This window comes from Astatotilapia calliptera, chromosome 17 (assembly GCF_964374335.1).
Source record: "Astatotilapia calliptera chromosome 17, fAstCal68.1, whole genome shotgun sequence".
Taxonomy (NCBI): Eukaryota; Metazoa; Chordata; class Actinopteri; order Cichliformes; family Cichlidae; genus Astatotilapia; species Astatotilapia calliptera.
In genome coordinates, this window is record NC_137438.1 from 9,343,203 (window position 1) to 9,466,601 (window position 123,399).

At 41.5% G+C, this 123,399-nt stretch overlaps 7 protein-coding genes and 1 long non-coding RNA gene across 12 annotated transcripts in view; 4 read left to right on the forward strand and 4 right to left on the reverse strand.

Annotated features, from left to right (window-relative positions):
• LOC145421605 (fibronectin type III domain-containing protein 7-like) overlaps positions 1 to 1,144 on the reverse strand; it is a 4,552-nt gene extending 3,408 nt beyond the window's left edge. Inside the window, exons 1-3 of the mRNA XM_080292087.1 lie at positions 985 to 1,144; positions 356 to 616; positions 1 to 134 (exon numbers count right to left, since the gene is read on the reverse strand). The exon at positions 1 to 134 is cut by the window's left edge and continues 127 nt beyond it. Coding sequence (XP_080148213.1) covers positions 1 to 134; positions 356 to 616; positions 985 to 1,144 — 555 coding nt within the window. The remainder of the gene's footprint in view (positions 135 to 355; positions 617 to 984) is intronic.
• Positions 1,145 to 31,676: 30,532 nt separating this feature from the next.
• Positions 31,677 to 33,546, reverse strand: LOC113009592 (uncharacterized). The gene is made up of 4 exons (XR_003270211.2): positions 33,459 to 33,546; positions 33,007 to 33,267; positions 32,673 to 32,698; positions 31,677 to 32,326 (listed from the first exon to the last, which is right to left on the reverse strand). It is a non-coding gene; the product is annotated as an uncharacterized LOC113009592 (long non-coding RNA).
• Positions 33,547 to 34,944: 1,398 nt separating this feature from the next.
• On the reverse strand, positions 34,945 to 43,756 carry LOC113009591 (fibronectin type III domain-containing protein 7-like). Its single transcript, XM_026147995.2, has 12 exons — positions 43,354 to 43,756; positions 41,659 to 41,919; positions 40,493 to 40,753; positions 39,761 to 40,024; positions 39,006 to 39,260; positions 38,664 to 38,921; positions 38,258 to 38,512; positions 37,715 to 37,969; positions 36,709 to 36,969; positions 36,474 to 36,503; positions 36,289 to 36,338; positions 34,945 to 35,567 (listed from the first exon to the last, which is right to left on the reverse strand). Exons 1-11 carry the CDS (start codon positions 43,637 to 43,639, stop codon positions 36,307 to 36,309), a joined length of 2,418 nt encoding a protein of 805 aa, XP_026003780.2. The 5' UTR covers positions 43,640 to 43,756; the 3' UTR covers positions 34,945 to 35,567; positions 36,289 to 36,306.
• A 614-nt stretch (positions 43,757 to 44,370) lies between these two features.
• On the forward strand, positions 44,371 to 54,537 carry stxbp3 (syntaxin binding protein 3). Its single transcript, XM_026147505.1, has 19 exons — positions 44,371 to 44,497; positions 45,823 to 45,872; positions 46,075 to 46,156; positions 46,270 to 46,346; positions 46,434 to 46,506; positions 46,609 to 46,709; positions 47,591 to 47,736; positions 48,198 to 48,291; positions 48,556 to 48,680; positions 48,815 to 48,913; positions 49,000 to 49,057; positions 49,173 to 49,238; positions 49,491 to 49,571; positions 49,727 to 49,862; positions 50,225 to 50,331; positions 50,413 to 50,511; positions 53,090 to 53,175; positions 53,468 to 53,616; positions 53,904 to 54,537. The coding sequence occupies exons 1-19, from the start codon at positions 44,386 to 44,388 to the stop codon at positions 54,005 to 54,007; spliced, it is 1,845 nt and encodes a 614-aa protein (XP_026003290.1). The 5' UTR covers positions 44,371 to 44,385; the 3' UTR covers positions 54,008 to 54,537.
• A 1,790-nt stretch (positions 54,538 to 56,327) lies between these two features.
• Positions 56,328 to 62,912, forward strand: LOC113009710 (E3 ubiquitin-protein ligase RNF14-like). Of its 2 annotated transcripts, none has more exons than XM_080291732.1 (7): positions 56,328 to 56,648; positions 57,057 to 57,187; positions 57,309 to 58,244; positions 60,748 to 60,826; positions 60,990 to 61,181; positions 61,385 to 61,557; positions 61,664 to 62,912. In XM_080291732.1, exons 1-7 carry the CDS (start codon positions 56,444 to 56,446, stop codon positions 61,781 to 61,783), a joined length of 1,836 nt encoding a protein of 611 aa, XP_080147858.1. In that variant the 5' UTR covers positions 56,328 to 56,443; the 3' UTR covers positions 61,784 to 62,912. The 2 variants fall into 2 exon arrangements, with proteins under 2 accessions (XP_080147858.1, XP_026003966.1); XM_026148181.2 differs by having other exon boundaries at positions 56,330 to 56,597.
• An 8,316-nt stretch (positions 62,913 to 71,228) lies between these two features.
• kng1 (kininogen 1) lies at positions 71,229 to 77,095 on the forward strand. Of its 4 annotated transcripts, none has more exons than XM_080291733.1 (9): positions 71,229 to 71,450; positions 71,644 to 71,740; positions 72,686 to 72,832; positions 73,147 to 73,263; positions 73,380 to 73,455; positions 74,786 to 74,955; positions 75,053 to 75,163; positions 75,236 to 75,334; positions 76,302 to 77,095. In XM_080291733.1, the coding sequence occupies exons 2-9, from the start codon at positions 71,675 to 71,677 to the stop codon at positions 76,689 to 76,691; spliced, it is 1,176 nt and encodes a 391-aa protein (XP_080147859.1). In that variant the 5' UTR covers positions 71,229 to 71,450; positions 71,644 to 71,674; the 3' UTR covers positions 76,692 to 77,095. The 4 variants fall into 4 exon arrangements, with proteins under 4 accessions (XP_080147859.1, XP_026002376.1, XP_026002375.1 ...); XM_026146591.2 differs by having other exon boundaries at positions 71,231 to 71,450; positions 76,299 to 77,095; XM_026146590.2 differs by having other exon boundaries at positions 71,234 to 71,450; positions 71,641 to 71,740; positions 76,299 to 77,095.
• Positions 77,096 to 81,412: 4,317 nt separating this feature from the next.
• LOC113008803 (phosphatidylinositol 4,5-bisphosphate 3-kinase catalytic subunit alpha isoform-like) lies at positions 81,413 to 102,581 on the reverse strand. Its single transcript, XM_026146589.2, has 26 exons — positions 102,182 to 102,581; positions 101,707 to 101,781; positions 96,918 to 97,024; positions 96,523 to 96,691; positions 96,108 to 96,234; positions 95,556 to 95,765; positions 95,061 to 95,155; positions 94,809 to 94,964; positions 92,071 to 92,316; positions 91,633 to 91,718; positions 90,953 to 91,058; positions 88,915 to 89,067; positions 88,651 to 88,785; positions 86,421 to 86,545; positions 85,707 to 85,788; positions 85,309 to 85,473; positions 84,929 to 85,032; positions 84,624 to 84,795; positions 84,397 to 84,503; positions 84,193 to 84,314; positions 83,725 to 83,803; positions 83,355 to 83,525; positions 83,063 to 83,180; positions 82,271 to 82,422; positions 82,001 to 82,163; positions 81,413 to 81,856 (listed from the first exon to the last, which is right to left on the reverse strand). Exons 3-26 carry the CDS (start codon positions 96,971 to 96,973, stop codon positions 81,749 to 81,751), a joined length of 3,207 nt encoding a protein of 1,068 aa, XP_026002374.1. The 5' UTR covers positions 96,974 to 97,024; positions 101,707 to 101,781; positions 102,182 to 102,581; the 3' UTR covers positions 81,413 to 81,748.
• Positions 102,582 to 103,444: 863 nt separating this feature from the next.
• Positions 103,445 to 121,685, forward strand: zmat3 (zinc finger, matrin-type 3). Its single transcript, XM_026147835.2, has 6 exons — positions 103,445 to 103,676; positions 114,824 to 115,566; positions 115,659 to 115,799; positions 116,252 to 116,418; positions 118,255 to 118,358; positions 121,339 to 121,685. The coding sequence occupies exons 1-6, from the start codon at positions 103,553 to 103,555 to the stop codon at positions 121,545 to 121,547; spliced, it is 1,488 nt and encodes a 495-aa protein (XP_026003620.2). The 5' UTR covers positions 103,445 to 103,552; the 3' UTR covers positions 121,548 to 121,685.
• The last annotated feature ends 1,714 nt before the right edge of the window (positions 121,686 to 123,399 follow it).

Below are 123,399 nucleotides of genomic sequence, written 5' to 3' on the forward strand. Positions count from 1 at the left end.
GGACAGCGAGTGTCCGTCACGGCCAGCGAAGCGAGCCTCGTAACCCACTGCACCAAAACTTGTCTCCCAGGAGACCATCCCCTGGTTATTCTGACAGTTAACGTTTGTCTGCACGTTATTGGGCGGGCACGGCTCTGAGTGCGGAAAGAGAGACACAACAGAATGATTTAGTGTGGATGTTGATATATATTCTGTCCAATTGTTGAAGCTAAAGGCTGCCCAAAGTGACTTAATAAACTATCAGCGGGGATCTGCAAATTTAAAGAGCCCATCAGTAGTCATGGAGGAAAACATGAAGATATTTTGATACCAAAATAAATCAGGGAACAAAAAATTGTTTAGCACGTGTTCTCACCTGTCACAATTAAAACTTGTTCAGTAGAGGTAGACACATTTTGGCACACAAAGTTGTTTGCTGTGACAACGATGCTGTACATTTGGCCACAGTTCATGTTGTACAATGCACAGTAAGTGTCATTGGTAACACAGGAGGTGGTGAGTCCCTGGTCTGTTTGCCCCGTGACTGTGTAGTAATTAGCACCCTTGGTTATGTCCCACTGCACCTGGCCGATTGTCACGCTGTACTGGGTGGTGATTTGGATTGGGATGCAAGGCTCTAAAAGAGAGGATGGAGGAAAACTGAGACAAAAATGTAGCTTTGTGTGTTCGAACTGCAGCTTCAAATTAAATGCAAGAAGGTAGCGTAGATATGGTCCACTGTAGTAAAGTTATGTAATGTAAGTAATGTTAGAAAAAAGCAGAAACTTTATTGTTTCAAGAATTTTAGTGCATTTAAGGTCATTTTGGTTAATTGTGTTTTATCACTTTTACTGATACTTTGGTTGGTTTTAAGTGGGAAAGGTCAACATAATTATACAATTTCAATAAATTAGCAGTTTGTTTCACTTTTTTTAAAGGTGGAAAAACTCGGCAAGACGAAAGATGTGCTATATAGGTTCGTGAAGCCTCTGTGGTGCTGCTCACCAGTGACCAGCTGTCCTGTCATTTTAGCGATGCTGCTGCAGGTCTTTCCTATAGCTTTGACAAACACAGAGTAGCTCTGTCCACAGAGCAGCTCTGTCAGGTCACAGGAGGTCCTGTTGGTCTCACAGGTGACGTTGTGACCTGACTTTGTAGTGGCCATCGCGATGTATGACAAGGCTCCATCACTCGGCCACCATGAAACCACAGCTGCCTTAATCGCACAGTCCATATATGCCCTGATATTTATTGCATTACAGGGCACTGAGGGAAAGACAGATAAGACAAGAAACTTTATATGAATAGTAAAAATGTAGAAGCCAGGGACAGAGCATTTTACTAAAATGTAAAATTGAACATCATCCATCACTGTATCGCAACTGACAAATATGAAAAAGAAAAGCAGATTTTAACTACACAAAACTACAAGTCAGTTTTCTAAAGTAGTTTTATGCTGGGTAAAATCATTTGCAGACCTCACAAACTCATATTTTATTCACAATAGAACACAGAAAGACAGAATATAAAATGTTTGAAATGAGAAAATGTTCATTTTTAAGAAAAATATGAGCTCATTTTGAATTTTATGGCAGCAATACTTCTCAAATAAGTTAAGTAGCGGGAACAAAAGGGTGAAAATGTTTCCAGGAATAATGAGGAACATTTTCCAACTAATTGGGTTAAATGGCAGTCAGTAAACAACTGACTGGGTATACAAAGATAATAAATCAGGCCTAAAATGCACTTTGCATAAAAGAAGAAACAGGACTGTTGAGCAGCAAGAATCCTGTATCAGACAAGGACGGCAATGTTTTTATTAAAATGGTACATTTTCTCAGTTTACACATGTGACGCGTTTTTCATGTTGTACCACAGATAATTCTCTATAATTAAAATGCATTGAATTCTCTCTCTGTCCTACCTGACGGTGTGTCAACAACAGGAGTGGGCGGGCTGTTGCAGTACCCATCAGAAGACACTACGGAAACATGGTAGATCTGTCCACAGCCGAGTCCTGTCACATTGCAGGAGCCCTCTGTTGTGGCCTGGCATGTTGTGCCCTGATTGGTGCTGTCGTGCAGTGTGGCGATGTAGGAATCGGCTCCTGAGCTTTTCGACCAGGAAACGATGAGAGAATTGGCCTGACAGTCGACCACGGAGGAGACGTTTGCTGGAGTGCACGGCACTGATGAGAAGAGACAATTGTCAATGTTTAGAGCAGAGCTGTAATTCCTGAAAGTTCGTGATTAATATCACAGAAAGATTTGAAAAAATGTTGCCTGGTGTGATGAGTCTGAATTTCTCCAGCAATAATCAGAAGGTAGTATCGGGATTTGGCAGAAACAACATGAAAGCATGGATCCATCCTGTTTTGTTTCAACTGTTCAGGCTGATGGTGACGTAATGGTGTGTTCGATATTTTCGTGGCACGCTTTGGGCCTCATAGTACCAACTAAGCACACTTACACACTATAGCCTACTCAAATATTGCTGTTGTCCATCCCTTTATGACCACAGTGTAGTCATCCTCTGATTCTTGCTTACAACAGGATCCTGCACCATGTCACAAAGTCAAATCATCTCTTTAAATTAACTGTACTTAAAAAGCCTCCACAGACACCAGATCTCAGAAATGTTTCAGCACCTTGTTGAATCTAAGCCAGGAAGAAAAAAGGAAGCCCAAACTGGTACAAGTAAGGTGTACCTAATAAAGTGACCAGTAGGTGAATGTTACCTCTTCTGCATGAAAAAATAATTCTTTGAGAAAAATAAACTGGCATCACCTTTTTAAAAACAAGTAGAATTTGAATTTAATGTACCGTAAGTAGATGCAAAGTTCTAAACTTTCAATGACAGTTTCGAAATCACTGGTAACTTGTGTTCCTGTCAAAATAAAACGACAGCAATAAAACGGTTCAGCAGTCGGAGTGCATACCTGTCTTGATCGTCACATTCTCACTCGGTTTGCTCTTGCACGTCATGTCCTCTGCAGACACAGTGGCTGTGTAGTACTGTCCACAGTGCAGATTGGTCAGTTCACACTGCTTGTCAGGAACTCTGCACTCGTCCACATGCCCGTCAGTACCCACTGCCTTTACGCTGAAAAGCTGTCCTTCCTTCATAGAGCTCCATGACATGGAAGCCACATTGTTGCTGCAGCTCAGGCTGGCTTTGAGATTCTCAGGAACGCATGGCACTGAGTGGGACAGAAATATACGTCTGCTTTCTTTTTTCCCCCCAGTTATGTTAATGAATATTTTATGTAATTTACTGTGTGCACTGTACCTGTCCTAAACATCAGCTGTTCGCTCTCTGAGCTGTTGCAGGTTCGTCCCTCAACCGTGACGTGCACGATGTAAATTTCGCCGCATGGCAGATGTGTGACATCACAGCTAGTGTTTGATGTAGTGCAACACGTGGTACTGTCTCCGTACACGTCTTCCAGCGTGGCCGTGTACGTTAAAGCACCTGAGACAGTCGACCAGGTAATCGTGACTGTTCCGTTGTTGCAGTTCACTAATTCCTTTACGCCATTAGGAGGGCAGGGAGCTGTAGAAAGAGGAATACTCTGAGGTACAGACTTGAACTTCTGTTTCTGTCCTTTCTTGAATATTATTGAGATTACACAACACAACAACACATTACACATGAAAAACCCAGCGTGAGCTACATTTCCAAGAAAATTAACTCATAACTTGGACACATTCACACTCAGAGTCAAGTTAGACATATTTAACCCATAAAACAGTGACTTTCAGCTGTTTTATGCAAAGAGTATTTTAACTGTAAATATTTCATGCCTGTGAAGCTGTATCCACATTATCAATTTTCACCTCACAGATGTGGTGAAGATGGACATGCAGAGGGTGGGTGTGATAGGATGAGATGGAAGCAGCCAAACGAAAAAGAGGAAGAAGCAGCAGTTTATAACAAAACCAGAACATCAGTTATGTAGTAGCTCATTTACCGCTTACTCCTTGTAAAATGACAAATGTGGCGCTGACCTCGAGCACAATTTGTCCCCCCCATTAGGTGATCACTGAGTGCATTTCACACATCCTTTAAATTGCAGACAGAGCAATGGGTAAACAGCTGTATGAGCCAAAAACCAAAGATTCAGAGGAGCAGAACCATTTTCATGCCTCATATTACTGGCCTTTTAAATGGTTTCTTTTTAATAATTTTAACATATATTATGATATAATTGATATTATCAGTTTAAGTCTATTTAAATCCACAGTGCATCAGAGCACTGGTGATATTCTAGTTAAAGTGACTTCCCTTTTATCCTGGTTTTACAGTTTCGGTGTTTGCTTTTACGTTCGTTATAATTTTCCCTTACCTGTCTCGGTTTTGACAGAGTTGCTGGGTGCACTGGTGCACTGCTGGTCCTTGGCCTTCAGGGTAATGGTGAGATTCTGGCTGCATGTAAGTGGTGGCAGAGAACACATCCCATCTGACGTGGAGTTACAATCAAATGTCTGAACAGCACCCCTGGTGTCTGTTGCCACCACAACATATTCTTTGGCCCCGGCAGACTCGTTATACATCACCCACGCTGAGTTCGTCAAGCAGTCGATCTCCACGTCTGACAGCTGGGGTACGCAAGGAACTGGAGGCAACCAGGGACAGGAAATTAGGTGCTTACAGTATTCATAGATTACACAGACCACCGGATTTACAATTATTCTGTAGATATCATCAACAGATGCTCAAATCTGCAGTCCAGAAATTATCTCAGCTGCTGAAATATGTCGTAATATTTTATTATCTGTGCATTTTTGTAACAAGTCTGTTAAACTAATGACTTGGCTGGTGTGTTTCTGTCGTCACTATCACTATACATGAGTTAGAACTGTGATCTAAAATTATGACAGATTTTTTGGTTAACCTTAAATGCACAAAGCCATCTTTTGCATCATCTAAAGACCACAGGCTTACCAGAAATAAGCAGCGAATAGGGTTTCTAACAACAGCCTGTACAAGTGAGAGGATGATATGGGATGGAAGTGAGGAATATACGATCAAAAACAGAAGAACAGCTGATACTTGCCTGTTTTGACCATTTTAGTTTGGCTGTCTTTGCCCACACATTCATTCCTGTATGGTGTGATTGTGACATTGTACTGCATCCCGCACGCCAGTGTGCTGAGATTACAGCCGTTGTTTGTGCTACTGCAGTTGTGTCTGGCACCTTTGGCATCTGCAGCAGACACTGTATACATCACCCCTGCCACACTATTGTTCCAGGTGACAGATACGACGCCAGTGCCACAGTTCACATTAGAAAGGAAGGATGAGGGAGGGCAGGGAGCTGAGTGGAACGGCAGAAAAAGAGGAGAAGTTGAGGTAAAGACTGAAGGTAAATAACAAGAAGGTAAAACTTTATTATGTGATGTATGAACCAAAAAAATCACTTTAATCAAACAGCTATTAAAAGATAAATAGATATAGATAAGAGGTGCTGATATCAGATCTGAATAGCTGAACACTGAATACTAGAGCAGGTGCACTAGAACTGCCAACAGGAGCTGCACCGACCTGTAGAGACCTGCTCTGTGGGGCTATGGGAACTGTTGCAAGCTTCATCTTGGGCCACCACTGTAACATTGTAGGTCTGCCCACACTGCATGTTCTGTACAACGCAGTAATGCGTAGGAGTTGTGCAAACGCTCTTTTGACCTTTGCTGTTCACCACAGAGGCGCGGAAGTTCAAAAAGTAACCTGTCGACTGCCAGGTAATGTTCAGGACACCAGACAGGCAGTCCAGATGGTTCTGTATGTTCTGTGGCACACACGGAGCTGGAAACAAAGCAAACACAATACTTTCTGTATGGTAACAGAAATCATTAACAGAGACACAGAACTGCTAATTTTTTACGTTTATTAAGAATGTATTTTGTCTAATTTAAGGGTATGGTTGCTACAACAAATAACAACAAAGACAAAAAACACCTTAGACATATGAATTTAGCTCATGAATTCAATTGAATGTTTATAAGTTTTAACCAATATCCCAATTACACCATGTCATGTCTTTATAGCCGCATTTAAATGATTCATATGTCATAAATGGAGTAAGATCTAGTGTGTGGCAGCTGTCTGTTTCTGTTTTGGCTAGTGCTCAGTAACAGCAAAGAATTGTTAAAGTATACAAAGTAAATGTGAAATCCCTTTTTCTGAAACTGATGAATAAATCAGTGAATATAGTGCAAAGCTTTGAATAACAATAGACAAATTACCAGTGCGAATCTTCTTCGTGTCACTCTTGGCTCCAGTACACTTGTCATCAATACCGACAACGTAGACATTGTACTGTTGCCCACAGAGCAGACCAGATATTTGGCAGCTGGTGCTGCTGGTGTTACACGACCACCGGCGGCCCTGTTCATTTTCAGCCACTGCCATGTAGGAGACTGAGCCTTGAGAGGCCTGCCAGGACACTGAGATGTTGTTTGATTTGCATGAAGAGTTCACCATCAACTGGGTGGGAGGGCAGGGAGCTGGAGGAAAAACAAGCAGTGAGTGAGATTATTTTTCACGGTTCATTGATAGAGGTTTCTGTTTAGAGCTAGATCCTGAGATTTTAAAAAGATGTCAGAATGAATCAGGAATAATTTGTATTTGCATTTCATACAGTTACATGTTATAACTAATATTAACACTAGTTAGTGAGATGCTTGGGCAGAAATGGTTTCCATAGTATGTTAAAACAGATAAAGAGAACAATTAGCTGATAAGCAGTAAAACATTTTGGATAGTGTATGCAAATGTGCACAGAACAGTTTATCCATTATCTTCCAGTTAGGTGTCAGCTTGTTTTGTAAGGATGTAATTGACCCCACCTGTGTTCACTCTCTGCCAGTCCTGAGCAGGACTGCTGCAGTATAGTCCCTGCCCACTGACGCTCACTTTGTAGCTTTCCCCACACTGCAGAGAACTGATATTACAGGAGGAGCCATTTGTAGAGCAGGTCTGCTTGTCTATGGAGCCGAAGGCTTGAGCTGTGGCATTGTAGTAGAGGATGCCAATTCCTGTAGTCCAAGATACCACAGCTGTGTTGGTGTTGCAGTCCAGGGATGTTCTCAGACCACTGTGGGGACAAGGACCTAACAAACAGGGAAGAAAAAAAGAACAGCAGGTGTAGTTTTTTAAAAAAAAAAATTTTTTTTACATTTTGAGTTTCAGGGATTCATTTTCACAGGAACAGGAGTTATTTCTATAGAAATGTTCTTTAACTTTAAAAGCTCTGACATAGTAAATGGTTTTCCTGTTAGGATAACTGCAGGTTAGCAGTTAACTAGGGACACTAACTTTGAAAAGTTAATACTTTTAACATGTAGCAGATGTTATTAACACAATTTATGTATTTAATCTTCAAAAAAGATGTTCAGCTGATCTTTTGGGGGGGGGGGGGGGGTTATTTAATTGCTGTTACCTTTTTTTTTATAACATTAACATTTAGCTTAGCCGCTAATAATAAAAAAGCTAATGCTATGTTCATTAAAGTAAATTAAAAGTAACTGCAACACAAAGAAACACTAAAAGTAGGTGTGAAAAATTGATACACTGTTGTTTCATGTTGCATTAGCAACATTACAGCTGTGCACAATTTACTTTTAGTGAGCAGCTTGTTGTGTGGGTATGACAGGTTGTATTTTATTACCTGTGGTGGCCTTGACAGTCTCGCTGACCATGCTGACACAGGTGTTATGGAGAGCCACCACTGTGATGTTGTAGTCTTGTCCACAGGCCAGGTTAAGGAAGTCACAGTTGGTGTCGGTGTTGTTACACTGAGCATTGTAGCCCAGACTGCCCCGAGCATAGACAGTGTAAGATGTGGCACCCAGCGCAGCATCCCATGTGACTGCAGTGATGCCGGTGTTGCAGTCCACCCTTGCTGTGACGTGTGTGGGAATGCATGGAGCTGATGGAGGACAGAAACAGGTAAGTGTATGGATCAGTGTGATATTGTTTATTCCTGCAGTGCTCAGGCTTGTAATATTCTACACTAATGGCATGTACTTGTCCAGGTTCAGTGATGGATGACTATGATGTCAGAAGTCAAATCAGCTTCGCCTAAATCTAATACCATTTCAAAATGCTGCTTCAGCTTCATTGCATAAGTAAAAAAATATAATGCAGTTAAAATATTCTTCAGTTTTTAGTAGTTTTATAGAAACATTTTTACATTTTAAAAAATATTTTTACATTACATTATAGGGTTTGGGGGTATTTATTCTTTCATATAGCCTTGATAATTATGTCAATACTGGGGAGTGTTTGGCTATGATTGGCTATATTTTCTGCCTTTATTTTAACAATCATTCACAACAGCTTGTGTGCAGATCACAAATAATGGCTCTTCTAAGCAAATTAATTTAGAAAAATGAAAGTTATTTTTCCCTATTGCCAGTCTTGGCAGCCGGGGGTCAGTCCGCCATGGCCTCCGCTCCTGGCCGCCACCCGGCACACAATGCACCCGACCCCTATGGCGCCTCCTGCGGGTGGTGGGCCTGCGGGAGGATGGGCCCATGTCTCCTCTTCGGGCTGTGCCCGGCCGGGCCCCATGGACTAAGGCCCGGCCACCAGACGCTCGCCCTCGGGCACCCTCCCCGGGCCTGGCTCCAGGGCGGGGCCCCGGTAACCCTATCCCGGGCAGGGTAAACTGTTCCCTCGGTGTCCTTTTCATAAGGGTCTTATGGCCACGAGCTGTGGGTAGTGACCGAAAGAACGAGATCGCGGATACAAGCGGCAGAAATGAGCTTCCTCCGAAGGGTGGCTGGCCTCTCCCTTAGAGATAGGGTGAGAAGTTCGGCCATCCGGGAGGGGCTCAGAGTAGAGCAGCTGCTGCTCCACATCGAAAGGAGCCAGCTGAGGTGGTTCGGGCATCTGACAAGGATGCCCCCTGGGCGCCTCCTGGGTGAGGTGTTCCAGGCATGTCCCACCGGGAGGAGGCCCCGGGGCAGACCCAGGACACGCTGGAGAGATTATATCTCTCGGCTGGCCTGGGAACGCCTTGGTATTCCCCCGGAAAAGCTGGAGGAGGTGGCTGGGGAGAGGGAGGTCTGGGCCTCTTTGCTTAGGCTGCTGCCCCCGCGACCCGGCCCCGGACAAAGCGGATGAAGATGGATGGATGGATGGAAAGTTATTTTTTTATTTTTGATCATAATTCATTACAGAAGTCTGTATTATTATTATTCTGCTGTGCTGTAACTTAATAGAGGTTTCAATTATGCCATGAGACAGGCCATTATGTCTTGTGCTTCTAAATGTGATTGAGTCTAAACGACCTGTTGCATTTGTTATAAACAAGCTTGATGAATTGTCACAGTGATACAGTGCATCAATCTGTTCATTATTATTTGCTAAATTACCCGTGTTAAGTCTTTGGGCAAAAGCCAGTTCACTGCTGCAGTTGCTTGTGAGACCGACCACACTGATGGCATATATCTCCCCGCACTTAAGTTGACTGAAGGTGCAGTTGGAGCTGGTGGAGTTGCAGGTGGTGACTGTTCCTCTGCTGTCCCTCGCTGACACCACCTGCAGTTGGTCTGGGCCTGAGTTTGCCCAGCTGACAGTCGCCATGTTTGTTCTGCACTGCAAATTCACCATCACGCTGTTTGGCTTACAGGGGGCTGGAGACAAAGCAAGGAAGATTAACTTGCAGATGTGGGTGGTTTTAAAAGTTATTAAATGGGGTGAAAGTAGGTTAGATAAAGGTTATAATGAAAAATTTGAAGGGATAGAAGTATACTGTATGAATGTTGCTGCACAAAACCTAAAAATAAATATTAAATATTAAATGACTCAGGATGTGTGAATTGTAATATGTTTTATAACGTTGTTATGGATTTTGTTTAGTGACTTCAAAACATTTGCCCCAATTTTAATGTTGGTCAAAGAATATTTGCTACCTGACTGTATCTCATAGTTGGAGCCTTCAATGAAGCCGCAGTCGATTGACGAGGTTGTGACGACAATGCTGTAAATGAGGCCACAAGTTAGGTTCTGGATGACGCAGTTGGTGCTACTAGAGTTGCAAGTTCTCCGTGTCTTGTCGCTGCCGATGGCGATTGCAGTGTAATCAATGTCCCCAAGGCTTCCCCTCCACTCCACTGCAAAGGTGTTAGCATTGCAGTCCAGCTTTGCTTGTACCCTGTCAGGCAGACAAGGGGCTTTTGGAAGAGAAGAGAAAGGAAGATTATCAGTTGACTGTTTAATAGTTTTGAGATTTAAAAGAAAATCTAACCCTAAAAGCAGATGTCATGTACCTGAGACAAAAGTTAGATTATCTGATTTACTGCTGTTGCATGTTGCACTGGAAGCAACCACAAAAGCTGAGTACTGCTTTGCACAATCCACCTTCAATGAGCAGGTTGTTTTGTTGGTACCACAGGAAACTAAGTGGCCGTGGGTACCAGTTAATGTGGCTGTGTAAGAGATGGCATGTCTACTCGGTGCCCACTTCAGAATTGCTAAGTTTGTGGCACATTCAGTTTTGACAGTCAGGTTGGTTGGAGGACATGGAACTGGAAGTAAGGAGATTAACAACAAGTCATTATGTGAGAAATGAACAAAATCATCTGCATTAAAAAAAAGACCAAACTGGGGTTAATTATTTGCAAAGGATGTCAAACCAGTACTTTGTTGGTGAACAAACCCAGAAATATCCAGATATTAACCTGTCTCAGTTTCTATCTGCTTGCTCAAGAGACTGGTGCAGTCAGGGTCCTGGGCAGCCACTGAGAGCATATATGCTTGTCCACACTGCAGCCCATTCATCACATAGAACGTCTGAGTTGTGGAGTAGTTATAAGCGATCCCACTGTTTCCTTGGGAGTAGATGAAGTAGGTCACTCCGCTTTCTGGACTTGGGTCCCAGCTTACTGTGATGTCATTGTTTCTGCAATTTGTCACTCCAGTCACACCAGTGGGTGGGCAGATGACTAAGAAGGGGGAGAGACAGGTAGAGAGACAATTTGATAATTAGTGTCCCAGTGATTTTTTTAACACTATTTTAGAAATAGAATATGAGCAACAACAGATCCTGTCTTTGGATTTGATTTTACCTGAAAAACCTACCTAATTCGTCTCCCACTGGAAACTTTACGTCCAGATGAACAGAATCAACTTATTGGTATGGCATTAATTAGTGTTAAGATCACTGTCCGTTCAACTGTCTTGCTTATCTTATGTGTTAACAAGCAATTTTTTTATGTCCGTGAGTGTGAATGGTTGTCTGCCTTTCTGTGTTAGCCCTGGTGACCTGCCCAGGGTGTACCCTGCCTCTTGCCCTATGGGGGAAAGAGCATGTCCCAGCCTATCATAGGGTTTTGCCCCTTGACAAGGATAAGCGAATGAGAATGGATGGATGGGTAAGACAAAATCTGCGTAAGTTCTATTTTATTTCCTGAAAGTTGGTTATATCTGACAGGACAACTGTCTATATGATTGTTTAGCATTTTTTCTGGTTCTTTCTTGCAAGTTCTTTAGTTCCTAGTTCTGTTGCATTGTTTAGGTTTTGGTTTAGGTTTTGTACCCTTTGAATTTAGTAACCTTACCCTTTGTCGACTTTTGTTATATCTTTTCAAAAATAAGTTCACTTTCTGCTCTGTGTTATGGTCTGCATATGGGTGAACTGAAACGTGGCAGATGTGAGCCATTATAACATATTAATAAAATGTTGATGCACAAAAGTACCAGGCAAACAGATTTGTACATTGTATCTGACGTTTAGTTCTATGGTAGCTGTATTTGTTGAACACTACAAAAGTTGGATGGATGGATGGATGGTTCAATTCTCTGACCTGTTTGTAAGGTGAATGGTACGCTGGGTTGGCTCGTGCAGCCTCTCTCTATGGTGACAACAGTGACAACGACTGTTTCTCCGCAGTGGAGGTCTGTAAGGGAGCAGCTTGTTCCATTGGATGAGCAGTTGTGGATGTGTTTGTCCGTGAGAGAAGGTGCGGTTGTGGCCAAGTAGAGATCTGCTCGAAGGGCAGGGTCCCAGGTCACACGGCCCACATTTCCATCGCACTGCAGAGACATGTGGACGTTGGTGGGAGGGCAGGAACCTGCGAAAAAGATGGTGAGATAAAGTTGGACGGGTTATAAATCTAAATATAATTAAAAATATTAAAAGCGAAATCTTTGTTTTGAATTAATAAAAGATAGATATAATAATTATTAAATAAATATTGTTAGTGGTTATTTTAAAGAATGCATAAAGTTGATTAAAGCCAAGTTTATCCAGTTTATTTTTTTTATTTGGCATTATCTCACCTGCATTGTAGGTGTATGGGAAACTCTCTCTGCCTTCGCAGCGCATAGAGAAGGGAGTGACGGTGATAATGTAGGTTTGAGAGCAGTGCATGTTGGGTAGCAGGCAACTTGTGCTGTTTGTGGCACACCTTTTGAGGTCGCCGTCTCTGCCAACTGCCTTCACACTGTAGGACACTGCACTAGGACTGTGTTGCCAGCTCACTGCCGCAGTGTTGTTGTCACACAACAGGGAAGCACTGACGTTCACTGGAGCACAAGGGGCTGACAGGAAAACAAAAGGAAAAACCACTGAGTACAAACACCACCTAATTAACCCTCATTTAAATTTTTTAGGAAGTTACACCTGGTATCTCTTAAGCCAGCAGTCCCCAACCTTTTTTGCGCCACGGACCGGTTTATGTCGACAATATTTTCATGGACCGGCCTTTAAGGTGTCGCGGATAAATACAACAAAATAAAACCAGTACTGGTAACCAAAAAAAGAAGACTTATTCATAACACACAGGAAAAGACCCAGAGAAAACAAGTTAACAATAATAACAATAAAAAAAATAAGGATAGAAACCAATAAAAACCCTGAAAACCATAGATTTCACGCCCGCCTCAACTCTCGAGGCCCGGTACCAAACGTCTCACGGACCGGTAGCAGTCCGTGGCCCGGGGGTTGGGGACCGCTATCTTAAGCCATGTATTTGCTAAAAGTTACATTTATATATTTTTTTTTAAATAAATGTGTTAAATAATTTTTAATCCAATGCATTACTCGGCATTTCAACTAAGTATTTTAAAAGAAATACAGAATTTACTGTATTATATACCAGAGGTGTGGACTCGAGTCACATGACTTGGACTCGAGTCAGACTCGAGTCATTAATTTTATGACTTTAGACTTGACTTGAAAAAATGTTCTAAGACTTGTGACTTGACTTGGACTTTTACACCAATGACTTGGGACTTGAATTGGACTTGAACCGGTTTACTTGAAAAGACTTGATATTTTACCCCAAATATAAAATTTAACATGCATATTATATAGAGATTGAAAATGTGACGTCATTCACGGGTAGAACCGCAAAGGATTCTGGGAACTCGTGGCAAGCGGTACTAGCGCACGCAGGCTTTCAATTAAAATCAGTTATACAGCGATAAAAAGAAACACAAAAATGTCAAGAAGCTGTTGTATTATTAACTGCAATAGCCGGTCGCATGACAGCCACGGGAAGCCGACGGGTAAAGAGATCGGTTGTTATCGGATTACGTCGTTGAAGAGAAATTGTTCGAGCCATGTTTCCGAAGTAATAAAGAGGCGACTGGATTGCAGCCATTCAAAGACCAATTATAACGTCCCAGAACACTCCAGCTCACAGGTTAGTCTGCTCCAAGCATTTACACGAAGGTCAGTCTGCTGTTGTAGTTAATACGTCATTTTTCTTAACATAATTGGTGATATAGGTTACAAGCAAGTCTGGCGCTGAACAGAAATTGTGGCGCTATGCTCCTTTGTTTATTGTGTTTATTGTGCATAAATAGTGAATTGTCCTGACACAATATTGCGTTTCGCTTCTGTTATTATGGTACATTGACAAAAACACATACTTTTATTCACAGGATAAAACTGTTGTTTTGTATCACTAATTGCCCAGTGCGATTACAGCATACAATATTATTGTCACTGCTACATTTCTGTGATGGGTACCAGAAATTATTTCCACTGCTAATTAATTACCGTTGAGCTCAAAGGTCCTATTAATAAACGGTTAACGAATGTGTATTTATGAAGACGATTTGTGAGACTGGTAAACTTATGATACGTACGATGGTCTTTCGTTCTACACGGTGCATTTCAAGGTCCTGTACCCATCTGTCGGTAAACTGTACCTGGGCTTGTTGCAGTGACCTGAAGTTACTAAACTTCATGAGTGTATGCACTCACTCCAAGAACCGTATAATTATAAATATGCATATAAATATGCTACGATGAGATAGCTGACTTCATCTAACTAGCAAATGTTTTCCAGGCTACGTTGGTGATGCAGTTTTTTTTTTAAATGATATTTAAAAAAAAAAATCATTTATTTATGTATGATATTTTTGTCATGCGATTTTAAAGCTGGTCCTACAACCGCATCCAAGAATAACATGCAGGTTATCTCAGAACTGTCGGTGAAAATTATTCTTGGAGCTAGGTTTAATTGAGCTGCATTTTAAAGAGGTGCAATTTCACAATTTGTGTATATTTTCTAAGTTCACTATTTTGTCATGTGTTGAGAAAAACACAGATTTAAAAATTACATGGTCTAATATTTACATTTAGCATAACTGCAACATGCTTTTTTTCGTTTCTTTTTTTTAAGACTCGAAAGGACTTGAAATTCAAAATTTCAGACTTGTGACTTTACTTGGACTTTTACACCAGTGACTTGAGACTCGACTCTGACTTGCCTGACATTACTTGAGACTTGACTTGAGACTTGAGGATAAAGACTTGAGACTTACTTGAGACTTGCAAAACAATGACTTGGTCCCACCTCTGTTATATACAGTTTACTACACTTGGATACTTACGATAGTAGAAAAGGGAACATGGGGAAATTGGAAATTGTATTCATGGTAATCAGAAATAGTATTTTTGAATTTCCCACAGACTTTCCCAGCTGTATATACATCACCTGCATCTACATCCTCTCCGTCTTACCTGTCTGTATAGTCGTTACGCCGGGCACGCTGCTGTTGCAGGAGTCAGCCAGAGCTACTACTTTTACACTGTATGTGCGACTACAAAGCAGCGTGGGCAGGGAGCAGTCAGTCTGGCTGGTGCTGCAGGAGGCTGTGAGATTTCCAGACTGAGCATGCACATAGAATCTCTTCCTGCCCAAAGTCTCATCCCAACTCACAAAAGCAATGCCAGTGTCACAGGAGTATTGGTACTCCACGTTTGCAGGGGTACAGGGTGCTGTGTGAGAGAAGACAAGTTCAGTTCCTGAATACCTTCAACCTTTTTTTTAACCCATCCCTAAACCTTATGATAGGGTTGTTAAACATTAGGTCTGGGGGCCAGAATTGGCCAAGCAAAGACTCTAATCTGGACAGCTGGTTGGACTTGGACTTAACTGTATTTTCAGATGTTTTACGCTTTTCCTGCTAATAAAGACCTCTGTCAAGGTCTTTTAAACTACATCAAAGTAATTAAGTAATAGATAAATGATAGAAAGTACTATTATCTGTTTTTTTTCCAAGATTTAGTAGAAAAATTTCTGTGTATGTGTGTGCGTTTTTTTTAAATTGGGTCTACGGTGAAAAAGGACATGTTCTGTGAATTAACAAAAAAGACGATATGGGCAATGGGCTACAAGATTATTTTTTTTTAACAAAACTTTTTTTTTATATATATATATATAAGTTGTGCTGACAGATTTCTTTCTTTTGCTATAAAAACTGTACTGTTTTAAAGTATAAAAACCACCACTACTGAATTGTTTTCAAAAGAAAATCAGAGAAAGACATCAAAAAGAAACAGCAATTGTTAAGTCAAATTTTTTTCTTATATTCTTTACCTGTAACAATCTGAAAAGCAGAGCTGGGTTTGCTCTGACACTGAGGTCCTTTTGCGACAGCCTTTACAGTGTAAGTGTTTCCACACAGCAGATCCAGGACACAGCTGTTGTTGGAAGATGAGCTGCACGACTGCATATATCCCATACTGGAGGTTGCATTGACCATGACAGTCATGGCATCCTCATCCTTAACCCAGGTGACCAAAGCTTGGTTGGAGCTACAGTTCAGTGAGTGGTCTTGGATTACTGGAGCACAGGGAGCTGCACGCAAAACACATTACAGATGTGCTGATTAAAGGAATCTTTCTGGTTAAGTAATCTATAATTGTAGGCAGTTTTAGGAAGTTTAAGATTTCATTCTTTTTTTGCATGAGGATAATTTGAGCTACTCAGTTTATCCTGACGTCATTCTTTGTGCCAAAAATGAAAGTACCTGTTGTAATGTTGGTTTTAGCAAATATGGAGCTGTTGCACTTTGTGTGCCCTGCCAGAACAGTCACAGTGTAGTCATTCCCACACTGCATCTTGGTTAGTTCACAGGAAGTACCAGTGGAATTACAGGAGTCGACATGTCCACTGGCCTCAGCCAGGATTGTGTAATAATTTGCGCCGGCGCTGGCCCTCCAAGTAACCGTCACCACATCAGAGAGGCAGTTCAGAGTAGCAGCCACGTTTGTAGGGTCACAGGGTGCTGGAAGTCAAAGTGGAGAAAATGAACGCTGAGATAATCTTCTTTTGCCCAACTTGAAGAATCACTTGTTAGCAAATCTAATTTGTAAGCTGTGCTTTCACACCCTACAAAAAATATTTTAGTCCATATTTTACCAGTTGTTGCTGTGTCCATGACGCTGTTTGAGCTGTTACACCTGTTGTTGGAGGCCATCACACTGAACATGTATGTCTGAGCACACTGCAGACCAGAGAAGAGGCATCTTTGGTTAGCTGTTTGACAGGATGTAGAGAAACCTCCTGCTCCTTTCAGTGTGGAGATGTAGTACATTGCCCCAGGAGCTGCATCCCAGGATCCCCACACTCTGTTAGTGGAACATTCCACCAGGGTTTGGATGTTCACAGGAACACAGGGAACTGTGAGAGAAATGATGTGACAAAGAGGAAAAGGAAGACAGAAAAAATTTTTTTTAATGTCGAGTGAGATCATGGCTCGTAGAGTCATAAACTTTAACAAGTCAACTAAAATACCTGAATTTACAATCTCCGGGACACTGCTGGGTCCTTCACATGTGCTGCTGATGGGCTTGACTCTCACACTGTACTGCTGTCCACACTGTAACTCAGGCATCGTACAGCTAGAACTCTGCGTGACGCAGCGAAGTGTAGTGCCATTTGTCATCACCGCTGTGGTGCTATAGTTTACTGGCATGGATCCCGGTGTCCAGCTGATGGTCAGTATGTTGGTGGTACAGTTAAGAGTGGTCAGCATATTCTGCACAGTACATGGGGCTGAGATGACAGAAAAACAGTTAGACTTACTCGTCTGCAATATCTCAACTTCTGTTTGGGATTCGATAAGTACGAGAGGGTTATTAGGACGTAGAATAAAAGCAGAGGTGCTACTGCTTCTTACCAGTTGTATGGATGACTGGCTTGCTGTCTGGACTCTGACAGTAATAATCTGAAGCTGACACAGTGAAGTTATACATCTTTCCACACTGCAGACCCTCCAAATTACAACTGAGTTCTGTCGTTGTGGAACAGGTCACATTGTGACCGTCTGCGGTTATGGCTTTGCCAGTATAAGACACTGCGTTGGGGCTGCTCTGCCAGGCTAACTTGGCAGAGTTACTGCTACAGTTCACTGAGACGGTCAGCTGAGAGGGTGAACAGGGCTCTGCAGAGGAACGACACAGAACACATGCATGGTGTAAGTTTGACAGTGATTGCACATAAGCAGTGTTAACTTATATTTTTGTCAGCGTGTACCTATCTGTAGTTGCAATGTGCGGCTCTTCATGCTGGTGCACGTGTTATCCACAGCAACCACACTGATATTATACACATGTCCACACATTACATTGACCAGCCTGCACGATGTCTCATTGGATGTACACTTTAAGTAACTGCCATCTGCATCCAGAGCAGTAGCAGTGTAGTTTATGGCACCCCGACTTGCTTGCCACATGACGTCCACAAAATTCTGGCTGCAGCTTCTCCTTGTTTCAACGTTAGTGGGTACACATGGAACTGGGAGTGAAATTTTCTGATTAGCTCAGCTGTTATTTAATGAAGAAACTATCTTAGTAGGTAGCAAAGTAGAACCACTGATGTCAATGAAATAAAAAAACTTTATAGGGTTAACTTCTCTTACCTTCCCTGAAATATAACTCTGAAGGACGACTGACGCAGCTGCCATTGAAGGACATCAAATTCACTGTGTACTCCTGGCCACACTCCAGTGTGTGGACTGCCAGGTTTGTCTGTGTGGTGTTATACGTCAACGGCATGGTGCCGTTTGAGATTTTGACGATATAACGTTCTGCATTTTGGGATGCGTTCCAGCTTATTGTCACATTGCCTGATGCACAGTCCACCCTGGCACTTGCGCTGGCTGGCCCACAAGGAACTGAACGAAAAATAAGAAGGTTGGGTGAAGGCAGGCAGCTAAGAAATGAATTGGTGAATCAATAACTTTCATTTAATTTTATATTCAAAACGAATACTTCTGTCAAACTTAATATCGAAAGTATGTTTAGGGAAATGGAAAGGCAAAGATCCATTATATTAGAGCCTCACTGTCTGTCTTAGTAGAAAAGAGATCATTTGTATCTGGGTGTGAAAACTAAGCCAACGCTAAAGCGCCTGTAACCTACATTCTTTCTAGTGGCCAGCAGGGGATGACTCTTCAAGATCTATGACCTCTGTAAATACTTTCCTAGTATTGCTAGTATAGGGCTCAGTGTTGTAGCATTAGTGAATATAACATGTTGATCACTTTAATTAATGTCATTCATTAGAGTTAAGAAGCTAAATTTGGCAGGTCTACCATGCGATTGACAGTCTACTGTACAAGTGTGTAGTCTCCCTCAGTTTCTCGGTCAGTTCTCTGTCTAGTGTCAAAATCAGTTGACTCCAAACTGCTAAGCTCTAGACTTCATAAATGGATGTAGCCCCTGGTTAGTGATTACTGGTCAGGTGCTGGTGGAGCAAAATGACTCTTGTGGTCTCAGGAAAGTCCGAGGGAACACACCTTTTTGTTACAATAAATCAAAACTGTTTTTTCTGTGTACAAAAAGCATTTTAGGCCTTTTCAGACTATCAGCACTACGCTAGATCTGACAAATTGACATGTGGTCAGTTTTTAATGTATTTTGAAAATTTTCCTACCAGACTCCATGTAGATGTGCGTAGAGGGCATGCTGGAGCAGTTGCCGTCATGCTGGCTGACAGTCACAGTGTAGAGCTCGCCACATTTCAGGTTAGGTATTTTGCAGTTGGTTGCAGTGGAACTGCAGCTTAAAAGTCGCTGACTTGAATCTATAATGGTAGCAGTGTAGGAACTCACACTTCCATGCCACGAAATCAGAGCCTCATTGGCTGCACAGTCCAGGGTGGCAGTGAGGTTATTTGGTGGGCAGGGAACTGAAATGACACAAGTGGGCCATTATCAATCAGAAAGAAACAAAACTGTATTTAACTTTTAATAAAATAAAAGAAATGTGCAAATATGACTGTGACATTTTTGTCATTAATGCTCACTCAGAAAAAAGATGCACATCTTGGCAACTTTTACATAAAGTAACTAAATGAGCATCTTCACTAGAGGTTACCTGTCTCTATGGTAAACATGTCACTCTCAGAGCTGTTGCACATGAAGTTGGAGGCAATAACATAGACTTTGTAGCTGGTGCTGCACTTCAAGCCACTGATCATACACAACATATCCACGGAGTTGCAGCTATGAATGACCCCATTGCTGTCCTTTGCCATTGCAACATAGAAAAGTGCTGCGTTGCTCATCTCCCACTTCACAGAGATGGAGTCTTTTGCACAATTTCTCTCTGCTGAGATGTTCTGGGGAGTGCATGGGGCTGAGGTAGAAAGCAAGCAAGTTAATAATAATACCAACCTGGAACACTTTCACAGTACTAGAATTAAGTAAACGATCTATTTTTAGTTTTTAGTTGTTTTTTTTTATTGCAAATACATCTACAGATTTCTTTTAATTACTCTTCAACTTTATAAAAGGCTTGAAAATTCTAGTCAAAATTTCCTACAGTTTCAGGTCATGTCTTTTACAGGTTTTTTTTTAACAAACCAACAGTCCAAAACTTTTAAGATAATCAATTAAATTATGCAGCAAGACATTAAAAAACATTGTTCTTTGGAAATAGAATTAGTACTTGCTTGTTTATTGGCTATATTCTATATATATCCACTGGTAAAATGTAACAAAGACATGTAATATAATATATTCATAATGTTTTCACTTGCAGTTAATCATTTGTCAAGCTTAGAATGAATCTTGCATAGCTGTGTAGGAATGGGTCATCCACCATAGACTGCATCATGTTGTGCTGCCATGTTTTACTATAACCAAACACTGAGCCTAGATTGAACCACCTGTGTAAACATTACTACCACCATAGGTTCTCTTACATGCTTGGTAAGGTTCAGGTATTCAGTTAGCTGCAATCTGCAACCTCAACGCAAGATACCACTAAATACTACACACTGATTCTTTAGTAAGTAAATTGTGAGCCATCTTTTTTTTTTATTATTATTATCATACTTTAATATGTAAACAGCTGAATTTGCAGTAATGCAACTTAGAGTAATGTAGATACAATACAGATTATCCTGTTGCATATAAAATATTGGCTCAATTAATCCAATGCTATTAAAAATAAACATTTAATTAATCGAAATATGCAAATATGTAAATATAACACTGAGATTGGTTTGGTTGGCATACTAAATATGTTTTACTGATAAAATCTTAGTTATCATTAAGATTTGTATAAACCAATTAACCCATAAGAACCTGTGTCACTGCCCCTTTACACACTGAGGAAAGTCATGTTAAAGTTTTAACATCGGCTCTACTATAGTTTTCCTGGCAGTAAAAATGGGTCTGTGCTCTTTTGGATTAATGGAGTGAATGCAAATGCAGATGTCTGAGGCGCTAACACAGGGGTGGGCAATCTCAGTCCACAAGGGCCGGTGTCCCTGCAGGTTTTAGATGTGTCCTCGAACCAACACAGCTGATTTAAATGGCTAAATTAGCTCCTCAACATGTCCTGAAGTTCTCCAGAGGCCTGGTAACGAACTAATCATGTGATTCAGGTGTGTTGACCCAAGGTGAGATCTAAAACCTGCAGGAACACCGGCCCTCGTGTACTGAGATTGCCCACCCCTGCTCTAACATGTGTTCCTCACTTGTCTCAGCCGGTGGCCCCAGCACTGTTGGACTGGGACAGTCATTGTCAAAAGATCTGATGGTGACGGTCAGATGGTCTCCACACTTGACGCCCTTCATAACACAGCTGTTGGACACTGAGCTGCAGTTGTAGCTGCTGTTTCTGTAGTTGCCCACAGCTGCCACGGTGTAGTACAGTGCCCCCTCAGCATTGTCCCACTTGCTGAGCAAACTGTCAACGCTGCAGTCGGCTACTGTTTCCAGATTCTGCGGAATGCAGGGTGCTGGAAAGAGTGGAAATAAAGAATTGCATAAATGTACTAAAATGTTTGCATTTATATAAACGAGAAGCTGAACACAACTGATATTGAATTGTAAATTGGATTCATCACATTCATCACAGAGAGCTGATATGAGAACGCACTTCAGTTTCTCTCAGAACCAGGAATACGTTAAATTTCCTGTTCAAAAACTGTTACAATTTGGAATGTTAACAATGTAATCATTTGCAGATAAAAGACTATTTAAATAGTTAGCCCCAGTCAGATAAATTTGTCAAATCATTCACTAGAAAATGGGACATTAGTTACCCAAAATTATGTTGCAGATTTATTGAAATCATACCTGTGCGAACGCCAACAGGAGAGCTGAAGCCACTTGAGCAACTCCCAGACACAGATTGAACTGTGAAGGAGTAGTACCGTCCACAGAATGTATTTGTGAAATAACAATTGTTTCCTTGAGTCATGCATTGCCTGACCATTCCCTGGGTGCAAAGAAGAATATTTAATATTTAGCCAGTGCTAATTTACATGTTCTAGTTTATCACAAAGGTCAACATTTGAGGGAAAATTTTTAGGTTTCTGTTGATCTGACCACTTTAAGATCATGTGTATGCCAAGACTCTCATAAACTTTCTTTTTGAAATCCAACTTCTATGATTCTGTTTTCTACTTAGGTAGATAAAGTCTTGGGAATTTGAAGAGATGAGAAAGACAGTGTTAAACAAGCAAAGAAAAAAAAGCAAAGCTAGTTTAAGAAACTGGCTGGAAATGTTCATACAGACTATCTAGTTCTGCATGAAATCTGCCTACCAGATTTTCTAAAGCTTAATAAATTAATCTTCTCATTCAGTTCTCAGCAAGATGTTTTTATTGGCGGAAAAAAGGTTGTGCAATTATTATTTGACAAAAATAAGCAATTGTAAATCTAAAATATAATACCTTGGAGTCGACTGCCCTGGCTAAGTAGTGGTTTACTTCGTTTGTCTGATTCCATGAAAAAATGATGACATCAGTGTCGCAGTCCCGCAACAACATCGGGTTGGCTGGAGGACAAGGGGCTTGATGGGAAGACATAGAGTCATTTAAAAAAATAGCACATCACAGACATGACGTATATGCTGTATATAAAGGATGGATGGTAGAGCTATCTATGGATGGATAGCAGGAGAGCTAAAAACAAACAAACAAAACTGGTTGGATTAAATATCCTCATCAAAGGTGAACTTCTCAAATCTCTGTTCAGGTTAAAACGCCCTGATACTAAAGATTGCGCTCCAGTGTTGCTTTTCACTGTATAATGTTTCAGGTTTCACTTAAACACAGGCTCATTCTTAACTGGCTGAACACAACACAATATGATATAGACAGCAAATCTCAAAAGGAGACCCAGTTTTCAAAGGAGACGCCTAGTGATCACTAAAACAAGTGTGTGAACTTGGAATGAAAAACTTGTAAACAAGTATTCCCATTAGGCGCAAGACCAATGTGACACCAGTAATCGCTATCCTGAGGTAAAAACAAGTGGGTGTAATATACTTGGAAAAAGCCCTCTTCTTAAATTTGACATCAATCCTTGTCTTAAAATTAATTTGTAGCTGATTGGTGGAGCTCGTTATTGTTATTATAAAAAATAGAGTTTTTCTTTGCCCTTTCCAGGGATTTGCTCTTTTTAAAAAGGTGTTTTATCACTCGATTGACTTAAGGATTCATTGTCCCGAATTAAATACGTGGGTGGTTGACATGTTAGAGCTGCTTGTCATGAAATTATATTCAGCAGCATCCAAGTCACGACAACTTAGCCAAGCACAATGTGACCCATTGGGTGGGGCTGAACACGCACTCTCAGCTCCGAGATCCCCGACTGAATGGAGGGATATGTGAGATGAAAAGATTAACTGCCTGCCCAAAATAGACAATAAAGTCCTGACATCCAGTTGACTATTGCTGGAGGGCCAAATATTTACCAATAGAAATCATGCAATAGGTAAAAATACTGCTAGTTATGAATCGTCTCTCCCGATAAAGATGTTCAGTGTTTCAACGTCTAATCTAAAGGAGCATTAAAAACATTTTACACATGCTTGTGTAACAGGATGAGGCCTTCTGCTGATCTTATGAAAAGAGTTGTATATTGTCTCCAGTAGTTCAAGAGCAGCTTTCTGAAAGTCTGACATTTATAGAAGTTCCCTTACAAGGTAGAAGCTTGAAATACGTGACCACTTACTAGACCACCTTATGCCCCTTATGCTTGATTTGTGGACAATTATACCTAATTGTGGGACATCAATAGAGAATCACTGCTTTACATTTCTTTGTTAAAACAAACTCCTTTATATTTCTTCTTCATTCTTTTTAGTCCCTCTTCAGATTGGCTTCTTTATTTTAAAACTTAAAAGTAAAATGCCAGATTTTTCAATACCAAACCTATACGTGTATTTGGAATATGAGCTCTCAGATTCTTCCTTATTTAAAACAAAATGGATTATTTCAGCTTTTACAGCTGAAGAAGGAAACAATCCCGCTGTGAACAAAGGCTCAGCTGGTTGGGTATGCTGCTTACACACTTCATAAAAACCCTGATAAAAACAGACTTTAAAGGGAACCCCATTGCTTTATTTTCTTTGTGTGTGTGTGTTTATTCGGTCTCACCAGTATTAAAAGAAGCTGAGGTGTTGTGGATGAAGTTCTTGCATTTGTCTGACATGGGCATTACATACACCTTGTATTCCTGGCCACAGCTCAGTTCTTTAATTGGACAGTTGGTGCTTTGGCTGGTGCATTCCAGCTGTGTGCCATTACTGCCAACTGCCACGGCCCTGTAGGACGTGGCCCCCGAAGCAGCCGGCCAAGACACGGTGACAGAGTTAGTGGTACAGCTGTAGTCCACTGATACTGATGAAACAGGTGTCAGCTCTGCAAGCAACGCATTAATATAATTTTATTTCAGAAAATTATATCATTTCACTGATGTTTGATGCTACATTGCCTCTAATCTGTATTTGAAGGGAAACCTCATATCTAATAGTAGAGTGCTATAAAACCCAAATAATCTTCTCACATGTCTCTTTTCCCATCAGCCTCCACCTAACCTAACAAATAGGTTTTCAGAACATCTGAATTGTCCTTGAGGATCATATTCTAAGTGTCTGAAAGGGACGCTTCAGAGAGAATGGCTGACCTAGATCCTAATCACCAAGTTATTGATATTGTGTGGCTCTGCAGACTCACTGTTGGTGGTGTATGTGTAGTCCGTGGGCTCGCTCGGCACCAAGAACATGCTGTATGAGAACACTGATATCAGATAGGTGGAGCATGGGAGGATGCCTTGAACATCCAGCTTGGTGTCTGAGACATTGTATGAAGAGGGTTGACTGCTGGGATCATCTAGGTTGCGAATCCTGACATGGTATAAAAGGACCCTATTCACAGGCTCCCACGTTATTCTTGCCGTAACCTGGTTAGTCTGTGTTGCAGTAATACCGACTGGAGGCTGCACCACTGAAAGAGAGTGGGATTTATTCAGATATAAATACTCTTAAATAGTTGACACAAATCAGTGAAATACTTTTTCTACACAAGTTTCTAATTCTTAGAGACCTTTGATTAAAAAGGGTCAAGCTACCATTTATAAATGCATAGCTTTAATGTAATTTTTCACTTTCTATGCATTTATTTTGGAATATCTGCTCCTGTCCCCCTGAAAAAGTCATGAGATTTCTTTGAACGTTCTCTTTTTTAAATTTACCAAACATTTGCAAGAGTTACCTGTTTTTCAGAGAGCGACTATAAAATACCCATCCACCCTAAAACACTTCTACATTCTAATTGAAGTTGGTCACTTACAGGTTGTGATGGTCTTCACTTTGCTTCTGCTTCCCAGGCCTGCCTGGTTAACTGTGTAGACATAGCAGTCATAGTTGGAGGAATGCTGCAGGTTTCTTACCACAGCTGTGGTGTTGGTGTATGTAAAGTTCATCACGGTTCCAGTGGTCTGAGAGTACACCTCTAGATAGTATTTCTGTGCTGAAGGCACTGTTGTCCATGTTACTTTGATTGAAGTACTTGATAGTGCTTGCCCTTCAACTATCTGTGATGTGTCAGGGACTGGTGGGAAAGAGCAGGCGAGACTATTTCACATAAACTGCTAAAGGAAGTCAACATAAAAAATGACAGTATTCTCAATCATGATCAATCAGTGTTGTTGTAAAAATGTTGGACTTACCTGTGGAAGCCAGAGTGGAATTAACACACGCCACACTGAAGAAGACAAAAGCTTTGACAGTCACATTATACTCAGTTCCTGGTTTTAGACCAAAGATGTTCCTCTCAGTCTGGGATCCGGATATGGACGTTATAATTGGTGCAGACTGTGGAGAGTTTTTCTCCCGAAGGTCCAAAACATAGTTTGTTGTTCCAGGATATTCCTTCCATTTTACCAAAATTGATGAGGCACTTGATGAACTTGCTGACACGATGTTGCATCCTGAAAGAAATGGAAATGCACTGCAATAAAATTTGACATTAAAGGTTGCACAGCAACAAATAATACAGCCACATATATGTCACACTGAACAGAAGCCAGTGTGACATCTTGAGCTTTAATGATATTTTCTATTCTATTATAGTCTAGTCATTATCATGGTCATAAGTTTAAAAATGACCAAATTATGCTAATACATAGCTCTTTTGACCTGCATAGTCACGCAAATGTCTCCATTTTCTTACCTTCTGCAATGTGAAGTATCTGTAAATAAAAACAATGAAAAATCATACAACTGTTTCAGTTTTATAGATTTTAACATAAAAAGTTATATTTAGCCGAGTTAGACTTACCAAAGCTAAAGAAAAGCATATGGCTCCCAACAATCCCATCTTTGACAATGAGAGCGGGATTAAAATTACTTTACTATACAAGGGAGTCAAATGCAAAAGGTGTGCTGGATTCTTTTGAGCTTTAACTCAGTATGCCTGAGAACCAATCAGTATTCCTCAAATAGAGGACAGGCTGTCCCTCCAACAGCCCCAGGCAGCATAAGCTGCCCTGGGAACACAGCATGAGGGAGGGATGGAGGGCGGGATGGATAAATGGATGAGAGTTTACCTGAAATGAGGATGACAGGAAGGTCATCACCCTCTCTCACTTCCTCTCTCTTTTTTCCTCTTATTCAGTCTATCAGCAGCCATAACCTCGATCCAGGCATTTTCCTTGCTGTCTATTTGTAGTATCTATTATGTTGTGTTTATTATTTGCAATATCAAACAGTCTTTTTGTTGTTCAAAGTCATTGATAAGAATTCATTTATTGTATGACATTGTGGCAAGTCTTCTGTTTTTTAAACTACAGAAAACAAAAGATTAGTTTTAGGATCTCTCAGTTCAGCCGTGTTTATTAAATCACAAGAGAAAAAATATTAATTCATCCACATAAGTCATATGTCACATGTTAACACAGCATTGTCGTACCTAATATTTGGAGCCGTAGTTTGCGACATAATGTTACTGACCTATTAAGCCTTACTGCTCATTAACCCAAGCATGATTGATTCATTTGTTCAGTTGTTTTTTTTCTTTTCTGTCGAAGTAACTGAATGTTTACACATCGTTATTCATTTAGTGGTTTCTTTTTCTTCAAGAAACAATACATGAGAGCGCGGTAAATGACCTGAACTTGGGAGGGGCTGCTTAAGCAAAGAAAAGAAATGCACCTGAAACTAAAGTCAGGAATGTAAACTTGTAAACTGGGACTTCATCTAGATGGGATGAACTTCCTAACGCACAGAGATTTACTAACTTGAGTAATTCATAAACTGAATTTTTGCAGGTGTTTAGTACAAACAAAAAGTGAAGCTGATTTCTTCCTAGATATCTTAATCCCAGAGCTGACATTATGTAGGCTACATGCTGGGCTGAAAAAGATCTTTGTCACACTTGAATAAAGGCCTATGGTTCCTCCTCGTGTATTACAAAAAAGGAAGTCAGTGTGAAAATGGATATGGGCTAGAATACTGTGAGGAAACTTTAGATGTTCTTAGGCAAAAGAGCAATTATGAACAAATGATGTGAACATCTTGATATTTTAGCTGTGATATTGTCCTGAGGTAGACAATATTACAGGTCGGTGTTAAGGATCCTGTGTTGCAACTTCCCAAAAATCGGCCTCCATAAAATGACATTACAACACAGAAGGGTTGGGTTGTTTCTGCCTCTGGCTTCTCACCAAGCGGTGATCTCCAGTGGTTAAAAATGAATCCATTGACCAGATAACAAAAACTGCAGATCCTTGAATGGCCACTTCAGTTTAAAAGCAAGTCAATGCTAATTCACGCCCATGTTAAAATGCACAACTTTAGAACAGAAATAAACATGTTTACAGCCTGATGCTGGAAATGTTTTTTCTCTTCACTCCAAAACAGTAGCCCACAAAGCAACTTCTGACCTCACAACAGCTACGCTCATCTTTATATAAAGTTGGCTTTACACTGTAAGGAACCTAGAGGTGAATTAATGACAGCTGCATTCAAATCAGCGACAATATTATGCATGAAAGCTGCTTGGTAGGATACATATATTCAATCTCTGATTTCCCTAGGGCGTCTCAAAGTTAGGTGCTTGCTCTTTTGGTGTCATGGTTCTGGGTCCGTTGGACCCAGTATTTTGAGTTTATGATGTTTTGGTTTAATTTTGCATCATGGAGTGTTTTCTTGTTCTCTTGTTGTGGTCGTGATGATTATTATTAGAGTTTCATATTTCTGTTATCCATGTTTTAGGAATTGTGGTTTCATGTATAGTTCAGTTCCATGTGTCATTTTCTGTCTCTCTGTGTTGAGTCCGTGTCTCTGAGTTGTAATTCATGTTTCCTGTTTTATTGTGAAAGTCTTTGTCTTATGTTAGTGTGTGCGGCTTTGTTCCCCCTGTCTCGTTAGCCCTGATCTCTCCCAGCTGTGTCTCCCTCCTGTTGCCGATTCCCCCGTTACTACCCTGTGTATATAAGCCCTGTGTTTTCCCATGCTCGGTGTTGCGTCGTACCCTCAGATCCTGCCTGTGTGGTCCAGTTAGTCTGTTCATGTCTGGTTTCTGTTTTATTGGTGCCAGCAATAAAGCTGTGGTTTTGAGTTTCAAGTTAGTGTTTGAGTTCTGCACTTGGATCCACATTCTCCACCTGCCCGCACACAGAGCCCTGACATTTGGTGGGCATAGGTCTCCTGCAGGGAGGGTGAATGACCAGAGTAAAAACATGAAATGGTAAATGGTAAACCCCAACATTTTATTGGAGTTTAGCTAACATTTTTAAAACACACATTATGTGAAAAATGGAAAACTTTTTTCAGACAGACATTTTATTTTCTCTGTTTCTACAAATCTGAAGGCCACTGCTTCTTCTGCAGAAAATAACAGTATTTCTTTACAATATAAAACACTTTCATGAGCAGTAGTGTACAAAACACTGTAGTTTTACTGTGAATGTAATGGTTTATAGGAGCACTTTGCAGTTTTCCAACCTCACTTTTTATGGTTACACAAATAAGCAGCCACCTATCTGGTGAAGTGAGTCATATTAAAATGAGACATTGCTTTGTTGAAAGAAGTATAAGTGAAAATGGTGCAGATGATGTTGAAGGAAATGCTGCTTTTAATCAAGTAATATTAGAGTTTAAGGTAGTCATCATCATCTATTCAGTATAACATACAGTGTACCCTAGACAATATAATAGTGGTTATATTAGTGATGTTATGCACATGCTAAAATAAAAATATATAGAAAAAATTCACACTGATTTCAGTTAGTGCGTAATTGCATTTTTTCATAATTTATCGTGTTATATCTGTATGATGGTGATAACAATAATAATAATGAATTATTATGTTAATCAATAACAGTTCATTTTTCTTTCACGTCAGGTTCTTATGCTCACTGCTAGGTGTTAACATGTCATCCCAGCACCTTAACCAACTCATGTTTAAATAATAATCACATTTCTTTACATTTTTGTCAAGCATAATGTCTAAAACAAGAACATAAGAACATGTTGACAAGAAATTAACCATAACTATGTGCATACTGGAGAAATGCTGTGAATCAAAAGAAGAAACTTAGAATAATGCATTTAAAATTCTCATCACTGAAGGATTTGAGTTAGAGTAGAGTTCAAGTATTTTCTGCAAAATAAGTGATCAAAGCTGTTGACTTTTTGTAATAAATAAAGAAATAAACTTGATAAATACAACCTGTAAGGATGAAATGTAATTATTTGTAAATTGCACAATGGAAGGGACATAGCAGAAGAAGCTATAGAACCACTGCCCTACTATGATGAAGGCCATTGTTCAGACATCTGTTGGAAGTTTCACAGCATTATGGAAATATGTTTTTCAGTCTGGTACTTTCTCCAGGTATTCATCCACAGTTTAATTACACTGCACCTAATACAGGAAATGGCACAGTTTGGCACAAAGTAAGACACAAAGGCATACTTTAATGAACAATATAGAAGAGAGAGGCATACTTTTCCACACCCAAAATGTAGTTCTTTCTGATGTGGAAGTTAGATGAAAAGTTGTTGTAATCATTGACACCACTTTTACTTTACTAACAGAATAAACTCAAATGTTAAGTACATCCATACGCGAAAATAAAAGAGGTTCCTAAATAGGTTCTGGGATGCTTTTTAAGAAGGTTGCCACGTGGCAGGATTTGTTTCTAGAAAGACTTTGGTTGCAGTTGAGCAGAATTGAAAGTGAAGATGGTCTTTAGCAACAGTTGCCAAGTTTTAGCTTTATACTGACAAAGGGTTGGAAAACTGCCACGGTGGCTCGTGTAACAACTGCTTCCATACATCGTGGAAAACTGCTTGTTAAATTCACAAAGAGCAGTAAATGTCAAAGCCACAGAAGCAGCACAGGTCAGCTGAGCAACGCCTATAAACGGAGAAGAATCTACAGGAGCTCACAAATGTAATGATTACTTGAATGATTCCTGAGTAATTTCCTGTTTGCAGCCCTGCACTGGAACTCAGGGTTCCCCTGACTACTAAATGTCTCTTTAACCTCATGAGACATAATCTGATGAAATGTTATACTGTGACAAAATATGGTTTCACGGTCACCATCACGGCATGAAGTTAGCCTAGGTTGAGAAAGCCTCAACAGGTTTGAGGACACACAGAAAAAAATTTCCCTTCATGTTTTGAGTGCTTTGAGAAATGAATGTTAATGTGGTGGGTTTTTTTATTATGTGCGTGCTTTTTGCAAGGAAATTATACATCTCAATTTGGTGTTTGTTACACAAGCTGCGAAGATCTAGATGTCTCGACAAAATGCCTTTTGCCAGAGTCATGGCTCATGTTTTACTATTCAATGCCAACTATTCCCTACAGAGAGTTACAGTTTCCTTACTGATAACCAGCACTGTTCACAGTACGCTGAACATAATACCAGAGCCATTTGTGATTTCAAAGACTTCAGCCAAGTGAAACTTGCACTATGAAAAAGTCCATGGCAACCAATGTTTCTGGGAGGAGCGCCGTGCAAAGCTGCAGAGGTGCAGCTCCCATATGGAAAAGATATATATAAATCTTATAAAGTTTGTATCTGTCTTGTGTGAAACTTGTAAAGCATAAAGGGTGAAAACAGATATAAGATCCCTTGAATAATTATATAATGAAACTTGTATGTTTTGGATACTTACTAAAAAAATATATGAAAGTAATGAGAAAGTGGCCACTTTCATGAGTAAATCATATAAGTTTTTACTATTTCTTTTCCATATGGGCTGTCTCATGTAAAGGCACGTTGTAGGGTGTTTAATTAATCTGAGCTCTCTTCTCTGTGTGTTCTTCTGCGATACTGGTGATTAAAAATATGTGAACACCATAATATTGAACTGCAGCAATGAATTTCTTCTAACTCACTGTAATTGTGGGTTTAACATCAAATATAGCTTCCCTCATTGTTAAAGTCAGTCTGCATACTGATGACGTTCAGCTTTACATTTCAGGTAATTGCATCTCTGCTGGAAACAAAAATCTTTAACAGAAATAAGAGATGTTCTAATAATGAGTAATTTTCCAATCATTGGTATTTGGTAGAAAGAAGGAATGATGTGTATTAACAAATGAGAGGTAATCATTTTGGCTTCCAGTTTGAGTGAATATGGTACTGAGTAAAGGTGTTTTGCATTGATAACCAACAGCATGAATATCAGTTTTGTTAAAGAACTTTAATTCAGTTTTATTAGAACTAGATTCACTATTGACATGGAATAAATAGAATACAACATGTTGTCACTGAGAAGATATTTCTTGCATAATTATTACCATAGAATTACACAAGAACTAATTATTTACTCTCAAATGCAAATTGATGCTGGAAACCACCTATCTGCAGTAGGCTCATTTTTACACACATGCTGCACAAAATTAAAATTTAATTCTCATAATCATAAATAGCACAAAGAGAATTTAAAGCAAACAGGCAGATCAGGAAAAGATTCACAGAGCGGTGTCTTCTTTAGCACTTCATCACCAACATGCCTCCTGCCTGGGTTTAAACTTTAAAAAAGAGAAGAGGTCTCTCCCATGTTCACAAGCAGCTGCTACAGCAGGTAGCTACACCTGTGTGGTTACGCAGATTTTTCCACCACATGCCCTTTCTGATATATTTTGAGCAGAACACACAGAAAGAACTGCTGTTACACTTGTTTTTTCATTCAACACATGAAAATCATTTAACAAAACCATTTCTCATTTTCTTGCTCCATGACTGATTCCTGGTTGACATTTGTTCCTTTAGGAGCACGACTTTCTTCCTGTGGTGTATTAGCGTATGATGAATATGTTGTGTAATATCTTCTGTGGAAGCAAAACATCAAGACACATCAACATTGTATTCAGTTTGCGGTATTTTTTGTTTTTTTTGTTTCTTTATTGTAAGTCACTCATGTGCACATATAGGTACACATGTCAGTGTGGCCAACACAGAATTACAAACTGTGTTTCATCGTTGTGCAAAGAAAAATGACAAAACAAAACATAGCAGAAATTTGCAGATACTAGCTAAAATCATTTGCCATATTTTTAAAACTTAAATTTAAAAAAGCACAAAGGAATTACAGAGTCTCTATCTTCACCAAATGGGTTTTTTTTTCCTGTTTATTCAAGCACAAAGATACATGTCAGATATAATACATTCACTTACCATGTGCTTTTCTTTTCTTTAAATCACTGCGGAGGAGAAGAGTGAAGTGATTTAGAAAATAATACCATAATGCTATTAAAGTGTGATTTTAATAATTTCCCTTAAGGGTGCTAAGTAGTGTTGATCTGTATTAAGTCTGTGCATAATAGCACCGTTCTAGCATAAAGGGACAACTGGCTTTTCTTTTATGAGGTATTCTTTTATGAATAGCTTTTTGGTCACTGAAGTTATTTATCAGCTCATTGTGGATGTATTTGATGTGTTTATAAATACTGCAGTTTTACGTGAATTTATGCATGTGGGCACTGACCCCTGATAAAAATGTTGAACTTACCTGTGGAAGCCAGGGTTGAATTCACACACGCCACACTGAAGAAGACAAAAGCTTTGACAGTCACATTATACTCAGTTCCTGGTTTTAGACCATAGACGTTCCTTTCAGTCTGGTGTCCGAATATGGGCGCTGTAATCGGTGCAGACTGCGGAGAGTTTTTCTCTCGAAGCTCCAAAATATAACTGGTCGCTCCAGCGTGCTTTTCCCATTTTACTAGAATTGATGATGCATTTGAGGCACTTGCTGACAAGATTTTGCACCCTGGAATAAATGGAAGCACATGCAGTAAGCTTTGTTATTAAAGGTTGTACAGGAGCAAATAATGCAGCTACACACACAAAAAAAGTTTGTTATTATTTGAATCCATCTGTAGTGCTTTTTTATTCACAATCATGCCTTTGTATTTAAAAAATGGATAGATTATTTAAATGACATTTTTTTCATTTTCTTACCTTCTGCACCTTCATGTGTCTGCAAATAAAAACAATAGAACATTATTTTTCTTTGGTTATTGATAAATATTGATCATTTGATAAATTTCAACAAGTTTAAAAGTTGTATTTACCTGAGTTAGAGTTATCAAAGCTAAAGAAAAGCCTATGGCTCCCAACAACCCCATCTTTAACAATGAGAGCGGGATTAAAATTAGTTTACTATATAAGGGAGTCAAATACAAAACGTTTGCTGGATTCTTTTAAGCTTTGGTCCACTCAACCTGAGAACCAATCAGTATTCCCTAAATGGGGGCAGGCTGCCCCTCCAGCAGCCCCAGGCAACCAGAGATGCCCTGAATCAACAAAAAGAGGGATGGAGGGAAGTTTTCTCTGTTTTCAATGTAAAACGTGGCAGCAGTTTTTCAGCAGGAATAATGTCTGGTGTTTGGGAACTATTTTTGTAATTTGAGACTTTGAAAACTTTTTTCAATGCATTATATAAAGCCAGTGTATCTTTCCCGGTATTACTGAGCTTGACCTAATAAAAAACCTCAAGGTTTGACATTTGAAACAGGTGGCAACTGGCAGAGCTGAAAAATGAAGCCAATGTGGGAGTGACACAAACTCTAGTTGTCTAGTTGAGGCTGGTTGCAAAAAAGGAAAGACCACAAACTCCTACATCACAAGGACATTCTGATTAATGTCTTTTATACTCTGGAGTTAAAAAACAATCCCTATATTTACAGCTACTGTATGTTATGTATGATTGTCCATTTATGTTTGACTCTCTGGAGATAGGGGAGTGTGAAAACCAAAAGATGTTACAGGCCAAATTTCTGATTTTAGAGACCTCTGTTTATGGGAGAGCTGGAGGCAGTGGCACAGAGCTCTGGGACCTCTTCATAAATTGCTTTCTCTGCAACTTGGTTATCCGATTTTCTGGTTCACTTACAGTGTCAGAACTTTATAAATGTATTGATAAATATATCTATAACTTGTAACATTTTAGTCCAGTCTAACATATTACCTGCATGTAAGTCCAGACTTCAAACATGTCACCCAACGTGATCAGATTTGATTAAATTTCAAATGTAACACAAAGATGAAGATGATGCTGTTTGCCTTACCAAATATAACATTCTCATCAGAGAGCCAAGTGTTCACTGATGTGTAATCAGTTTGAAGAAAATACAGTTGATCTTGAAGAAGGGAAAGTTTCAGAAACAACAAAACAGCTTCTAACAGAATTAACCCTTTAAAGCCAAATGTATCGTTGATACATGAGGTTATGAGTGTTTGAGACTTCTACATCATCAGTTTAATGTATTGAAATTCACTTAAACAAGCTTTCTTGCCCATTCTCATGCTTGGTTTGAATGTCAGCAGGACAGGCTGAATATAGTAACTGCTGCCATGTGACTGTTAAACAGATCTAACTAACAAAGCATTATCAGCATCCTGATTTACAGATCACATATCTACATCCAAAACAAAACACTATATGATGATGATGCTGGGAGTTCTTTATTACCAGGAATTTCCATCACTTTGAGACAATGACACGTACTGAAAGCAGTTCATTACATTCTAACAATATAAAACAGAGAACTGTTGTTTTAAAAGGGAAAAAAATCGTGTATTTAAAGATGAATATATCAGTTCGTGTTCCTTGATTGTCAGGAGGACAATGAGCTACACATTTATTGTGCTTCAGTCATCTCTATGACAAATTTCTTGAACTGAAGAAGAAAAATCCATCATATGTAGTTTGAATTAGCTATTCAAGCATGGTAAATGTTTTACTATCAACTATCAATTGCAATTTTTAACAGTTTAAAAAAAAATCTTTTTCCTATTAAATCCAGTAATTTGTGGTTAAAATTAATTTAGAATTTCCCCAATTTAACATAACTTTAGTTACTTTAACTTTAATGTGTGATTTTCACAGATCACAGATTTGAATCTTAAATGTTGGAGCAGACTGTGGGTTTGCTTTCCTATGCCACATAAAAATCATCAAACATTATACCAACATGTTTCATGGCTAAACATTTGTGGTTGTTTCTCTATATATTTATGAGGCTGGGATCATTCCGGTGAGGATGGGGGTGAGGATGAACATGTTTTCTGTCGAGGAAAAAGATCAAAACCCATGAAAACTGAATACTGACCTGCAATATTTGTGCTCATTGGTTTAATGTGCTCAAATCTGATGACAACAATGTCAAGTGTCGCTGTGTTTTTTGTAGCCAGAAGATAGACATTAATATACACAAGACGGTAGAGACAAAAGATGGTCAATTATTTTAACTGTCATTAAAAATGTTATCATAGATTCAAGACATAGACCGTTCCACAGTTTAGCACCATAAAAACAGAAAGTGAACTCTGATACTTGTATGTGGCATTTATGGTACTTTTTTTTTTAAAAAGGAGTGGTGCTGACAAAGTTTCAGATGGAAGACTTTTGAATCTTATCTTAATAATTTTCATCTTTTTATATTTCATACCTTTTGTGTAGTTTTTTTTCTGCATGATACATGTGTAAAATTACAGAAAAGGTTCTGGGAACTCAAACATAACATCAAAACATCAAACTTAATTCAGAGAAAATGTCCTTTTTTATTTTTACCCATATGTTGATCTATAACAGTTAGACTTTAGTGTAGTATAAATGTCTGTGGGTATCAGGGATCTTTATCACCAGGAAAAGCTAAAAATTCCTCCTTCAAATTTTCCAAAGCTGTCCAGTGCACCAGATTGAAGTCTTTACTGATTCGAGCCCTCGGGCTATATTTTTGACACCACTGCTATAGCTTATATGCGCTCTCTTTAGCCAGCTGCTTACCATTTGTTGCTAAACATGCTAGTCCACGCTTCTCTTCCCTCTGTAAATAACTGATGGAGAAGAGATTGAAGCATATTTAGAAAAAAAATGCATGCATTTTTTTTTTTTTTTTACAATCTAATGCAATCCAAAATAACATTTTTTGAATCCAAATTCAAAAAAATCTAGAAAGATGGCAAACTTACCTGTGCCAATGTTGTCTCCTAAACAGGTGACTAAAAGAGCAGAAACAGAAAAGTCTAAATCTGAGGTACTTTTTTTTCTAATCACAGTTACTGATTCATGTTTATATAAAACTTTACCCTGACGAAACATGGAAGTAATGAGAAAAATGTGTGAAAGCGATCGCTATAATAATATAATCAATGGAAAATAAAATACACACAAAGTCTAATTTTATACAATTTCACTTTGAATTACCCGAGTACAGTCTCTCCGGGCAGAATTGGACTTTGCTGCCCTCTTGTGTGAGTGGAGCGACCACTACATGATAGACGTCCCCGCACTGGACGCTGCCGAAGTCACAGCTGTTGTCTCCAGGAGCTGCGGTGCAGTTGTAGTTGCTGTTGCTCCCCACCATCTCTGCGATGGAGCTGTGGTTGCTCCCAGTGCTGCGCCAGTAAACCCGCAGAGAGTTACTGGACGTGCTGTATAATTTGACACCAGACTGACAGCAGGGACCTGCGACAAAGACATGTTAATGAAGTGATGCATGTCTTCTGACTAGAATACTACTTTGCAATTAAAGGCTGAAGAAAAACAGATTACTATGACTGTAACAGCTTTGGTTTTGCTCTTTTTTCGGTAGGCATATCTTCTGTTTGTATACACTTATCTTGATACTTTTAAAAAATTTCCACAATTCCTCGTAAGTTTTTACTTCAATACATAAAATAAAGGCCTTTAAGTCATAAATTAGTTTTTTTACGTGACTTACTACGCTCCTTTGCACCTCCATATTTTTAGTCTTATACTCTGTTTTAGTAATTTTGCATGATTCACATGATCCTCAGTTCATCCTCTCTCTAAAAGAGTTGTTTTAACTTTTCTCCTTTGATGGCAACCCTCTTTTTAAGCCAGCCGTCTTTGGATTGGCTGTCCTTGGTAAACAGAAGGTTTGATCAGCAGGTGGCTGGGGGTTGTGACCAAAGCCATTAGAGGAGTCTGATGCCTTATCCTTTGGGTCATTGCATGATATGCACGTAAATTGCCATGATTATTTAAAACTATGTACATATTTCAAACGAGTAACCAAAGTAAAACCACAATAGATGTGTGCATGTTTTAATAAACTTGTCAGAGCTCTCTGACAGATCATTTTAGCCTTTAAATTTGTCCACACCTCTTCTGTTTTATGTTTTCTTTTATCTTTCACTGACCACTCTTTGTTACTTATTGTCACGGTTTATTAGAAGACATCACTCACTTGATGAGAAACCCTGATAGGTGCAGTTGGACCTGCGTCCGTTATGGCTGATTGCCTCCATGGTGACAGTGTAGTTGGTGCTGCAGGTGATGCATCCCATGAGGCAGTGGGAGTCCTGGGTATGGCAGCGGGCATGACCGCGTGATGATGTCAGAGTGGCGATGAACAAGCGTGCCCCTTTGGCGTGAGACCACGACACGTTGGTGATTGCCTGGGTCACCTGATCCACCGTCAGATTCACTGGGCAACACGGTTCTGCGATAGAAGATGAGGTGTGGGAAATAGTTATAACATATCAATTAATGTACAGTTCAGTATATTTTTATATTGCAGCTAGGCAAAAGTGTCTAAATATAATTCTTGTAAACTAGAAAAATTGATGTAAAGATGGGCAAAGTGTTTAATTGAACATAAACTCTTTTAGGTCCCGTATAATTACCTGGAATAAAGTCACATATGAAGTTATGCAAAGTTGTAAAGTTAAGCAAGAAAGGTCAGGAAGCAGCACTGACCGTTCGTGAGCGACAGCATTCGACTGCTCACCTGTTTCTAGAAACTCAGAGTAGCTGGGTAAACTCGGACCAGCTGTGCTGGTTGCTTCGACGCTTACTTCATAGGTGGAGCCACAGGAAAGGTCAGTGATGTCACAGCTGCTTTTATTGGTGCTACAGGTGTGTTTGTCATCATCTCCATTTGCGCTTACAGTGTAATTAGCAGCCCTGTTATTTGCTGTCCAGCTGACTGTGACGCAGGAGGAGTTCTTTGGATTGAGCATCACATTGTTTGGCATGCAGGGAGCTTCGAGAATGGAGAGAAGGCTGAGTTAATGGTGTCCACGTTGTTTAAGGACCCCTCAAAATTATGAGGAGACATCTTTTTTTTAGATATTGTGGACTTTTTCTCCTTGGATATGTTTTTATACCCTTATTTATATACACAAGTTTTCTACCTGTGTCTTTGGTGTGAGCTTTACAAGCAAGGTTGCAACCGCTCACATCATTGCAGGGAATCACCACCACACTGTAGGCAGTGTCACAGCTGAGGCCAGAGAGGACGCACATCGGTGCGGTGTCATTACAGAGGATGACCTCTGAACTGTGTGCAGCCCGGGTCTCGTACAGCACTGCCCCCCGTGAGGGCATCCATCTGATGTCCAGAGTGTCAGTGCTCACCGCTGACACTGACACATCCTCTGGGCAACACACCACTAAAAGAAGTTTATGAATGATCAGAGAGTGAAGAAAATGCATCTCATCGTGACTAAAAAGTATAATTTTCTGCTGCTACTTACAAGTGGTGTAGTTGAGAACTTGTCCTTGAGGACTGCTGCCAGCGTGGTTGAAGACCAGCACAGACAGGAGGTATGTTTGCCCACACGGGCAGTGAAAGGTACAGTTGTTGCTGGTGGTGTTGCAGGTTTCCACACTGCTGCCAGCTGTCTCGATAAGGGCCATGTAGCTGTCAGCATGAGCCACGGTTTTCCACGTTAGAGTGCAGTTGCCTTCTGAAGACTCCACTAGTGCCAAAGACTCAGGTGGGCAGGGGACTGCAGCACAAGACGGCAGGGAATTTAATCACAGTCACACACTCATAGAGTCAGGTAGGGGTTCGGTGTAGAACACAAAAAACTTGTGTGTCATATTTTATAGCATGTTTTGCATTGTAGTTATTAAAAGTTTGAAGATTTTTAATGAATAAATTGTTTTCTTTAAGATATATAAACAGTGTGATATAAAAAAAATGTTGAAATTGTTTTATCTGCTTATGAGTTTTAAAATGTTGTGGTTTTAAAGGGTCAGAGTTCAGTATTGCTACCATTGGTCCATAGTTACCCTTAGTGGTCATTAATTTTACAGGATACATTCAACTTTTGTAATGTGGAATTAAATTTGGGTGTTTTTCATGTCATATGGAATATAAATCTTAATTTAAATCAATGCATTAGAAACAATACAAGTTTCTGCATTCGGCTTCATACCCGGAAGGTAATTCCAGTATTTTTAAAAAACATTATGTGGATGACACATTCATATCTCTTCTACTCACAGGTGATGAAGACTGCAGGGCTAGATGGATAGCTGGGCCCAGCCTCATTTGAGGCAGTGACTTGGATGGTGTGTACCTCTCCACACCCCACTACTGAGAGGGTGCAGGAGCTGGATGTGGTCTTACACATTAAGTTTAGGTCACTCATCACATTGTACTCAATGGGTCCATAGACCTCCTGGTCTGGCTCCCAAGACACCAACAGTCCAGCCACACTGCCATTCATCACCACAGACACATTGACAGACGCTGGGGTCCGAGGTCCTGTTAGATGACAAAAAATAAAAACAAAACCAGCGAAGGACTAAACTGGAGTAGACACGGGAACCAGTGTGATATAACTGCATTTGGTTATTTTTGAATGCATGCTTTTATTTGTTGTAATTAAGTGGAAAATTTTGCTTTTTTACTTCATTATATTTTTCAAATGTCTACTAAAACAGGAAGTTTTCAAGGTTCTAAGTTTAGAAAGCAAGTATTTCATACTTGTTGTGCTCCTATATTTTAAGCAGCATGTTCATTAACCCTTATGGATAATTTGCCACAGTAAGACTCCTCAGAATTATAATACTGTGTGTGTTTTGGTGGCTTTACTGCTTTGCAGCATTGACCCTAGATCATGGTTAAGCATTCTTCATGCTGTCCAGGGCTCTTACTGAATAACACTCTGTATGCTAGAGTAAACACAAAGTGTACAGTCACAAACAGACAACTGTCTCAGTGCCTGCTTACGTGTAGCCTGTTTAATGTTCGAGCTGTCTCCCTTTCGACCTTCAAGATCCCAAGCAAAACAAGTTATGACGTAGAGTGAGCCAGCATCCAAGCCGGAGAAGGTCAAACTGGTGTTGGAGGTGTTGTACACGCCCATGCTTATGTTTGAATCAAGCTTGCATATGGACACGGTGTATTGGACGGCATGAGCAACTGGATCCCAGGATAGAACGATGCTGCTGTTGCTCGTAGAGGAGGACGCAAGCTGAGGAGGAGCCAAAACTGTGAAAGACAAGATTAGACTGTTTTATATGTAGTAACTGGTGTGGGGGATGAATACTGTAGCACATTACTGAAAGTCCAAAAGTTTAATCCAAGACTATGTGAAGGAAGTCAGTGTAACGTCAACTTAATAGTGGGTGCAACATTTAGAGCTCTTGCCAGTTGTTACATATTCAGACTGTGCGCTTATGTTATTTTCTTTGATCATTTTAGGTGAAGCAGAGCTTCAGAGTTTGATTGTGTTCACGTTCAAGAATCAGTTTGAAAGTTGCTTAGTATTAAAGCGTGAAAGGTTCAAGTAATTGTATGTTATCGATGAAAACTGTACTAATACTAATATATTAAGCAAGTAATCAGTATTATTAATAGATAAACTCTGTATTACTTTGGTAATAGTCACATAACTTTGTCTTCATTTCTGTTTCAAGTTAATCAAGTTTGCATAAATGAAAAAGTTTAGAGGACATTTCTCTGAATTATTAAAAAATGATTGTCACAAAGTGACTGGATTAGTTGAACAGGTGCAATCTTAAGAAATTTTTAAACAAGACCTGTTGACTGGTGCAAGATCAGTAAACTCATTGCACCGCTGAGAGGCTACAGCTGCAAGTTCATGTTTCATGTTCGTGAGAATCGAATGTTGCCCCCCGTAAAGATGAGATTAGAGCTGGTAACCCTTTACTCAGGAAGAGTTCAGCTCTTTATGTTTGACATAGAGGGGTCAGGTATGGTTACCACCGATGCCAGAGAGGCCCGTAGGGTTGAAGATGAGTGTGTATACTGTACCTTTCACTTGTACAATTGAATATAGTGGTTGTGCTGTTTAGACAATAAAACAGATCAAGTGACCTCTGCAGGGCATGGGGTGTGAGACCCATTTCACACGAGTAATTTGAAAATCCCACCTGTCTTTCCAGTTACAGGAATTGAGGGCTGGCTGCGGCCTGCAGTGTTCACAGCCATGATGCTGAGCGAGTACTCAGTGTACGGCACAAGGGACTCAATCTCAGCTGGAGAGGAGGATGCTGCAACCTCTCTGAAGAAGCCATTGCTGTTCTCGACACGTATGATGTAATGAGACACCCCGTTTCTCAAGTTAAACTCCACTGTCAAGGTTGTGCTATCCAGTGACTTCACTGTCAGAATGGGCTCCATCATATCAGGGGCTGAAAGAGGCACAAACAATTCACAACAGGGATGGTATCAAGTCCACTCTTAAGTTAATTTTTACTGTATGTGTCTGCGTGCTGAACTTTAGATTTAAGTGGTTTAATTAAGAATCAGAATCAGAAAGGGTTTTATTGCCAAATATTGAGCAGGTTTACAACATTAGGAAATTGCTGTGGTGCTTCAGTGTAAACATACTGTCATAAATTACGCTTAAATAGACATGAAAAAAATAAAAATAAGAATAAGAATTAAAAGTGCTACGTAGAAAGATATATACATGAGTGCAGGTGGTGATCAGTGCCAAAGTGGTTTTTTAATTAAAAAAGCAACCAAAACTACCCCATACTTTATCGTCTGTGAATCTCCCCTGGTACATTTACTGAACATAACTATAAATCACATGTTTATTACTAGTGATGTCTCAAGTGATACTAGTGATGCTAGCCTGAAAAATGGCAGTAATACTAGCAGTAAAACTGCCAACAGATCTAGATAGCTATATTTGCATTGCAAAATTACTTATTTTTATGGTTCCGGCATAGCTTTTTGCCGTACATAATTTTATTTAGATCAGTGATCAGTGTGCCTAAACATGGCAGCTTTACAAACATTCTAACACAGAGGTGGGCAATCTCAGTCCACGAGGGCCGGTGTGCCTGCAGGTTTTAGATGTGTCCTCGAACCAACACAGCTGATTTAAATGGCTAAATTAGCTCCTCAACATGTGCTGAAGTTCTCCAGAGGCCTGGTAACGAACTAATCATGTGATTCGGGTGTGTTGACCCAAGGTGAGATCTAAAACCTGCAGGGACACCGGCCCTCGTGGACTGAGATTGCCCACCCCTGTTCTAACCCATTGAGCTTCACAGGCTATTCTTTGAAATTTACTACTCAAATAACATTAATTGGGAAACTGTAAGTTCAAAATTAACAACATTGAACTCTATGGAGAACGGACACTTAAAGACACTGTGTAATAAAAGTCTAATAATAGGTATTACCAGTCGAGCAGGAAGTTTTAAAAACTTAAGAAACACTGGAAAGTTTACTTCCTAAATGACATCCTTTTCATAATGAATCAGTTCTATTTTTTCCATTCAAATTACAAGCTACAATCTTAACACTCTTATGCGATGCAACAGAAATGAAGCTTGCTACAAATACTGTAGGATTTCATTGTGGTATACATTGGGTTCATCAGCTGCTGTAGCGTGTTCTCCAAACTTTAAAAAGGTACTGGTTGCATTTCTATGCAACAGCTACACAGCCTGGACCCTCTAGAAATGAACAACTTATTAGGACAAAGTCATGTTCAATAAAATTAATTTAAAAACGTTTTGTTTTAGAAATAAATAGTGAAGGACAACACAAGACTGTATACTTCATATCTTAAACAGCATGAGCATGGACTGAAGTGCATGAAGTCTCACCTGTTGATGATTCAACTGATGCAGTGCTGAGTTTTTGGGAACCACTCATTGCTTCAACTACGAAGTTATACATGACGTTTGGAGGCAGCGAGGTAACAGAGCCCATCACTGTGTTTGGACCAAATGATGCAAAAGCGACAAGTTCGCTCTGTGATTTTACAGTGATCTGGTATGAAGTGGCTCCAGAGTACCTGGTCCATCTGAGAGTCACAGTCTTTGATGTTGCAGAGAACACAGACACTTTAAAATCTAATGAAGGTAGAGCAAAAATCATTATAAGACACATCTGGCACCCTGAGAAAAAGATTCTTTCAGACAAGTCAAGTTTTTTTTTCTTGTTCTGTGATAAACCGCCAACAGTTGAATATAGTAAAAGACAACATACAGTACCTGATTGGGCTGCAGCCTGCAAATTAAGATAAAATATATGTATTAAGTGTTCTGATCAATTTCCTATAACAGTTATCTCCTCACTATTTATTACAATACCTGTGAGCACATGCCCAGTAATACAAAAATCTCCAGCCACTTCATAGCACCAGTTTTTCTGGTTTGTGTCTTCTCTCCTTCTCTTGATAGCTTCTCTTTGATTCTTAAAAACACTTCTCTCTAGTGGTTTGATCTTTTCTTAAACATCTATCAGCTGAAATACCTGCAGCAAGCCCCTCCCACTGGGGGGGTTAAATGTCTTTTTATAATGAAGCAGGGAGATGGGGCCGGTGTAGGTTGAATGCCATGGAAAAAACCTACCTTTGAAAGCATCATGTTCTGCACTCAAGGATATATCCACTAAATGTGACATGGACATAATTACTGTCTGGAGGCCTCAGAGCCACCTCTTTGACAGTAACATAGATAGATAGATAGATAGATAGATAGATAGATAGATAGATAGATAGATAGATAGATAGATAGATAGATAGATAGATAGATAGATAGATAGATAGATAGATAGATAGATAGATAGATAGATGTCTTGTGCGCTTCATCACTAAAAAACTACAGCTCACTGTCGCACACTTGGTGACGCGAATGACGTCAGAGTTTGTCTTCGTGAATTTCTCGAAGGGAAGCGGCGCAGTGGGGGAAAAAAACAAGATGGCAACGGGCTCAGATCACGGGCTGAAAAGAATAGTTTGGAAAAGTAAGTTTACTCCAACAGGAGAGTATTTCCTGCTCTTGAAAAATAGCACAACGGCGTTTGTTTAGCACGTGAACTGTGAGCTGTTTTAGCTAACCTCTTCCTGCGCATCTTTAGCTTTTGGAATAACAGCGAACATTTTCATTCAGCTGTTCCCTTTGAGCGGAAAATTACAAATTTACGAAACGCAGTAGAACCGATAGAGGAAAAAGCCGCAGACGCAACTTGACCTAACACTTGGCCCGGTCAGAACATAACGACTTTTTTAGGCTACTTGTTTGTAGCAGTAGCCATGGGTGAGGTCACTGTACGTCTGCAACCGCACCTCGTTTATGCAGCGGGATTGCTACAAGTCTGGCGTATTATTTGTATCCTTATCCTGATGTCTTGCCTTCCTCTTGTTGGCTGTGGTTAGGTTATGTCACCAAGAAGGCTGGTTTGTGTTGCCGTTAAAATGAGGGTCAAACAAGCAGCTAAGACTAATGCAGCCCAGTAGAACAGCGGTAATGAAGTTTTGTTGCTGCTGACATGTGTTAGAACTCTGTCAGACTGGTGACCTGTACCCCACCTTTCGCCCTGTGACAGCTGGGATAGATGTATGGATGATTCAAGTTTACGCACTACAGGCTACAAAATGACCATAAGGTCGCTGAACAGTTGTCCCTAAATTAATGAGAGTGCTATCACTCAGGTTTGCACAATAGCAGGCTAATAATCAAGTAACAGAGTTAGACAGAAATAGCCTTTGTTCTTAATACTCCACTCATGAAAGCTGACATAACCTTGGCAGTACGTAAATACTTTAGTTGGTTCAAAGGTCATTCCTTCTTAATTAATCAATTTTTTTAAACTGCCGAAACCCCCCCAACTAAGTTTAAGTTTACTACTTAAGATAAAATATGTAAAACTCCAGGACCTCACTGTTATCTCACAAAAAAAAAAAAAAAAGTGAGGGGATCTGAGTTTTTCTGGCACTTTTTTTTTGAGGAGCTGTTTTAAAATTCCATTATCTAGAAAACTACTAGTACCACACCCTTTCACGCTCACGTGGTATGACCCAAACACATATGAAAAATCAATTGTACCAAGACTCTGAAATATTACGAAACACAACTGCATAACTTTTATACATTAGGCTATAAACGTTCTAATATGTTTTAATTTTATGCATAAGTAGCGAGATAATGGATATTTGCAGTTCTGATTACATCACTTTCTGTTTTGCACACTTGAACTAAGAGGTAGCTTAAACAGTGACATCATGAACGATAATTTGTTTTCAGATTATTGTTGTGTTTACATGTTGTCATGTTATGTGCTCCTTACAGGAATACAGGACACAATTATTACAGACTGCAGAAACTCTGAAGTATGGAAGGTAAGAAACCCACCATGTGCTCAGTACAGAGTCCCAGGATTGTACTTGGATAAATGGACAAGCTCCGAGTTACAGATTCAGCTTTGATATGATTGATTCTCACTCATACGCTTTGTCTCGATATGTGGTGCTGCATAGCATGGGAGTATATTACTGTTTAACGCATAATTAAAGGAGCATTTTCACGTTGTCTTCTTCACAGATATTGATTCTGGATCCTTTCACCACCAAGCTCCTCTCGTCATGCTGCAAAATGTCCGACCTGATGTCAGAGAAGATAACAAGTAGGTGGAATGATGTCCTTTTATTTATTTTTACATCACAAAGCTATTTGATCAAAGATAATTTGTGCGTGTATGTCTTTAGCTACTTTTGACTACTAGTATTCTGTTTCTAGTTGTGGAGGACCTGTTCAAAAGCAGAGAGCCTGTTCTCGAAATGAAGTCCATTTACTTTATGACACCTACTGCTAAGGTTTGCTGTTAAAGCTTTTTCATTTTCATTTCTTTAACATATCACTGCCAAACTCTGTGAGTTCTTAAATCTATTTTTTTTTCATAGTGTGTGGATGCCTTTATAAAGGATTTCAAGCCCAAACCCAAATACAAAGCTGCGTACGTCTATTTCACTGACTGTAGGTAACTCCTGTGTTGGTGCTTAAATCTGCTTCATCAGCCAAATAGCAGATATACCTTTTACGATCAAAGTGGGCACTGAAAGCTTTTTTGATCTGCAGACTGCCCTGATGACCTGTTCAACAAAATGAGGCAAGCCTGTGGAAAACACATAAGGGTCTGCAAGGAAATAAACATCTCTTTCATGCCTCAGGAAGCACAAGTAAGTGTTTAAAATTTAGCCAAGTGTTCTTTTTTTTTTAGTTTATTTTGTAATAGTCCATTTCCTCTTTTTGTCAAAATTCCCCTCAGTTGACAGGCACGCACGCAGGCTGTGCACTTGCCTGTTGTTGAAGGAAGGGAATTTGCCTTGTGTAGGGTGTTTCTTGAAGTCCTAAAGAGAGTAAATCCTGTAGCTTCACATTTTTCCTTGCTATAGCATTTCAGCGGCTTCGTTGTCAACCTTTCCCGTTTATAATTCACTGTGTGTTCTCAATGGGTTTTGGCTGCAGGTGGGATAGTTGCAGAAACAGAAAACTACTGTTGTATACGCGTTACTGGCATTGTCTTGCTGCAGTGAGCGAAAGAAAACACTGGTGAATTCAGCTTTTGCAGATATGAGTTGTTACTTTCACCAGGTGTTGTAGGTTCACAAAGGCTTAAAACGGGGTTTGTTTGTTTATTAGCCGCTTGCTTCCTGTTTGGCAGGCAACATGCTGCCATCGTATCATGTGTAATTCATCGTATGTTGATGTGAATTAGATGTTGTCATTGAAGTAAAAGGTGGTATATGTGCATATATTCTGAAAATGGGTCACTTTAGCCTGTTACTAGGCAGATGTTAGGAAACACAATGGTGTCATAATTTCTGATATAGATGAGAACCTTTACGATATATCTGTGTACCAGGTTTGATTGCTCATCTGCTGATTATCTAGGAGATGTGATCAGACAAAGAAACACACAAGCAGGTGCTTAATGTATTATAGCCTCGAGTTCGGGAAACAATGAGAAATTAAAAATGATCCTTGTGCTCAATTTGTATCTTCTGGAACTTTAATGATGACGGCTGTGGTTTACACTGTGGTGTTAAATACTTTGAAGGTTTTCACCTGCGATAATCCCGGGGCTTTCCGAAGCATCTACAGCCCCAAGAGTCAGGACAAAACGAAGACACTGGAGACACTGGCAGGCCAGCTCGTTACGCTCTGTGCCACATTAGACGAGTACCCAGGGATCCGATACAAGAAGTAAGTCAGACAACATGTAGTGTCTTAGGTAACAATACACCCGAGCCCCCAAGCAGAGTGAAACTTTTTAGGAGAAAAAGTCAGAATAGGTTCCATATTAATGGCAGGAATAATGCTGGGCTTGAAAACAAAGCGTTGGTATCACTTGTTTCTTTGAACAGACTGGTTTTAGAATGTGTTTGTTCCGAGTGAATATAGTAGACATATATCTTATAACGTTCACTGTTCAAAGAAATAGCTATGTGTAGAAAGAATCACATGGTAGTTGAGCAAGTGAGGTCACTCGCTCACAGCAGCGCTGATCCTATTCAGCCTGATGAAAGTAAGAGTGTAAAGATATGTAAAGAGCAGAGTGCAGCTGTTATTTACAGAAAATACAGTTTTGTGTTTTATAACTACTGGATTAACCTTGACCTCAATGTTCACTTGACTGACGGAAACAACATTTATATCATAACTAGAGACGGCAACATGGAGAATGCCAAACTCCTTGCAGAGCTGGTGGACCGGAAGCTGGACACACACTACCAGCTGGATGACAGTGGCAAGAAAAAGGTGAGAGGCCTGCCGAACAAAGGATGGTTTCAGGATAAACAAGGTCGTAGCCCTGGGAGTAAATGGGAATTTTAAAATACTGTATTGTTTATCACATGAAAGAATAAAATAATCCCTCCTTTGCCTCAAGCACATTAAACAGTTCCCTTTACTATAAATTTGAAAAGGCAAAAGTTTGGACAGCTTGCTCCGTGGAAGTGAATTATCCCCGTTTTTATATATAATTTAATAATATATAACTTTTTTTTCCCCCTACATCACCAGGAGAAGACCCAAGCCCAGTTGCTGATAGTCGACAGAGGCTTTGATCCTGTGACCCCCATCCTGCACGAGCTGACCTACCAGGCCATGGCCTACGATCTCATTGATATAGAAAACGATACCTATAAGTAATGCAGTCTACTTCCTGTATTTTATATAGAGAGATAGATATAGAGATATATGTGTACAATCTGCTTACTGCTTCATACTCTTGTGCTCATGAGAAACTAGATACTGCTATTCTGGGTCATTTTGTGTCCAGGTACAAGGCTAGAGACGGCTTAGAGAAGCAGGCCCTGCTGAATGAGGATGACATGCTCTGGGTGAAGCTGAGGCACCAGCACATCGCAGAGGTTTCAGCGTAAGTGTGCGAAACCAGAAGTATGGCAATATCTTCTTCTTGTTGTCAGAACACTCATCTTAACATTTTTGTTTTCCCTACAACAGGCAAATTCCCAAGATGGTGAAGGAGATATCTGCTAGCAAGAAACAGCCAGATGGGAAGGTACAGTGCAGTGGTTTCTGCTTGTGTGATCGTTTCATTTTGAAAAGCATATCTTGAGCAAACATTTAATGTGTTCATATATATTAATATATATGTATGTTTTTTGTTTCCCCAGATCACAATTAGCAATTTGGCTCAAATGATGAAGAAGATGCCTGCGTTCCGTAAACAGATGACAGAGGTATGCAGTAAAACTTATGTAGGGATAACTGAACTTACTTCGAAGTTATGTGTTCATCTGAAATGTGAGATTAAAGCAGAATTTTCTCCAGGATCTTGTTGTTGGTTTTAAGACAGATACAACTCTTACAACAATTATTATTATTGTAAGGGCTACGCAATCCTTATATTGTGGTCGGGTGTGGCGCCTCTGCAGCCTGTTATTACATAGGGTTGACCTGATGTTTTTAACAGTTTTCTGCCTGGATTCTAGAAAACGATTCATCTGCAGCTGGCTGAGGACTGCATGAAACATTTCGCAAACAATGTGGAGAAACTCTGCAAAGCTGAACAGGTCTGTTTATGCTCTGTTATCAAGATCTAGCAGTCACACTCTTCCTGACCTGCAGAGTACCGTTACTGTATGCGGCCAAGTGTGACCTTCTAATCAAAGCTTTAGGGAAGTGTGTCATGTGTACTATGTGTAATATGCTGTATGTTTCTGTGCAGGACCTTGCAGTAGGCGCCGATGTGGATGGGTTAAAGGTGAAAGATCCCATGAGGACTCTGCTGCCTGTGCTGCTGAACCCATACAGTAAACATGACAAGATCAGAGCTGTGCTGCTCTACATCTTCAGCCTGAACGGTACATCAGCCTTCTCGTGAATAAAGTAGTGCTGTCAGCATTAATCTCATTAAAATGACGTTAACGCCATAACTGCATTAACACAGCAAATCTCCATTAGCGAGCTAACGCAGATCTCCCCACACAAGGCCTGCACAGCGGTAGCGCGGTTAGCTCGTTAACGCATTAGCACCGTGCAGCCCCTCACACGGGGCGATCCGCGTTAACTCGCTAACCGAGATTTGCAGCGTTAATGCTGTTATGGCGTTAACGTCATTTTAACGAGATTAACGCTGACAGCAACTTTTTTTGACTAAAAATTAGAGGTGCTAATTTGTCCATCTGTCTTTTTTGCTTTTTGGTTGTTTGGTGTTTGTAAACAGGGACAACCGAGGAAAACTTAAACAAACTTATTGAGCATGTAAAGATCGAGGGAGAACCGGAGTATATCCAGAACTGGAAAGAGCTGGGCGTGCCCATCATCATAACGGTAGGTTGAGAAAAGGAAAACGTTTCAGTGTTTTGATTTATCCATTTTTTAAAGTTTTCATTGATGTACTTTTATTTCCAGCCCAGTTTCTTCTCTCGTAAACCCAACCGACGAGAGCGTTCCCAAGAGGAGAGATACAGCCTTTCCAGATGGATCCCCACCATAAAAGATGTGATGGAGGTCAGTGACATCATCATGTGGTATCCTAGCTTGTCTTTGCACCCATTGTCTCTGCATTAGTAAGCATCCATAAACTGTACCTTTGCAATTCACCGATTCTGCTAGCTGCTAATGATTGCTAAGTGATGGATTTTATTAATCTATCTAAAACTAAATTCAATGAAACTAAAGTAGAAACTTGCGGGCTTTGTTGTAGCTCACTTGAGTCCATATTATGCTTTAGACAGTGAAAGTAAAACTGCTCTACAGACACCAACACACAGACGGGGTGTAGAGGTTTCAGTTCAGTTGGTGGAATGAACTTTTTCGACACCTGTCAATCAAAGCTTTGAGCCTCTGCAAGTACAAATGTTTGAGTTATAAATAAAAAGTTACCCTGGCGCACAGTTGTTATAAAGGATGAATTTATCCATTGCCAAAAGCAGTTTTTATTTCAGGCTGTAAACATTTGTTCATTTCATTGCTGATTTGGGGCATTTGAACATGTGTGAGCCGACTCTGTTGTGTACCCAGCCTTGAGCGGTCATTAGAGTAGTTGATGCCAAACTGAACATGTAACTGTATCTGTTTCATTGTGCTACCCCAGTCCTCATCTAAGGGGCATTCATGAGCACAACTATGGAAGCAGAACAAAAGGAGGTTATCAGATTCGGGTCATCTGATAAGCTGTGTCACACAAGTTTGTGTTGTTCTGTACCGTTTTCTGCATCCTAGCAAGTGTAAACCACAACAAGGCACTAGTTGTTGCCTTGTTGTTTTTCTTCAGAGGATGGTCCTTCTGTTTCTGTCTCAGTCCCTCAGAACTAGTGTTTTTATTGTCTTATAAGTATGTTGGGTGAAAATCTTTGTCCTTTGTTTGTGTGAAATTCGCTGTGCTGCCAGTTTTTGGTTTTCTTTTCTAAATGTACCTTTTCACTGTGCTTTGTTTTCACTTTGGTAAGTCATGTGACCTGTCAACCACAAATCATGAAAAGAAAATATATACTTGCTCTTAAAACTCAGCTGCCGAAGCCGTTTCTCTGAAATGGGTGTGGAACTGAGAGGTGGAAATACCCCCATTAGCAGTTTTCCCCCAAACTCTTCTCTTCACTCAGTCTCAGTTCTGTAAATCCATGTTGTTAATCAGATGGAGTGTATCCAATGAAGAGGAGGCTCTTAATAGCAAACAAAACTGAGAGGAGCCTTTTAGTAATCATCTTACAGGTTACTGTGAAAATAAGTTTATATTAGATTAGAATCTAACTCCATGTTATAGGATCTGTAACATGAGCTCGTTTCTTCTCATCTTCACTTGCATTTCCTGTTATTACATGGAAAAAAAAAAAGAAGAAAAACATCAGTGGTCTTCACCTGAGCACCTGGTTTCCTGTCAAATGCGGTTAAAATGTTTCCTCTTGCAGCAGAAGACAAATTGATTTGATGTGTAGGAGCTGAATATCTGCTGCAGATAACTTAAAGCTCGTCTGCTAGTCTCAAGTATTTCTAAGCATAAAGGTGCATGATGCAAAAAAACAGTGAGACTTTGAGTTCAGAATCAGAATCAGAATCAGAGACTTTATTGTCATTGTCATGAGAACAACGAAATTAAGAATGGTCCCCGATCATTGCATCATCCCTAGCAATATCAAAATATAAATAATATAAAATATAATAAAATAAAAATATAAATAAAACAATAACATTTTTTTGTAGTATTCAGATGTGTTATTGCAGTTGGATAACAGCTGTGTTTGAGTCTATTAGTCCTTGCTCTGATTGCCCTGTACCGTCTGCCTGAGGGCAACAGTTCGAACAGGGAGTGGCCAGGATGTGAGGTGTCTTTTATGATGTTTTGGGCCTTTTTAAAACAGTGGGCGTTGTGTAGAACTTCCAGTGTGGGGAGAGGGCAGCCAGTGATCTTTTGGGCGGTGTTAATGATCCCTTGGAGTGCTTTCCTCTGAGCCCCTGTGCAGCTAGTGTACCAGATGCATATGCAGTAAGTTAGAACACTCTCAATGGTGGCTCTGTAGAAGGACACCAGCAGTCTCTGTGTGATGTTATTCCTCCTGAGAATTCTCAGGAAGTACAGTCTCTGTTGGGCCTTTTTCAGCAGCTCGGAGGTGTTCACACTCCAGGAAAGGTTCTCCTCTATATTGGAGAACCTTTCCTGGAGGAAAGCAAATTGTTTGTCAAGCAGTAGCCTGTGTTTTGACATCTACTAATGCATGATGTAGTTACGTTATTATCACACCTTCCCTTGGCACCAAAATTACTCATCATGTGTTCTTCTGTTAATTAGCTCTGTTAATGGCACGACTTCTGCTTTTAAGTTGTGACGTCACCCACAAAATAAATCGTTTTACAGAGTGACTGAAACTTGTGTTCCAAATATAAAGAAAACTGAAGTATGCGCATGATGGTCAAAGAGATACACGTTGCGTAACATTTAGAAGATGACCACTGGACCATGTGCATATAAATTTAATGTAGGTAGGACCCCTCAGCGAGTGAAGGTTACTGCACTTTAAAATTGTTACTGGCTTGCAAAACAGATTTGCTCCCCATGTCACATGATCTCTAAAACATGCGTTACTTCCAGGATGTCGTGGAGAACAAACTGGACACCAAAGAGTGGCCGCACCAGTCCGAGTGTCCTGCTGCCTGGAATGGCTCCGGGGCTGTGAGGTGGGTTTTTGTGAGTGACCAGGCTGGAACTGGGCTGCTGTTTTGGTTTCTTTCTAACTGAAGAATATACAGTTTAACAACCCTACAGTTTTGTGTTGTTGTGTCACTTAGTTATGCTTATACAGTCAGTCTGTGTGATTTATCTCTCCACATCCACTTTCTGTTTCTTAGAGGGTTGATTGAGGTGAATGAGGTCGATTTTCCAGTTTCAACAGTAAGAAGCAGCGTCTGCTTTTTCTTCTTTAAGGCTCTGTCAGTTAATATTTCCGATGCCCCTCCTTCTTCTCCACAGCGCACGGCAGAAGCACAGAGCCAGCACTCAGGATGACCGCCGGACTGGCTCACGTCTCATCATCTTTGTTATAGGAGGGATCAGCTTCTCTGAGATGCGCTGCGCCTACGAGGTCACCAGGGCAATGAAAACCTGCGAGGTCATCATTGGTAAGACTCAGTGCAAGGAAACAGCTGGACAATGCTTCGTACCAAACAGGCGCGCAGAAAGTCAGAATGCTGGGAAATATTAGCTTGCAGCACATGAACTAAGGAGAGCTATGATTGTGACGATTATCGGGAAGGTTCCACTGAGTTTTAAGATTACACTTATTATACGTTATTTCCTGCTGTTTTACACCCCCTACTGGAGCAGAGCGGAATTATGACAGGACTTTTCTTTTGTTTGTTTGTTTGTTTGTTTTTTAATGCAATTTATTTATCTTTATCCTATACAGGGTCTTCCCACATTTTGACCCCCACCGTTCTCCTGGATGACATCAAGGCCCTGAGCAAAGGACCCATGGAAAGCTTCACACTAGAGGTCGAGACCAAAGCTTGAGAAGTTCGGCCCCCACCCCGCTTGTTTCTCTACATCCCTTATCACTCAGCACAGCACACTTATCTTAACTTCCTCAGTGGAATTGTGAAGGGAATTTCCTTACAGTCATTTAAATAGCTTTTCAATCCAAGCCCATGTTTATAGTGCAAGGTATGAGACGCAGATTTTCCACATGAAGACCTAAGAACATGGTGCGATTATGACATTGTGATTTGAACATTTGGATAGTATTTAAATACTAACTGATCTCATCCTACTCTAACCCGTCTGTTTGTTTGTCTTAAAAATTATGATAATGTTACAAGTTGAAAGGCTTCTAAGAGAAACCTTGAAAAACAGAAAAGTGGTGCAAAGTCGCACATCACTGATGTATATATGTATGTAAGCACTGAGTCCCTGCTATGCCATTTTGACTTTTTCACCTCTGTTCATAAACACTTTAATGACTTTTGAAGACTATTTTTAACATTGAGTATTTCGTTTTCCTTGAACAGCTGACTAATAAATGGATGAAGTGGTTCAAGTCTTAAGAGTTCATTTTGCCTCATTTGTAGACTGCGCATGGAGCTAAAACATCAGAATAGCCAGTAAATGTCCACAAGAGAAAACCAACACAAATTTCCTAAATTCCTGGCTAAGCCGGGTAAACAGCATTAACAGGTCTTTGCATCAGGGTGACATGTAAACACTCACAGCAAAGTCCTGCTTCACTGATCCTACATACGCAACCACTCACACGTATGGAACTGTATGGTGGATGAAAATCTGACAGTGCTTTTCTGAATTCGTAACTCCATCGGTTTTGACAAGATCTCAAACGGCACTGGCTTAAATGCAAACCCAAACCATCACAGAGCCTCCACCCTGTTTTACAGATGGCTGTAGACACTCACTGCTGTACCTCTCTCCTGACCTCCTCTGTACATACCAATTCAAACCAAAAATATCATTTTTAGAGTCATTACTCAGACCTGTTGCCACTGATTTTCAGTATAGTTCTTGTGTAATTTGGCAAGCCCCAGACATTTCTCCCTGCTTCCCTTCCTTGACTTCCTTGACAGTCACTGAGACCATTTTTGCTGAGGATGGATCAACATCTACAGGGCCGGAAATGAGGAGTGGTGCAAGACGTTAGCACAGTGCTATATGTTACTGCTAAGGACTCCTGCTAACACTTGCTCTCATTGTTGAAAATGGCTTTAAATTATAAGTGTGTTTGTGTGTGTCCCTCCCAAAAGTAAAAGCCTCCCAGAGGAAGCAGGAGACCACAGGTACGCATACACTCACATTCATCTACAGTAAGGTGCTGCTCTTGTTCCTATTTTTCTGCTCTCTGTTACCTAATCTAAACACAGCTTTCAGGAACTTCTCTTTCTTTATGTGTAAACCTGTTCTCAGGAAACCAGTGTTAAAGTTCTGCTTTCACTGCGGTCGGTCCGTGTCCATGAATCTGACCCTGGGCAGGTGCTGCAACAAGGTCTTCTACTGCTCCAGGACCTGCAAGCTCAACTCCTGGGAAGAAAGACACAAGAAAGAGTGCATCCGGGTGTCAGGTGGGAGTCAGAGCCTCTCCACCCAACAGTTAGAGCCAAACTTCAGCAACCTTAAAATATTTGATGACAGTTTGTCACAAGTGCTTTGAATATATGAATCACTTATCTGAATAATAAAATGATATTTAGAGAACAATTGATGATGCAGAGAATTTGTGAAATGCTAATTTAGTTTTGGAAGAATAGAGCATGTAAATACTGTATTTCTTTCTTTCCAGCATCTGTTAACAGTGCCCAGAAAAATGATGTATCAAAGAAGTCCCAGGGCTTTGTCTGCCATCTTGAAATCCAAAAAAGCCCCCAGAGTGTCCAGTTCGAATCCCAGAGAGAACTAAAGCTGTTGAGCAAGGCAGAGAAAAAGTTCTAGAGCCAAAGCCAAGTCAATGTGATGGAAAATTAGAGCCACAACTGATGGATATTAAAATTTCTGTTTCATTATGTCTAATATTGACTTAGCTAATTTAACAAAGCACTCTTAGATCACTTTGTGAGGAACTTAAAGGAGAAACGTTCACAGAGGAGCAGGGAGTATTCTTCTGTAATGTGTTTCAGTAAATTAAAGGAGAGAGGAGTTTAATAGTGTACTGTATTGTTGGGTTCATAGAGACATGGATTGCAAATAAAAGTGCAAAATGGACTATTAAGGAGTATTAGTACTAAAAAACAAACAAACATGCTGATTGGCCTGTTAGACTGGTTTGCATTAGCAGCAGGGTTACAGTAGGCTGAGGTTGCTGCCTGTACTTTGCTTCTTACATCATACGCTGATGAGTCAGAGGGACGGACAAACAAGGACCAGGAACAGCTGGTGTGACCCAGAGTCAAGCAAGAAGCCACAGAAGGAAGGCTTCTCACAAAATCAGACCGAGGAGGAAGTGGAGGGATGACTGAGGACTTGGAGGAGCAGGAAGACGAGCTGCTCGCTCTCCAGAGTATTTTCGATGCGGACGAGTTTGTTCGGGACGAGTCGAAGTCTGCCGGAGAAATCCGAGTATGTGTCGAGCTTCCTGTCGGCTTCAGCGTGGCTCTCAGAGAGGGTAAATCAGAGGCGCCGGGGTTGTCAAACACGCGACTGCTGGACCGAAAAGGTCCGATCTGATGTTTTTGGAAAATGTTGGTTTGGAATATTAGGAAGCACCTTTACTGTTACAGCCTTAATCATCTACTTAAGATAAAAATGGGTTTTATGTAGCCAATGATGTAAAATGAGTTAAACACTTGTTCTGCATTAGGCGAGCCCGTAACAATTTAATGAGCATGTTTTTGTTGGCATTAAATGGAATGTATGATGTATGAATTAAATATATCTATATTAAATATACCTTTGAACAGCTTAATGTCATCAAGCATCATTTATAGCTTTTGCTATTTGAGTTCATGTGACAGAATATATCAAATATTTTCTGTCGAATACACCCAAATTATTTAAAAACAAATAAACAAACATTACAGAAAGAGATTAGTTCATCTGATGAGCTCGTATTTTTCTTTCTAAGGTGAAAGTCTGCGTCAGTATGATATTTCCTTCCTTCCACCGCTGCTTTTGAACTTTGGGCTTCCTGAAGACTACCCTTCCTCCTCCCCTCCCTCCTTCAGCCTCACCTGCAGCTGGCTGACTCACACACAGGTAATCAGCAGTCAAGTCATTGTTGGTCACATGTTCAGCCTGCCAGTGTGTGAGAGGTTCACAGGACATTGTAGAGGCTCAGTAAAGATGACAACAATCTATTCTCCCTCTCCCTCCACAGTTGGCTGCACTGCGTGCTCATCTCGCTGATCTCTATGAGGCCACTGGGGGAGCTGTGGTGCTCTTCTCCTGGGTGCAGTTTCTCAGAGAAGATGCTCTGAGGTTCCTGAACATCCACAGTAAGCTGGATCTTCCTCCTGATGAACGCAGCACCCTGCATTATAACCAGGACCAACACGATGCTGAACTCTCAGAACCAAAGAACAATTCAGAGCCAGAGTTCTCTGTACCATCCTCGGAAGTTCAGGAGAATCCTTCAGACGGGAGCAGCGCAGACTCTCAGGGAGCTTCGGCTTTAGACTCCTGCAAGCATGACCAGAATGATCTGAACTCTCACCAGAGCCAGAGTGATCTAACCTCAGATTATCAAAGAGCTCTTTCTCCAGAGCCTGCACTCCAAAACCAAACCACACACACTCCAGATGTGACAATCCTCCAAGCCTCAGAGTTTAATGTTGATCTCCAGGATGATCTTTCTTCATCTGCAGAGAAATCCAAGCATCATCAAAGTGTCCGGGAAGATTTCTTAAATGAAGGAGATGCTTCTCTCTCATCGCTGCTTCCCTCCACCTCCTCAGGCACGTTAGATCCAAGTGAACTTGGAGCTGCTTCTCTGCCGGTCCAGCCCACAGATTCTCCTCAGAGTGAAGAGCAAACCCTCTCTGGTCTCTTTTTATCTCCATCACAGACTCTGCTGTCCCACATTTTGATCTATGATGCGGCCCAGAAACACAAAGTGTTTGCCACCACTTTCTTTGACTGCGGGGTTTGTTTTATGGGCCGGCTCGGGTCCGAGTGCGTGAAGCTGTCACCGTGTGGCCACGTCTTCTGCCGGGCCTGTCTCTGCGAGTTCTGTACGGTTCAGATCACAGAGGGGAACGTCCGGGATGTCACCTGTCCTCAGGCAGACTGCGCTGGTGCCCCTACACCTGCACAGGTAGAAGCTACACGCAGCCTTCAACCTGCAGAATGGTTTCAACAACTGTAGTGTTTGGTCCTTTCATCTAATATCAAAACACATTTTAAAAGCTGTTAAAAATAGCTACAGGTAGAAGGATCAAGCACAGAGGAGACAAGGAGAACTGATGACTGCCCTTTCTTGTCAAATAGAATAGAATAGAATAGAATAGAATAATCCTTTAATTGTCTCACACGGGGAAATTTGGTTTTAACAGCAGCCAGAAAGACCCATATACAAACAAACAGTACACAGAACAGAAACATACACAATATTTCTTACATATTTACATTAAGGACAATGGTTACTATAAACAGAGTACTGTACAGTTATTAAATTAAATAAAAATAACTACAGATAAGAGGCAAACCAGGTTGCAGTGTGAATCGGTTGATTAACTTATTGCAGTTACAGCGCAGATGTAAACATCTATGTTTGTTGGGAGCAGTTCTGATTGTACAGTCTGACAGCTGCAGGGAGGAAGGACCTGCGGAAATGCTCCTTCATGCATCGAGGATGCAGCAGTCTGTCACTGAAGGAGCTCTGCAGTTCAGCAACATGCATGGAGTGGGAGACTCTGTCCATCAGAGATGTTATTTTGGCCAGAGTCCTTCTGTCTCCCACCACCTGCACTTGGTCCTGGGTGCATCCCAGAACAGAGCTGGCCTTCCTGATGAGTTTATCCAACCTCTTCCTCTCAGCTGCCGATAAACTGCTGCTCCAACATACAACACTGTAAAAAATGACGGATGCCACCACAGAGTCATAGAAAGTCTTTAAAAGCGCTCCCTGTACTCCAAATGACCTCAGCTGCCTCAGCAGGTCGAGTCTGCTCTGACCTTTCCTGTAAAGAGCATCAGCGTTGTGGCTCCAGTCCAGTTTATTATTCAGGTGAACACCCAGGTACCTATAAGAGTCCACTATCTCAATGTCCACTCCCTGGATGTTCACCGGTGTCAGTGTGGTGGGTCTGCGTCTCCGGAAGTCCACCACCAATTCCTTGGTTTTCCCGGCGTTGATCAGCAGGTGGCTCTGCTGACACCAGTCTACAAAGTCCAGAGTCCACCGTCTGTACTCTGAGTCGTCCTCACCTGTGATGAGGCCGACTATGGCAGAGTCGTCAGAGAACTTCTGTAGGTGGCAGTGTGGAGAGGGTGAAGAGGACGGTGACGGCACCCTGTGGGGCCCCCATACTGCAGACCAGCGTGTCAGAGACACAGCCCTGTGACCTCACATACTGTGGGCGTCCTGTGAGGTAGTCCAGTATCCACTGGGACATGTGTTGGTCCACTCCCGATAGCTCCAGCTAAACAGTGCTTCCAGGCTTCTCCAGGTGAGTCAGAGCTCGGTGCAGGAGGTAGATGATGGCGTCCTCCACCCCAATGCCAGGCTGGTAAGCAAACTGTAGCGGATCCAATGAAGACCTCACCAGGGGGCGCAGATGGTTTAGAACCAACCTCTCGAGGTTCTTCATCAGATGCGATGTCAGGGGTACTGGCCTGTAGCTGCTGAGGTCCTTGGGATGGGAGGTCTTTGGTACCGGTACCACACAGGATGTCTTCCACAGCTGTGATACTTTCCCCAGTGACAGGCTCAGGTTGAGCAGATATCCTAGGATGCCACACAGTTCATCTGCGCAGCATCTCAGGAGCCTGGAGCTGATGCCATCTGGACCTGCAGCCTTCCGCACCTTGATCTTGCGAAGCTCGTTCCTCACTTGAAGTGCTGAGATAGAAAGAATGGATTTTGGGGGAGGGTGGTGTATGTTGGAGTCCACAGAAGCCGGGGGTGGGTGTAATGACTGGGAGCTGGGAGGCGTGAAGCTGAGAGTTGTGAAGTCCTGAGATGAAGGAGAGGCAGTCCCTGAAGGAGATTGCAGCAGGGGGGGACGATGCTGTGGGAGGGGTGGGTGGTTGATCAAACCTATTAAAATATTATTTAGGTCATTCACCCACCCCAAGTCTCCTGCAGCCTGAGGGGTTGGTTTTTGTCCTGAGATTGTCTTCAGGCTGTTCCAAACCCCTCTGATGTTGTCCTGTTGCAGCTGCTCTTCCATCTTCCTCCTGTAGTTTTCATTTCCTTGCCTTATCTTCCATTTCAGCTTCTTCTGGACGACTCTCAGCTCCTGTTCGTGTCCAGATCTAAAGACTCTCTTCTTCTCCTTGAGGAGAGCTTTAATTTCAGGATTTATCGATGGCTTGTTGTTAGAAAAACACCATACCTTTTTGATGGCTACGGTGTTCATGTAATCTGTAATGCAGTCTGTGATGCTGTTGAGGTCATCCTCCAGGGGGCTGCAGAGGTTGTCCCACACAGTAGAACGGAAACAGTCCCTCGGGGCCTCTTCAGTCTCTGCTGACCATTTCCTTACTGTGCGTTTCAAACACAGAGGTTTCAAATGAAACCTCTGTGTTTGAATTTCGATCAGCTGACCTCAGTCTCACTTTGTGTCTCTGCTTGTTCATCTCTGTTGTGTTTGTAGGTGCAGAGTCTGGTAGGGGAGAAGCTGTTTGACCGCTATGACCGTCTCCTGCTGCAGAAGACTCTGGACAGCATGTCTGGTCTGTTTTCTTTCTGTTGCTGTTATACTGATTGTGTGATGAAGGCTTTCATAGACTGATCAGAATCTATTTATTACATTTCTGGGTTAGACCTGGTAAAAAGAACATCTTTAGCTCTTTTTCATAAATATCTCATTTCTTTTGGCATCTTTTTGTCTCGCAGATGTGACGTACTGCCCTCGAACATCCTGCGGCTCTGCCGTGATTTTGGAGAAATCCAGCAAGGCAGCACTTTGCTCTGAGTGCGGCTTTGCCTTCTGCGTCATATGCAGAAAAACATACCATGGAACGGGGAAGTGTGAGACCAAGAAAAAATATGCTGAAAGATATATAATAGACCTGCCACAGTCACAAGGTACACAGCTGTGTGACCACAAGAAAAAGGTTTCAAAGAATAATGAAAATGACAACATCCAGTCACAGTAAATGTAAAACTGTTTCACAAATGAGACTTTGGAGGTTTGAAAGTACAGGAGGTAACTGGATGATTGCTTTGAGTCGATGCACATGTGTGTTTAGTCCAAGTGTAGATGCTGGTGTCCTTTATGTGTCTCTTAGAGGGGGTGAAGGCTCTCTGGGAGGACTATGCCAGTGGCAGCAGGGAGAGGAAGCGCCTGCTGGAAAATAGATATGGCTGCAATTTACTGGTGTCCATTGCAGAAAAAAAACTAAGCGACAACTGGATTGCCAACAATACCAAGAGTTGTCCTGAATGCTTCACTAGAATAGAGGTTTGCACTCACCTGAGCACATTCGTACAAACTTGCGAGCACAGAGCAGTTCAGAGAGAGTTTCTGATTGAATTTGCTCATACGTGTGTTGTGCTTTACGTTACAGAAGGATGGAGGGTGTGACCAGATGTTGTGCACTCGCTGTAAGAAGATTTTCTGGTGGGACAGACTGACTCCAGAAAACACAACCGAACAGTTTTATGGGGGTCAATCTTCTTCCAACTAATTCTAAGAATCAGCACCACATACTGTCTCATAATCAGCAGGGGGCAACAAAAACAACAATGACAGGAAGGAATAACCAAACCGTTGGTTCCTTAGAAAACCCAAAGTGCTGTAAATTAACAAAAATTGCCCTCTTTGGCTGTTTTATTTGCCTTAGGCCGCAATGAAGCATTTACACTAAAGGTGTATGTTCTAATCAATTATCAATTATTCTTTCAGTTAATGGACAAATTATGTGGTCAGAAAACAGACACATTTGCCAGAACCTTGTTTTTTCAAACCAACAGTTCAAAACACAAATTTCTTTTTCTCCTGATGAACCAAATTAACTGAGCAAGTATTTCCCAGACTGATGAATTCCTCTGCTTTTAGATGTGTGCTGCTGTTAAGTACTGTTATGGCACAAAAATGCTCTGTGCAGTCATTATCACTGTAACGTTTGAACTCTGAGGGAAAAGACAGGTTCACACTGCCACAGATATATGCAGCTGCAACAACTACAGGTAAAGCTTCTGACCTTGACGTGCATGTTTCATTTCAATTCCAGCAGCAGCCTACAGGTAGATCCTGAACATGTGTCTTCTTTCCCCTTCCTCCACTGCCCTGTTATGACAGTGCAACAAAGACGCCAGCATGTTTGATTTTCTTGTCTGTCCAGGAAAAATCCTGCTTCCTCATCACTTCCTCATAAATGTCTAAACAGCAGTTTGCCTTTATAACCCACAGAAGGAGACTGCAGAATGCAAGAATACTTTTTAATTGTATCGGTTACACCTTTATTTTTCCTGCTAGCACAAACAAAATACATGCTTCATTAAAAAAAGACAAATTTACTAACTCTCCAGACTGGAACCACTGTAGCTCCAAAAATGCAGGCTCATCCTTTAGTTAGAACATCTTGAAACATGGCTCAATCACCTCACCCTCAACCCCAACTGGTCACAGCAGATGACTTATTCTTCCGAACTATCAAAAGCGAGTCCCTCCTTCCCACTGTTGCCAAGTGCATGCTCATGGGCGTTCATCTGATTGTTGGGATTTTCTCTGTAGGATCTTTAACTTATGGTGTAATATACTTTGCAGTGACTGTTGCAGGGGTACCATATAAATAAAACTGAGTAAATTGGAAATCAGTTTGAAATTCTAGAAAATTTACACTGACACATACAGTGTGTGCTGGAAGGAATTCTTAGATAAAGAAGCATGAATTCACAGAAAACATAAGCAACTGATAATGGTAGTAATAACCGTCAAATTGACTTCTTGGCTATACTCAATATATTTTTTATAGGTTTTCACTGCAAGATTTGACTGAAGAAAACACCTGCGATGCATTTTCTAAAGGTGTTGGCGGGTTTTGTTGGCAAAACACTTTCCTTTATACTGGTTCTCAAGTCAAAAACACAGATTTTTTACTTTGCTCTCAAGGCTTGCACAGATTTGCTTTGCTTGGTACCTAAAATGTGAAATACACAATCACTTGACTGTGTATTTCACAAACACAATTTTACAATTAAACAAACCCGATATTTAATTTCACAAGTGTTTCAGGGTGACCTTTAGAAAGTAGATCGCCACAGTGGACCAGGGGGTAACCTATGAAAAGGCAAAAACTGCAGTTCCTCTAATGATCACTTGAGGCTGGTCCCAAAAGTGAGTCAGTCCTCACAGACACTGATATTAAAAATGTCCAACTTAAAAAACAAAAACAAAACCCAAAGCAAAACAAACTTAACATTTACAAAAAATGTTACTCTCTGCAGCCAGTCTTTTATATGTAAGACAGCTGGATATCTGCTTAATTTATTTATAACTCAGCTGTTAATGTTTCATTTTTTTTAATTGATGTATTTTCTAAGATGTGGTCACTTTAATTGACAGATGCACAAACACAGGGATGTGTAGCCAATTATTTGGTAGGCCTTGCTTATGGTGATTAGGCCAGTCTACTAAATCCATCACATGATGGCACAGACCATCCAAGAGGCATCATTTTCACTTCTAATAGCTGTTATATATGGGCTCAAAATGTGGTCATAAATATTTTGTACTTGTAAATCGGTTTTGTACTTGTAAAAAAGATTTGTGCGTGCGTAAAAAAGATTTGTGTGTGGACTTAGCCAAAAAAAACCCTGCAAGTTACAAGTACGAATTTTGACCCTATTTTTCTTCCTTTAAGCTGATTGGTCAATGTCATGTCAATCACAAATTAAACAATCCAATCAGAGAACAGATGGGTTTGGCTGTCGGAGGGGCACTTTTTTGAACTGCAGGTTCAAGGTTCAAGGTTCTTTATTTGTCACATGCATAGTTATACAAGTATAACACAGTGAAATGTAGCCTGACACGCTCCTCGACATGTGCAAAAAAATTGGGGGGGGGGGGTGTAGAGGAAGAACATTTTATATATATATATATATATATATATATATATATATATATATATATATATATATATATATATATATACATATATATATATATATATATATATATATATATATATATATATATATACATATATATATATATATATATATATATACATATATATATATACATATATATATATATATATATATATACATATATATACATATATACATACATTGGGTGAATGTGCAGTAGTAGCAGCAAGCAGGTGAATTCTGTACATTAATATGAATACACATCTGACTATTTTACAGGATAGACAATATAAACATATTTAAAATTAAAGGAATTGAAATGTACATTGTGCCTTGGTTTAGTGTCCTTGAAGGGTAATCTCTATATAAATATCTGATAGCAGTTAGGTTCCCTTACTTTCAGTAGCTGTTGAAAGGATAAAGTTGTGGTATGTCAGTGGTTAGAAATACCATTATTACTTTAGGATTAGTTTAACACAACGTCAGGGCTGACCCGGAACCATGGCTGTGAGTCACAGTGCGCAGCATAAAAGTGCTTTCACATCAGACGCAGGATGTGCTACTAATGCTAATTGCTAACTAAAAGCAAAGGATCCAGAATTTGTTGCGCTGGCTGCTGGGCTCTGTGGGTTTTTGCAGCAGCTCTACCTGTACTAGATGCACCTGCTCCATGTCGTTTTTATCTCTGACTTTATGTCCTCTATAAGAGTTTCTGGGTTTTTTTGCTAGTTCTTCAAATGTTCAATAAAAACATGTATGCTAATTCATAACGAAGAAAGCTTTGTAATGAAGACTGTCATTTCCAAAACACTGCGCCCCCCCGCGGTCCGCAGCGCTGTTGAAAAGGCTGTGGAAGTCCCTGTGTTAAACACGTAGTCCCGTGACACAAAAATCACCAAATTCTGACGACCACAGACTGTTTTCCTTTGTGGTGATGAAGGAAAACGCTGTGTTGGCATGTAAAAGGGCATTTATTCCCTTCAAAGACCTGCAGTTCAAAAAAAGCGCCCCTCCGACAGCCAAACCCATCTGTTCTCTGATTGGATTGTTACATTTGTGATTGACATGACATTCACCAATCAGATGAAAGGAAGAAAAATAGGGTCAAAATCCGTACTTGTAACTTGCAGGGGGTTTTTTTTGGCTAAGTCCACACACAAATCTTTTTTACACATACAAATCTTTTTTATGCATGCACAAATCTTTTTTACACACACATAATTCTTTTTACACATACAAATCCTGATTTACAAGTACAAAATATTTATGACCACATTTTGAGCCCATAGTTATAGCTTAGCACTAATTAGTGTGTGTCTTGCAAAGTCCACAGACAGTGGGCCTCAACTATGTGTCATCTTTAATGTACAGTCTATGTAGTATTTCCCCCTGATTTCATGTAGCTACTAAGCTAAGATACCCTTTGGTCAGGCTATTTTCTAAGTACTTTGATAATCTGTCTCCAGCACACGTGCAGCTGTAATTTTGACTCATAACCACAAGAGGGCTGGTTTGCGCTCTTATAAATCTGCTGTACACTTTTACACTATTAATTAATTTCCACGTTTTTAGCAGTCTTTAAAATATGTTACTTGCTATCCTTACGTGAGTGGTTGATGCAGAACAGATGAGCAGCCGGAGAGAGGACATGAACTCTCGGATGCTGTCATCTGTCGTCAGGTAAGCTGATTCTTAATGCACTTGGTGAACTTATTGTTCCCCTGCAAACCTCCCAAATAGAAATGAAACACTGACTGTAGGATACAGAGTGCACACATCTCAGCTTGTTTCACAGATGAGCAGTGGGGAAATCGGTGCGGCTCAGGATAAAGGTCGACAGGGGCAAAGTACCAGTTAAAAACACACACAACACACACACTCTCACAAAGTACTGAACGCACACAAAGGGGTCCCTAAAAACTAAAATTTCCTTCTCCCTACAGTCAGCTCTACTTTATGTGGCTTAATGTGTGTTAATGGTTGCAATGTCACAGTCACTAAGCCTAATGTGAGGAGTTATATCATCAGCTTTCTCTCTGCCTTCATCTCTGAGACAGTGACTGTTACATTTGCTCGATAGGTAGGAGGGCAAACAAATGAGCAAACATTTACTTTCCTTTTACTGACCGAGCTTTCTGAGCATTTTTTTTTTTTTTTGCCTGTCCCGTTTGGCTCTTTTGCCATCAGAATTATTGTCTAAAGGCAAAGAAAGATGCCCAACGGATTTACTTTACCAAATTGACCATCCCAGCCTTGCCGTAATGGTCCATTTGATTCACCTTTTTATTGTTTATTTTATTTTCACTTGCTGAATACGGGACAGACTTGACTGGAGGAAAGAAGGGGAGAAAGAAAGAGGGAAAGAGAAACAGCTGAGAAGAGGGACGGGGGAGAAGGGCAAAAAACAAAAACCAACAGAACGGGCAGAAAAAAAAAGAAAAGGAAAATGCATATGTCGATCACCTGGATCACCTGTTGAGAAAGAAAAAAGAAAACAAGCAGAAGAGAACAAGAGTAATAGAATAAACAACATCACAATGATATATGGGAATATGACAGTAAATACTAAATATTAAACATTATTGTGCAGCACATAAGATCAACAGAACACAGTGTGCTTTGAGGTAGGAGCCGAAAAGGGTGTAGTTTGTGGGTGTGATCACCCGTGTGTACACCTGTGAGCATGGACGCGCTTGTTTTTTTAAAAGGTTCCTTCATGTAATGATCTGCTAGAGGGTGTGGGGGGGCCACAGCCCTGTCCTCCAGGGCATGAAGCAGGTATGGAGGAGATCAAGACTCCAGACATCCAGAGGCCCCCAGAATACAAGAGACCAAGGAAGACCAACAGAGGGGCAGCCGCGCCACTGTCCCAGAAAGAGCTGAGGAGAGTCCCAGATGAGGGCTCACTCAGCAGCCGCGGAGCAGAAGCCAGGGGGAGTTGCAGTGACGCGCCCATGATCTCCTCCGGCAGTCAGCTGTGCCTGAGTGACCGAGCCCCAGGCCGAGAGGCCGGGGGCACCCCACCTCCGAAATGGCCCGAGTGAGCCCCAGGCTCCAGGCCCCGATAAGTGGCCGCCAAGGAGTGAGCCGGTGTGTACCTGGACGCCCATCCCCAGACACAAAGAACCACCAACGCACCGATGTCTGAGGGAGTCCGCCACTGGCAGGGGAAGTGGTGGTAGGGGGAGATAGGCCTCCAAACCTTGAAGGGCCTGAGATGTCCCCAGAGAGGTGGCGCCTGACACCCAACCTGACATATAGACACAGACATACAGGCACACACAGACACAAACATCCATTCCCACCCTCATGCTCTCATATGCACTTACTCCACACTCAACCAACGTGGAGACAGGCATAAAGAGACGCTGTACACACGATCACACTCCCCAAGCGTACTCTACAAACCAGGTCTAGGTACCCTTGCCCCTGGAGGGGGGAACTGCACCCAGACCCAGGTGGTGTTACCCTTTTCCCTGCGGTGGGGAGAGGCAGACCGCCCCGACTCCACAGCAGCAGGAAGGCCCCACACTCCAGACCGCAGTCGGACGGCCAACTCCTCCTCCTAGCCCCCCCGCTCCAGCAGGTCGCAGAGAACGGGGGTGAGAGAAGACTCCAAACCTCCCTCCACCCGCTCATTGTAGTGTTGATGCATGTGTGTTCTAAGGTGCATTTAAAACCCAGGAGGGCATGGAGCTACCTGCCAGAGAGCAGCAGGTAAGAGCATGGTCCCTCCTGCTAGCCCTCAGTGTCTACGTGTATTTAACATTGAGAGGTGGGCAACGGCGCCAGGGGTGGGGTATACACCCTGATGGTAATTTGGATTCCGTGTATCGTGCCCACCCCCAAGATCCTATATGTATGTGTAATGAGAGTGTGAGTAATGTGAATGTCTAAGTTGTGGGATAAAATTGAGGCAGAGGCAGCCAGAAGGGGGGGGGGGGGGGGAGCCTCCTCTGCACCCTGGTGACATACCCCTACTCCAAGGCCCTGCATGTGTGGGTGGTTGTGGTGGAGCGGGAAGAGGGAGGCAGCTGGAGATGGGGAGGAAAGGAAGGGAGGCGCAAGTGACCCCTCCCTGGGGCCAGCTCCCCCGCTGACCCCAGTAGGCACTCCCATACTCCGCGACCCGCCAGGGAAAGGGGGCCCAGGCCCATCCAGACCGGGGCCCAGTGCAACAGCGCCTCCCGGCCCCACAGAGCCCGGGACAGTCCACCCAACCCCACCACAGAGAAAACTGCACCCACCCCACCATCCACTCATCTTCCAGACTACATAAGACAATAAACACCCAGGCTGAGATCTTCCTCCACCTCTCCTGTATCTCCCCCTCCTGCAGAGAGAGTTCCTGAAGAGCGGAAAGCTCCTGCAAGATGTGACAATCTCCCCCACCAATTGAAGAGCCCCCCAGGTGGCTCGACGCACCGGCGGCACCCTGCGCCAGGGCTGGGCCCCCATGCACCCACCCGCCCACAACCCCGGCAACACATCAACCAGGACCCAAGCCCCCAAGGCCCGGCCAGGGCCCCAGCCCAGAGACGGAGCGCCCCCAGAACCTCACGCCCATCCCGGACCCACCCAGGGGCAGCCAAGCTACCAGGTCAGTAACCCATGTCCGTCAGCACAGACCCTCCCCTAGCCCCGCTGCACGCAGCCACGAGGAAACAGTCACCTGAGAGCCAACAGAGCCCCTAACCGGACATGACCACTACTCCGGGTTGAGCCCCCCAAGGAAGATGCCTCCGGGGAACCCCCCGACGCCCTAAGCCTGTCCCTACCCCCACACCAATCACAACAGTGAAGGCGGGACCAAACTATGACCCCCCACCCCCACTAGGTGATGGAGCTGATCAAAGGAGCCCAGAGCAATTGATCTGATGTGGTGGCAGAGGCTGTATCAAGACTAATGTAATCTAATAGATAATTTCTATATTGGTTAGAATTAAGATTATTTTTATTTTTCCAGTTCATGAGGACTGTTTTCTTGGCTATGCATAGGGCAGTGAAAACCATATGGGCGATATTCTTTTCTGAAGTGACATTATCTAAGCTGCCCAACAAACACACTAAGGGGGAAGTTGGAATGTTACATTTCAGACACTTTGATAAGTCTTCACATATCTCGCGCCAATTGCTGTCTAATTGCTGCTGCTAGTGGTTCAATAAAAATTGCAAACAGTGAAGGGGAGAGTGGGCATCCCTGCCTGGTGCCCCTCAAGAGACAAAAGCTGGAGGATGTCTGGTCATTTGTTCTGACACAAGCTGTTGGGGAATTATATAATATTTTTAACCAGTTGATGAAAGAGGCAAGGCAAGGCAAGGCAAGTTTATTTGTATAGCACAATTCAACAACAAGGTGATTCAAAGTGCTTTACAGAGACATTAGAAACAAGAACAAATAAAAAGCATGATTTAAAATTGATTAAAACAAGCAAATAAACTAACTAACTAATTAACAAACAAACAAACAAACAAACAAACAAACAAACAAACAACAGTATATAAAATCAAAACAGATAAAATCAGAACAGTAGATAAAATCAGTAGTTAAATGTAAGTTTTGAAATTTAAGCTTAAAGTGTGGATTTGGTGCTTTATTCAAATGCAGCTGAGAACAGGTGAGTCTTCAACCTGGATTTAAATAAACTGAGTGTTTCAGCTGATCTGAGGCTTTCTGGGAGTTTGTTCCAGATATAAGGAGCATAAAAGCTGAATGCAGCTTCTCCGTGTCTGGTTCTGACTCTGGGAACTGATAAAAGACCGGATCCAGATGACCTGAGGGATCTGGATGTTTCATACTGGGTCAGGAGGTCATTGATGTATTTTGGTCCTAAACCATTCAGAGCTTTATAGGCCAGCATCAGAACTTTAAAGTCTATCCTCTGACGGACAGGCAGCCAGTGTAAGGACCTCAGAGCTGGACTGATGTGGTCCACTTTTTTGGTCTTAGTGAGGACTCGAGCAGCAGAGTTCTGAATGAGCTGTAGTTGTCTGACTGATTTTTTAGGTAGACCTGTAAAGATGTTGTTACAGTAATCAAGCCTACTAAAGATGAATGCATGGACTAGTTTTTCCAGGTCCTGTTGAGACATCAGATCTTTTATCCTTGATATATTCTTGAGGTGATAGTAAGCTGACTTTGTTATTGTCTTAATGTGTTTTTCTAAGTTTAGGTCTGCATCCATCACTACACCCAAATTTCTCGCCTGGTTTGTGGTTTTTAGATGTATAGATTGAAGTTCTCTGGTGACCTGTAATCGTTTTTCTTTGGCGCCAAAGACTATTACCTCAGTTTTGTTTTTGTTTAGCTGGAGAAAATTGTGGCACAACCAGTCATTGATTTCCTCAATGCATTTACCAAGAGCCTGTACAGGGCCTCGGTCTCCTGGTGACATTGTGATATATATTTGTGTGTCATCTGCATAGCTGTGATAGTTTATTTTGTTGTTGTTTATAATCTGTGCCAGTGGGAGCATGTAGATGTTAAACAGAAGGGGTCCCAAGATGGAACCTTGGGGAACTCCACATGTGATACTTGTCTGCTCAGATGTGAAGTTACCTATTGATACAAAGTATTTCCTGTTTTCTACGTATGTTTTGAACCAGTTTAGTACAGTTCCTCTTGTGGACCAAGAGGATCCAAAACCAAATTTGTGTAAAGTTGCAAATAGAAATTTCCAGTTAACTCTGCCCCTGTCTCAGGATAAAGGTCGACAGGGGCAAAGTACCAGTTAAAAACACACACAACACACACACACACTCACAAAGTACTGAACGCACACAAAGGGGTCCCTAAACACTAAAATTTCCTTCTCCCTACAGTCAGTGCCAGTCAGCTCTACTTTATGTGGCTTAATGTGTGTTAATGGTTGCAATGTCACAGTCACTAAGCCTAATGTGAGGAGTTATAGTTTTCTCTCTGCCTTCATCTCTGAGACAGTGACTGTTACATTTGCTCGATAGGTAGGAGGGCAAACAAATGAGCAAACATTTACTTTCCTTTTACTGACCGAGCTTTCTGAGCATTATTCTGTGTGTGTGTGTGTGTGTGTGTGTGTGTGTGTGTGTGTGTCCCTCCTGTCCGTTGTGCCCTCCTGTCCCCTGTGCACGTGTCCATGTGTGTGTCAATGTCTTTCTGACGATTCCCACCCACAGTTTCAGGAGATCTTCACTCAGCCGTCCATCCCAGTGTGGAGAGGAGTGGACTTTTTCCTCTACGAGCTCAGCGGGATCGACAGCAGGCCTACACCTTCAGAAACTGTAAGAGGACATTTTTTATAGTAAATAATTTGAAGCGAGCAAATTGTGCACAGGAGTGCATTTTTAGATTGATCCGGTGAAAGTTATCAGTGTTCGGAGGTTATTTGGAGGTCATTTCAGCCTCGCTGTGGTTACCTGAGGCTTACAGTGTTTGGTGGTGTGTGATATTTGTCTCTTCTGTGTCTCACAGCAGAACAGAGTCAAACATCCAGCAGGATCTGAAGATGAGGAGTGGAGTGGGGTTGTGTGTGCTGGGCCTGCTGGGCCTGCTGTGCTCAGTTTTTGGGCAGGTAAGGAGGAAACACCAGATTTCCTGCTCTGAAACCTAGAATATACGAATAAGGCTGCTTGGGGGTGATCAGATCGTTTTGTCAAATAAAAGAGGATGTTTTTAAACACCACAGCAAAGATCTTCCATTAAAATCTTTAAATACTTTTAATAAATATAAGCTAAAAGTATTAAAAACAGAACTGCTAAGTTTGTCGGATGCCTCACGTCAAAGCAAGAGCATCACTTACTTTGGGAATTGGAGGATATGTGCTTCATCTTTTTATAGTTTCTGGTAGATTCCCTTACTAGTTTGGTAATCTGGACACTCAGTACATAAGTAGGATGTCTTAAAACCACAAAAAGCAAATAACAATCAACTCTTACTCCCTTATTCCGATCCTGGAGTGCAAATCCACTGCAGTACAAACCTGCAGGGTCACTGACTTTGCCTTGTTTGTACTGTACTTTATTTCAGTTCTTGTGACCCTTTGAAATGACGCAATTTCATTTTGCAGATAATCTGAGGATGAAGAAACATTTACATCTTTTACTTTAGCACAAGCTGCAGTGCAATGCCACAATTTAGAAGCCTTTCAAATGTGGTGCAGCACCTTTTTAAGTGCTCTGCTGTTTTCTGATATCGGGGTATTGACCTGAAAAGTCCTGCATGCAGAGTATTAGTTAAAGGATAACTTGTGAATATACGCAAATAAGGAAAGTAAGTCACCTCAACGTTTTTGAAAGCTGAACACATGAAGTTTTACAGCCTTATTTACTTCTGAGTAAATTGCAGAAAAATGTAGAAACAGAAGCTAAAAATAAATCAGACAAATCACAACACTTTTGGAAAACACGACAGTTTTTGTCAATTTTAAAAGAAATGAGCCTATTGGTATTTACAAAAACATTTTGGCTTTATTCTAAAAAAATCATTCTGTGCATCATCTTCCTTCTTTTCATCCAGGAGGCAGCGGAGGTCCAGTCTGGTGTCCTGATCTTTTGTGATGACCCGTCTGTGGAGAAGGCTGTCCACAGCGCTGTGGACAAATTCAACGAGAGGCTGAGCACCGGCCATAAGCTGGCCCTCTTTCAGATACTGAAAGCCAGCAAGGTACAGTGACTGCAGACACATGTGTTACCATGAAGAACAATACTGTGAGATTTTATGAGCTTTTTTGTTACGTAAGTTACATAAGTGGGAATCAAGCTTGTTGGATTCAACTAAAACTGAGCTTGTGGCTGTTTTTCCTTACAAAGCTAAAAAACAAGAGGATTCAATGCTCTGGGACGATTACCAAGAAATTCAAAGATCCTGTGACACTTTGACTTCTGGTGCACACTGATTACATATATTTGTGTGTGTGTGTGTGTGTGTGTGTGTGTGTGTGTGTGTGTGTGTGTGTGTGTGTGTGTGTGTGTCTCCAGTCAGAGAATGGCTCAGACTCAGTGTACTCACTGAAGTTCACTACCTGGAAGAGCGAGTGCACAGCTGACAGCAGCAAATCCTGGACAGACTGTGACTATTTGCAGTCTGGAAGCAAGGTAACAATAATCAGCTCCTCCTCCCATTTAACAACTCGTGGTATGAAAATATTAAAGTTCTTGTTAAATGCTGTAGTAAAAACAAAGCCGTCGCACGGTCTGTCGTGTCCCTCCAGGGGCCGATTTCTTGCAACGCCACCGTCCTCATGTCAGAGACAAAGGCTGAGACAAAGCAGGTGGACTGCCAGATTGGTGAGTGAGGGTGAATAAACTCAGCATCAGATTAAAGTTTTTAACAGTCCTTTCAAAGCTTGTTTTTTTCTTTGGGTTTTTTTGTTGTCTTGCTGCAGAACATGGTCTATTGAATCCATTTTGACTGGGACCTCATTTTAACACAGAACCAGTTGCTTTTAGAGACAAAATTCCCACATAAGGAACGTAAATCATTATCAAAACCAAAAATATCCACAGTTCTTACACCATGAATGTGTTTACCAGAGTACAGCCACCTAACAGTGAGTCACTGAGGGAAATGGGCACTGGCGGGCTGCTGGGGAAACAGAAGGGGGCTGATTGGCTAACATGCCAACACTATCTGCAAGCACAATATTAACTTATAACACCATAAAAGGCAGTGACGCAGTCTAGACTTTAATCAGTCAAATATAGGCGTTCGGTATATCAATCCTGTGTTTTTCTCTCCCACTCACAGGATATTTTGCAGGTTTTTAAAGCTCAGCTTGCAAACTGTATTTGTACATTAAAGTAGTATTTGATTGTTTCATGTGCGATTTGGTTGTAAAGAAATAAAGTAAGCTAGGTTAAGTAAATAGGTGGCATCAGCACATTTACTAGTTTTTAATGATAAATGAAAAGGGCTTGAAATGAAGGCTGGTGGACTTTTTGATTCAGTTCTTCTTCAGTTTAATCACCCAAGGACAGTCCCTGGTATTTAACCCCTGGTGGGAGTGTGTCCTTGGAGGTGGTCCTGATCATTTTTGACCCACTTGGTGCTGATGTGAGTCAATGAAGGTCATATGAACCGAGGTGTGAATCAAGGCATGCGGTCATTTCTGTCACAGATCCTTTATGAGGCACTGCCCCGACCCACCATTATGTGAAGTATAAGGTCACATGTGTCAAGGTGTGTATGGGGGATAAAGCACCTGGGAAGGGATTTCAGGACTGGGTTTTAGGAGATACCCACTGGTGTCTTAACCATTAGGCAGCTGGGTTGCTTTCTAGAGGCTTTGCTTTCCTCCCAATGCTCCATGACCGCCAGATTCCAAAAACAAACAAAAAGTATATTTTCTCTCACTGGCCTGTTTGTATTACAGACTATTTGGGACTGTTTTGTGTTCCATCAAGCACACTGAGATCATGTCGTGTTGATCTAAACACATCCAGAGGGAGCCTGAATTCGGGGCATTCTTTAATTAATTAACTAGATTAAAAACATCATAAATAAATAACATTAGACACTTTTTGAAAAGCTTTAACCAACTCTGTTTGCCTGAACCTTGAGCAGTTATTGGAATATGAGCTTATGCATTTCCATGACTCAGATTTTTCTCCACTGTAGAAGGGCACATCGTTTCTGAGAAAGCATCTTGCATGGGCTGCCCAGAGCTCATCGATGTAGACTCCGAGGACCTTAAGGTTCCCCTTTCTGTCTCCATCTCCAAGTACAACTCCATGTCTGACTCTACCCACCTGTTCAGTCTGCACAATATTGGCCACGCCACCAGACAGGTACAGCAGGTGGCATGGAAGTGAAGGGAAAATGGGGAGGACAGGCATCTCTTTTTCTTTCCTTTTTTGTCTTTACGCATCACGTGTATTTGTGTAGGTGGTTGCTGGCTTCAGATTTAAGCTGATTTTTGACATGAAGAAGACCGTCTGTTCCAAGGCTGAACACACAGACCTGAACGAGATATGCATCCCAGACGAAAATAATCTGGTAAACCAAAACTAATGCACAAATCACCCCAGCCAAGATGTGCTTCTCACTGTGTGTTCTGTGCATCTGCAGGAATATGCCAACTGCAACTCTACAGTGGATGTAGCACCTTGGAGACTTGAGCCACCACAGGCCCACATAGAGTGTGCACCGGGTCAATTGCCACCCTCTGTAAGTCCCTCTTTTCACAGGATGATCAAACATGAGCGAGTAGACAAGAATGCAGGAAATAAATGAAAACCATTCACATAGTAACTGCACTGGCTAATATTCGCTCTCCCACTCCACTGGATGTACCAGCGGGTTTACCATCTGGGTTGCTTTGGGATATTTTGAACTGGAAGGGCTGGGAATCTAACCACCAACCTTCCAATTTGTGCACCTCAAATTATTCCATCTTAGTCTTTCATCTAAGTTATTGGAAATTAATTTTATAATTATGAAAATTAAGTGTTATCCATCTAAAAGAAACGCACCAGTTTGCATGAAAAAGAAATGTGAGCACATTTCTTTAATGGAAAAGTTTAACTAGGCTCTGAATTCTCATTTCAGTCGGTTGTCGTATTAGACGCTCTGTTTTAATCACTCCGCAGAAATCACTGTCAACGTACAGAAAAGAAATAATTTTTAAAAAGAAAACAGAATTTTTTGTCACATTACAGTTGATCCCAAATTATTGCAAAGTACGGCTATATGAAGAAAATCATCTTGGTTTTGTGGCTGGAAATGATGAAGATTTGTGGTTCTTACTTTGAGAAGCCAGGATAGAATTTAAAATGGGTTCTTTGCTAAGTTCTTTGTTATGTGTTAACACTCGCTCATTCCTTTTTATGTTAGGTTAGTGTGAAGTGGCTTAACAAATGAAAGAATATTCTTCTGAAATGATCAGGTAGAAGGACTGGACTGAATATGAGTGAAAAAGCAGCCAATGTCCAAAGTAAATATTTGACCTTAAGAAAGCCTGGAGAAATACTTGCAGTTCAAGAGCATTTCAACAATTTACAAGAAAGTCAGGCTACTTGGAATTAAATGATAAACAAATGAGGTATGGCTTGAGACTTTTGCACAGAGGTCACTGATTAGGAAGGTCCATTAGAGAGTCCATCTTCTTATAAATCCTTTGCTTTTTCTTCAGAAGTTCGCCAGGCGTCGTCCTCCTGGCTGGTCTCCTCTCAGGCACTTCCTGTATGGTAATGGTAATGGCCTGCATAGCGCTTCTCAAGACCATAATACCCCAAATCGCTTTACACTACATTCAGTCAAACCCCATGCCACAGCTACATCTTCACCCTCACAACCCCCCACCACAGCTAAAACTAAAGAATCATCTGAGGAGGACACCACATCTGCCACACCGTCAGTTTCACGTGACGCAGATGCGAAAGACCACCTCTTCCACTGCCCATCCAAGCCCTGGAAAGCTTTGAAGCCTCACCACTCTGCAGCTCCTACCAAGGCTACCGTAGAAGCGGCTTCTCCACAGCCCTCAGCAGATGGAACCTTCATCAATACAGACCTGTTGTCATAATTTCTTTCCTCAAGGGAGCCAGATTCATAACAGAAAATTTCCACTTGTTGCGCTCTTCCAGCAGATTGTTTTTTGTTTTTGTTGCAGACTAGTTCTCTAGTTGCTGCAGGGAGTTTTGGGAGATGATGATCGTCTTGTAAGATGCCAGGTTTCAAATGATACAACAGATGGGTTCAGTTAATAAAATTTTTTTAGGGTCTTGTAAGTCTTAAGAAAACTGAGGAAAAGAAACTGAAATTAAGACAGAACTCTAATTTTACGGCTCTCAAGAAAGCGATGTCTGTTTGGAATCAAAGAGTTGAGTTCATCAAAGGATAGAGCAGTTTGTGTGCTGGTTTATGTGTGAATATAAAATGCTTACACATTGAAGCTTAAAATAAAATTAAAATTTGGTGGAAAATGTTCATGTTTTGCAAGGTTTGTAGTGCCAGAGCAAACACAGCTGGGTCAATCTTTAACAAATTTATTTGTACATCTTCACAGAACACTCAGATGATGAGTCAGTCAGTCGGTCAGTCAGTAAGTCAGTCAGTCGGGGTACAAACCTTTACTCCTCGACCAGTGACCCAAAAACAAAACACAACATACATTTATAAATAAAAAAGCAGGTTACTGTGAGGGCAAACTTGTCCTAGAAACTAGCAAACTTAAGGCATTCATTTATAAATGTCTGTATGGCTGCCTATTAGACTACAATATAAAAAAAAGGAAAACAAAATGCAGCAGGAAGAGTATTCAGCTTCACCCAATATCATGCAGGTAGGCTGTGAGTAACAATACATTGGCCCGGCGTACATTCATTCATAGTATAGGCTAGAGTTCTGACAACATGGTATGTTATGGAAATATTAGTACTGCATACCAAAAAACAAAGAAAAAAGTATTAAAATGAAACCACAGAGCATGTAGCCATGTGTGAGAGTCTGAGACACTTCCGAACCTCCAAATTGAATATAAATGATCAATATTTCACATATTTTGTCCATATTTTTATTCCCTGCAAGTCTAAGTGTTCAAACCCTTCCACATCTGTTCAATTCACCGAGAGAGAGAGGGACCGTCGTTGCTTCATTTCTAAATATCGGGTTCCATACAATTAAAAAGATGGTGGACACAATAACATGAACACCAGGTAAACAAATAGGAACAGTAACAGAGACACCTCAGACTAGAGGCAGCACACTATAGTCTTCACAGAGGCTGCAGACTTTTACATTCGCTTGGTGTTTGTGTTGTTATGGTCACAGTGAACCATTTTCCCTCCGCTCTCGGTTCTTTGGACACATAGGGGGTTTAAAGACAACCAACAGTCATCTCTGACGTCAGCTGACTCTGCAAGATTGCAAAACAACAGAGATGTATCTTTGTGATACTCTGTCCCTGCACATAACCCAATCATACAGTTAAACTGAAACAAATGGAGAGAAATCAGATCCTGTGATGGCATGATTTGTAAATCTGAACCTGTGCTGAGCCATGTTATGGTTAAAAGGATAGAAAAAAAAAAAATCGGTTCAGGGAGAAAATGGTAGGGCAACAGTTACTGCACCACTTCAGCACCAAAGCTGAGGGATTAGAAGACGTTTTAAACGAGCATGGTCTAAAGAAGACGCCCACATTTCCCCCTACGTTTTCCCCTGTGACGTCAAAGCTGCCACCTGATCTCAGAAAATTTGAACTCAAGCGCAACTTTAGTTCTTCATTAGCTGAAAATGCATTTCTGGGCATCACTAACATTTACTGAGGGTGTCAAACAGGCAACCTGTACCCAATGCTTCAGCAATCGGTACAACACACACAGACCCCTTACACCTCAAATCTAAACTGACAAAATACAGCTGTGGTTTCGATTCATGGTGCTTCAAGTAAAACGACTAATTTATGAAAAAGAAAAAAAAAAAATCTAAGTTTACCCTCATTTATGTTTCCTTGCAAATGATGCAAAAAAACAGCATTTTTGTGTGTCTGTTTGTTTTTCTTCTCTGGCACAAACCAGCCAGGAGAGAAAATGATTTATAAAACATTTAAAGACACCTTTGCTGCTAGTGTCATCACACAGAGGCAGAACATGTACATACACACAGTGTGTAGGGTTTTCATTGGAGCCCGCCAATGAAGCTCTGCAACCTGTACAGAACGGAGCACGCACACGCTCGCACACTTTGTTTGGAGAGTACATGGATACTAAAGAGAACACTACACATGAAGCCTACCATAGAAAAAAGGCTAGACTGTAACTGTACATACATACTGCTTAATGCTGCTTCAAAATGTACATCTTACATACATACTGGTTATGCTGCATGCATACTAGGCTAACGTTCTTCTTATAGAGTCCTTCTGGACAAAAAGGCATTGAGAACTAGAGTTTTTCTTTAAGTGCATACCACAATATTTTTTGTATTTTTGTTTGTTTTTTTTAAATTGTAAAAGTCTGTAATATGCCTCACTGCATGACACTGTTCAAGCATCAGCTTTTGCAGACATCAGCGATACTGTCCGATTTGGCACGTAGAGAAAACAAAGGAATGCGTTCTGTGCTGATGACCTGCTGTGTAGGGACAGAAACACGTTACTGATGCAAAAAGATGAGTCATCAATGTTAGCGACTGAATACATTCTAGCCATTAATGCTGCAATGATGTGACGCACGTGCGCGCGCCGCATCGCGACAGAACACAACTTTGGCTTTTCTATACAATCAGCAGTTGAAGCGGCAAAGTGCAGACTGTTTCCCCACAGACACGCCGGGTCTCATACTGTAGTGTCCTAGTGTCTTTCCTACATGCACCGTGAGAGGCTCCATTTCTTGTAAAATACTACATTCTCTCCTTAGCAGAGCACACTGCGAGTTCCACCAACTACGGCCTGCCCAAAAGACACTATGGAACAACAGTTTCCAAGCTGCTTCATGTAACACTGCTAACTCTTCTTCGTATCTCATAGGCCCCCCACCCAAACCCCCCCAACCCAAAACGGTTTTATACCTTTTTTTCACGTCTTGGGTTGTACACACAAACTGAGCATTAATATGAATATTCATTGTGCCAATCACATGACCCCAAGCTGCCCCAAAGTGCAAACAATCTGTTTAAATTTTTCATCTTTCAATACATTTTCTGCCACCTGGATAAATGATCCAATATCTGCTGAGCCAGCGCCCACTTTCAGAGGCTTCCAGCTGAATTTCTGAGGACTTCATCTCGTAACTAACTAACCTCCCCCTCGAGACACTCATGCTACTATTTCAATGTGATTTTCAAATGTAAAAAACACAAAACAATCCCCAAACAACCAAAAAACAAAAATACAAGACCAACATAATTCAGTGTCTCCACTTGGCAAAAGACTGCAAGCCTCAAATCAAATGTTTCAAAAACACAATTTAAAATATACTTCAACATTTTAGCAACTTTCTAATGAGAGATGTGTCAAGACCCGCCAGTCTAACAAGGTCAAAAGGACCGCTAAGGCGGTCAAATCATTCGCTAAGCCTGCCATGCTTTTTGACTTAGTGCTGTCAGGGTTTGCTTAGGCAGAGTTTGTAGGGCTCAACAGTGTGCAGTGTTGTGCTGTGATGCCAAGGCTTTTAATCAAGAGGAAGACTTGACATTCCCCAGGGCCTCTGCTTGCCAAAAAACAAAACAAAACAAAACAAAACAAAACAAAACAAACAAACAGCCAGAGGCTTAATATAGGTCCCATTTTTCAAATGTGATATTGGCACTTTAACGCTTTCCATTTTGCATCATTTAACAAATTATCCCAAGTAGGGCTGTAAACTAGCCACAACGAATCAGGTGGCCAAATTAGATGTTAAATATAAGGAAAAAAAAGCTTAAAACCCCCCAAAACAACAACATCAGTCTTACTTTGTGAATATAAAAAAATTGAAAATTGAGGGGTAAAGTAACAGGGGTAAGCGGTAGCACTGGTGGTAGTGTGAAGCTGCAAACATGTAACACAGATGCTTCAACCTCAATTATATTTACAGATACACGCACACACACAATGAAAAAACAAAACAAAACCGTGTTTCTGAAGAGTCAAGTTCAGGTTTTGCCTTTTGCTGAAACTGAAAGAAACTAGGTACATAAATAAATTTAAAAAGTCATAATAAATCTGTATATTATTCTCTAAGTGCTGTTTTTTTGATGGAAAGGCATCATCACCCTGAAGTTTATGCAAGAGTCTAAAGCTGCACCACCATCTCTGGGGTGAAGTGCTGACTCAATGAGGCTGTTTGGAGTGGAGGGTGGAGGCCTACAGATCTGTGCAAAACAACTCAAAGACTCTCCTGCAGATTTGCAACCTTGACGTTTCCACACAAGGAGTTCAAAGGAAGGAGAGACAACTCCAAATCATCTGCGAAGGGGCGACTTCACCACAAAGATGGGGGAAGACATCATAAAGGCTCCCGTGCACCAGTTATCCCGTACTGTACAACAAACCGCAGCTAATTTAGACTATTTCTTGTGCCAACTAGCTCCTAATGACAGGGGTGACAAGATTAAAAAAAAAAAACAACCTCCATTCTAGGTGGAGAAAGTGTGCAGCACTAATACAGCAGAGGGGGCAGCAGGTTGAACTGTGTGGCTACATTTATACCTTGGCAAAAATGTCATCTTTACACTGAGTTTTCCGAGTTTTGGTTTTTATCACTGAGCAATGGAGTAAAAGGATAAGATTTTCCTTGGTTGGCCAGTTTGTTCCTGTTGTGGTTTAAAAAAAAATACAGAGGAAGCATAATAGCCATGGTGGGTACACCTCCACAGCAACAGGAAAATGCTCCCATGTAGACCCTGAAACAGGCAGCGGATACTCGGACGGCATCATCAAGACCAAACAAAAAACAAAACCCCCCCAAAAAACCCACAGAAACACAAGAACCTCGTTTAGAAAAAGAAAAATGCTGTAAAGAAAAAACAGATCAAGCTGCAAGCATCCATCCTCAGGGAGCCATTTGTGATATCTGCTGTAAACGAGAAGAGCCTTGAAAGACTCGTCTGCGTGAAGTACTCCATGCTGGGACTGGTGGATTGGGTTTGTCTGCAGCATCAGTTTAGTGCATGCTGTCTAATTGTGTGGAATATCCAGTCCATCTTGGTGGTCCACCCTCCATGGTGAGCATCATTCATCTGCTTCATGAAATAGTCCAGTGCCTCCTGCAGCGTGAAGAAAAACAATACAAGATAAAAGATTAGAAAACAAACCACCCAAAACACATATTCAGAAGTTTAAGAAAGCCAAATGTGGGGCTGAAAAGATTTTAAAAGAACAAAACACTGTTAGAGAATGGCCACGTTTACCTGCTCTGTTTTCTCCAGTGCCAGCGTCTTTCTAATGTAGGCAATGTCGTCAAATGACTGCAGCTCAGGCATGCCAGAGCCGAGCATCATGGAGAACAGGTTGATGAAGAGGTTGGCGTGCTGCCTGATGGCTAGGTAGGCTTTATAACACATCTCCTGAAACCTAAAGTGATTGTAGACTTTGATTAACAAAAGTGAATCTTCTTATACAATCGTGTGGTACTGAGGAAGTGACCAGACAACATACACACAAACACATTACTGGAGTACCTTTCAAACTCTTTGGTCTTTGCGCACTCCTGGGATCCTTTGCTGATGACGATGAGAAAGTCTTGTGTCAGAACAAAGGGCACTCGCTCTCTTTTGTAGCCAAACTTCTTTTTCTTATGATCCAGGAAATGGCCAAAATCTATATGAAATAACTGAAGAAGAACAAATAAAGACCAACAGAGAAAGTCAGTAACTAACAAGTAAACTTCCTCTGAGGTTAAATCCAGCACCAAGTTAGCGATTTTTACGATTTATCACAGGCTGTATTAACTGTTAATGGTCTGATACCATCATATTGCTGGTTTATGACCAGCTTGATGAACCAAAGTCGCTTTGACTGACAGTGGCAAGTTCATTGCTCACAGACCAAGAACTCTGATTGTTCCACTGTTTCCAACAACTGTTTGTCTCCAGTGTAACTCTAGCATTAAGGAAAGTGGCCATGCCAGCCCCTGTTCTGGAAAATGAGGAACTCTTTGTTGAGTTTGTGAGAGTTACCAGAGAGCCACACAGCAGCTGCACAAAGCTGCAGCCACTGTTAAAACGGATGCCAAGTTACTGAAATCAGACTTAAAGTGTTGTGTCCCCAAAAAGGAAAGAAAGACCTGGTTCAAATAACATTAAAACCACGTCTCTCTTCCCCTCCAGACAAGGAATGCTAGACAAGACCCGCTTAATATGGATATTAAAACATACCAGGATGCCTTTCCTAACATATTTGTCTCTCTCGACATATATATTGTTAAAATATTTCGCCCAGCCCTGCTGCGTATGTGTGCAAATTCAAGTCACCTGTCCATCATCTTTGACCATAATGTTGCTGTTGTGCCTGTCTCCTATCCCAAGGATAAATGTAGCTACACAGTAGCCAGCACAAGACCTTGTGAACAGATCTACAGCCATGTCATACCTGCAAAAGCACACAAACACACAATTAACTTGGATTTTTAAAGAGAAATTACAAATTAGTACATGGCTAAAATCAAATCAAAGAATGTCCATCCACAAACTAAAAGTTCTCTATCTGACACTGCTCACTAGTGCCAAACGGAGACGTTGCACAAAGTATCAGGACAAAACTCACATCTCGCCCTTGTTCTTGTCCTTGAGCCACTGATGCAGAGTATTCGAGTTGAACTGCAGTGCCCCTTTCAAGCCTCCTTTACACTGAATCTGCATGATGGTGTGGGAGTTGCGAACCACCTCAATGAGACCCACGCAATCTCCTAATGACAAGCAGCCATAGGGCAACATCCTGAAGACAAAACACATTTTCTTCTTAGCCAAATGCACGGTCACAAGGATCTCTCACACACACACACACACACACACACACACACACACACACACACACACACACACACACACACACACACACACACACACACACACACACACACACACACACACACACACACACACACACCAATAACAGGAGAGAAAGAAAGTAGTACCGTAGGTCCAGTCCCTGATTCTGCCAAATGTTCTCCATGATCTTAATAATCTGCAATGTCAGCATGTCCTGGCGCAAGTCTACAACACAGATGCACACACGCACACATACACACAATAGAGACAGTTAATTGCATCCGTGGATACCTACAAATGAAACAAGTACACAATATAAGGATCAATTATTCCAATTATAATAGACAAAGCTCGCCAAGAAACTCTGCATGCTCTAATCAGCAACATTAAGGACAGGGTCGTCCAAACATGCTGCAGCCTTCATATAACAGACCACAAAGTGTGAGCAGTTCTCACAAAGCTATCACAAAAGGAGGAGGACCGAGAGACAGCTAAAAATGTAGGCAGTCATTAAAAGCTTTCCACTCATTTTCTCAAAATATATTAATGGAAATTTGGTAGTGTTGCTCAAAGTGTCGTCAGTGTAAATGACTTTTTCTGTGTGTCAGCGTTACCATCTCCATTTTTGAAGATGATTTCATTGTTCTGAAAGAGCATCTCAGACATGATGTCGGGATTTTCCCAGTTCAGCCACAAAGGCCTCTTTGCTGACGACATAATCCTGCATTCATCTAACCTGTAAACAAATTCAAAAAGATTCAAGTTACTGAACAGATACACACACAGACACACACACAAAATAATCTCTTGCTTCTGACCTCAAGTTTCCAAGTTGATGCGCAGGGTTTAGAGGAGACGTAAAGTTCTGCAGGGCATCCATGTAGTCTGGCCTCTTCATCTGTTCCACAAGAAACCGCATCTGAACCTGCATGAGAGACACGTACACAACCACAAAAAAGCCAAAATGCACACAGATGAGGAACCAGTTCCACAGCATGTTCCTTATACTGTAAGCAGCTCTGACATGTGTTGTCCTAATCAGTACCTTCTGCGTCTCATCCTTCTTCTCCTGTTTGAGGATGTCGGTGAGGTTTATGAGCTTCTCCATGGCCTCTACTTGCCTGCTGAGGTGTTTTAGGTACATGCCACAAGCACGGCAGTAAGCCTCTAACAGCAGCCCAAACCTCTGGCTCACTGTTTTATTGTGCATTTCTGACCTGCAACAAAGCCACATCGAGAAAAATGAGAGAGAAGCAGAGAGGAAAGATTAGTTTTTAAGCCTTCTGGAGGGATACAGTGAAAGGAAGGTACATGTAACAAAAACAAACAGTAGTCTGAATGCTGACTCACTTGAGATGCCAGAAGAAGAAATGTCCTATTCTCTGATTGGTCAGGGCCTTTTTGAGGAGAAAACGGGCCAGGGGATTGTCAAGATACTGCTCGTATTTTAAAACCTAGAAGAGAGGAAAGATTGAAAGAAAAGAATAAGAAGCAGTCCTTGATGCCTTCCCACCACGGGGTCTCTGTACACTGAACACCAAATACAACCCGAGGCATTACAGACCAGAAAGTCTTTAGCAAAGAAGAACAGGACGAACAAAAACACACAGGCTGAAAGGAGGAACTCCAGTAATGAGATTCCAAACATACTTGGTGTCTTCCTTTTTAACCCAGTTTTTCCATTTATCAGTTCTTAAAATTCAACAGATCCAACACTTGACTGGACCTACCTGTACAAGCTGGATCAAGTACTGGGACAATTTGTCATCAGTCAGGTATTTGTCAAGGCAACGTACAGCAAAGTGCCTGACCATGGGGTCTGGATAGTTACAGTCCAGCAACTCCATGGCCTGCTCAGGACGGATAGACGGCCACTCCTTCAACAGACAGTACATCTGGAAACAGGCAAACCAAGAATGATGAAGATGTGTTCATTAGTAACACACTTACTTAAATGAAAAGCTTTTATTTTTTTTTTTTACAAGTTGGTGATTATGCAAAGAAATGCTTTGTACAAAGTAACTGACAAGTTTCAAAAGCAGTTTCAATCTAACTGTGTACATAAACTAAACATACTTGAATATTCTATGTCTGAGATGGAATAGACAATTATGTGGCAGGAAATTACCTGTGCTACTTCATCTCTGGAGTTCCACTTGACCGCGAGAAGGATCTTGGGAAGGATCTCTGGGATGTTCATGCAGTAGTGCCTGTTTTAAAAAAAAAAAAAAAGGATTGACATTGTGCTTTGGACTGGAGTTTCATTCATAACCAGCTTTGTTTTACATTTATGCCCCTTTTCCATTAGTACCTGCTCAGAAGGACTCACCATGGCTGCGACAACTCGCCTTGGATCAACTTGTTTTCCAATGCAATTGAGTACCAGCTAATGTGTGTGGTTGTCGTTATAGCAACACTGAAGAGAGTCCTGTGACGAATGCTACAACAAAGGTGGACATCGAGGTAAAAATATACCTGCTGCTCGGTCTGTGGTTTTTTCTCAGACTCGGGGACCACAGTGTTGTTTTTTGTAGCCATTTCCCTCGTTGCTGGGTTTCAAAAATGACTGTTTTGATTTTCATGAATGAGACACTCTCATGACTCATCGAGTGACGCCACTGACCAGCTAATTGGTTGCACGCAGTGTGACAACAACACATTTTAGTACCTGGTACCAACTGACCTAATGGAAAATCTGTAAAAATTGTGGCAAACCATGGTGAGTCGATCCCAGTTGGGGCTTTAGAGTACTCTACATTTAAATATAGCAATGGAAGCATTGGCCCTAAATAAAGTATGCAGTAACACAGCGTAGTGCCATGTTTGCTGGTTGAGAGGGTACCTGTGTCTCCAGAGAAAGTCTTTCTCCTGCTCAGTGATTTCTGACAGAGGGTCTCTGTTACTCAGCTGTCTCAACTGCTCGGTGTCACTCTCTGTGAGGGCGTGATCTCTGGCCACTCGATTGCTCTAAAACATACCAGAAATAAAACACATTCAAACACTACATTTTTACATTAGACTCAACACGATAGCAGCAATTAACAAGCTATTAACGCGGTTATAAAATACCTTCACAACAACACCAGCAAACAAGATAATGCTTTGATCACATAAAAGTTAGGAAGCAACAAAAATGTATCATATTCACTGGGGCTCCATGTGTAAATGAACCATGATTGTGTTTTTATGCTTGTAAAACAAGAAAAAGTCTGAAAAGTAACAGAATATTTTAGAGGCACAGCTGCAAAATGACAGATTAGCTGTGAAATGTTTCTACTAAACACTGAGACAGAGTTGGAGTGCAGCTGGAACACAGCACAACCACATACAGCGTAAATTCATCTGGAGACTCAGACTTTTATACGACCCCAACAATGAACTGTAATCCTGAATTAAAGCTTTCCCTTCGTTCCTTCATCACATTCATAAGACAAGAATAAAATCTGTTGGAAACTGGCTTTGCCCTTCGTCCAGTCATTAACAAACATCCTTAATAAATACTGCAGACAACTCATTCTTTTTCTGGATGAGTGATATTAACGTCACATCACATAGCACAAGACGGGCACTATTACACTTGACACGCATATCATGAATAAAACATGAGCTCACACTGTTCACATCTTCTCACATGGCACAGTAACTCCAATAACCTGTCACTTTAACACATCAGTCACGGTTTTCTCTCACATAGAAATCAAATAAGACACGCCATCATGTTCACCGTCATAATAAATAAAGACATTAACTTACACTGCGCCTTGCAAAGTACTGGAAATAACTGAATTAATTAAGTTTAATCTAGTCAGCAGTGATTTTTTTTCCATAAATGTCCAAAATAAACTAAAGGGGGGGGGGGAGTGGACTGTGGGTTTTTTGTCGCATGTTTCTGTGTGTCTTTGGAGTTCAGTGGGTTTACAGTTTAGTGGGGCTTCATTAGCACTTTGTGACTACAGCTGTTCACAGCACAGCTCGACATGACCAACCCCTCACACAGTGGAAAACCCTAACTGACGTCAAAATAATTTGTGCTAATTGTGTCTGTGCTGCCAATAATGTTAAATGCATGCAAATGTTTTGCTAGAGGCAGCACTATTCTGTGGAAACAAACTGCATTTTTGCACACCAACATAACATAGACATGAATAACGCCCAACTATATTTAGAGCTGACCTTGCACAACGCACATATCTGTGCTTGCACTGTGGCATGTGAGCGGACGTGAATAGTGTGAGGTGATGTGCTAAGTTATTCATGATGTTTGTATCAAATGTGAGGAATGCTCAACTCATACTACATGGTGTGAGGATCATGTGATCATAACAAAGGCTCTGTTCATACCTGGAATTAACAGGGTTCTTTGGAGAGCCAATCATAAACAGACACCTCCTGGAGTGTCAATTCACACCCAGTATTAGAAAAAAAAAATGTCCACATCCATGTTATTGGATCTCATTTCAACATTTTACTTGAACATTTAAAGGCACATGCTAAAGTCAGGCCTGTATGAGGCAGCGGTGGTCTTTCCATGCCTGGTCTGTTGAGCAGGCTTCACTCCATTTTAACCTAAGGCACATTTGGACATACTGTGCTACAACACTGCAGTCATTTGTGGCCCAGCCAACCTCCAAATGTGGCCTGAGACATTGGATCTCAGTACAACAAAACACACACCTTTGACCTTTTAAACAAATGACTCAATATCTCAATCTACATACAAGTATTATGTATAAGCCATATGAAAAGAAAGCAAATATTTGAACTCTGCCAGCTGCAAAATAAATGTTTTGCCAGTGTGTATCTGAAAGTGAATATTTTATTGTATTTAATATTAATTTATCTAAAGTATATGTCTGTTTTGCAAATTCACAACTGCCTGTAACAAGTACAATGGGGTTAATAGTTCTTATATTCCTGACCTGCTTTACAGAGTTCACACCTGCAAGACTCATGCTGGTCACAGAGATAAGTTTGGAAGACATTTTCTTATATAAAGGCTGTGGGGACCCTATCTGCAACCAAGTGTGTTGGCTTAAAGTTAGCTAAACACATTTTTTACAGTCTTATATTACCTGCCCTGAGAGGTTGTAGTTGAACCCTAGTTCCCTTGAGATGGTCCAGTTTGCGTGATCTTCCACTGCATTCATGTCTGGGTATTTGACAGGACTACTAAAGTGGTCAAACTCCAGCTCTAGACATGGTGTTTCCTGGAAAAATAAAGATTAAAAAAATATTTTTTATAAAACGAAATACATTCGTATTCCTCATTTTGTGGTTACAGCTTGGTTATTTGTTTTGTTTGTTACATTTATTGACAAGATGTTATACGCAAATACCTTATTTGGGTTCGACCCAGTGACTCCGATGGGGTTCAGGAGGTCTTCAAGACCATGGGGGACAGGCCAGAGATTCAGAGCCATCTTGTTGGCCACCAGCGTGTGTGTATAATCAAACAAGTTGACATTACCCCATGCTAGTGGACAATGCTCCTGGGAAACAAGACAAACACAAATACCATGCATATTATTTCAAATCACAGAGATTTTTAACACGTGACAACTCTGACTAAAGTTTACCTCGCATAAAACTAAATATAATTATGATACAGTAAGAGAACTTGGCCCACAAAGGGGTTCAGACAAGAGACAGGATACTAAGACACTTGGTTCAGTGAGCCTTAAAACTGGTAATTTATCATCCATGCTGTCGAAACTCTGTACGGGCTCGGCAGGCTCCTTGGCACCAAGACCAAAGGTTAGGTTTCATTCTTGGTTAGAGAGACAAAAGTGATGCTCTTTGGTGGATGCTGTTAAATTGCCTTCTTAACTATAATGAAATAATGGCCACAGTTGCTAACTCTGAAAGGTTAAGTATATGTAAGTGAATGTGGTTGATACTTATTTTAATGGAACTGTGGTTAAATTATCTTTGTTATTCAGTAACAATGTATTTAACCATTCCATTCCCATCAAAGCTGCCTTTTAAAGGCCTGACAAAGGCTAGTAAAACGTTTCTGATAACATCTTGATCTTCACAGTGAATTTTCACTACAGGGCAGCATTTGAGCCAGATGACAAAGAGAGTGACAGATAGAGTTACAACATGCAAGCAACCAGTCAAAATGCACCTATTTATAGTAAGCTGTGGAACAATGGGCTGCTGTAAAAGGAGTGTTTATCTTTAATTCAGGTGGGGCATGAAAAAGCATCCACTAACCTGACCTCAACTTAACGTGGCACAACAAGAGACGGGACTCACCCCAGGCGTGTGTTACATTATCCACCATTGGGACACACTTCAAACACACTGATACACACATCTAGCTCTTCCCTCAATTCTTCCATCAGAAGGAGACGGAAAGATGAAAGAAAAATCAGCAAGTATGGTATATTGGCCACATCCACAAAAACAGACCCATGCCAGTTTTATACCACACAGTAAACATAGACACCATGTGGTGTAAACAACATGTAGAAAGACTTTTAATGCCACTTTGCAAGTATCAAGAAGAGGTCATTCTGCAGCTTGGAAAGACACCACAAATGATTTTCTGATCAAAAATTTGAAAAAACTAATTTGGAATCCACCACTTCCTGTTATTATGTTACTCTGATGTGAGTGAAGTGAGAATAACTAGCACTTTTCACCACATGCCTACACCTATTATATGAATGGAAAAGTCCCTCCAGCCGATTGTGTTTCTGTTGATGTTTTTTGCCACCACAGTGCCCACGGCTGATTAGTAATTAAACAGAGTCAAAAATGATACCACAGCGTCCATTTACTGTGGACACATATACTCAGACAAACTGACACACAGGGCACAGCAGGTTCATTCATGATGCACAAGCACACACACACGTCGGGTATTTATATCTTGTGGGGACATCTAATTGAGATAATGCTTTCTCTAGCCACTTACTCTAAACATATTATAACCCTGACAGTAAAACCAAATTTTGAGTCTCAAAAATGCCTTCAAACTTGTGGGATTTTGGTCCCCACAAATATAGTAAACTTTGGTCCCCACAAAGATATGAACACACACACACACACACACACACACACACACACACACACACACACCAATACATTTACATAGGTGCCTATTGACATTTACCATTTTAAAAATGAATACACATATCCTTTATTTGGGGCTTGCAAGAGATTTGCTGTCTATTTTAAATCATTTGTAATCATCAAAAATACCTTAAACTACCCAGGTTATTAAAGTTTCACTAAAAATGGAATTTTACAATTTTACCAATACCAACTAAAAGACGTAACAATGACAACCAACTGACACTTTCTATTTTTGCAAGCCAATTTCCTTTCAATGATGAACTCAAGCAGAGCTTTGGAGCTCTTTCCTACCTCCTTGGCTCCCTTTCTGCCCTTGACAGAGCAGATAGAAAGGCAGAGTCTGGCAGCACGGGGGATGTCTGGGATGTACATATCATACGTAAGCCACTCATTCCACCTGTAGCAAGAATGAAAGCAATTAGAAAAGTCCAGATATATATGAACAATAAAATCTCAGGTGCATCTTAAGCTATATTCCAAAAAGGTTCTTAAAAAAATCTCTAAGATCTACCAAACTATTTCCAGGTTCTATCTCAGAGAAAAATAAATGCTCACACACATTACAATGGCACACCTCTCACTGAGGTCACAGTATATTTTAAGCAACAAAATTTAATTACACAAACAAATGTCAGATGTCTTTGTTTTAACACACAAGGGCTCCAATATACATTCATCTAAATAATTTTCTTTATTTTGAGAGCGAGTGAGGACCAACACAGCATTCACAGTAATATAATCTGGCAGTTTAATGTTACTATCCTGAGCTAAACTGTTAACTTACCCTCCTGCCTCCAACTGCTTAATGTAAATGAGTAGTGTAGACTGTCTACAGGGAAACTTCGGTAAAACACAAAAGCGAATTAAAGCAGGATTCATTTTCTTTATCTGGCACGAAAATTGACTGTCACCAACTGCTGAGGTTTTCCATCTAAGGTTCAATATAGTGAACTGAGAGGCTGGACAATTACCTGGGATTAGAGCAGGGTACCCTCTGTGTATTTACATTGTCACACATCTGTTCACCTCCATGGTAAATGCCTGTCCTCACATATATCTATAAATAGAGAAGGAAAGCAAAATACATCAAAGAGGAAAGTTAAAGAAGAAAAATAATCTGGCAGTTTAAATAGATTCACAAATGGGATTCCACAAATCCACATGAGAGCTGCTTTCCCCCTTTATTAAGAATCACTGTTCACACCAGATCTCAGCAATGACTGCTAACAGGATGTAAGTAATGGTAAGATGTTGCAAACTGTCATATGAAACTACTCACAAGCAGTTCTTAGTTTCAGTTCATGTACTTATGTAACAATTGCTAAGTCAACTGCAAAAATGTAACTTCTGTTCTTTGGTGGCTTGACTGGTAACAAAAAGGTCAGCCCTCACACTTGAGCTGGCCCCACCTTGTCTATGTCCCGTATATTGACGTTAACATAGGTGGCACACAGGATTCGTATTCGTAGAGTCCCGTTGATGGTCCACAGAGACTTGGCAGCTGCCTCCCCATTCATATACGATGTTGCCGTGGAGATGCGTCGGGAATATGATGGCATGACAAAGTTATCTGTAGGCAATTGGGTGTACAGGCTGTCCTTAGCCATTAGCATCAGGTTAGGCATCCTGCCCAGCATGATGCAACTACGGATATACTAGAGGGAGAGACAGAGACGGGGAATGACGCAGAGAAGGACAGTTAGTAGAAAGTCTACACAGAGCTACTGAGCAGATAGAGTTTCACAGTGTCAAGGTGTGATGCTATGATGTCAACTGGTCATTTTCCAGGAACTGCAAAGGAAAAAAAGAAAATGGCACGTTTCTGGATTTTTCACCTTTTCTCTGAAGGTATGTTTCTGAAACATGTTTTTATGAGAGTGTTCTCGCAAAATGACATAAAATAGAATTCTTACAAGTAATGGACACATTTTACATATCTACAATACTTAGAATAAAAAGATCTTTAATGGATTTACTGATAAATATTGACCCAAAGGACTGCATGACCTTTTTTTCTTTAATTAAAATTACTTTTATTCCTTTAAGGCAGCAGGGCTGATTCAGTGTTAGGGTTTCAGTATGGGTCTGTCAATCACTGTATTCTATTGTGGCTTAGTTACGATGCAAGTAGATCAATACTCACTTGTACCATGTTTGTAAATGATTAAACTTTTGATAAAAACTCCTCTAGGTTTACATGAAACTGTCGAATGATCACAGTCCACACAGTGTTATCGCTGCAGGATAAAGTTGCCAGCATCCCTATAGGGGCAAATTTCACTGACTGAAAGCCCAGGTTGCACCTCTACAGGGAGTGCAGAATTATTAGGCAAATGAGTATTTTGTCCACATCATCCTCTTCATGCATGTTGTCTTACTCCAAGCTGTATAGGCTCGAAAGCCTACTACCAATTAAGCATATTAGGTGATGTGCATCTCTGTAATGAGAAGGGGTGTGGTCTAATGACATCAACACCCTATATCAGGTGTGCATAATTATTAGGCAACGTCCTTTCCTTTGGCAAAATGGGTCAAAAGAAGGACTTGACAGGCTCAGAAAAGTCAAAGATAGTGAGATATTTTGCAGAGGGATGCAGCAGTCTCAAAACTGCAAAGCTTCTGAAGCGTGATCATCGAACAATCAAGCGTTTCATTCAAAATAGTCAACAGGGTCGCAAGAAGCGTGTGGAAAAACCAAGGCACAAAATAACTGCCCATGAACTGAGAAAAGTCAAGCGTGCAGCTGCCAAGATGCCACTTGCCACCAGTTTGGCCATATTTCAGAGCTGCAACATCACTGGAGTGCCCAAAAGCACAAGGTGTGCAATACTCAGAGACATGGCCAAGGTAAGAAAGGCTGAAAGACGACCACCACTGAACAAGACACACAAGCTGAAACGTCAAGACTGGGCCAAGAAATATCTCAAGACTGATTTTTCTAAGGTTTTATGGACTGATGACATGAGAGTGAGTCTTGATGGGCCAGATGGATGGGCCCGTGGCTGGATTGGTAAAGGCAGAGAGCTCCAGTCCGACGCCAGCAAGGTGGAGGTGGAGTACTGGTTTGGGCTGGTATCATCAAAGATGAGCTTGTGGGGCCTTTTCGGGTTGAGGATGGAGTCAAGCTCAACTCCCAGTCCTACTGCCAGTTTCTGGAAGACACCTTCAAGCAGTGGTACAGGAAGAAGTCTGCATCCTTCAAGAAAAACATGATTTTCATGCAGGACAATGCTCCATCACACGCGTCCAAGTACTCCACAGCGTGGCTGGCAAGAAAGGGTATAAAAGAAGAAAAACTAATGACATGGCCACCTTGTTCACCTGATCTGAACCCCATTGAGAACCTGTGGTCCATCATCAAATGTGAGATTTACAAGGAGGGAAAACAGTACACCTCTCTGAACAGTGTCTGGGAGGCTGTGGTTGCTGCTGCACGCAATGTTGATGGTGAACAGATCAAAACACTGACAGAATCCATGGATGGCAGGCTTTTGAGTGTCCTTGCAAAGAAAGGTGGCTATATTGGTCGCTGATTTGTTTTTGTTTTGTTTTTGAATGTCAGAAATGTATATTTGTGAATGTGGAGATGTTATATTGGTTTCACTGGTAAAAATAAATAATTGAAATGGGTATATATTTGTTTTTTGTTAAGTTGCCTAATAATTATGCACAGTAATAGTCACCTACACACACAGATATCCCCCTAAAATAGCTAAAACTAAAAACAAACTAAAAACTACTTCCAAAAACATTCAGCTTTGATATTAATGAGTTTTTTGGGTTCATTGAGAACATGGTTGTTGTTCAATAATAAAATTATTCCTCAAAAATACAACTTGCCTAATAATTCTGCACTCCCTGTAGGTGTGTGTGGCTGCAATCAGCCAGGATTTTTCCCCCATAGAAGTTTGCTGAATGAGGATTTGGGTAGGAAAAAAAAAAAACAGAAGTGCAGTTTTTGCATCAGAAACTGCTCAATAAACTCTATTTTTTGGACATAGCTACGAGAGACACAGCAAACAGTGAGTTAAGATAAAAAAAATATTGGACATATCGGAAAGTCCAGCTGTTCATGATTATGTAATTGCATGGCTGTTTGTGTGCACAGCTGTTGTGTCAAATTTATCTGTGCAGTATGCCTTTTTACCTTGTACTGGCTGATGGGGTACTTTTCCAGCAGGTACTCGTCACAGCCGCAGACTTTGAGGATGTATTTACCCTGATATTCCTGAACACACATCTTTAGCTGCTCTGGGGACAGCAGCATGCTTCGTGTCTTCTTACGAATGGCCTCTGCAATCACCTGCAGAGCACCATACATGCAGATATTAAAGGTGGTGAGTATTATTTATTACTGGACTGTTGTATGGCTGGTATTCACACTGCTCAGGTATCTTACCTGTTCAGGCACACAGTCGTGGTTGATCTTCAGTGTGTACTTTTGCTTGTCATTATTTGGAGAAACAATCACCCATATTACAACAATAATTTGACCTACCAAAAAAGAGACACAAAAATAGATCAAAACACTTTTCCATTGCACTGACAAAAAAAGAAAAACAAAATTAACTATCGTAAGGGTTAGGATATTCATTTGAGTACTATGACTAATATAATAGCATTACACCACTTACATAAACCTAATAACTGCTATAGATAAATCATTAGACCGGATAGTTTACATTAACCATGAAGAAAATTTAAATGCCCACTAGATTCCTGTTTTTTTGTATTTCACATGTAAAAGTTTTCTTTATATATAATGTTCGTAAAAAACAAAACAAAACAAAACAAAAAAACCACACACACATATGAGCCCTGCATTTTCAAAATGTTTTTCCCTAGAGAAAATAAAAGAAAAAAATATGGATCATTGACAAAAGTTCTTGCCTACCTTTGTCCAGTTTGCTATAGATGTGTTTGGGAAGTTCCTGTGTTGACTCTACATTAGGTGGGTAAACGTACAGCGCTCTGCTGTGGGGCCCACTGGCATCTCTCAGCTCCACAGAGTCTTTACAAACATTCAGGATGTTTCTCCTGAAGTCCTGAACCTCAGAGTCCTTCACAAGGTCAAACTCACACACAGGCATACCAATCGCGAAACCTAACAGAACAGAAACAAGAAATGGCTTAAAAGTTTTAGTAAAGTCATCAGACAATCTTTTTAGCTTGCCTCCTAACAAAATTCTGAGTAATTCACAGATTGTTGCATCTTCACACTCTTTTTGGTTTATCAACAATCAGTAATAAACGGGAAAAAAAATACTCACTTAAAATTGACTGTTTTGCTACACTTAGATTTCTTTTAACTTAACAGACACATATAAAGATATTGTATGATATGATATATTATATTATAATATAATTGACTTATCATTTATTTATTTATTTTTAATAACAATGTTGGAGCACAACCACTACTTAACAAATAAAATGAAACTCTCACCAATCTCTCTGTTGAGGATCTTTTCCTCTCTGTTGCCAACTGGTTCAATGACCTTGAGGAAAGGCTGAAAGAGTCGGAGGTCGCACAGCCTCCGGGTTTCATCATAGAACTCCTCCCGCTCTGCTTCCTGTAGGAACGGAAAAAACAAGAGGTTGCGTTCTATATTCCATTTTCGTTTATTGTTTTTCATGAAAGCTAACAATGAACTGTTGTGGTAGCCAGCAGTCTCTCTATAGGTGTAAAATGGATGGTTCAGAAAAGCACAAATGTGTTTAAAGGTCTTGAATAAAGATGAATGTTTATTTTTTTTTGTAAAACCATCCAATTAAAACAAAGTGGGTTACCCCTGTAATTTTCACAAAACTGGAACACAGATTTAGAGAGTTTAGATATTCAACTGAGTGAGAGTTCTCACCTGTGTAACGCTGACGAAGATGTAGGATGTCTCTTCCTGTAAGAGGTGATGGAGAGGATATTTTCGGGCCTCCTTAAACAGCTCATGTTTGATGGTGATGAGCGTGGCCTCACGGAGACACTCCAGGGTCAGAATCATCCCATTGGGCAGAAGGCAGTCCACCAGAATCCTGCAGAAGAGCCCATCATCATTACAAAATGTTCATGTTCAGCATTACGATTTACTTTGCGCAACTTACGCTTTCTTTGGGAATTGGATATGGCATTTACAAAACAAACACATACAATTAATTTTTTATTTCCAGTAAAGGAAATTAAAGAGCTAATAAAGTCCTTCTGTGCACAACAGTGATAGCAACTTCATTTCTTTTCACAGAACAATCCAGCATGTCATACCTGGGGGGCATCAGGTGGATGCCCCATAGCTCCCCTGAGGATGGCCTGGGAGGCATCTTTCTCTCTGTCTCCCAGCTCAGTTACACAGATAAGCTGCAGAGTGCAACCTGAAAAAGAGCAACACTCATTAGTGCAAATAACAGGAAATTCTGTTAAGCTCAAGTTGCAATGGTGACACCAATCAAAACAACTAGAGTGCTTCAATACAGTTTATATGATGCATTTGTTCATGAAATATATCAAGTCAAAAACATGACCAACTGGCAAATCTTGTTCGAATGCGTATGAGCAACATACACAAGGTAACCCATTGCACGTTCATTGTGACTTTAAACACTCCATTAAGCACCTTAATGCATGAAATTTGATGAGTTATGGCCCAACAGGAGCTACATCTGCTTGAATGGTTGCCAGCACCGCTTGCTCAATCTGCTTTACTTCCAAGTCACTGTGGTTTAGGCTCAGCTGTGCTCAGTGAGTTAAAGAGAACAAACATGTTCGATCAACCACATTAAAGCAGGGCTGAAACTAGTTCTGTGAGCGCAGCACACACAGCATGTGCAAAAACTGGAAGAGTTTGTCAGTCGAGAGTATATTACCGGCATAACTGTTTGTTTGTTTTTTTAAAAAGAGATTTACCTTACAGATAACATTACTATAGACAAATGCTTACTAGTTGATCACAAAGACCCATCAAGCATATTATCAAAAATTAATTTCTATATAGCCTTTACCCAAAGCAAGAGTAATCTAAAATATTAAATTATTCAGCGTTAAACATCTGTTGTTATACATGAAGCTAATTTGGAGTAACATTCCTGTCACATTGGTTTTCCACCCTGCCCTCACAAGAAAATACATTTTTACTCAATTACTGTCTGTTTGGTTTAGCAATGTCATGAAGACAACCTTTGTTTGGATTCAGTCACATTTCCTGATCACTGTTCTAGTCTTGCACTCTCCTATATTTAGAGCATCACCTTGTAAAATTTTCAGTCCATTTGTTAGCAAGTCAAACTTCTGCCTGGGTTACCATTTGCTATCCTGAAACCATTAGTAGATTAGATATGTTTTGAAGTGGAGGTATATGAGATATCCCTATAGTCAGTATATTAAGACAATAAAGGGTACGTAATAGACAGAACTACAAGCACAGACACCAAGTAATGTACTACTATGGAAGGGATCAGCAACAATAACCTTACCAGTCCTTTGTGATATCTGTTATAATATAACAGCTTCTTCAAAGCCATCAGACTTCATTGACAAAAAGTTATTTATATTGTATTTAAAAGGTATATAACCTTCTTGATAAGTTCGTTTTTTTAAGTTCTTGTTTGACTATCCTGTTCTAACAAAGTTATTCAGATTTGAATTAACCCTCTAAAACATGTAGAACCATGAGAAACTGCTGTGTGAGAGCATGTTTAATCTGTGAAAACATTCAAAATTCAGAGCACACTTGAAATATTTTAGGCAAAAGTCAACCATATCCTTTTGGGAATCCAGGAGGGTTGAGCGTCTATTTGATTCTCTAAGGCAGAGATCAAATCCAGCCAAAGACTTTCTCCACAACCCTAAAAATAACAATGCCTGTCTTCTATCCCACTTTCACAAATTATCAAATTGTAGCACCCTGTAACAAGATGCCTACACCCTGCATTTCAACACATCCACATCAATACTTACTATAAGATTGGAAATCTGATGACCGCATAGTAACTGTACCCAAGCCACTCAGACACACATTCGCCATGGTCAGCTTAAGGTTTGAATGGTCAATCTGTGCTTAAAACTCTTCGTTTTCTTCAGTCAATGGCTAAGGAAAGCCAGGTGACCCAGTGCTGACCTATTCATTCAGATTCAGTTAAAGCTACCAAAACACAGTTTGACATCTTTGTCTTTCCAAAAGCAAATTAAAAGAAGGTGGAAAAAAGAACAGTGTTTGAGACTCCTCTATGCAAAGCTCTTCCTTGCCTCGGCAGATACAAGTTGGATGCTGTTGAAATTTTAATTCTAAACTGTCTGCATAAATGTTTCATGCAAATTGATCCATGTAGATTCATCTATATTTTCATACCTGAATTCATTCATAAAGAATAAAAAACATAGAACTGCGTCAGACTTTGCACAAATTATGAAGATCTGCTGTCTTAGAACAAGTAAAAACTCATCTTTATAATAATAATAACAGAATTATTTACACACTTTTGCAAAAAATTCAGAATTAAGAATTACAAACAATTCATTTTAAATTACTATATTTGCTGAGTGTCACCACTAACAGTCTAATTTCTTCTTACCATCCCACAGACACTGGAAAATCTGGATTTTATATTTTAAGCATTGCAGTGAGATTTGCATTTTGGGCCAACAGATCAGCTACTCATGTCCTACATCAGTTTCTTATTTTTTTTAAGTTTATTTTATTATTTTTTTTAATATCAACACTGATGTCCAAACTTATCTTAATTTACCCGAGCCACAGGGAGTTTTCATCTCCTTTCTTGGTTTCTCTATTACTGCACAACACTGCCCCTGCCACTGCTCTCCACTTCACTTAAATGTAAACGTATTTCTTTATAAACAGAGAAACACAGCAGCATGTAGATAGTATGCAAATTGCAGGCAGCAGCGTAAGCCTGTGGATTTGGAATGAATCTGATTCACTAACACAAACAAAGTTGTAAGAACAAAACTGGCGGTGCACACGTGTCATGAATCTGATGGTGATTTTGCATGCACCTTAATTTTTTGTGCAGGGTAAGAACATTTCCATGCACATATTAGTGAATGAGACCCATTGTGAACTGTAGACAAGTACTACTTATGTCAGCCAACACAAATACTACATCAGGCATAGACAGACCCACTCTGAGCCAGGAAAGAAAGTAGAAGAAGAGAGGAAAAAAAACAAACAAAAAAAAACAAAAAACCTATCTACATGGAAAAAAATTATACTTTTTGAAAAATTTTTAGTAAAACGTTAAGTTAGTTAGTGTTTAGAAAAAGTTGTAAGAGTAACTTTTTTCACTGAGAAAAAAAATAATATATTGGTCAAGCAGGTAGGAGCTGTTACTGCTCATTTTATTCTAAAAGAACAGTTAGTTAAGGAATGTGATGGCACTAAACACTAATAGAGCCTGTGATAGCTACAAAGAGCATCAGACTGGAGTTATCAGGCAATACTTTGATCTAATTTTACAATACCAATGTTGCCATTACATCCCACTGCCCTACACAATAGGCGCCTGGGCCTGCAGCATTTCTCTTGGGGTCTAGATCACATGGTGTGAGTGAGTGAGTGAGTGAGTGAGTGAGTGAGTGAGTGAGTGAGTGAGTGAGTGAGTGAGTGAGTGAGTGAGTGAGTGAGTGAGTGAGGCATCTGGCAAGATGCCTTTTGGTGCCCAACTTTGGAAATGTACTGAGGGTCTGACTTGTTGGGAGGACACCACAGGAAATATCCATAATATGCAGGTAGAGTTTAATTGTGGAGGTCTTTATCACCACATTCACCCACTACCCCTTGTCTTTTTCAATGTATAATACCAATTGGAAATTTGGAGAGCTAAATGACAGGTTAATGTTTTTGCACCTATTGCAAACCAGCACTGCTGTAAAAAAACAAAACAAAACATATAAGTCACACAATAAAATAAAATTAAAAAATCCAAATTCTATGAATAAATTCAATTCAATTCAAACAGCAGGGTCTTGTAAGATAAAGAATCCTACAATAATACATTGACAATTGGCAATGGTTGGAAGGAAAAACTCCCTTATAACAGGAAGAAACCTCCAGAAGAACCAGGCTAAGAAAGGGGTAGGCATCTACCATGACTGGTGAGTGGAGGAAGACAAGATAATTTTGATATCAATTTAAAATAGAGCCATGCATGTCCCAAATGCAGTATAATAAATAAATTCCAGTGTGATTAAATTACTAAGAACAAATTAAGACTAACTTAAAAACTGAAAACATACAAGTAAATTTATAACAACACTATACTGATGAAGCAAGCTGGAGTTCCACAGGCAGGCAATTTCACACTTGAAGCCCTAACAGCAAACACCCAGTCGCCTTTTGCCCTAGTTTATTCAAGGGACAAAATGATCAAAGTTATAAAATAAGAGGAGCAAGAGTAGAAACAGGGGAAACCCCCTGAATGGAGTAATGCTACAGCTGCTCTAAGTTCTCTGCCCAACTTAAGGTTTGTGACAGAGAGAAAAAAATGCCTGCTAGTTACAAGAAAGGAAAACGGCAAACTCTGTTTACAAAGAACTGCACCATGAATATGTACAAAAACAAGCTAAAATAGAAAACCCTCAGTAAGAACAACCCACCCATTGAGCAGTTCTGCGATGTGTAACCCTGATCAGGATGCAGCTAAGCACTTCAGGACAAAAGAGGAAGCTTCTTCACAACACAGGATGTGGGGCAAGGGGAAACACTGGCCTAGACACAAGCTTGCTTTGAATACTGTCACAACTATACAATAGATGTGTGGGCTAGCCACAGCAGGCTGGCAAGATCAAACATATGCTCGGTCTTTACAACAATCAGCTCAATAGCCCTGTGGTTAACACTAGGTTTGGCCAGTTGCACCACACTGCAAAACAAAGGAAGCTATGGGCAAACAGTGATTGACATCTAGTTTCCTCAGTCTACAGAGTGAGCTTTACCGATTCAACTATCAGTTACCGGAGACATGACTATATTACATATAAAGCGTCTTTGCTGGACAGTGAACAGAAGACTGAGACACCGGGAGATGAATGTGAAACATACCTTAGAAAAACGCCCTCCTATTTGGACGATGGGGCAGTTCCACCCTTCATGTTTCAATCCATCTTCACGTTGTCACTGAAATGTTTGAGGAGAAAATCATAACACAAACAACAACACAGCCTGCATCAGCAGCAATTCGAGTGATTCACACTGCCTAGCAGCAGGTTAGCTAACACTGTGTTTGGGAATGACAGCTCAGAGATGACAACTATTTACAACGTTTCACGCTATAGATAAAACAATTACACAGTCTCGACAACAGCGTTTATAACCATTCCGCCTCTGGGGAACTACAAACATTATCATTCGACTAATGTACGCCAGACTGGAAATTGTTAATGTTAGCCCCCTTCTTCTAACGTTAGCTAATAGCTAATAGTGAACCGTGTTGGGGAAAAATATATTCCCAACATAAAGAACGGGTCGTGTGTCTAATGAGGGGTGCAGATATAGCTAATTTAATGGAAGAACCTACCCATATGGCTTGGCGTCAACACGGCGACGTGTTCGTGCGCTAAAAGGCTTCCCCCGGCTAATGCCAGTTAGCCAGCTTTCCTGCTAGCCAACCCCTCCGGTTCCCAACGGTGGCTCCCGGCGCCGGTCAAAGCAGGCTGTTATCCGTCTGTCAGCTTCTGCGCCAGCTATCCGTGACAGCAGCCCCGCACTGACAATCAGCTCGCTTTTGTTTTGAATTATAAGCCACACAGTAAGTAAAGACAGACCTGCCTGTCCGGTCACGGGGACTCAACCTGAGGATGTTATGACCAGCTAAACTGCTGGTCGACTGGACAAGTTGTCTTGCTGCTGCGACAATGCAGCCACGCTGTCTGTCTAGGGCCCTCCTCCCTTCCCCTGAAACACACACAAACACGCACACACACAAACACGCACCGAGAGTGAAACTGCGTGGGATTTATCGGTGTCATATATTTGTGGTATGAGGCGTGTGACTCACTTACATTTCAAACAGCAAAACAGATCCTATTAGAGAATCGCACTACATTGTCGCAGTGAGTTACAAAAATGTGTTTGTGGGTGTGCCTCATACTTTTTTGTTTTGTTTTTACAAAGTGGACCATAGGCTTAATTTTCATCTACAGGGAGCGGAAGTCAGAGCACTGAAAAATAGCTAGAAAAAAAATAGCTAGAAGAAAAAATCTAAAAACAAAACTATATATATATATATATATATATATATATATATATATATATATATATATATATATATGTGTGTGTGTGTGTGTGTGTGTGTGTGTGGAGAGAGAGAGAAAGCGATGATAGTATGATTGTTGACATTAAAAACAAACATAAAACAAACAACCAAAACACTATTATTGCCATTATAATAATTATTAATAAAACTAATAATTGTTTATGTTTTATTTGTACATCTTATTCGCATTTTTAATGCCAGCGTTAGTGCGGCTGTTTTCTCTGCCAGCAGGGGTGATCTGATTGTATGACAGAGGTGTAACATAGTTATACGATGTGTCTTGATTGCCACCCATGTTAAGGAGCAGAGAAGCAGCAGTGGCATCGGAAATGGACTGTACCAAGAAGGAGAGGGGAGGTTAGGGGAATCCAGGCTGGGTTTATGTCATTAAAATCTAGTTTAGAGAATAAGAACATCGTTGCTGATGTTTAATGTGAAAACACCCGCACATCTGGCATGTAAGTCAAGGATTAGCACTTTTTCTCCCTTGGTGTCGCCTTCTGAATTTCCACTCTCCTCTCTCGGGCACCCCTCCGGTGAGAGCCGCGGCGTCTGAGCGTTGGTAGGGACTGTCATCCTGCCTGGCTGCCCGGTTTTTTGGAGAGGAGAAGTTGGCAGAGGGATGTTCCTGCGATGATGGCGCTGCAGCTTAAGAGCGGGGATGCCGCGTACTACCAGAGTGCAGAATACTGCAGAAACTACACTTCGCCGCCTGTCAGCTACGGTGACAGCAGCCATTATCTCGCACGATTGCCAGGTAAGGGGAGGCTGGTCCAGACAGGACCTGCCCTCTGACTGTCAGCAGTTCTCATGCGCATATGTGCGAGGATGGAGAAAAATCTAATCGGAGACATTTGCATATGATAGCGAGGATGTTTAAGCCGGTTGCCCTGATGCTGCTGTCATCATCTTAATGTCATACCGGCGGGTGTGAGGAGGGGGTTCACGAGCCACCATTCTGTTCAGGTTATAGAGCATGGATGCTGCGATGCAAAATCTGAGGTTGTCGGTACTCTTGTATCCTCTCGCACTACAGGAGAGCTCCGAATCGCTTCATCCACGAACACTCCAGGTTTGAAATATGCGAAACCTTAATGTAATGCTTAGTTTTCTATCTCGAGCACCGCTGTCTGTGAGAACAAGCGAAATAATCGTTGTGGTCTCCTTTACTTGAGTCGCTGTACAGCTGATGGTGACATGTGGCAATTATACGGAAAGTGTTTCTTCCCTGGACCTGCAAAGTCGCTGTAATAGCGGGCTTTGCTGGCTGGTTTTAGGGGACTCGAGGTCAGTGTCTGTCATAGATGATGAAGATTACCGCATGAGTTTTGATCAACCCACTTGATAATATCCGTGTCATCAAACAGTGACTTGTCATATTCAGTTAAGGTTCTCAGTCATGGTGAAAATGTCACAGTGAATTCACGTTGCAGTAATGCATGAATGTAGGTGGATCTGGGGGTGTAAAAGTACCCCATCAATGGGACAGCCACAGAAAAAAAGAATAAGTACCATTTTCATGCATCAGCCTGCTAAGTGATGAAAAATAAGAAGAAATAAAGAAATAGACCTTTTGTGTGCCTTTCTCTGTGAATGGTTTTTCAGTTTAATAATGCTGCCACTTTTAACTTTTAACTTTGGTACTGTTATTATTGTCAATGTTTCTATGTTAATGACTAAATGTTTTATCAGTTACCAAAGCCAATAATAACACTTGCAGCCAGAAATATGCACATGATTCCCAGCAAGATGTTTTGAAATTATGATAGTTATCTTCTATGAGATAGAATGGACACTAATCAATATAGTAGTAGCAGCTTAATGGATTGGCCATGTGACTGTGAGTCTTTAAAGGCAAATAACACTGACATGTTAGATATTGGACCACTGGATCATTCTATTAACATTAAGTCTTCTCTAGTAGTAGTGATAGCTGAATGATATTCAAATTGTGACTGCGGCTGATATATAAAAATGGACCTGAGGCTTTATTGTAATGGTACAGTGGGTAAATTGCAAAGTACAGTAAGACGTATCTGGTCTTTGCTGCATATACTCTTGCTTGTCCAGTGCCCAGTGAAGCAGATGGAATAAGTGCAGGAGGCATGCGCTTCTCATTGCTCTATAATTGATGTGACACATCACAGAACGACAAGAGAAACTCTAGAGAAAATGAACACTTGGCCTATTTAGAGATTCTCGGTGGAGGCCATCAGATTCTCAGGCTCTAAGACAGGAGATTTCTTTTGTTTTTTTGCTTCTAAACCAAGAACTTTTGAGTCGAGCTCAAAAGAAATCACAAGTGACTGATTAGTGAGTAACTTCTGATTTAGTTTTAAGTAATTTTTGAAAATTACTTTTCAGACTTTGAGAACAACATTGTTAGAAAATTGTGAGGATTACAACACTTTCACCTTGTATTTTGGCCTTTAGAGTAATGCTATATAAGCTTGGTTTTGAATGTGTCATCTAAAAAGCCTCTAATGCAAAACCACAAATGTTTTTTGACTTTGCAGCAAGGTCCACTGCTGTAGATGTTTGAATATGGTCCGCGACTCTGAGGACTGCACTATGTGGGTGCCGATCTGAGTCTAAAGAAAGAAGCAAGCTCACCTTGACCTATCTAGCTCACAGGAAAACTACAGAAAGACAAAAGAGCCAAAATAAAAGCACAGTTGGACAATGTTTGGGTTTTTGGTTTTTTTTCCTTATAACTCTGTTCATGTGTGCTAAATGAGAAGCAAAAAACAACACTTGAAATGCAGGTTGGTTTTTATGCCATCTTTGTGTGATCATCTTCCTTGCTTGAGCATCATAACTGTGCTCCGTTTCGTTCAAACCAATCAATCATTGCCTACAGTCCATCTGCCTAGGATCATAATAGGACATTAAACTAAGTAGATGCTGATTTTGGCTTCACACTTTGGAACAAAAACAAGAGATCAAGCAAAAACAAAAACGAAAACAACAACAACAACAACAACACAGATCAAGGCAAAATATGAACAAATGGATTTAATGTTAGTGTGTGACATACACAGCAGTTGTAGATGGCTCTGTTGGTCATTATGTTCTCTGTACTTTCAGAGAAGGACGCATTAATTGAGCTGAAAATGCCAACAAGCGCAAGGAGTGTGTGGAAAAATACAAAATAAAGCTGTTTGATGTTTTTATTTCTCGAGTTCAAGAACAGATTGACTGTAAGTGCTTCGAAACGTGACCGTGTTTTAAGATTTTAATGATGGAGCCTGAGGAGTGAGAGGCTTCAAGTTACAAATGTACAGAGATGTTAAAGGTCTCTCTGACTAGCAGAGGGACTGAAGTGCAGACGAAGAAAAGACTTGCAATTATGGTGATTGTGTAAAAAGACTGTTTAGACACTGCTCTGTAGCAAACAGATGGAGATTCACCAACAAGCACATAGCCCAGTTACATTAATCTAGAAGAATATGCCGCATAATGAGATCTTACACAAAACTGTCGTGCCAAAAATAGTTTCTTTGCGCTGTGTGTGTGTGTGTGTGTGTGGGGGGGGGGGGGGGGGGGGGGGGGCATGTGATATCAGACCAAACCATCAGAAAACTGTTTTAAAATTTTGGGATCTTTTAATGATTGTAATGTAAGTTGCAAGTTAACGTGTCATTCTTGGAGGCAGTGATGGTAGAGCTGCAATATCTTCGGGCTTATCTTATATTTTTAACTGGCATACAGTAAATGCAAAGCATGTGGTTAAATGCTCAAACTACTGTGTGGTGGCACGCTGTGTTCCCCAAATTGTTTAATGACCCAAGGAAAAAGGTCAGCCGTCCTGTGGTGGGGGTTTCTGGGTTGCTGCTGTTTCACTCGGCGATCCGGGGTTCTCTCGAGGCTGCTGCCGACAAGGCCGATGCTGTCATATGCAATTGGTGCGATTAACGAACATTGCCGGGCATTGGTGTTTCATGTAGTTTAATATACTGTACTGCTCTCATCCAACGTCCCCAGTGAAAATATGATCATCTGAAGCATAAACTATCAAGAATGTTTTTGTTTTTCTATGTGAAGGGTTTTGGTACCACTTTTAATCTTTTAATTGGTAAAACATTAATTTTATTATCGTTGTAACATTAATAACAGATTTTCCTGTTGTATTTCTCCGTCTTTGCTCTCAAGGCTCCATTTGCTGTGTTGATCTTTGCAATGCACTTTAAGTATGAGTTGGATTTTTCTGGCAATGAAGCATTATTGTTCTGTTAACTGTCTATTTACTGACTCACATTTGTGTTAACCACCTCTACTCCTGTTTACTACAAATGAGTTAGTGTTGATGCTCTCAATGGATGCCTGGGAATACCTCTGCAGGGTGCTCCAAAAACAGCATCGTGAACCTTTCATGAGGTGAAAACATGTAAGGTCAATATGTTGTGACTGTATACAAAGCTTAATTACACACAGCTGCAACATGAACTTACTGTATGTTACTGTCCTCTGGCATTTTGCTTGCGAGCTTGCTCGCCTCTCCTTTGCATGGTGAAGATGGTGAGTTCAAATACAGCAAATCCTCACAATCTCAGATGGAAAACTGCAAACATTTTCCTGTTTACAAAATGATTCCACATTGCAGAGGGACAGCATTACTGCAACAAGTTAAATGTCCCTGAACAGGCTGACTGCGTTTTGAATATAAAAACCTGTTACAAACTAGCTGCTATCACAGGTACAACACACTTGTGGCCAGGTGGTTGCAGCAGATGGCCGCCCCTCCCTGAGCCTGGTTTTGATGGAGGTTTCCTCCTGTTAAAAGGGAGTTTTTCCTTCCCACTGTTGCCAAAGTGCTTGCTCATAGGGGGTCATATGATTGTTGGGTTTTTCTCTGTATCTATTATTGTAGGATCTACTGTACAATATAAAGCGTCCTGAGGTGACTGTCGTTGTGATTTGGTGCTATATATATAAATTTGAATTGAATTGAATTATTAAAGTAGCAGCCAATGTGCTCATGAGCCATCTCCCTTCAAATCTTTTGGCCAATCCCAGCAACAATCCCACCGCACTTTTTCCAGAAACTGCATGGTCTAGGTTTCCATCTTAATGTGTGGGGCACAACACCCAGTTCTGCTCGCTCTTCCAGAGTCTCATCTTGCAGTTGACGACACTATAGTAAGGTCAGTGACTTGTCTAGCATACCTTTCTCCTGAGGTCAGCCAGGCCAGGTGACAGATGGGCAGCTAGACATATTGGACAGACAGACTGACAGTGAGCAGCAGTCGGAAACACAAACAGCCAGGGATGTTATTTTGGGTGCATGATTCACTTCTATCGGGCGTCCGATTGGATGATGAAAGCTTCCAGCACAGTGAATTTTGACACAGCTGTTGGCCTATTACTGACCTGACAATATAGGGAAATGCACTGACACACACACATGCAAACACACACGGATATATTATATTACTAATATTATGATACTGGAGCATCAAAAGAGAACTGAAATTAGTGCCGCACCATTACTAATATCATCCCTTTTTATTATTATTTTTTCATGTAGCACTTACATAGTTGCTCCCAGCCTTCACACACACACTCACTGTCAAGGCTCGGCTGTGTGGCAGGCAGGAGGAGGACCCAAACGCAAAACTCGCAGACACGGGGATGAACTCAAAATCACAGCTTTAATGCTGGAAAGGCAGTACATGGGAAATACAAAACTAAACTAAACTGGGAAAAGTAAACTAACATACGTAGAGAGACACAGGGAGATCCACACAACATGAGGGACGACGTCACACTGAACAGAGGGAGACGCAGACGGAAATACACAGAGGGTTAACGAGGGAAGTGGGAGCACACGGGGAACACAGCTGACACAGATAATCATAACGAGACAGGGCAGGAGTGAACACAACATGACGCATACTGACGAGAGACTGTCAAAGTAAAACAGGAAGTACAGAGGTTCAGACAAGAGGAGAGAGCACGGGGAGAACACAGACATAACAGGCTGGGGAAAACATGGAATAAAACACGAAAGGGGACAAGGGCTCATGAATACATAGAGGGGCACACGGGGGGTGAGAGTCACAAAGGGAAAGCACACAGGGAACCACATAATAGGGCAACTCAGGAAACAGAACCTAGACAGGGAACTGAATACAAAAATACAAGAAAACTAAGAACACTGGGCCAACATGGCCCAGGACCATGACAGTACCCCCCCCTCAAGGGCTGGCTCCAGACAGCCCAAACACAGAGAAACAAAACCAAACAGAAAACAACCCAGGGCGGGCGGCGGGGGCCCAGGACGGAGGGCTCGGAACAGAAAACAAAAGAGCACAGCAAACACCGGAGCCCAAGAAAATAACCCAAACACAGAGCAGTTCAGGGGGCCGACCGTGCGGAAGGCAACGGCGGCGACGCGGAAACAGTTCAGGAGGCCGACCGTGCGCAAGGCAACGGCGGCGACGAAGGAGCAGTTCAGGGGGCCGACCGCGCGGAAGGCAGCGGCGGCCCTCCAGTCTCAGGCGTGCTGGCCATGGCCTGGTGGGCGTAGGGCCAGACGAGGCAGAAGAAGCGGAGGCTGGACCAGACGAAGCAGCAGAAGCGGAGGCTGGACCAGACGAAGCAGCTGATGAGGAGGCTGGACCAGACGAAGCAGCTGATGAGGAGGCTGGACCAGACGAAGCAGCTGAGGAGGCTGCAGCAGACGAAGGCTCTGAGGAGGCTGCAGCAGACGAAGGCTCTGAGGAGGCTGCAGCAGACGAAGGCTCTGAGGAGGCTGCAGCAGACGAAGGCTCTGAGGAGGCTGCAGCAGACGAAGGCTCTGAGGAGGCTGCAGCAGACGAAGGCTCTGAGGAGGCTGCAGCAGACGAAGGCTCTGAGGAGGCTGCAGCAGACGAAGGCTCTGAGGAGGCTGCAGCAGACGAAGAGGCTGAGGCCGGGCCAGGCGAGGTTGCCGAGGCTGAGGCTGGGCCAGGCGGAGCTGCAGAAGCACAGGCAGAGGCTGGCCCAGGCGTAGCAGCAGAAGCACAGGCAGAGGCTGGCCCAGGCGTAGCAGCAGAAGCACAGGCAGAGGCTGGCCCAGGCGTAGCAGCAGAAGCACAGGCAGAGGCTGGCCCAGGCGTAGCAGCAGAAGCACAGGCAGAGGCTGGCCCAGGCGTAGCAGCAGAAGCACAGGCAGAGGCTGGCCCAGGCGTAGCAGCAGAAGCACAGGCAGAGGCTGGCCCAGGCGTAGCAGCAGAAGCACAGGCAGAGGCTGGCCCAGGCGTAGCAGCAGAAGCACAGGCAGAGGCTGGCCCAGGCGTAGCAGCAGAAGCACAGGCAGAGGCTGGCCCAGGCGTAGCAGCAGAAGCACAGGCAGAGGCTGGCCCAGGCGTAGCAGAAGCACAGGCAGAGGCTGGCCCAGGCGTAGCAGAAGCACAGGCAGAGGCTGGCCCAGGCGTAGCAGAAGCACAGGCAGAGGCTGGCCCAGGCGTGGCAGAAGCACAGGCGGATGTAGCCGGGCCAGGCGATGACGAGGCGGTCGCAGATGGCGGCTGGACAGGCTCCTCGGGCCCTCCAGCTGATGCGGCGTGGGGCTGAACGGGCCCCTCGGACCCTCCAGCGGAGACAGGAGGCTGAACGGGCCCCTCGGACCCTCCAGCGGAGACGGGAGGCTGAACGGGCCCCTCGGACCCTCCAGCGGAGACGGGAGGCTGAACGGGCCCCTCGGACCCTCCAGCGGAGGCCAAAACAACGCCAACAGGCATGAAGTCCTTCGGCCGACATGAGGACAACTGGCGCTGCACTGAGCACTGACTCTGCCCAGGCAATGCGAACATGGTGCAGTTCTTAGGGGGCTGCTTAAACTTCAGGGATCCAGAATCAGCTGGTGACTGAGACCTAGCCTCTGGGGAAGCCCTGGAGTGGCAAACTGTGCCAACGGCAGCTAAACCATGGAAAGTACCCTGAGTAGAAATCCGGTTACCTCTCTGCATGGAGTGAATGAGCAAAACTGGCGACACAGGAGACTGAGCGGAGAGTGGCTGCTGGGCAGCTAACTGAGTTACTGGAGACACGGGTGAGAGTGGGAGCTGAGCTACTGACGGTGGTGAAGTAGATAACTGCACGGGAGACTGAACTGAGGGCGTCTGCACTGGCACAGGGGACTGAACTGATGTCTGTTGTAACGGTGGTGGTGAGAGTGGAGTAGGTGGTGGAGTTAATGACTCCACAGGGGAATGAACTAGAGGTGGTGACGGTTGTGGTGCTGGTGGTTGAGTGGGTGACTGTGCTAAAGGAGGCTGCACTGGGGACACTGGAGACTGCACTGGGGACACTGGAGACTGCACTGGGGACACTGGAGACTGCACTGGGGACACTGGAGACTGCACTGGGGACACTGGAGACTGCACTGGGGACACTGGAGACTGCACTGGGGACACTGGAGACTGCACTGGGGACACTGGAGACTGCACTGATGGTTGTAAAGTTGGAAACCAAGCTGACGATAAGGCTGATGATTCCTCTGCCAACTGAGCTATTGACTGGGCTAGGGATTGAAATAAGGTTTGTAGTAAGTCAGGCTGTGGATGTGACTGTGCTATGGGAAGCGAGGCTGAATGTGGTGGAGGTGGCGACTGAGCTTCGGGCCGGGCGGCTAACAGAGGTTCATGGCGAGTCACTCCTGGCAACTCTGTAGGCCTTAAGCTGTCCATGTTAGGAGTAGCAGTCTCTAAAACAGTCACAGCACAGGAAGATCCAGGTTTAGCAGAGTCAGTAATACCGAGCACAAAGGGATCCGTTGCGGACACAGGAGCATTCACACCAACGGTTTCTAAATATATAGGTTGGAGAGCAGCATAGTCCAGGAGTGAAGAAACACCATTCACAGTCTTATACTCAGCAGGTACAGGGACCTCAAAACTGTTAACTTCACGGTGTTGTTCATGAGTATGCAGCTCAACAATAGTCTTTTGCTTCTCTAAGGTGAGATTATCAGTCTGTGTGTTAATTGCTGCCGACCTGGGAGGAGCACAGGAAAAATAGTCACACTGAAACATGGGCGTGAGGGTAGGCAATGCAGGTTCAGGATTAACCGACCCAGAATTACCAGACACGGAGTTAATGGCCTCTGGGATGACGCGCATGGAGCTTACAGTGCCAGAATTCTTTAATTCGGCATGAACAGCAGTCTCTGGGGGGGTAATGAACTCGGTCTCGTGCGTAATAGAAGCGGAGGCGAACGTAGAAACAGTATGAGGCCTAGAAACACAGTCATATTCAACCTTTTTGTTCTTCTCTGGTGAGTTACGGACGTGAAAAACAGCGGACTCAGAAAACGAATACTGTCCGAGACGGTCGGGCTTGGAACTCGCATGGAAAAAGCAGTCAGATTCACTCACCACCGGAGCTTGCTCAGTAGCTTTAGCGTGGCGACGGCGTGAGCGTCGTGTTTTCCCGGGAACTGTGCCGTGAGTTCCCGAGGCAGTGGGCGCAGGCACTTCGGTGATGTCGGCTGGCTGAGCCGATGACGAACCAGGCTGCGCCGGAGAGACAGGGAGCTTGTGCAGCTCTGAGCGCGGAAGTCCCAGGTAGAGCGCAAAAGCCTGCAGCGGGGTAAGGCCGTTTGTCGTCGGCTCGAAACCACTCCCCGACCGCCGAGTAACCCTCTTCTTTGCGCGGGACGTGGGCGGCGACCGGAGAGGCGAACCAGAAGTCGAAGATGCCGGAGGAGTTGTGGCAGGCGATAGGCTGACTCCTCCAACTCTTCTTACCGTGGGACGGTGTGGGGAAAAAGCAGCAGCGTTTGCAGTTTGGAGGCTGCGCGGCCCACCTAGAGCCAATCGAGTCCCATAGAAGGCAGACTCGCGCTCCCGGGCATGCCGAGCCTCCTGCCTTCTCCTCTCGTTAGGGAAGGCGGGGTCTGCTCGCTGCCGGTTCCGTAGGGAGTTTGCTGGGTCCATTACTGGTGACGTCGTACTGTCACGAATCGCCGTGCGGCAGGCAGGAGTAGGACCCGAAACGCAGGACTCACAGGCACGAGGGAATGAACTCAAAACTCAGCTTTATTCGCTGGCAGAACAAATATACAAACCAAACTAAACTGGGAAACCACAAACTAGAGAGACACAGGGAGATCCACACAACATGAGGGACGACGTCACACTGAACAGAGGGAGACGCAGACGGAAATACACAGAGGGTTAACGAGGGAAGTGGGAGCACACGGGGAACACAGCTGACACAGATAATCATAACGAGACAGGGCAGGAGTGAACACAACATGACGCATACTGACGAGAGACTGTCAAAGTAAAACAGGAAGTACAGAGGTTCAGACAAGAGGAGAGAGCACGGGGAGAACACAGACATAACAGGCTGGGGAAAACATGGAATAAAACACGAAAGGGGACAAGGGCTCATGAATACATAGAGGGGCACACGGGGGGTGAGAGTCACAAAGGGAAAGCACACAGGGAACCACATAATAGGGCAACTCAGGAAACAGAACCTAGACAGGGAACTGAATACAAAAATACAAGAAAACTAAGAACACTGGGCCAACATGGCCCAGGACCATGACACTCACACTGTATCAGCTTATCCAAGTAGTCACACTTCGGACTGTATTTTACTGTCGCTGCCTCTATTTGTGTGTGTGCAAACAGATGTGTATGTAATGTCCTGTTTGCATGGCCGCAGGCACTGCAACTCAGACTACTCTTTCTGGTGCCCACTGAAATGTGAAGCTCCTCTGTCCGAGAATGTGTTTCTGTTTGGTAATTTCTCTCCAGCCTTGGGGCTATAGACATATGTACTGTAGTCACTGAGTTCCCTCACAGTGTATGTTTGATGACTGGTCAGTCAACAGTATCTCCTTAAAGGACTCTTCTACATTCATTTACTTAAATAAAATGGAGATCATATTTCCAAATAAGTGGCATTTCGATGATTTTGCGTATGTTTTGTCTTTTACAAAGAATTTTCTTTTTAAACAACTGGCTCAAAATCATCAGGTGTAAAAGCTTTCCACTACAGCTCCTGCAAATTAACATGTGCGACAGAAAAAAAACCCCAAATGCTTTTCTGAAATATAAGCAGTAACATTCTTCAGAGTGTATTTTGATGCAGAACAAGATCACAGCCATCACAGTAGCTCTTTGAGGCTGTACTAAGGCACAGTAGCCTTTTGAGCAAAATGATACCATCAGCAGGCCAACATGCTCACAATGGGATTGTTAAAATGCTGATGTATAGCAAGTACAGTTTTCCCTGCGTTTACGGTGTTTGTTTATAGCTGCATTTGGTCATAAACTAAAGAGCTGGACAAACAGAAAGCTCAATATAATAATGGTAAAAAGCCAGTAGAATCATAAACTGGTTTACAGTTCACACAAAGAGGAACATGATTATCTGAACCTAGTGTCGTGGAAGGCCTTTTTGTAGTTTTTTCACACGCTTTACTCAAAAGAAAATGTCATGGTGTTGTTCAAAGAAAAGAGAGCAAATTACCATTAGTCAGTCAGTGGGATACATTAGCTGATGACTGAACAGAAAGTTGTGATGATCCATTCATCCATCACAACTTGTCTAACTTGAGGCCTCGGGGCTAGAGCCAATCCCACGGAGACGGAGCACAGCGGAGACAATTTACCAGTCTATCACATATGGAGACACGAGTCATCCATTCAGTCTCAAACACAGTTCCTGCTTGAATATAGTAAAACAGACAAGTGCCTAAAAGCCAAAAGGCTATTAAACATTAATCGAAAGAAGTTGCATAAAATATAGAGTGCATGTAAGTGACTGTATTTTTTCATTAATGTCTGCCTTCGTCATCGCTGATATCCTTATCAAGGATTTGCTTATAGGAGGTGTCTTTGATTTCTAATATCTGTGTTTATGTGTGTAATGCAGGCCTGATTGTATTGCTTCTAATGTACCCAGGTCCAGAAACCATGTTGAAGCCTCCCCTGAGTCTCTTCAGTCTTCCCCAGCAGCCTTTCCAACACATGGATTCTTTACATCAGTTGGGACCTCCGCCAATGGCACCTGCACACCCTCTTGGTCCACCACCCATTGCCCCCGCTCAATCTATTGGACCTCCAACTATGGCTCATGGCCAGAGTCTAGGCCTGCCTCCCATAAATGCACCTCATACATTAAGGCCTCCTCCCATTACCCCGCCACACACTTTAGGCCCCCCTCCAATGCCTCCAGGTCAGTCATTGGGGCCTCCACCAATGGCACACACCCTGGGTCCCCCACCAGTAGATCACACACAAGCAATAGTGCCTCCAACCATGGACCTTACACAGCAGCTGGGGCCTCCACATATGAACCCTGCACAAGCACTGGTGCCTCCACCTGTAGTGGCACCAACAGCAGGTCGATTTCCCCTCCCTCCCAGCCCCTTGTCCTCACCTCCTGCTCCCGGCCCTGACCCTTCACAGATGCCCCCAAGGCCCCTAGGACCAGCCCTCATCCCAGCTACAGTGTCCAGCCTCATCTGCGGTCCACTCCCAGGCCAGGCAGCCCCAACCAGTGAGCAGCCCCAGGATGAGGGCTCCTCGCTGGGGACAGAGGAGCAGGAGGACTCTCTGGGACTAGAAGAACTGTGTAAACCGCTGTACTGTAAACTCTGCAACGTTACCCTCAACTCTGCTCAGCAGGCACAGGCTCACTACCAGGTCAGCTGAAAGCCAAATTCAGACATGCAGAATAGCACAGAAAAACATGTGAAGAATCAAATAAAATCGACATCTCGTATCTTTCTTTGAAGGGAAAGAACCACAGTAAAAAGCTACGAAATTTCTATGCTGGCAGTCAGCAGCCACCGGCCATCAGGATCCCAGAAGCCTTTGAGACTGCGGGCCAGACGGCCCTGAGCTCAGGGTCCAGCGACAGTGACGCAGGCAGGCAGGTAAGGCCCATATTTAAGAACTAGTACACAGCCTACCTTAATGCTACAGTGTTAGCTTAGGAGGTGGGTGTGCTGTTGCTGAAGTGGCCTCTCGGATGATGGCGGTCACTTGCTCTGAGGAGGTGGTAGAGAACTGCATAGTCACTCTGTTTCATTTAAACAGCAGACACTCAAAGCATCCACTCACCACTGTACACTCAATCCCTGCTTTTTAAAAGTCTATTTATTCTAAGTAACCAGTGAATTTTTTTTTATTATGTTTGCTAATAAAATAACAATCTTTCTGACAAAAAATAGCATAACTCATAGCTTCCATTAGGCTTTACTATCATTTTAAAGGCAATGTGTTCTTCCTCCTGCTGAAATGGAACATTTCTTTCCTTGTTTTCACAGTGTTTACTCCAAATCTCCTCTCACCACAAACACTGTGCTGCTTTGTCCTGTCTCTGCAGGCGCTGTATAAGGGGGCGCCCAGGGTCATCTTGGCCACAGAGAATGACTATTGTAAATTGTGCGACGCTTCCTTCAGTTCACCAGCAGTTGCGCAGGCCCACTACCAGGGCAAGAACCATGCCAAGAAACTACGGCTGGCTGAGGCCCAACAGAACGCGAGTACCATGTAGGTTTGGGTGAAGACATGTTGGCTTTATTGGACAGAGATTTTATCCTTACTGTGTTTTATGCAGGCATAATGGAGTGGAGGCCCACTACAGACAATACCTTGTTCAGCATTAGCTGAAAAAGAAATATAGCAATTGCAATCAGATATACATTGCATTGCGCAAATATCTTGAGCTATCCATCGTTTCTTTATAATTTGCTAGAAAATTAGTATAATAAAACAGTATATAAGCAAAAGCAGTTTCTATTATTTTATAAAAGCATGCAGCTGAATATTTCTTATGACCACCTTTATTTTGCAACACAGTCTGAACTCTCTTTCTCTCAAACTTCAGGAATAGTTCTCTTGGCTTCTTAAAGGACATTCAAAGCTCTTCTTTGGATGTTGGCTGCCTTTTAGTCTGCTCTCTGTCAACATCATCCCTCACTGTTCACTAATGTTGAGGCTCTGGGTAAACTAGTCTATGATTGATAGTCTTCCATTGTGAGTTTCTTTTCAAAGGTGTGCCTTTACTGCATTAGCAGTGTGCTTGGGATCATTGTCGTGCTGAAAAATGAAGCCGTTGCCAATCAGATGCTTTCCAGATGGTGCTGTGTGGTGGATCAAAGTCTGACCAAACTTTTCTGTGGTCATCACACTGATGGATGAAAACATCCATTTTGACAAGATCCTGCACCACTGGCTGAATTTCAGCCCCAAACCATGACAGAACCTCCACTGTGTTTTACAGATGGATGTAGACACTTGTTGTTGTACCTCTTTCCTCACCTTCGCTGTAGATATTATCAACATTTGAACCAAACATTTCACATCTGGAATCATAACTCCAACAGGCCTGTTGATAATTACTTTAAGTCCAGTTCTTGTGTAATTTGGTATACCTCAGTCTTTTCTCCCTGTTTCCCTTCTTTAAAACAACTTCAGCCACCCTTCCACTGAGATCATTTCTGATTAGGCCTAAATGGATCAACTGAAGGACCAAATGCATCTCTCAGGTTCTCTGCCAGGTGTTTGCTGGATATTTTTTCTGTTGTGGACCGGACATACTGTTCATCTGCTGTTGATAGCTCTTTTTTATGCCTGCCCATTTTTTTTAGTCCTCCACTTGTTCACTTTCCTTAGCTGTTTTCTGCTGATCGCACTTTTGAAATCACTGCGTTGCTACAAAATTACTATTTTATTATTTCAAACTGTGTTATCTTTGGCAGTTTTAATAGATTCAACTAAAGAGATAAGAACAAATGATGTGTTTTTACAACAGGCAGCTAGACCAAAGTCCCTAAAGGTACAACTTACCAAAGACAAATTTGGTAAGTTGTCTGTTATGTATGGACATAACACTGGCTTGTCCCTAGAGTTAGGTCCCTTTTTTATGCTTGAATGATTCATAGGTCAGTGTTAGGTGGCTTACAAAACAAACAAACAAAAAACATTCCGCTGGAAATGGTCAGGTACAAGAATTGGCCTGATAATGAGTGAAAAAGCAGCCTGTGTCCAAAGAAAAGCTTTGCAAGACCAAGCCTGTAGAACACAGGTATGGAACTCCATACCTTGAGGCCTCGAGGGCCGCTGTCCTGCTTGTTTTCCAACCAACCTGCCCTTTTAGCTTCTTATTGGCAAAGCACACCTGATCCAGGTATTCAGCAGCAGTAGGGCAGGGATATCTCAAAAACAAGCAGGATGCTGGCCCTAGAGAAAATAACATGAAACATCTTAGAAAGATGAGGGGTGACTCAGGGGTTTGGCAAAATACGCCATATTTCAAGCTAGCCATGTTGCCATTACATGTGATATGGAACCAACAATTGTTGACTCTAGCTTTGCCTGTTACAGGGAAAGCAGCAATGAGACAACTCCGAGAAGGAACAGGAAAGATGGCAGTGAGTACCGGCTAGTGAAAAATCGTCGCAGCCCACAAGTACCCGCTTCCATGCCAGGTAAGATAAGAAAATTAAATGCTAATTAAAAAGCGACATCAGCATAATTTAAAGATAACTATCAAAAGTCATCTGATAAACTCTTCATTTAGGTGGCATTGTTGTAGCTATCTTGGTCAGTAAAATGCAAAGAAATGCAAGAGATTTTGTCTTATTCCACGTCTATTCAAAGGCTGCAAACTAGCAAAGCAAATTCTGATGTTATTTAATGAATTGACCAATAATATGTATGGCTATTGAGGGTCATGTCTGTTATTGTGTTATCTTAAGTGGTGGTTGGAAAATACGTCACTACAAACAAGCTATATTCAGCAGTCCTAGAATAGATGTCACCTGTTCATACACAGCGGCTTGAGGACCAATCAGCAGTAAACTTGGCTGTTTCTTTAATGATCTTATATTCTTTTATTTGAGTTATTGGTTGTGTCTTCAAACAACTCTATTTGATGCACACTAGCCTTTGAAATTGGTCTTTTTATGCGGCATAAAATGTGATGTGTATGGTACCTACCCCGAGAAGCCACTGTTCAAAATGCCAATTTATCTTCTAAAAGCTGATTTTGTACTTGCAAACACCCCAACAGTCTTTCTAAAGAGATATAGCGAATGCTGTAAAATCCTTTTCTTAGGTCTAGACCTGTTCCATATACTGATAATTCATGTTACAGCAGCTTTCATGACCCGTAGTCATTTTCAGCAGCCTTTGAGGGCAGTGTCTGTTTGCTGAGTCAGTGTGGAAACTGTCAAAAAAAACTAAATGATGTCACAGATAGGAGTTATTCTCCTAAAGCTCTCTCATGTCACTGGATTTTCTACCGTTTTTGGTGCACCCACCTACTTATGTCCAGTGCATGACCCTCACATGGTCACACATGTTTTCTTTCTTTTTTAAGGCTGAATGTTCTTCTATAATTATTATTTAACTGTGGTTTCTTTGTGTTTGTGTGAGTGTCTGCTTTCACCCTCGTGTACATGTGTGAAAACAGATACAGAGTAAGGTAATGTCAGACTTTCTGCTGACGTCAAGCTACCATCTCTTTCTGCACGTGTCTGTTTCCTATTCTGTCTTTCCACAGACATAAGCACCTGCACTTCAGCTCGAGATAAAACAAGATAAATCACAAGTCATACAGTAAAGCAAATCCCTCTTAGTCTCCCGCTGACACGCTCTTCCACAGGCAAAAAAAAAAAAAAAAATCTGCTGATTCAATCAGTTTTCTTGATGGACAATCCCTAAAATAGCTTCTCTCCCTCTCGTTCTGTCTTTTTTATCTCTCTCTCTATCTCTCTATTTTCTTCTCCTTTTTCTGTGTTGCTAAAACACAAGCAACACTCTGTTTCCAGTGTTCTGCCATCATGTAATCACAGACGCCTTTCAGCTTTTCTTTCTGTACACATTTGTGTACATTTGTCACACACACAGCACTCATACACACATGGGTCTGGGATGCATTTTTATCACTGAACAACAGAAAAAAACCAAACACTGCAGATGAATTCTTTCAACTACAATATCAGTAGCATTTTATATGAAGTTAAAAGTCGAAGATTTAACAGATAAATTTAAGACAGTAAAATGCTGGCTGCATTTTCCTATACCCATTTCATTTTTTCAATGTACAATTATAGCAGCATCCAGAGGTGGCAAAGCTACACATGTTCTGCACTTAAGTAGAAGTACAGATATTAATGTTAAAAATACTCCAGTAAAAGTTGAACGAACAGGATTATCTTTCACGTGTTTCGGTTTAGGCTCAAATCGGTTTGACGTTTGAAGGTCCGCAGTGTGATATAATAACTCCACCCAAATCTGTCAGCAATGAGCAATGAGCCTGTTTTGAAAATGTAAGCAGCAGAAAGTACAGATATTTGTTTAAAAAGGGCATAAAAGTCAAAAGTAGTCATATAAATAAATACTCAAGTAAAGTATGGACACCTGAAAATTCTACATAAGTACTTTGTAGCATCTACTCTTACCAGTAGTATTTTATAAAAAGATAAGAGTCATAGTCAAGAAATGCTAGCATTTCTTAATAATGAGGGATGGGAATCCTAATAGTTTTGCTGGGTTTTTTGGTTAGAAATGAGCAAAAAAAAGAAACAAAAAGTGAAGGAATTGTGAGTTGTCCTATGTTCAGTCCATCCTTTAACCTGAATCAAAACTTTAAACTTTATTGTGGCGCATCTAACCAGTCACAATTATAGGTAAGTGTACTGTCAACAGAGGGAGTGATTTTACAAAGAAACAAAGAAAATATACTCTGAGAAAAGCTACAGTATTAATAAAGTTTAGCTTATTTGAAGTCTGGTGAAAGCCAACACAAATGCTTACTGTGTACTTTTTAATATCACAGCTCTGTCATTAAGAAACAGGAGGATCTGATTAAAGAAATAATCAACAGAATTCAAATGTAGGCTTAGTCTATGTGCAGGTACAAATAGGTGTCCTGTTTCAGGGTCATATGTTACTGCTTATAAAATAAAAACGCAAAATTGTTTGCATCAATGGGAAAAGTTGCATCTAAAAATGTGTTTTCATTACTGCTCATCGGGGTAATGTAGAGACGTTAAAACATTTTAGTTCCAGGAATGATGAGGCTGTCTTACAGAGAACTGATTTGTAAGTGTGCAGTGGTTTCTTACCCAGTGAGCTCTAGTATGAAACATACTGTAACCATCACTGGAGCAGGTTAGGCTGAAAGCACAAGTTACCATGCTGGTACGTGCCAGCGAGATGTAAACCACCTTTGTCCATGTTATTCTAGTGCCAGGATGGGTTTCTTCTGGGAGCTTTAGTATTTCATTAAAGATGTTCTAGTTGATTATCATCTCATTTTGCCACTGTATAAGGCACTAGTTGAAACCTAAAGTTGGACCCTTGGCACTGTATTGTGACTTCCCTCTGCAATAAAACATCTCTTAAAAATAACAGTTAGCAGCCATCCATCTCATCTCTGTAATCTCTCTTTCTCTCCCTCAGGGCCGTACTACAACCCCAGACCGAGGCAGCGCATCCCCCGGGACTTGGCCATGTGCGTGACTCCCAGCGGACAGTTCTACTGCTCCATGTGCAACTGCGGAGCCGAGCAGGAGACGGACTTCAGGCAGCATTTGGAGAGCAAGCAGCACAAAGCAAAAGTGTCGGAGCTAAGATACCGCCATGAGATGGAGAACCTCGGCTACAGCTAAGAGACACAAGAGGGGAAGGAAAGAGAACATGTAAAGAGTACAAGAACGCAGGGCAGGAAACTGAAAATACTGCCATACTTTTGAAGAGCATATTTAGTGGAGTGATTACATCAAGATCTTTTTGCACTTTATTTGGTGTATGGATTAAACACATAATCTTTCAATTTGATAGGAAATATATAAATAGAGGTGGCTGGTTGTGGCTCAGGTGGTAGATCAGATTGTCCACAAAGTGCAGGGTTGACAGTTTGATCCCTATTTCCTGATAGACAGCCCAGCTTTTCGTGTCGCATCTGCTCTGATACAGGAGGCTAAAATCGGATTCCATTAATCCTTGTATTGCTCTAGAAAGTGTGTATTTAATCAGCTCATAACATTCAGAGGAAATTGTAGATTTTTAATCTTAAAACTTTGAACAAAAAAAAAATCTGTTTTCTAGCCACAGAATCAGACTACATTTTTAAGCCATTATCCTTTCTTATACTTTCTGCTCCAGTTCCTCCAAAGCTTTAAGTGGGTTACATTCTGACTCAGGGCACAGGTAAATGCAAAAGAAATGCAAAGAAATCTGAAAGAGGGGAAATCAGGGTTTTGCTTTTTTGGCAGAAAGTCAGGTGGACATGAGAAGAGGCTCAAGAAGCCTCAGCGAAGACAAAGATACGCAGAAAACTTGAAAAGTACAAAAATGCAGACAAGGTTGAGTGAGGGGGCAATTCCTTTATGTTACAAAAACTTGGGAAAACAACTACTAAGTTTTAGTTTGAGATGATTTTTTAAACTCTTACGAGTCATTTAGCCCTGCAGGTATTTTTTATAGGTCCTGCAGCAGGGACTGCAGGGGAAAACTTACAACCACAGAGCCACACGGGACACAAATTCAGCATCTTTACAACCAAACAGATGTAATAAAATCCAAAGCACTACTTGCTAATTTAAAAAATAAGCACAATGAACTTCACCTAATGAAACAGTGTTATATGAAACTGTGAGCCTTAGCTGACTTCCTACTTGTCCTGAGGTGTGTATCAGGCTGAAGGCTCTTGCAAGCCTTGCTGGTGCCTTTGGAGGAAGTTAGGCTAAAGAGTAAGCTTTGGCTAGCCATTTTGGCAATATAGTAAAAAACCAATCTGTCACATTGATTGGATTTTTCTGTATTCACAAATGTTATGTAAATATTCTTAATATTGCAGTATAGATGTAAATAGACTATAGTAGACATGAATCCTATTGATTATTTGATCAGTGTTAGCTCACCATCTCTTGTAAACTCTCATAATCTATTTAACAACTATCAGGAATCTTGTAAGTGTGCACTGAGTGAATGTCTTCTTTTTTGAGCACTGTATGTTTGTGTGTGGATTTCACTGTAGGCCCTCCGTACCACTTTGGATGGCGCCTTTGTAAGTAACTCTGGTACCTTCAGTTCTGGTTAAAAAGCTGCTAGTCTCATCGTTTTTACTTTGGAAGGAAGGAGAACAGAGTGCCAGCAGAGGCTGCCCCTAAGGGCGAAACATGCTTTGATGACGAGAACAAGACAAAATTTTCCTCTTGAAAAACGCTCAAACGCGCAAACGCTTTCAAACCGAACGCACTTAACTCTAAACTTCAAATTGACTCGCAAATTGCAGCGCTCCTGGATGTTTCTGCTTGTGAGACATGTCATTTAATACTCCCAGTCTTGATTCCCAGAGGGAACGTAAGCAGGTTTTACTGCAGTGTGTGCAACGACTGCTAAATAGTAACACGGACTGTGCCGCAATGGTTTTATTTTGTGTTGCTTTGGCCTGTTTGTGTTGCTTTTTCCACATACGAGGAGATCCAGCTGTGTTCCTGTGTTTAGCCCGTTCTGGGG

Coding starts and splice junctions, on each gene's coding strand:
- LOC113008803 (XM_026146589.2), bottom strand. CDS start 96,973: ATGCCTCCCAGGCCATCCTCAGGGGAGCTATGGGGCATCCACCTGATG. Junction 85,474..85,706: donor CCAGAGATGAAGTAGCACAG/GTAATTTCCTGC, acceptor GCCTGTTTCCAG/ATGTACTGTCTGTTGAAGGA. Junction 82,164..82,270: donor AAGACCAAAGAGTTTGAAAG/GTACTCCAGTAA, acceptor CAATCACTTTAG/GTTTCAGGAGATGTGTTATA.
- stxbp3 (XM_026147505.1), top strand. CDS start 44,386: ATGACGTCAGAGTTTGTCTTCGTGAATTTCTCGAAGGGAAGCGGCGCA. Junction 47,737..48,197: donor CCAGGGATCCGATACAAGAA/GTAAGTCAGACA, acceptor TATCATAACTAG/AGACGGCAACATGGAGAATG. Junction 50,332..50,412: donor GCGTGCCCATCATCATAACG/GTAGGTTGAGAA, acceptor TTTTATTTCCAG/CCCAGTTTCTTCTCTCGTAA.
- kng1 (XM_026146591.2), top strand. CDS start 71,675: ATGAGGAGTGGAGTGGGGTTGTGTGTGCTGGGCCTGCTGGGCCTGCTG. Junction 73,456..74,785: donor GCAGGTGGACTGCCAGATTG/GTGAGTGAGGGT, acceptor TCTCCACTGTAG/AAGGGCACATCGTTTCTGAG. Junction 74,956..75,052: donor TTGGCCACGCCACCAGACAG/GTACAGCAGGTG, acceptor GTATTTGTGTAG/GTGGTTGCTGGCTTCAGATT.
- LOC113009591 (XM_026147995.2), bottom strand. CDS start 43,639: ATGTGTCTTATAATGATTTTTGCTCTACCTTCATTAGATTTTAAAGTG. Junction 38,513..38,663: donor AGCTCACACCAAAGACACAG/GTAGAAAACTTG, acceptor CCATTCTCGAAG/CTCCCTGCATGCCAAACAAT. Junction 36,504..36,708: donor CCCGGAGAGACTGTACTCGG/GTAATTCAAAGT, acceptor CTGCTCTTTTAG/TCACCTGTTTAGGAGACAAC.
- zmat3 (XM_026147835.2), top strand. CDS start 103,553: ATGATGGCGCTGCAGCTTAAGAGCGGGGATGCCGCGTACTACCAGAGT. Junction 115,800..116,251: donor ACAGTGACGCAGGCAGGCAG/GTAAGGCCCATA, acceptor CTGTCTCTGCAG/GCGCTGTATAAGGGGGCGCC. Junction 116,419..118,254: donor CAACAGAACGCGAGTACCAT/GTAGGTTTGGGT, acceptor TGCCTGTTACAG/GGAAAGCAGCAATGAGACAA.
- LOC113009710 (XM_080291732.1), top strand. CDS start 56,444: ATGACTGAGGACTTGGAGGAGCAGGAAGACGAGCTGCTCGCTCTCCAG. Junction 58,245..60,747: donor GTGCCCCTACACCTGCACAG/GTAGAAGCTACA, acceptor TTGTGTTTGTAG/GTGCAGAGTCTGGTAGGGGA. Junction 61,182..61,384: donor AGACCTGCCACAGTCACAAG/GTACACAGCTGT, acceptor TGTGTCTCTTAG/AGGGGGTGAAGGCTCTCTGG.